Genomic DNA, 123654 nt, shown 5'->3' with positions numbered 1-123654 from the left:
TGATGTGACCAAGTTTACAAACTTCTGCTTACAGCTAGGCTCGATTAGCAGCTGCTGTTTGGGATAAGAGCCTGCGCTCCTAGCTCCCGGAATCGAGCCTACTTGCAGGCAGTTGTCAGTGAAATCAATTTAAGCTGAACACTTATTGCAGACTTCGTTTGCTCCCTTTTTCGAACATCTTCTTCTTGAGAAATTCTTTTACTACTTTCTCCGTCACGTACCGCTTTCATGGATCGTTTTCGTAGTTTCTGCATCAACATTATAGGGTTATTTTTCGTACTATCGTAGTCAGAAATGCGCTTGAAGTGAAAAACCTTTGCAGCTCTGATGCGACCGCACTCGAGAGGTGGCAAATAATTCAGAATCAGCTGCAGCGAAGAGAACAGAACTTCATTGAACTGTTCGCTTTATGGACAATAACTGCGCACGTTGCTATTTGGGTCAAATTTGGTTGAAATTGGACTCGTAAATCATTATTTAAACAATAACAACAACAATAGTTTATTGACACTCCCCTGATGGGGCTTTCCAGTGACAACACAAGAGAGTTAAATTAATTAAGTGAAAAGAAGTGGTTTACAAGTCAATCAGTAAACGGGAAAGAATACGATAAACAATAAACAATAATCATACAACATACAATTCATCACACAACAAATACTAAAATGCAGTGACATACCATCATGACGCGCCATTTAAAAAGTCAGTTATCAATTTGTTTTTCAAGTAAAATTTAAAAGTAGAAATCGATTTTGCGGTTTTAAGAGTATTGTGTAGATTGTTCCAGATGTGCACCATGCGGTAGTAAAATGTTCTCTGTCCGGTACTCGACTTCAGTACAAAGGGATGTTTAATAGTTGACAACTTCGGGTCATACGCCCGGTGATCGCATTTCTTGTCGTGAATTGATCACTGAGGTAACGGGGCGCTTGACCAGACATACATTTAAATACCATGACAGCGTCACGGAAGAACAGATTTTGTTTCCAACGTAGATCTCTTAATGCGGGGGTAATATGATCAAACTTCCTGGTTCCTGTAATAATACACGCGGCAAAGTTCTGCACGGACTGTAGTCTACATATATTTTTGTTCGAGGTGTTTGACCACTCTGTGGAACAGTAGAGTAATTTACTAAAGACTAAGGCGTTTATTACTGTCACCAGTTGTTTACGATCAAGGACATGTTTAACACGACTAATTTGTGCGAGGCTTGACACACAAGACGAGGTGTCATGGTCATCAAACGTTAGTTGCGGGTCTAGAACAACCCCAAAATCTTCGGCCGAGAATGCAAGAGCAAGATCTTTCCCTAAAAGAGATATTTAGAAGTCGGGGAGTTTGGCCATTAATTGTCGGCAGTCCAAAAACTATGAGTTTTGTTTTGAGACACCAGTTGCGTATTGAAAAAAAGGTCGCTATTTAGAGCATTCACGGCAGTCACGCAATCACGCAACTTAGATCTGAAGTTTAATTAGTATCGTCAACGTAACATTGTAGTAACCAAATTCTTGGGACAGAGGGTAAGTCGTTGATGAAGATACTAAAAAGGAGCGGCCCAAGAATGCTTCCTTGAGGAACACCACTAGTTAACCGCAGCGAATTCGAGAGGGCCGAGTTTATACGTACGACTTGGTATCTATTGGTCAGGTAGCTGCTGAACCACACAAGAGCATTTTTAGAAATGCCGAGATCTTGTAATTTTAAAAGGAGAATATCTTTATTAATACTATCGAAGGCTTTGCTCATGTCCAAAAAAGCTCCGCGTGGTCTGCTGGAGGACGACACGAAACAGCTTGTAACATCATAATCGCACATTTGAACACCGCTAGCTCAAGATCCGGGAACATCTTATCTTGGCTAATCTCAATAAAATAGCGAACTCCTCTTGTACATGATAAAGTTCACTACCCCTTTAACTTTTAAACAACAACAAAATCTTTTATTTCACCGCAGAGTTATAATTAGTAATTACAACGTTTTGCTAGAATAAAAAGCAAAAATGATAGGGGCGCTGCATGGCTACCCGAAATAACGTAAGAGCTTTTTCGTTCTCTATCTTTTTTGTAATTTTACTTTGTCGGACCTTGTTGATCCGATTTTTGGAATACATGACACAGATCAATAGCCTCCAAATGATATGTACAGATGGGTATGGGGGTCTATTAAGCGTTGAAATTGGGAAAAAAGATCCGGTAATTTAGAACTACCAGGGCGACAGCGGGGACAACGTGGATTAAAAAAAACGAATTTAGATTTTATCTAAAACTTGGAACTAATCTAGAGTCAGTTCAGTTTGCCTATCACTGTTAAGATCTATCCCTACATCTCAACATACCGTGAAAGCGCTAAATTTGAAGGAGGAAGTTTAGGAATAGGCTATCGTCGTACTTGCTTCCTGGAATACACGGAATTAAGTCATTTCACGGCGTTGTTTCGCAGAAAACAGCAAAGCCGGAAAGTCAATCAAGGCTTATAACGCACGTGCGGAGGTACAAATGCTCCTTAAACCGTCGATGTTATCGATTTAGTTTGCACTGACTGCTTACGTCGATGAATACGGCCACGCATAAAACTACATTGCGCAGCACATAATACCAAAACGATACGTATCTCTTGCCAACCTCTTTTTGTCGGCTCGTATACTGAACAGTTATATGAATCTTTGTTTATTGCCCTTCAAGTTATGGAACGCTATCAAAAGCATTACAAGTCAACGAGCAGATAATCGTTGCTAAGTCATTAGTAGCCTCTAGCTTCCAGGCGTTCAGTTAGTTGGGGCGCAGAGCGAAAAACGGCGAGAGAAAACGGAGAGAGAGGTGCTTGGACCGAGGAGCGAACGAACGCCTAAAACAATCTCAGTCATAAGCACGTTTTAACACCGTCGACAAAATTGGAAGGAAACCGTAGAAACATTTTTACACGTTTATTTGCCATAACGTTGAAAAAACGGAGCGATAAATCACGAGACATTTTGGCTAAAAAAGAGCTTCAAATTTCGGCGGACCGTAAAGTAGAATAAGGCCCGGTAAATTGACCAATCACAACGCGCCCAGTAACTGTAGGCTAAGTAACAGGACATATTTAACAATTATTCGCAAAGGCTAAGTTAAAATTGGTGAATATTCATTCACCGAGACGAAGTTTTTGTCAGTCACTTTATGGCTCTTATTATTGGAAGATTTCAGTGATTATACTTGGATGGTTATTTAATTATAGATACCTAACGATCCTTCTTCTCCTTAATTTTGATTGTTCTCTATGTTCTTTCATCAAAAATGGTGAAGGGTAAACTTATATCTTTAAATACGAGAGGCATCAGCAACTTTCGAAAAAGACGGACGATATTTACTTGGCTTAGAAAACAAAAACCGGATATTGTTTTCCTACAGGAAACACATTCCACTCGACTTCAACTGTCCTTTAAATCCAGTCATCGACAAAAGGGGTGGCAACATGATTCCAAGACAATCTGTAATTAGCATAATTCAACACTTGCAGTCAGAGCTTGATTTACATGACATTTGGCGTATAAAGAATCCCACGATACGCAGCTTTACCTGGAGTCAATCAAATCCTTTGGTTTTCTCAAGACTGGACTATTGGCTTATTTCTAATTCTTTATCGGACAACGTTTATAATGTTGACATAATTTCAGCAATAAAAACCGATCATTCTGCGATAACAATAGAGTTTCAAGATTTTGATGACAAAGTAAAGGGTCCAGGAATGATAAACGATATGTCGATGAAATAAATTGTCTTCTTCCTTCTTGGATTCAAGAAGGCAAGCAAAATCTTAGCGACCCACGCTCTGTTTGGGATTGGGTGAAATATAATGTTAAGAAATACTCCAGACAATATTCGGTGAGTAAAAGTAAGCAAAGTAAAGCAGAGGAGTGGCAGTTAAATAGAGAACTCCAAGAAGCCTCTTTAGTTTTTCAAAACAATCCCAGTTAAGAGAACTTATCAACTTTAAATGTCTTGAAAGAAAAAATGAAACAAATGTATGATAAAAAGGTTGAGGGTATAATAGTTAGATCACGAGCGAGGTGGTATGAACATGGAGAAAAAAATTCTAAATATTTCTTTAATTTAGAAAAACGTAATCATATAAGAAAGCACATACGCAAGCTTCGTCTTAGTGGAGTAATTACCGTGGATCCCTTCGAAATTTTAGAGGGAGGGAAAATATTTCTGAAAATCTTTATAAATCAAGAAAAAAATTGCTCTGGCGAAAACAAATTATATTTTCGCTTTGAAGACTTGCCTATTCCCACGCTTTCACATGAATCAAGATCTCTGCGAAGGACTGATAAGTCTTGAAGAATACTCTAAAATTATAAACTCTTTTCCATTAAATAAGGTTCCGGGAAATGACGGTCTACCTATAGAATTCTATATGAATGCTTCAATGCATCTTTTGTACAAGGAGAAATGAGCCCTTCAGAAAAACAGGCTGTAATTACATTAATTGTAATAAAAAGGACCAAGATCGTTGTGATATTCAAAACTGGAGGGCAATTTCTCTTTTGAATTTTGATACAAAGAGAGCCTCAAAAGTTATTGCAGAAAGAATGAAAAGTCTATTGCCTAAATTAATACATTATAATCAGTCAGAATATATCCCGAGCAGAAATATCAGTGAGAATATACACTCAATTCTTGATGTAATGGACTATACAAGTGCTAAGAAATTACCGGAATTTTACTTTTTTTTTTGACTTTGAGAAAGCATTCCACAGTTTGGAATGGACTTTTCTTGAAAAATGTTTGAATCAATTCGGTTTGGGCCTGATTTCATAAAATGGGTCAATATTTTCTATAAAGATATTCAAAGTTGTATTATAAACAATGGCCTTTGCTCTCACTACTTTAAGACAGAGCGTGGAGTTAGGCAGGGGGATCCCCTTTCTCCCTACCTTTTTGCCTCTGCGGTTGAAATTCTAGCGATTGCTATATGAAAGCAAGACGATATTAAAGGAATAAAAAATAAACGATTTAGAAACCAAACTACTGCAGTTCGCTGAAGATACAACTGTTGTTTTATCAGATTTATATTCCGCACGAGCTTTGTTTGTATTGCTTGATTGTTTTGAGAAAGTTTCCGGACTAAAACTTAACGTTGCGAAAACAGAAGCAATGTGGATCGACTCCCTCCAAAACTGTGTAAATGAGCCACTTGGAGTCAAATGGAAAACTTCCGTTAAGTTTTTAGGAATTTTCATTACATATGATGTACAGATACTAGTCGAGAAAAATTTTAAGCAAAGGCTAAAAACAATCAGAAATTTAATAAATTTATGGAAGTCAAGGGGTTTGTCAATTCATGGCAAGGTAAATATTACAAAAGCAATTCTTCTTCCAAAACTAATATACCCTAGCTCGGTGATAAGCACTCCGTCTGAAGTTATAAAAGAATTTAACAAATTAGTTTTTCATTTTCTATGGAACGGGAAAGATAAAGTTATTCGAAGTTCAACGGATGCACCCTATGAGCAAGGTGGCCTCAAAATGATAGATTATGAAACCATGATTAAAGCGTTGACGTTTAGCTGGCTAATGCGCATTACGGATGAGGACTCGTCAGGTTTTTGGAAGTCTTACCTCAATTATCTTTTGGACAATCAAGGGGGTCCTTTTCTACTTCAGTGTAATTATTAAGTAAACCAGACAAACATTTCATCCACTTTTTATCAGGATCTATTAGTGTGGTGGTCAAATATAAGAGAAATAGTAGATCCAACTTAATTGTTGAAAAAAGAATTGTAATTGTTGTAATTGAGGAAAGAAAGAAAGAAAGAAAGAAAGGCAAAAAGAGAAAAAAAACTGTCCGCCATGTTTACTTCCCGAGATGGACAAAGGTTGCGAGCTTAGTAACCAAGCTCTAGTGGGGTGAATATAGCGTCATCATGCCGAGCTTTTCGACCAATCAGAATGTCCAATTCCCATATTCACCTCTGGAAATTCAGTATACTAAAGTAAAATGGTAAATTTCTAGGAGATCTACTACATCGAGGAAACCTTTCATGCCAGTGTTTTCCTTACTGAAGCTTTAATGAAAATTAAATTTACACATATTACAACCAGGTTTTTTAATTATGTTTATTAAATCACGTCACAATTTCCTTCAGTTGAGCAAGTGTCTCACACAAAAACAAAAATCACGCCAAAATGAAAAGCTCTCTAAGACGCAGAGCCTTTGATCGAGGAAGCTCTATTCTGACAAATAATGCAATCTTAAAAACGGCTTTGGCCGGCAAGGCTATTGGCTTGTCAAAGGTACATAGGTAAATCACAAAATTCTTCAGATTGGGCGAAAGAAACATATCTTGAGGAAGCTACTTGACGGATGTAGTTGAGCGTTCCAGGACAAATAAAGTTGCTTGGTCAAATCTACGGTTTAATCAGTTTCCCTTACTTTTAAATTATTTGTTTGATCCCCGCACTTCTTTATCGCCTGACCTCCTGTATCACCACCAAGAGCTCTTCATGCATTTCTTATAACCACTAAATCCAGAGCATCTTAAGCCAATTGGTACGAGGCAGTAAGAACTGTAAGGTTTCTTCTTGCAACACAGGTCGTGCTCGTAACAGCCGCGATGCCAGCAGCAGTCACCACAAAACCACTTCCAACACGAGCATCCCTTGCCGCATAATCCGCGGCAATTGTTTCTCGTTGGCTTTGCACAGCCACGTTTCTGCCTTTCGCCATCAATGGAACCATCTTCTAAGTCATACGGAGCTTTCAGGTCGGGCGGTGTCTCTACGTCGGAGGCCTTGAGTAAGTTAAAGCACAGGGAGTGGAATGACTTGAGAACTTCCAGCCTTGCGGAGTTGTCACCCAGCGCGGCTAATGCTCGCTCCAGTAGCTGGACTTCTGGAACATAGTGCAACTCACTCGTGGCTTGTTGGTAATGGCTCTTCAGAGCTTCGTATTCTGCCATTCCTTTTTGTCGTCTTAAAAAGGTTCGCCGCGCGTCTGGTGTTTCGGGAACGTCACTGGGAACGTAAGCCATAGAACCTTCATGCCTAAAAAAACACAAATTCCATTCAGAAAATCTGCATGTAATTTGCTATCAGTTTTCCTCCCGTTTTAGTCTTCAGTATTAATGTCTTGTATAGTACTGTTAGTACTATAGAGTACTCAGTATTTCTCTTGAATTAACGACAAAAGCGAGAAACGAGCGCCCACAAAGGGTCTGCTAAGATGACAAGGCTTAAAATTACTCTATACAACATGTTAGTATATAAACTCTGTCTGGCAGGTTTTTCTCGATGCCCTCTCTCCTCGAGAGAGGTTCGAAACGTTCGTTATGGAAAGCCGCGAAAAACGCCTTTGCATCTACGGAGGAAAAGATCGATGTCTACGTAGTGATAAAAATGCAAGGCAGCTGCTACATGGAGACATTTCAGATATTCGCCACTGTGTCATTTCATGCATAAACTAATCTCTATAGTGTTGATTCTACTTACCCGATAAAAGCCTGATCCAACACTTGGTAGAACAACATTTCAGGGCCAAGTTCTCTGTAAAGCAATATTTGTTCCCCGGTTGTCTTCAGTAACTTCATGTGGCCTTTGCCAATATCGAAGCAAACACCCATGGTTTCATTGTGGATGTAGCATCCTTCGACTTGGGCCTCGGAATGACTCTTTAAGTGAAGTCCTTGATTTGCAGATGTGGCTGCTATGGAGAACAGAATGGCGACAATTGAGCTCGCAAGCTGAAGCATGGACATCATGGCTGTTGGGTTTCTCTCAGGCACAATGTTCAGCCACAGACCCTCACTGGAAATGGATGCGTTCAGCAGAGTCGTTAGATTTTATGTTGATTCCACACAAAATTTCCCTTTAGGTTGCTGACGTGGAATTAAGCGTCATCAAATGGTATGTTCAAAATATTTGTTCACCTGGCGGGCGTCAAACCTTGCAAGTCAAACAATAGATATTTTCCGGATATGAAATAATTGAGTTCCGCTCACGCGAGTTGATATAGCTGGTGGCTTCAAGCGAACAGCTTTTAGTGTTAAAAGCTTTTAACGATAACTTGTCACAAGGAATTAATTTTATTAGTATTCACTTCTGTCAGCTAACAATAAACATTCGATTGGAATGAGTTTTTATTGCCACAGAATATTGATTGTGTCTATAATATTTCAGATTAATATGATTAATGCTATGAACAGAAAAGCGACAATATCATTTTATGATTGGTAAAAATGAATAAATTTAATACTTCAGGGCGTTTAGCACTGTTTACATTTTCCTTTCGGGAAATGCATTTACCAGGGAAATCTAAAAGCAAAATATAATGGAAAGGTCGGGGAAATCCAACAAAGTACACTCGGGAAAATTCCAATCAAACTGGTAAAATTAATATTTTCAACTTCTTACTGCAGATCTTTCCTTCGTAAACAACTTAATTATTATTCACGTGTGTTTTATAACATCCTGTTTATATAAGAGGAAAAAGATCCTTTGTTCTAACTGAGGTGCAAAGTCACGATTGATCTATCCTAAAGTTAAGACTTCCTGTAACCTGAAATCAAAGCGAAACAATGCACTTCGCTCCACAGTTGGTTTCAAGTATCCCGATGTCAGCCCACAGTTTCAGCTCTGATGTCTTAACACTCATATTTTAAGGGTTACCGTATGTCTTCGGAGTTGAAAATTTTCTCTTTCTTTTCGTTTTTCTCCGTAAAATAAACTTTTTAAATATGAGCTATAACAAAAAGAAAAGCAAATTCAAAAAGAGTCAATATTCAGTAAAAAATTTTTAATGGATTTGAGGGCTGTGTTTGTTTGTTCGGTGATATTATTTTCAAGCGCTGTTAATTTCCACAAAACTTTATTTTCGCTGGATGGGGACACTTATACAAGTTAAAAGTCAGATTAACTTGATTTGTCCGATTTTAGACAAATTTGGTCAGGGTCAGTTGAAACATTACTCTATATCCAGCAAAAGCGTGTTGAAGAATTTGACAATTCTTAAAATTATTTCCAAAAGTCATTTCCGCGAGGTCGCTCCCAAGCCATCTCACAGCAATTGTGGAAACCCCAACAAGCTTTCTAAGTGGTTGCGTTCTTGATCTCGAGAAAAATAAAAAAACTCCCAAAATATAAAAGATCGCGCTGAGTCAGCTGGAACTTAAGAAAGCTGATTTATAATTTCGAGTTTAGACGTCTCGAAACCTGCTCGATAATTCATTTTCCGGGAAACCTAATAATATTTTTGCATAACCAAATATTTTAGCTCTTATTTGATATGATTTAGGGTATCAGTGCTGTGATCAGGAGGCTCTACTCCGTCGGGCTGCAGATACCCTTGAAGGTACACGGTTACCTTGGTTATATAGATAGTCTCTTAGTTTAAACAATAACGAACGATTTGATTTTTTTTTTTTTTTATAAATCCGGCTGCAAAATCACTATATACAAATTCAAAATTCAGCATTCCGTATTGATCAATTTGATAAACAAAATATCTGTTTGGAAAAGTGTTATGCGTGATCAATCTCATTTCTCAAAATCTCTCTCGCATCGCCCGACCGACACAGATGATTTGAAAAACTGAAAAAAAAAAAATGGTTTTGCTTCATGGCCTGTTGCCATTCGTCGGGTCTTCTTTATACATATTCAAGTAACTCTGACTTCTAAATCAGTCTCATAATAGACTACGCGTACGAGCATTCGGTTGTTCCGCTCGACTGGAGAGGTTGAAGTTATGCAAATCGCCCCTCGATTGCTCTTCTTTTGCTCTGCATTCGTGTGTTCGCGTCGAACTATAACCACGTCTTCGTACGTTTTAGTTGTTGTTAACTTGTAGCTATTTCTGAGGTCAATTTTTTTTATTTTTTAATTTAACCCATCGCTTCACTTTTACAGGAAACATGGCGATGGGAAACAAACCATTTCGTGGGACTGACATAAACCGCTGAGTCCCTGAATCAGACACATATTTTTAAACCATAAAAATACGAACCTTTAGAAATAAAACTTTGCGTAACCTTGCTGTTGTGTTTTTTTCTTTTTTTTTTAATTGCAAAACTAGACTTAATGGTAGTAGTGTGTTTCTACATTAGAGGTGTTACATGGAATTGCAGTTGTTACCAACACGTTAAAATTGTGTGTTAAATGAGTCAGTGCGATTACAAATATGGTATCATGCGTTAACGATCACGGTAGACTGTTTTTTAATAGACGTTTAATTTCAGCCGAGATCCAGTACTAATTGGAATTGAATAGTTCCTGTTATAAGAGAGCAGATGGTTTCAGGGTGATGTTATTGTTTTGCCAGTGTATTCTTTATTGTTATCGCCAGTTATTTGCATACTCACAAAGCATTTTTAAAGCTTTTTACCCCAAAAACCGCTTACGTACCTTATTTCGTATTTTGGATTGTTTTGGCTGCCTTATATCCTGACCATTCAAACGTCCAATATGGATGATAAATAATTTTGCAGAACACCAAAACTGCGTATACAAATGAGTTCTTTTTATTACGGCATATTTTAACGGACACTCTATATAAATTTTAACATCTCTTTTAATTAATTTCTGTTCTGAAACTTGTGAACAACTTAGTGTTCATTTATGGAAAAAGGCGCAATCAGTAAGGTCGTCTCTCTCCTCCTATTTTACCTTCTTATAGTTTTCGTTTCGAGACATTGCGTAATAATCACTACTTTCACGTTTTCTGTACATTCCGTTGTTATTAGTGGGGCGAACCGACTATAGGGTCCTATGGGTTTACCCTCGTATTTCGTAGGTCAAAGTATGAGTTATCGCTTTAGTTCTTGCTAACTGGACAATTCTTGCACTAGAAGAAGTATCAATTTCAACGTGTCGGAACTCTGGAGTAATAATTTTTCGTTTCAATTGCAAAACTCAATGACAGATGTTTCTGTTACTTTACGGCCGCCAAGGCTCAATAAGTTTTTTTCCGGATAACGCGCGAATGAAAAACTGCAGAGGTCTAATCTCTTGGCGAGTTTGGTTATCTATCAATCGTCTATCATATCCCAGATTCTTGACTTTATTTATTAAGGTTACTGTAGACCTTCAGGGGTGCCTTCCGGAAAATGCTTTCTTTACGCGCTGCTTTAACGAAAACCGCAGTAAACTATATATCCTTTTAAAGCTAATAAACTGTAGAATTCGAAAATAAAGGTCCGGTAATACGGGCAACATTTTCCTTCAACTTGTCTCGCAACATTGTTGCATTGCAAGTTGAAGCACATTGTTGCGCGTATTACCACGTTTGTGACCACCTTGTCTCGCAGCAAAATACAGTGTTGCAAGCTGAGGCAACAAGTTGCGCAAAGTAGACTCGAGTTCTACTTTCTGCAACAAATTTTAGTTTTGCTGCTCGTATTACCACTGAAGCTACGACTTGTCTCGCAACAAATTTGAATTCAACGCTTGTGATTGGCTGTCGCGAAGCGCGGCAAATAAAAAAAAACAAGACGGCCGGTGAAGGCGAGCCTGAATTCGAGGTAGACCAGTAACTCTCGGAAAGTCATAACTTTGTCCTTTACAAAGACCTCGAGGGCTATCATAGTCTTTGGGACACTTCGTTTGTCCCTTCAAAACAAGCAAGAAAAAAGGCAAAAGGCGTGGAAGAACTGTCGCAAAAATACAACTTTTCGCCTAGCTACTTGAAACGACACTGAGCTTCATACTGAAAGAACTTCGCTGGCACGGAAAATTAAGAAGAAAATGACGGCCAGAAGTCGAAGTGGAACTTCGTAGAAATGCTGAATTATATTAAAGGAGGCGCCATCTTTATTTACACACGATTAAGCAATTATACTTATAGAATTCTGCAGACTTGCAACACTGTATTTTGCTGCGAGACAAGTTGGTCACAAACGTGGTAATACGCGCAACGATGTGCTTCAACTTGTAATGCAACAATGTTGCGAGACAAGTTGAAGGAAAATGTTGCCCGTATTACCGGACCTTAAGAACATATTTTGCTATATTTGTTTTGATAGGCACGCGCAAGTCTTTAAACGCAAAAATGACCGCACTTGGTAAACTGAATTACCAGCCTGTGTGTTACCGCGGACATCCAAACTGACGAAATATTATCAATCAGGAGATGATGGGCTAACAAAGTGTGGGAGGCTTCTTCGATATTTCTATTGGTTGCTTCGGAAATCTCTTTTAAATTTGGACAATAGAAAATTTCTTGACTGCTGTTACTCAATGGGACGTCACAGGGAAAATATTTCGATTTTCGCAAAAGCCTCACACACCTTAGGCTCGATTTCCAGCCGTTCTGTGAGCCCGCGTTCCTTGCCCCACAGGATAAACAACCGCACTCCCAAAACGGCTGGAAATCGAGCCTGCACACACTTTGGTGCACTAATATCTGACGAAGAGTTTGGCTATATTTCGTTAAAATCTGATAAATCTACACACCCCATTAATTCATTCGAATAGGGGTAATTCACGCAAAAAATAACCTTGAGTTTTCGGCCTCGAAAGAAATTCTCAGTTTTCGCACCTCGCTGAAGCGGTTGTCAACGTGGCCATGCCGCCAACCAATGAAACGAAGCTTTGAACTCCCCAGCGGGCTACAGTAACGCTTCCTGGGAATGATTGTGCAATGTTTATATTTACAGTATATCTTTATATTTTACATCGAGAGCAGCGAAGTCTGCCGTGAAACATTCAGCAGCTTATAAGACGGAATCAGCAGATAAATGGTACATAAACAAGGAAAAGGGAAACAAGAGGTATGATAGCGGAATAGCCTTGAACAGGCCTGCTTGGCGAGCCGAATCGAGTGCGGATATTTACACATTTAAAAAAAAACAAACGCGTCATTCATCAACCTGTTTGTTTTACTAGACTATGGAAAACCTCTCATCGAAGCAGAGGAAAGGAGCGTTTGGAGAAGCTGTGTTGTCAGATATCAGCGATTAAATTCGCCGGTAATTCAGCGGCAATCAACTTCATTGCCAGAAGACGCTAGAGCAGGGCATCGACGAATTGAAACATTCGCTTGCGATTTGCGCTTGCGCTCAAATGTGGGAACACGGAGACCGTGCAAAATCGCCTGGTCTATCACTTAGGAGATGAAAACAACCAACAAAAGAGAAGATTTTTGTGCGAGAAATTGCAAGACGTAAGGGATAAACAAAAGAAGCGAAATACGACCCCGCGGATGAGATCAGTTGCCGCCAAAATTGTTACTGCTCAACTCAAGGGTTGACACATTTTACACCCGCTTTCAGTGTTACGTGCATTTCGACATGCTATCTTTCGACTTGCTATGTAACCTGGCCTACTTAAAAAATGTAAGCACAACGGACTTCTTTACGGTCGAACTCGAATTGTAATGATGAAAGATTGATTTATTTGACATCAAATTAAGGTTAGGAGTATCAAGAAGTCATTCTGGCAGAAATAAGTCGACTGTTTTGAATGTTTACACGTTGCGAATATCAAAAGCAGCAGCGACCCAATTCTACCGGAAGTCACTATTGAGAAGCGATCGACTACACTAAATCGCTTGAATTATCCCGTAAATAGGGAAGCATGCAAAGTCCAAAATCTTCTGCAGCCATTTGAGGTAGGTAATTATCATTTACTTGTCATTTCCTCCGCTAATAACCGGAGAAACTGCCAGTTTCACAGTTTACTGAACGGTCTTTCATAGCATGTCGAAAGATGGGATGTCGAAAGATGGTCGAAAGATGTCGCCTATGCACGTAACACTGAAAGCGGGTGTAATTTTCTTATCACAGTTTGCGGTTCATTGACTCGTTTTAAGAATTCACGTTTTTGTGAATAATTCGTTCGCGTTTTAAGTTTTTAAAATAATACTTTTTGGAAAATTCAGATAAAGTAGAAGTCTTGAATTTGATGTAAAAAAATAATTTTGGACAACATAGGCCCTTAAAGGTCTACAGTAACCTTAAATGGTTACGATTTTTAGTTTTGATCGCGTGAATTAGGAGCAATAATGACAGTATCAAGTTTGTACAAAAGATGAGAAACAAATAGCATTCTACACGGTCAACACTGAATCGAAAATCGTCGAGTTGCAGAGAGTCTTTGGACAAATATCTTTGTATAGCTGTAATATATCATCAAGTCCATCGAGTGTGACTGTATAAGAACGCAAGCCACATAGGTCATTGTGCTACTCTGTGTAGTGACATTGAAACAAATCCTCTTCATAGTATTGATCCTACTCTAACAATCATTAGGCACCATCTGTTCAAGGTGATATTATGTACTTTGGTGAAGATGCTGGAAAACAATGTGTTGCTATGAGTTTGAGCGCTTTGATTTATAAGATAAATGGAATACATAGCTGTAATGACCTGGTACAAAACATGGAGATGGTAATCAATTATTGTATTCAACACTGTCACAATGTTCAGGGCAGGTGTATTCAATACAAACAGAATTATCGTCAATGATTGGAGATCGCTATGTCTGAGAAAAAAAATTTACCAGCTTAATTAATTACAGTGAAAGCTGCACTGGTAATCTACATCATTGTGATTCGATAATTGAGGGATATCAGTCGCAAAACTATTCTTCATTTATTCTGACAACAGAATGTATTGGTGTCAGTATCTATCATACTGATAATGGGAGTTATAAGATATTTGATTCTCATGCAAGAGACGAATATGGTAGAAGCTAACCCTCAGGTGCATGTGTACTATTAGAAGTACCATGCGTTGCGAACTTATTACAGTGTTTCCAGGATGGTATAAACACTCACACGGTGACAATATCATTATGAACTCAGAGAAGTGTAGACTGTAGTACATATGATATAACTGCAGTGAACAGGGTGAGAGAAGAAGACAGTGACCCCAATCTCCTCAAACATAGAAGTGACGTCACAACTCAAATCAACTTCACTACGATTACCGTAGCTTTCACTTTCATCTATGTTTTCGTGATGATTACGGTTTAATGATATTTCTTTGAGACATGCATCTGTACATGCTATTTTTAGAATCCCTGCGCACCGCAAATGATCAACACTCGTAGCTAGTAGCAGGTCTAGCTACAGCCCGACTTACGATCTTAGATCGTCTTGTTTTGTTTGAGTTTAATTTGTATTTGTCGAGTTGAACTTCTAAGCTTGAAACATAAATAAAGGTGCTGAATTGGAAAATTACAATGAGAAAAAAGTCAAAGGCTGTTACTATAACAACAATGCGCTGGGCATCTGCTTCGATGTTCAGCAGCATTCAATGAGGCTTCTGAAGGCTACAGGAGAAAACACTTTTGTTGGTCACGATCTCTATCCAAACTCTTTCTTCTTCAAAGCATTGGATCAGGCATCGCTCGGGACGGGTATAAAAAAATTAAACCGTTCCACGTTTTCACATTTTAAATTTAATTTTGAAATGGTCGTTCTCCAAACTTCTGGATGAACTGATCTAGTTCTAATCACGTATTTTAATCCTAAATTTCCTGTTTTTCTTTATCGTTAACCAGTTCATTAACCTTATGTCACTTGCGTTCTATTCCTGTTAACTTGTTTGCTAACCCGCTGACCGTGCCTAAACGTGACCATTTAATTCAGAATTTGGTGATTTCCCTTCAGCTTGAAGCCCGCGGCAGACAGGAAATCCATTTTTAGCTAGATACGTGTGATAAAATTAAATTTCGTCTCTATGAACAATTTCGCGGGAAGGTGACGGTAATGAAGGCTTGTAAATGGAGCGTCCGTTTACAATGAAAACAATCCTTGCGACCCTCGGTGGTCCTCGGTACCCGTGAAATCTATCAATAGCATTTGGTTTGATAGTAGAGCATTTTCTAAAACCTAAGTTTTCATTTCACGTCAAGATGGCTGCGAGAAGGCGTCCACGTAGGTTTAAAAGAATGACTAATTCTATTCTATTTAGCAGTCTGGAGACTTAACGTGTCAGGAAAAGTGGTTATGTGAATGTTTACTGCTTCATGAGGGTGAACTGATCCGCTTAGAATACATGTAGCAGAATTTAATTCCAGATGAGTCAGTGCCCCTTAGCTTCTCGGGACACATATTGGCGTTTCCATACTGAGCTCTATAGTATAAATTTGTCGGGTGAAACTTTGTGACGGATAACTTGAGTACAGAATATCTCACAGACCAAAGCCTCGGAGAAGTTGATCATTCATTAAGTCTTCTATTACAACATTTGAGATTCTTAACCTCTTTTATTTTTTGGTTTCGATTTTGCTCTTTCGTGGACTTCGAGCAGTCTCTCTCTTCCTCGAAAATTCGGGGGGAAGAACGCAAAACAAGTAAGCGTGCGAGCGTGATTGTCAGGACGACGTGCGAGCGGCGATGCCTCGAGCCGCTAGTAGCGCGGGCGTGTTTTGCGTTCTTCCCCACGGTTTTCGAGGAAAAGAGAGACTGCTCGCATTCGTGGCGTGACAATGAAAGCCAACAAATTTAAAATCTTTATGACAGACCTATTCAGCGCTCGCTTTGTTTGTCAGAATTTGTGGTCACAGCTCCAGATTAAATTTTTAATCTTTGTTTTTCAATAATTGCTGTGTAAATCCCGATTACGGTTGCGAATAATTAATATTTTGCAACAGAAGTTTTTAGCGCTGTGGATAATTGAACAAAATTTTATAATCAAGTAAATAGGTTTCAGATGGCTATATTTATATTTTTAATTAGTATTGATTTGTCCGTCTCTACGGCTTATCTCGTGTGATCGCGCGGTTCTTGAAGCAGTTACAGATTCACGGAAGTGTGTTGCTCGAAAGTAAGTCAGTTCTTAAGAATGGCAGCTTACGTTGCAAGCGTAAAACGGGGGGGGGGTGAGGAGGAGGGCGTGGGGGTGATTTGTATTTTACAATAAGAGAGGCTAATAGCCTAGTTATTATCTCTTTCATCAGTGCAGTTGACGTCAGCACGCGGGTAAAATTACTCTTTTAAATGCATACAGCAGTTCAATAGCAAGTTCTTATGTTAAACTGATTGAAGTCATTTCATACGTATCATAGCATTTTGAATGCTGAAATCACTTCACACATCATCTACGTGTAGGTGGAGCGATCCGACAATATTGTTTGGGGTGAATCCACAGTCTGTAATGCTGCTAAAGGTTCGAGGCCTACTTCTGTTCCCAGTCTGATTCATTTCGTTTTTAACTTCTCGCTGAACTTTATTTTTGAAAATCTAACGTGGCATTCCCACACTGATAAACTGTGTAAAAAGATCGCTTCTGCAATTGGAGCCATAAAGCGAGTTAAGCCATTTGTGCCTCAATCTACCCTACTCTGCACATACAACTCACTGCGTAGTTCAACCTCACTTTGATTACTGCAGCCTAGTCTGGGGTAATTGTGGCAAAACATTATCTCATTAACAAGCTACAAAAACTACAAAACCGTGTTGCACGAGTAATAACTCCATCGGGCTATGACGCTGTTGTCGATTCCTTGTTTCACAAACTCAGCAGGAAACACTTGCCGAATTTCAACGTCAAATTCAGAAAGCCCTAATGGTTTTCAAGTCTTTAAACGGTCTGGTTCCCGAATATCTCACTTCTAAATTTGTAACGCGAAATGAATCAAATTATGCTCTGAGGGACTCGGTTAACAAACTTGTTGTTCCCTTTCCGAGGACTAACTACATGAAAAATAAATTTAGTTACAGCGACGCAACCCTTTGGAACAGCTTACCCTATAACAATAGAGAGTTTGGTTAATCAAATCAATTTTCAAAAACGCTTTCTCTATCACAATTTTTAAACAGTGCACACGATATTCATGGAAATCAGGTTTATGAGTAGAATATTGTTGTAAGTTAATATAATATTAGGATTAGAATTTTAGGTTTAGGATCTTAGACGTTTTATTGGAATTTATTGTACCTGGTGATTTTTTACCGTGTATTAATAACGATTAAAGATTTTTCATTCAAACTTAAAACATACAGTGAAGAAATGTTTCTTACTCTGTTCTGAGCCGACGGAATCGTAAATCCATGTTCTTCATTTAATGCTCCTATCCCCCCAGTCTATCTTTCAGCCCCAGCCTAATATAATAATCCGTGAGGTAGCTCTCAGGAATCTTTGATTATTGTAGGGGTTTATTCATCTCGTTGTATGTTTTATAGCATAGGTTTGCTTGTCTTTCAAACAAACTTCTCTGTCATTAAAGGAACCGGGGGAATTCCCTTATGCGGTGGATTGTACGGGGGACCGGCTCCGCCTGAAAGCGATACCATTTTCAAGTGTAAGAAAACGACGGGAAATTTTCCATTTTATTTTAATAGGTATTTTGAAAGCTTTTTCAAAACATCTCGAACAAACTCACCTTACGGTTAATAAATGCACTAGATCTACTGTGGTTGTATGAAAGGCGTACCGTTTTTCTAAGGAAGCACAGTATGAAAGAGTCTCCTCTTCTGTCAAAAATGACCAAAAATGGCGCAGAGCCTCCGCGTATGAAACTTTGTTAGGTACCTCGAGCTCGCCCCCTCTTCCCCTCACAGCTGCGCCAAGGAATCTCGGTTTGCGCTTACTGATAAGTTGTTGTTTGCCGTGTGCTGAAGCCTTCAGCCTGAAGGAAATAATCACTGACTTAATCAGTAACTTCGTAGGTAAAATTTATTCCACCTTTTACTAATTGTACTTGTCAGTATCGCCGGTTTGCTGAACGAAAAAGTTGCACCAGAGCGCGATTTTCAATCGTCCAGCGTGAACGTCGAAATAAACGACTTTCAAACTAGTAAATGAATCACAGACGTGTTTTGCGTGAAAAAAAAAACAGATCAAATATTTAGATAGTTGGATCTTAAGCTGTTGACTCTGTCAGCAAATAACCGCCGATTAATTTCCCTTTATCACTTTCAAGTTGATGAATAGCTAAGTGTTTCACTTGCCCGTCGATCCACTCAACAGTTTCTTAGAAACTAACACCTGTCTTCATTCTGAATGAATGCAGAGTCATATAAGAGTTCCCCTTTTAATAGCGCAGAGTAGCACAGGTAAAAACGTCTGAGAAAAACCTAAAATTCCCATTTTAGTATATTTCGAAGACGTTTGGGCATGAGAATTGTCCACTCGCCTACTGTCTTCAATTCCAAGCTTCACCATCATTTCTCTTGGCAGTGTTGAGATATGGTGCTGTATCGAGTATTAACATTTCCACTGTGTGCGTTTTGCTGAAGATTATAGCATAAAAAGTCACGTTCAGCATCAATAAGGGAAGCCTTTAGAATCAAGGAAATAGCTAAACCAGAGCAAATAAAACACGTACCAGGGTACGTGCTTTCCAATACGTTCAGCAATTTTTTTTTTACGCTCAAAGAAATAACACACACATCTGCACATCCCACTGCGCTGATGAGGAAGTTTCAGTCAAGCTCGGCAGATGGTATAAATTCGATCTTTTACAAAGTAGATTCAGTCAGAAATCGTCGGTTTACTGAACAAAGAAGCTCTTCACGATGTTTCATTTAGTTGCAAAGATATTCCTGGTTTTGAGTTTTATCGCTTTCCTAGTGTCCGCCAGAAATTTTGCGGAGTCCAAAGACGCAATTCAAGGTCTCGACTTAGAGAAGTACAGCGAGAAACAGGTCAAAGGCTGCTACTACTACAACAATACGCTAGGTATCTGCTTCGATGTTCAACAGCATTCAATGAGGCTTCTGAAGACTACCGGAGAAAACATTTTTGTTGACCAAGATCTTTATCCGGACTCTTTCTTCTACCAAGTACTGGATCAGGCATTTCTCGGGTATGAAGGCAACCGTTTTAGATGAAATTGTCGAAAGATCTTTCTCTAACCTTCTAGATGAACTGAACGTGTGAATACCCGTTTCAACGTTTTCCTTTCAAATTGAAAAAAAAAATAATGTACTAATTAGAACCGCCTGAAAGGGCTGTTGGCTGTTTTTTAATGCATGTATCTGTCCTCGGTTTCCTCACGAATTGTCGTGCGTCACATTTCTTATTTTGTTAATAACCCTGGATCTACGAGGAACTCTTTCAAGTAGCTCTAATAAATAACTATTAGTGATTGCATGCGCAAGCAAATTTTACCTTTTAAAATGATCATGAGTAACACAAGTTCCCATGAAATTTTTAGTAACAATTATTAAAAAAACACAGCTTGACATGTTCCGTTGATTCATGTTTTTTTTTTCTTCTCTTCCAAGTGTTGACGGGGTGATGGTCTATATTCCAAAGGACGTTCCAAGAAATCGCGAGGAACTCCTGGGTTATTTAGCGCTGATGAAAGCTTCCCCTCCTGAACAACGACAGACCGAAGAACTTGAATCCACAAAAGCTCACTACGAAGAGGCCATGACTGAGCTCCACTACACCCCAGAAATTCAGCTGCTTGAGCTACTTCAAGAGGCGCTCAGGGATAACAGTACCCAACTGGAAATCCTCAAGTCATTTTATGCCTTAAGCCTCCACCTGCTAAGCTCATCGAACGTACAGGTCCCAGCCGAGCTTAAAGTTGAGCTTAACTTGCACGATCACCACAGGCAGAAGCGCTGCCTGGACTTGAGAAGCGATCCATACAGTAACAACTGCCGAGGTATGTGTGGTCCAAGGTGCTGGTGCTGGAAATCTGTCTGTGGTGACTGCTGCTGGAATCAAGGATGTTACGAGCACGACCTGTGTTGTGGTGCTAAAGGTTATCTTCATGAATACTGCCGTCGCCCGTTTAAACATGGTTTTAACTGTTATAGTTACGGCGCCTACCCGCAATGCATGCACTGAGCTATTTCGTATGGTCAGTGATTTTCGCTATAGCAGCAGTTTAGGATCGATTACCTGTCACGAGTCAGATTTTGCTTAATTACGCTCTTAAAATCGAAGATACTGAGATTTAACAATAGCACCAGGTTTCCTCATTAGCTTTAGTGTCAATTCCCATAAATTGTGTAATAATTAAGATTGTTTAGGTAATCTACATTGCAAAAGCCCGATGGAAATAGTTCGAACGACATGACATTTCATCTTTAATGATCTATTGAAAATTTGTCATTTCAGTCTGTAGGGTTAAATTTTTTTGGCGAGTTTATATGGTGATAAAATAAAATTGTCCATATGGATGAAACTACGGCTACTCGTCTAGATCTTTGACTCATACTAAAGAAAGGAACTGGGTTTATCTGAAGAAGACCAAAGCTCTTTACACTCTTTCAATGACCGACATAATGAGGAGGGTGAAATAATTTGGATGAACTCATTAACATACCGACTAAGCCTGAAGAAAGATCCATGATCCAGATTTCGTTTAGACAGGCACAATCCGGAATCCGCGCCAAAATTCACAGCTGATCCACGATCCACTGTGTTTTCAAAATCCGCGAATCCCCTGATTTACCGCAAAAATCCACAATCCGTGCACTTTTTGAGGCCCAATCCGTCGTCCGAAAACCCATTCACCGCCTCGTAATGCAACATGTTAGCAAGAACCTTTCTCGCCCACGACTCTAAATTTTAGCATTCTAGGCGAAGTGTTTAACTATGCCCTAATTGGATCTTTCTATCGTATTTGAACTGTAAAACACTGAATATATTGAAGCAATCTTCTTTTATATATTGGAATACCCAAGATGTTCTCTAGCTTAGATTTCCGCACCAAAACATTCCACTATAACAGATACGAGTTTAGTGTTGAATGCCGGACCAAAGCCATGGTGTTAAAAACAACAGAACTGAACCAGTGCTAACGAGTCATGTGACAAGAATCATTCGATACACTGTTTCCACCGGTTGTGACGAATATTTCTTTAGCATCAGTTCCTTACATAATTGGGGACAAAACTGCCACAAAACCTTAAAAATTGCGCATGACTAATTACTAATGCTGACATCTCGCTCTTTTATTATTCCCTGAGTTTTAGTCAAACGTACAATACGCTATATCAAAACCCGATTTAGAATCTGGCGTCTCTTCACGGGTAGAAATGTTAGGAGTTAGGAAAGGATAATGGAGTTTGTGAGTGAAACAGTAGAATATATAAAAGAAAACTAAAACATCGGAACAAATCGTTTTATGTTTTCCCTTTTAATCCAACCATTTTACCACGGAGGCTATACTTTAATCCAAAAATTTAATAGGTGTTGGATTAGTTTTAAGGCCCTGTCCTCTCTACGCCGGGAAAATTTGAAAACGCAGCTTTATTTCTACGGTTAGACCCACCTTCCACACTAATCCGTCACGAAAACGGAGCTTTTCGAAAACGCTCTTCAAACCGGACGAATTTGAAAACGCCGGCTTTGCATTTTAGTGTGGACGGAAAACTTTTCGAAAACGGAGCTTTCCGAAGACGATGATATCACCCGAGTTTTCCTCAAACACCAATCCAAAATGACCGGTGTAGCGTGGACGGCAAACAATTGACGCGTTTTCAAAGTGAAAACGCCGTTTGCAAATTTCTCCAGCGTGGTGTGCACGGAAAACAATTTACGCGTTTTCAAAGTAAAAATGCCGTTTGCAATTTTTTTCGGCGTAGTGTGGACGGGGCAACGGACAGCTGAAAACAAGGACAGTGTCACCACTCAGAGATGTGCCGCATGAGTTCCATGTCTGTTTGCACAATAAGGTATATTCCAAAAAGAAGCAAAAGAGCAGACGACGGCCAACCTACAAAACAAAAGAGCAGAGGACTGAGTGGCTGCTATGGAGCAACTCTAAATGCTTCCATCCCACTGGATGGAAGCAGTGCTGGTTCATCGTTGGTCATCTGCTGCCCGACCACGCCGTCGCGAATGACGTCAAAGCAGCCACTTGAATTACACATGCAATAGTTATGCTCGCGGATTGATCAATTGAGCGGTTTTCACTTGAGTGTCGAAAAGTAACTGGTTTTTAATTACTACGTTACATGATTGGTTAAAAAACTCGCGCCACTTTTTCATCCAATCAGAAGTACAACCAAAACCAATCGTGACTCGCTCACAAACATTTTCCCGCGCTTTGCGTCAGCTACGTGGATTTGAAACGAGATCTGATTGGTTCACTGGACTGTCTGTGTCTTTTGTGATTGGCTAGAGCGATTACTTTGGTTTTGGTTATATGAAACTTGAAAACCGCTCCACGTTTAGAAAACCAATTAAAGAATCTTAAACTTAACTCAAAACATTTTGCGACTAGAGGAAAACATTTTACTGCCGTTTAGTTATCTATAGTTGTTTTCTCCACGTACCGAAAAAGAAGATTCTCTTGATGTAAAACCAAACAGGATCAGGGCCACAAAGAAACACTAAGTTACTTAAAATGAGACTGGTGAGAGTCACAACGCCAAACAGGGCGCGAACTCGGCGTGACGCGGCCGGAGATAGCTTGTCCTATTAAAAAAAAAAATAGAAACAAAAAATTCAACAAACAGCATGTGGACTACAACACAGTCTAATACATCACAAAGAATTTTTATTTTTAAGAGAACACGCAAAGTACTGGGCCTCGCCCACACCACGCAGGAGGAATTTGACATCGGCCTTTTCACTCTGATAACGCATCAAGCGTTTTCCGTCCACACTACGCCGAAGAAATTGAAAACGCAACAATCACCGGTCATTTTGGATTTGTGTATGAGGAAAACTCAAGCAGGGAAATCACATGATTACCATGAATTTATCGATTTCTTAACCCTTTGAATACCAAACTTTCGCCAAAAAATACCGTTTTTAAGCGTTTAGTCAGGTTTCTTAGCTGCCATGACGCTAAATAAGCCTAACTTTTGCTAAAAAAGCTTTTTTTTCACTAAAAGGAGAGATTTTTCGAGGATTAGGTACAAAATTGAGCAAAACTTCAAGTCCGGGCTTTTTTTTTTGCCATTAACCGTTCTCAATTTCGTTTGTTGAACCTTTCCTTTCTGTTGTTCTCGGCCCTTTTACACTGGCTACCTTTTGCATTGTATGTTCTTTCTGGCTGCAGTGAAAAGTTGGATGTTAATTACGGGCGAAGCCTAGAAATGGACCTTGATCAATCATAGGCGTTGTGGACCATTTTACCACCGTTTTTGCACCAAACCTGACAACGTTGTTTTTCGATTTGCGAATGTCGTCGATATCTAAACCTGACCATTGCGCGGAAAGGGCTAGCCTAGCACTACTATCTGCTTATCAAGAATATCTGATGACATTTAAATTCATGACGTCACAAGTGGTACAAAGAGCACGATCATTAATTACGCATATCTGCGTAGTTGTTATTCAAAGGGTTAAAGCTCCGTTTTCAAAATGATTTCCGTCCATTGAAAACGCAAAGCTGGTGTTTTCAGTCAAATTTCTCCGGTTTGAAGAGCGTGTTGGAAAAGCTCCGTAGACGGTAGGCCTAACCGTAGAAAAAAAAGCTGCGTTTTCAAATTCCACCTGCGCAGTGTGGACGGGGCCTTAAGAAACTTACCTCGAGTCGCTTAACAGAAGGAAGCAGCAGCACAATGCCTGCCAAAGATTCCACCACCACTCCAAGCCAGTTAGGAATACACCACCACATGGTGTGCATGTTACTACCATGCCATAACCATATAAAGGCAAAAGCGAGAAACGAGCCCGCGATTTGACGAGCAAAACCCTTACGGGACCCTCCCACGGGCACGTAAATATACCTGCAATAAGGAAAACCTGGTGGTCACTGTCATTTTCGGAAGAAGTTGAACCAAAATGTAGACAACCGAAGATATCTTATAAAACCCATTCTTTACCTCTTCATCCAAGTGTTCAGACCCCTGTCAAAGTACCTGGAAAATTGAGCAAAGCAAACACAAGCATTAAGAGATGTTTGAAACGGTTTCGGCAGCCTAAAAACAAACCTACCCAGTAAAGGGGCACTATGACTGCCCGGCCGACAAGAGCAAACTTAAAAGACATATTTTCCTGATGGAACTCAAAAATAATTGTCTCGTTTTGTTAGATTGCCGTGCAAGTGCACTGAAACTATAACAGGGGCATTATAATGATACACACATGTACAAAATTTGTGACATAACTGTCTGATCGTCCTAAAAAAAAAGTCGTCCTACCTCGGAACAAATGAAAAAAGACAATTACAATTTGCTCTCCCTTCAACAATACATGATTTTTCTGTTAGTGTTTTAGAGCATTTTGAATATGTCTTGAATTCTTTGAATTTGAAACCATCTTTTTGCAATAAATGCTAAGAATACCTTAGTAAATATGTTTCTATCTCAGGTTGTCATATATAGCAGGTGATGACAGTTTATGAGAAGCATCTAGTTTAGCGCGCCCTCAATGATCAATAAGTCCTCGTAAAAGTAATTCTGTCACAAGATCGATAGATTTTGCGACATCTCCGAAATTTTCACTTCATGTTGTTCAGCCGCCTTGGCCACCTCACTCAGTAATGGTGATAGTTCTCTTTAAAAATGGAAATGGGTATCCACCTTTTGACCCACTCCACCATCCAACTGCATCCCACATTAATCGAAGTAAATCATTCAACCCTAAAAGAGACCAATCTAGACGTGGCTCGAGCTTTATTTGACCCCTAAAATATACCACTTAAAACTGAATAGGCTGGATTACCAACCGCTGCCCAAAAAAGGAGCCCGTACTAGTAGACTGGACTCGAGAGACCGGTGGACATCGAGCCTAAAAACGGAAATAAGAGCGTTTCTTTTATTATTATTTCTTCGAGTGCACCCTAACAGATACTTTGACCGCTGAAAATAGTGGGGTTTCGTCATCAACACCCTAACTGAGACCAGAATCCTTGCCGGATTTTATAGCGAGACGACAAGCATCCACGACCTTTTGATATGGGACTCCCCCGGAGCATGTTTCTAACCCGGGAAACAAATTGTTGCCCTGCCCAAATTTTCGTGATGAATCAGTCTTACTTTCACATGTCTGTGAAGAGATACAACGTGGTTACACATCTTGGAGGCAAAGGAACCTCGACCCGGTCCATACGCGCCAACACTCCTGTACAGCGGTAGAACACCTTGTACTTAACGAGGAAGATTTGCAGCTGAGAATACATAATACCAGTCAGGGCCCAATTAGACAGGGTGCTAAATATGCTGGGGTCATGTGTGAAAGCTGTCGAGTAGATGAAGTGTAAATAGCCCTCCAAGAAAAAGTACCACCATAATGTACGGGCTGAGTCCCAGATAAGAGATTTGATTTCCTCCTTTGAAAATGGCTTGTAAGGTTGATAAAACTAGAAAGGCAAACACGCAGATTTAAAAGTCGAAACACAAACTATTAGCCAGGAATATTTCATTAATTATTAAGTATTATTTGTTTTTTTTATTAGTCTTGTGACAAGAAGACAACTGCTGTTTAATTGACAGTTGGAATACTCTCAGAACTTTACTCAGTAAAGTGCTCCAATAATTTCCAGTCGCAATGAAAATTTGACCACAACCAAGGTTGTATTCATAGAACAAACCTAGGTCAGTTTTTGCCTGGGATCGACTACCAGCCCATGCTTGGGAAAGAGCCCGCGTTCTGAGCCCCACTCCGAGCCCGGAATGAAGACCGGACCCGAGAGAGCGACGGAAATCGGACGTAGTTATTGGCATTCTCTACAGTTGCAAGACATCGTATTTCGTAGTGGGATATTTTAGATTGAACACAACTGCAAGAAGACATGCAGCTAAATACAGGAATTTTACACCATTAAAATGCTGACCATTTTCTAGTTAGCGCTTACTCAAGCTAACCAGAGCGCTAATGAGCCTTAACAGAGCACTACTCAGGCTAATCGGGATGCCATTAAGGCTAATCACAGTGCTGGTTAGGCTTACCAAAGGGGTACTAAGCGGGTTAACCGGAGTGCATTTGAGTTTGGTACAATCCCTGTAGCCGCTATTGCAAGAGGTTGCGTCGCCATGTTGATTGGGTCATGGTGGTGAAAAGGCTAATTGGAAGCGGGTTTTTCAGGGCTCGTTTTTAGTGGGGAGGCGTCAGTCTGTGCTCTGACATCTTTGTGACAAAACAGCCAATCGATTCAACCACGCATTATATTTAATACATTCAAAAACAAGAAAGTGAGCTGGAGGGTTATCGAAGCATTTTTGACCCTCATCACCGTATACAATCAAAACCACTCACCGTTTTCTGAAAAGTATCAAAAGTGACAACTGGACCATTGGCAAATAACGGTAAGTAAAAGTTATACACAAGTAGATCCATCAGTGTGTAAGGCTTGACGGGTTTATCTTTGTCCGACTCACGTAACCGCCAGCAGTAGTCCATGCCAAAACTAATACAACGCAGATTCGCCATCAAGGACACAAATAATGTAAAATTCCTGATATCTGAGCTGGTGCTGAGGAACTGAAGCTGAGTAAACAAAAAAAATTGAAACGAAAGTGTTTCGACACGTTTCCATTGCTTCCATTACAGCAGTTATTAGAGAGCTTGAGCAAACCACGACGCCAACGACAAAGAGAACGCAACCAAACAAAAAGCTTAACAAGTAGAACAATGGCTGTGCACGTGCGTTATAAATCCGCGTACATTTCTTTGCCGTCCTCTGCAAAACACAACGTGAAATGAACAAGTTCTGCGTACTTTGAAGAACGCAAACGACGGCGACCAATTTTTCATATTTTCATTTGGAATTGAACGCCAACGTTACGCATTTAGCTAGACCGATAGACGTACTGAACAGATCTAGACAACTGAAAAAATTTAAAGGTAAAATACAAGTTCTTTTTTACCAGCCGTTGTCCTCGGGATCGCTGTGGTCAGTACTTAAGCTCTTTATTGTTGACAAGTAGACTGAAAATTATCTGTATCCTACCTCCACAATAAACCTCGTCACGGCCAAGCTACCACGACAACTGAAAACATTCGCTTCAAGACGTGAAAGGAACTTATATCAGGGGTACCCAACGGAAAGTTTCGGTTAATTATCTGTTCGGATGGTCTTTTCCTCCCTCCGATTTTCTTATAACCTCGAACTTCCATGAAATGAGAAATTTAATACCTGCTGTTCTCTGACTGATCAAGAAGTCGTTTTGGATACCCCAAAAAAGGGTCAGCTATTATTTTCGGAAAGGCAATAAGACTACAACATTTGTGGACATACCGTAGTTGTTCTGTTCACATCACAGCTTGTCTTACCTGCCATATTTTAGCAGCGTTGATTTGCAGAGAAAGTAAAATGCCAAGATTGCAGACCCACACGGCAGTGATCGACTTGAAAATGGAACAACACACGTAAACAAGTAAGCAATGCCCAAGCATAAACATAACTGGCTTTAAACCGGTGAAGTACAGTAGAAAGGAAAGACTGAACAACAGGCAGTAACTTGCTTTGTGCTGAAAGGCAATACAGGCAAACGTTCAACAAAAATTTGACTTAAATTAGATTTAGTACAGCGAGATAATAAGAAATGCAACTAGCACTGGAAAAGTTGAAAATTTACAGAGTATGTAAATAACATGTAATTAACATGTAAATAATCAAAAAAGACTGTAAAGAATAATTTACATGATTTTTCCCCTTTTACATGTTTTGGAGGTTTCATGTAAATAACATGGAAATATTTTAAGTGAAACATGTAAATGATGAAGAAAACACTGTAAATGTTTCAAAGCAAAGGGCTAAGATCATGTAAATAACATGTAAACTGTTCCTGCAAATACTGTAAATAGCCTGTAAATTTCTTGTGATTCAACCTGGAAACCCGTAAATAACATGTAAATTTAATACAGGGAGGGTGCCATAATACTGTAAATAACATGTAAATAAAAAAGGGGAGGCTGTAAACAACATGTAAATAAATAAAGGGAGGCTGTAAATAACATGGAAAACGAAAACAGGAGCCTGTAAATAACATGTAAATCGAAGAAGGGAGCCTGTAAATAACATGTAAATCGAAAAAGGGAGCCTGTAAATAACGTGTAAATCGAAAAAGGGAGTCTGTAAATAACATGGAAATCAAAAAAGGAGCCCATAAAGAACATGTAAATCGAAAAAGGGAGCCAGTAAATAACATGTAAATCAAAAAAGGGAGCCTGTAAATAACATGTAAATCGAAAATGGGAGCCTGTAAATAACATGTAAATCGAAGAAGGGAGCCTGTAAATAACATGTAAATCGAAAAAGGAAGCCTGTAAATAACATGTAAATGGAAAAAGGGAGCCTGTAAATAACATGTAAATCGAAGAAGGGAGCCTGTAAATAACATGTAAATCGAAAAAGGAAGCCTGTAAATAACATGTAAATGGAAAGAGGGAGCCTGTAAATAGCATGTAAATGGAAAAAGGGAGCCTGTAAATAACATGGAAATCGAAAAAGGGAACCTGTAAATAACATGTAAATTGAAAAGGGGAGCCTGTAAATAACCTGCAAAAAGAAAAAGGGAGCCTGCAAATAACCTGTAAATTGAAAAAGGGAGCCTGTAAATAACCTGGAAATGGAAAAAGGGAGCCTCTAAATAACATGGAAATCGAAAAAGGGAGGCAGAAACCCTGTACGATAAATGACTTGTAAATAATAACTTGAAGAAAAATGCATGGAATTTACTGTTTTATTGTAATCAAATCTGTTGACCTTAATTATAATAGTAGAAAATATGCAAATTTATACAGAATCAGAAATTTATTGCAATCAGAACAAACTCAGTAAAATTCAAATAGTTTTTATATGCCATGAATAAGGTTTACAATGTATACATTGCAAAAAATAAAACACGTTTTCTTTTCTATCTATCCATAACAAGACGACTTAAATGTAATTTTGTGCATGGCCAAAATATTTTAAAACACCATGACTGAGCTCCTTTAACCGAATTCAAGCACTTTTCATAAAGACTACTAAAATTCAAGACCTTTTCCAGATTGTGCGAAACCATGTCATATTCAGCTCAATGAGGTGACAAAACAAAAACTATTCCTCACCTGGGAAAGAAATCGTGAAAAAATTATTCCCCCAATTGCGTGAAGCAACATCGCAGGCATCAAGGATTCTATTGCACTCAACCAAAATTCCCACTCAAAATCAGTCACATCCTGCAAACAAAACAAAAGCATTCAATCAACGTGCTCTCATCAATCAAAGCAATGAGCTTACTCTTTCAGAGACGCCCAAAAGTGTTACTGTACAACTGCCATGAAATTCAAGACATTTTCCGGCGAATGATATCCACGAAGACGTACAACAATATTAAAGCACAAATATAGCTGGAAGACCAAAATAGCTAACTTTTACCAATCGTATCAATATCAGGAGATGTGGTCAGAAATGGTAAAAATATTACAGGAACACAAAACGCATTCCAAAAGAAGGGGCACAAAATAATCCAGGCATTATACTAACTCCCTGATCTCCCCTTTGAACTTTTGTTTAAACAGGCAATTTAACTGAATGATATTTAGGTTCTCCTCTTCATTTGAACAGCTTTAATTTAGTATTTCGTGGCCCTATATTTTTTCGTTCGCATTTACTTTCGTCAGTTGTTAGAATAGTGTACTAGTAGCAGTAGTAGTATTGTATCTGTTAGTTGTATTATTTTTAGTTTCGTCCCTATTAGTAATATCGTTGTTATTTAGAATTAATTCCTGTGAAAAAAGGTTGTTATATTGTTAGTGTTGTAAGCAGATTATGTTGATCGGTATTGTAATTTGTAAGTAGTGATGGTGATGTAAGTAACTTTACTTTTTGTAAAATTGTACATAAAGTGTAGTATCACAATTAAAATATATATATATTTATATATATTCTTGAATGAACATGGTTGTTGGTAAAGTAAGCACAATGTAGCCTCCTGAATGTTCAGACACAAAAATTTTTAAAGTATTCCAACCTTCTTTCTTCCAAGAATTTGCCATCCTTCTTGTAAGTCTTCTGCATAGATCTCATCTTTATGATCTGTGAAAATTTAGTACACACACACAAAAAAAAAATTCGATCTATCATTGTTTTAAAATATTTGTTTTATAAACTTTATAAACAAATTTCATAAATTTCAAGGTTCTTTGAAATTTCCAACAATAGTGCAATCTAAAGTTAATCATGATGTACATAATCACCCACTTCCCCTTTGGGTTTTTGGTTGACCTCCTTAGATGGAGTATCATCCCTAAACGTCCGCATACAAGCTACATGTAAGTGGACCATCAGGCCTTAGTTTTCCTGGTTTCAGTAGCATGAGGTGACTAGGAGTATTTCTACTTGCCCCTGGATGGGATGTGAGTCCATCGCAGGGCTACAGTGAACTTTAAAGTTCACCGGTACCCGTTTATACACCTGGGTAGAGAGAGGCACTGTGAGAGTAAAGTGTCTTGCCCAAGAACACAACACAATGTCCCCGCCCAGGGCTCGAATCTGGACCACTTGATCTGGAGACGAGCGCACTAACCATGAGGCCACTGTGCCTCCCATTCATCATTATTCCTGGGTTGGAGAAAATTTTTGCATGAAGGAAAAGCAGGAAAAGGGAAAGAATATTTAGAGGATTTTTATTGGTCAGGACCTTAATGGTGAGTAGGGGAAAGGTTGGTGAAGGAAAATCTAAACCTCAGACTGCCTCACAAAATTGCCCTGAAAATCATGGCTCCCTCCTCTTAACATTTCCTGGTCAACCAAATGGGAAGCCAGTCACATATGCATTTAAAACGCATTTATATAATCAACCGACAGACCTACATGTAGGAAGATTGTGATTATTCTCAAAGGGCTAATATTGTTGCAGCCTGCGTGCACGTGCAGTCCCAGCAAAGACTATGCAGCTACAGCCCATTGCATTCCTTGCGTTCTTCCTGGGAGTGAATCCCATATAAAAATGATGGGGATGCAGTTTTGGTAGCTCTTAGGGAGTTCAGCCTCAAAAGGTCCACAGCATTTGAGCTTATTTGCAGTACCTTTTAGGGTATTGAACCAAAAAAAAAATATGACAGGAGGTCATGTTTTGTTTTAGAATTGGTACCTCTTAGAGGTGAAAATAATTCAAGCCACACTCACAAAGCAGGATCTTGGCACTCATTACGGATTTTTTTTTTTTTCAAAATTTCTGATAAGCATCCCCATCCTTTTTTTTTTATGATACTGGAAACTGTCAGGGTTGTCATTAAGTTTTGATTCACCTGTAGCCTTGATCTTCACACCGGTAACAATTGGAGTGAATTGTATAGACTACAGGCAAATTCACCTGTAACATCAAGGACCCATCAAACATACTCTCAGCTTCAGCAGGTGTTACAGGTTACACCCCTTATCAACAGCCCTTTCAGGCCCCAACTGGGTTAGAACTCTGTTTTATTACATAAAAGTCCTACCGGTAAGCTTGTCGGACCCTTCTTACCTTGAGATGCTATAAAGACAGTATACATGGTATACAACAACAGTGAAATCCACAAAACCCAGTACAATGAGATCTCAAGTAAAGGCAAGGGACCATGTTTCCTGTTCTGGTTCCTCTCATTCCTGCTGGTGGCAATCTTTTCCATGTCAGGAGTACTCATCTAGCAAGGAAATAAAGGTGGAGGGATTTATGCTAACTGAGAAAAAATGAAACAGTTCAGCCATAAGTTTAATTATCACTTTTATCTAGCTTGCCTATTAAAATAACTCTTTAAATGAATGGAATAATGACAGAGACAATCCAACATCATCATGTGCTTCAGTAACATGACCAATTCTGGAGTACGTTCAAGCCCAAAGCATTGATTCTCCACATCATACCTCAAGAGTTCGAGGATCATGTGTACTAAAGGCATCTGAGATCGAGAGTCAGTCGATACCCTAGACTGATACCCTCAATCAACCCTTGATTGGCCCTATATCGACACTCGATCGATACTTGATCGACACTCCATCGACACTCTATTGACATCACAGTCGACAGTCAGTCAACAGTCGACTAATTTTCAACCGACTGTTGATCAAGTGTTGATTGAGTGTCAATCAAGAATTGATCAAGATGTCCATCAAGTATCAATCAAGATATCAATCGAGGGTATCGATCGAGAGTATAGATCGCCACTCTACTGCTGATGCCTATAGTACACATGATCCGAGTTCAACACATTTATGTTTGTGCACCACACCTGAACAAAATAATATTCAGAAGTGAAGAATGATCATCACAGTAAATTTTCCAATTTAAGCAACTGGAAAGAAGAAGCCTGAAAAAAAACAGGGCTTCAACGGGATTCGAACCCGTGACCTCTGGGATACTGGTGTGATGCTCTACCAACTGAGCTATGAAGCCACACATTGGGAGCGAAACTCGACACGTGCCAACACATCACAAAATACTCGACACATCACAAAATAATATTCATATTTTAAAGGTGCACTTATTAAGGAGGAGTGCTTAATGAACATTTAATACAGGCAACTATGTAACGAAGTATGGTACCCAACTTGCTCTGCACGTTCTGCATAAGACTTTGTTGTGTGGTGAGAAATTTAAACTTACAGTGCACTTGCCTCAATATGTACCCAGGGGTAAATGAGCGAATTGATAAAATCAGGATCAAAAGATGAGGCTCACTGAGTATTTCAATGCACCTAAAAACTCTTTTAACACCCACAAGCAAAAGCTAAATGGAATGGGGTGGCTGTATGGTGAGGTACATTCCACAGTAGTGATAAAGATGACACTCTCAAACACCAGTACCCATAAAGAGTTTGGACAGTATATTTCGCATAATTAGTTGGAAGAGGAAGAGGGAAAATGGAAATAAAATAGAATGGCTCTTGTGTACCAGAGACAACCCTTTCCCCGAGTTACCCTGGCGGAGTTAACTTTTCACTGATTTCTTTGCAAAATTCAACCAACCGCTTACACGAGGATGACGAACCAGACTTGGGGGTGAGACAATTCAGGTGGGCAAGTTGACTCGCCTTGGCAGCTAAAGTAACCAACAACTTTTCTTTGAGTATACATAAACACTTTGGCTCACCTAACTGGAACAACTCTCGGCATGGCGAGTGTCACGTAATGCCTAGATTTAAGATTTAAAGCAGCAATTTGTATCAAAGAAGAGAAAATTAACTCAGCAAAACTACTCTGATCAAATGAGTGAGGGAAACTTAAACAAAGAGGGATAGTTGCACATTTGATTATTCAATAAGAGTTACGAATAATCAAGCAGGGTCAACTTTTACTCGGCCTACATGGGCTACATTTTCTCATACAAACACTTGATAAAGTTGCCTCAGGGGGAGGGTTATCCCGGGTACCCGAGACCATACAAATGGGACCTGTGTTGCCTCAAAGAACACCCCCACGATTTTCAAAGGGGAAGGTCCATAAACAGGACCTTAACTTAGGGCAGCTTCAATGGCAGATTCCCTCCGATGGCTTGGATTTGAATAATTGATTTAATTACTTTTAAAGAGGACTAGAACTTAAAAATCTTGCTCGAATTTCGATCCAGGGAGGCATAAGTTTCCATGCCGTGAATCAAGTTTTTACTGGGCGTTTTAAAAGCACTCACCAAAGAGAAAGGGACTGATGACCCCAAACTACCGATACATATGTACTGTATCTTACTGAAAACAACAATCTTCAACGAGAGATGTAGGAATGTGGGATACTGACCTTCAGCATGCGATCCAGCTTGTCTCTTCTACCAGTACACGTGAGCCAAGAGCAACAAAAGTTCTGGTGACAGCGACTTTCGGAGCTAAACGGCTTCTGTTAATTATGTTCCCGTAGTACACAGTGCAAACTATGGCCAGCAATACTTCATCCAGGTTGTTGTTAACATTATAGGCTATTGCACTTATTGTTATCACTAAATCACGAACAACAAGAACCAAAAGTCGGAACAACACCAGTTTTGCAAATGTGTAAAATTCGCCCGACGATGACGGAAGGCTCTCCGTTATTTTGCTTCAAAACAATAATAAACTTTTCTCTTTTCCCGAAATTTTTGCTTCAAAAGTCGAAGTAATGTGTCTGCAACATCCTTCCATACCCAATATAAAATGAAACGAAACTGATGGTTTACAAATAGAGGGAAATCATGAGTAATCGAAACGCCATTTTCTCGCTTTGTGAAGCGAGCCGCGAGGCGCAGTTTAAACCGGATGTGACGTCATTTTTTGTTGGATGATACCTATACGAAAGTTTCAGGAGTCTTCTGCCCCGCCCCTGTGCGTCTGTCCTCTTATTGATGATGAATTGCGTCATAACATCGTCAAAGTGGCTGAGGAACCACGAGCCCCAGGTGAGTGGTTCCGCAATAAAGTTTGACAACATTATGACGAAATTTATCATCAATAAGAGGACAGACGCATAAAAAACTGAAGTCAATTTGTTATTTACAACAACAAGACCCCAAAATGGTCAAATGCCGGGAATAAATGAGGAGAAAAGACGCCGTAAACTTGCCGTAAACAAAGATAAGTGAATTTTATTCAAAATGACGCGAACATTATCAATAGCTTTCCTCGCTTTTTGATTGGCTACTTAAAAAAGTCAATAAAATCTCATTGGTTCAAAAGTTGACAGTTTGACAGCTGAAAGTTGAACTTGAAAGCTTGCATAAATTAAACTTTTATCTTATCTGATTGATGATAAAAATGAACCAATCAGCGCGCGAGAAATTAGGCAGTTATTGTAAAAAAAAGGATTTTAATATAATTTCCAGAGGTTGATTGGTCGAAAGGCTCATCATATGACGCTATATTCACCCCGCTAGAGCTTGGTTACTAAGCTCGCCATCTTTGCCATCTCGGCAAGTAAACATGGCGGACAGGTGCTAAATGAAGTTTTCATTTATTCGAAAGACATCACTCCAAGTTCAGGATATTTGAAAGGATGGAGAATTTTCAAAATGACTGCTGTCGCCCTCGGACCAAAACTCTTCTCAAGAACTCGTATTCAAGGCTTTTAAGAATCGTAAACGTAGTGGTTGCGTCGATCGCCAGCAGGTCAGATCGATTGACCGAAATTTATTTTTCTTCAAACTAAATCTACCCATTTTTAGGCGATGATGACAACTGTGAATGAAGTGAACAACGATAAAACAAAGGTACTGGATGAATTACATTTTCGCAGTCTTTCGCTCGTTTGCTTTACTGCCGAACTCGACGAGTAAATTGATTCACAATCAATGTACATGTAAGCTTATTATTAAAACTACGGCTGCATACGTGTATCCACCCGAACAGTTGCGTCTGTATTTTTATGTTTTAGTCCGTTATTTTGTAGTCCTTGATATTCACGTCTGAAAATTATACTAAAACAATTATTCGCCTCAGGCTTACTGAATATTGGTGAATAACTGTTATGTATTGTATTGATTGTGCGCAGCGCGAAAAACGGCGAGAGAAAAAAAGGAGAGAGGGGGGCTTGGTGCTAGGAGCGAACAAACGCCTGGAAGAATCTCAGTCATAAGCACGTGTTAATACTTGTCGACAAAATTGGAAGAAAACTAGACTACGAGCAGTCCCTCTTTCGCTTTGTCCGTCGTGAGTGGCGCTAAAGAGAACTGCGAGAAAAAAATGGCCACGCGAAATCCTGGGGGCGAGGAGCGCTAAATGACCAATCAAAGCGCGCCCAGTAACTGTAGCTTCCATTGTAGGCTAAGTAACGGGAGATACAGTAAAATGGTAAATTTCTGAAGAAATTCTACTTCTCAGTAAGGGTTTTTTAAAACATTTGACAATAAAAATAAACGGTAAAAGTTTGCGACGCTTCGACCGTTCTTCGGTCATTATCAAGCAAGATGTAAGAAGTAAAATTTACATAGACATATATAGCTACAAAGAGGTAAGAATGTGTGAAAATCATTAATGAAGTAAAAATATGTAAAAAGTATGTAAAAGAATTTACAAAGTAGTGCTTAGAACAATAAAAAGCATGTAAAACTAATTAATAAAAAAAAAGATTATTTAAAAACTTTCGCACGAATAGAGTCAGATTGTACATTGAGACTTGGTCTCAGTTCATGAATAAAAAACATTTCAAAAATAAGACAGTCAAACTTGGTTGTACATTTCTTAAAATCGAAAAGTTATTAGTAAGATCTTTAGGGACCAAAGAATGTTCCTCGCGAAAATGTTTTCCAATTGATGACGATGGGTTTTTGTGCTCATCGACGCGTTGGTGCAAGTGCCGGCGCGTAAAACCAACATAACCTGCATCGCACAGGTCACATTTAAAATGGTACACAAGTGACTGTTGGTTAACGACTGGCGGCTTGACTTCACGTGATTTCAGGTCTCGCTCAATCTTGTGGCTGATGAAAACAGGTTGGATGGTGGTGTTTGTTTTCGTGCTAAGATCTTTCAGTTGCGTGCGAAGAAAATCAGCTGAAGCTTGGTCTTTGAATGGTAGGACAATCCGAACGGGCTCTGGACTGTTGTTGTCAGTCGGTGAAGGAACAGGTTGCTCAGAAACTTTGATGGCAATAAAGCGTGTTATGGTTGGATTAATTAAGTCATCTGGGTATTCAAGACGGGAAAACAACAACTTGAGACGATCGCATTCTTCGGAGAAGTAGGTCCAGTTAGAAGAAAGTCGAAACGCACGATCCAGCATAGTTTTTAGTAGGCCGCGTTTATAACGATCGTCAACATGACTCTTGTAGTGTAACAAGAGACGAGATTTTGTGGGCTTCACATAAACCTTTGTCTCAACGTGGTTGGATTTGTTGAGCAATTGCGTTCCAAGGAAAGGAAGCATGCGGTCATTTTCTATCTCCATTGTGAACTTAATAGAGGAGTGGCAATCATCGAGGAAACCTTTTATGCCAGTGTTTTCCTTACTGTAGTTTTCATGAAAATTAAATTTACACACATTACAACCAGGTTTTTTAATTATGTTTATTAAATCACGCCACAATTTCCTACAGTTGAGCAAGCATCTCACACAAAAAAAAAATACACGCAAAATGAAAAGCCCTCTAAGACGCAGAGCCTTTGATCGAGGAAGCTCTATTCTGACAAATAATACAATCTTAAAAACGACTTTGGCCGGCAAGGCTATTGGCTTGTCAAAGGTACATAGGTAAATCACAAAATTCTTCAGATTGGGCGAAAGAAACATATCTTGAGGAAGCTACTTGACGGATGTAGTAGAGCGTTCCAGGACAAATAAAGTTGCTTGGTCAAATCTACGGTTTAATCAGTTTCCCTTACTTTTAAATTATTTGTTTGATCCCCGCACTTCTTCATCGCCTGACCTCCTGTATCACCACCAAGAGCTCTTCATGCATTTCTTATAACCTCTAAATCCAGAGCATCTTAAGCCAATTGGTACGAGGCAGTAAGAACTGTAAGGTTTCTTCTTGCAACACAGGTCGTGCTCGTAACAGCCGCGATGCCAGCAGCAGTCACCACAAAACCACTTCCAACACGAGCATCCCTTGCCGCATAGTCCGCGGCAATTGTTTCTCGTTGGCTTTGCACAGCCACGTTTCTGCCTTTCGCCATCAATGGAACCATCTTCTAAGTCATACGGAGCTTTCAGGTCGGGCGGTGTCTCTACGTCGGAGGCCTTGAGTAAGTTAAGGCACAGGGAGTGGAATGACTTGAGAACTTCCAGCCTTGCGGAGTTGTCACCCAGCGCGGCTAACGCTCGCTCCAGTAGCTGGACTTCTGGAACATAGTGCAACTCACTCGTGGCTTGTTGGTAATGGCTCTTCAGAGCTTCGTATTCTGCCATTCCTTTTTGTCGTCTTAAAAAGGTTCGCCGCGCGTCTGGTGTTTCGGGAACGTCACTGGGAACGTAAGCCATAGAACCTTCATGCCTAAAAAAACACAAATTCCATTCAGAAAATCTGCATGTAATTTGCTATCAGTTTTCCTCCCGTTTTAGTCTTCAGTATTAATGTCTTGTATAGTACTGTTAGTACTATAGAGTACTCAGTATTTCTCTTGAATTAACGACAAAAGCGAGAAACGAGCGCCCACAAAGGGTCTGCTAAGATGACAAGGCTTAAAATTACTCTATACAACATGTTAGTATAGGCACAATGTTCAGCCACAGACCCTCACTGGAAATGGATGCGTTCAGCAGAGTCGTTAGATTTTATGTTGATTCCACACCTATCAAAATTTCCCTTTAGGTTGCTGACGTGGAATTAAGCGTCATCAAATGGTATGTTCAAAATATTTGTTCACCTGGCGGGCGTCAAACCTTGCAAGTCAAACAATAGATATTTTCCGGATATGAAATAATTGAGTTCCGCTCACGCGAGTTGATATAGCTGGTGGCTTCAAGCGAACAGTTTTTAGTGTTAAAAGCTTTTATCGATAATTTGTCACAAGGAATTAATTTTATTAGTATTCACTTCTGTCAGCTAACAATAAACATTCGATTGGAATGAGTTTTTATTGCCACAGAATATTGATTGTGTCTATAATATTTCAGATTAATATGATTAATGCTATGAACAGAAAAGCGACAATATCATTTTATGATTGGTAAAAATGAATAAATTTAATACTTCAGGGCGTTTAGCACTGTTTACATTTTCCTTTCGGGAAATGCATTTACCAGGGAAATCTAAAAGCAAAATATAATGGAAAGGTCGGGGAAATCCAACAAAGTACACTCGGGAAAATTCCAATCAAACTGGTAAAATTAATATTTTCAACTTCTTACTGCAGATCTTTCCTTCGTAAACAACTTAATTATTATTCACGTGTGTCTTATAACATCCTGTTTATATAAGAGGGAAAAGATCCTTTGTTCTAACTGAGGTGCAAAGTCACGATTGATCTATCTTAAAGTTAAGACTTCCTGTAACCTGAAATCAAAGCTAAACAATGCACTTCGCTCCACAGTTGGTTTCAAGTATCCCGATGTCAGCCCACAGTTTCAGCTCTGATGTCTTAACACTCATGTTTTAAGGGTTACAGTATGTCTTCGGAGTTGAAAATTTTCTCTTTCTTTTCGTTTTTCTCCGTAAAATAAACTTTTTAAATATGAGCTATAACAAAAAGAAAAGCAAATTCAAAAAGAGTCAATATTCAGTAAAAATTTTTTAATGGATTTGAGGGCTGTGTTTGTTTGTTCAGGATATTATTTTCAAGCGCTGTTAATTTCCACAAAACTTTATTTTCGCTGTATGGAGACACTTATACGAGTTACAAGTCAGATTAACTTGATTTGTCCGATTTTAGACAAATTTGGTCAGGGTCAGTTGAAACATTACTCTATATCCAGCAAAAGCGTGGTGGGGAATTTGACAATTCTTAAAATTATTTCCAAAAGTCATTTCCGCGAGGTCGCTCCCAAGCCATCTCACAGCAATTGTGAAAACCCCAACAAGCTTTCTAAGTGGTTGCGTTCTTGATCTCGAGAAAAATTAAAAAACTCCCAAAATATAAAAGATCGCGTTGAGTCAGCTGGAACTTAAGAAAGCTGATTTATAATTTCGAGTTTAGACGTCTCGAAACCTGTTCGATAATTCATTTTCCGAGAAACCTAATAATACTTTTGCATAACCAAATATTTTAGCTCTTATTTGATATGATTTAGGGTATCAGTGCTGTGATCACGAGGCTCTACTCCGTCGGGCTGCAGATACCCTTGAAGGTACACGGTTACCTTGGTTATATAGATAGTCTCTTAGTTTAAACAATAACGAACGATTTGATTTTTTTTTAATAAATGCGGCTGCAAAATCACTATATACAAATTCAAAATTCAGCATTCCGTACGTTCAATTTGATAAACAAAATATATGTTTGGAAAAGTGTTATGCGTGATCAATCTCAGTTCTCAAAACCTCTCTTGCATCGCCCGACCGACACAGATGATTTGAAAAACTGAAAAAAAAAATGGTTTTGCTTCATGGCCTGTTGCCATTTGTCGGGTCTTCTTTATACATATTCAAGTAACTCTGACTTCTAAATTAGTCTCATAATAGACTACGCGTACGAGCATTCGGTTGTTCCGCTCGACTGGAGAGGTTGAAGTTATGCAAATCGCCCCTCGATTGCTCTTCTTTTGCTCTGCATTCGTGTGTTCGCGTCGAACTATAACCACGTCTTCGTACGTTTTAGTTGTTGTTAACTTGTAGCTATTTCTGAGGTCAATTTTTTTTATTTTTTAATTTAACCCATCGCTTCACTTTTACAGGAAACATGGCGATGGGAAACAAACCATTTCGTGGGACTGACATAAACTGCTGAATTCCTGAATCAGACACATATTTTTAAACCATAAAAATACGAACCTTTAGAAATAAAACTTTGCGTAACCTTGCTGTGGTGTTTTTTTTTTTTAATTGCAAAACTAGACTTAATCGTAGTAGTTTGTTTCTACATTAGAGGTGTTACATGGAATTGCAGTTGTTACCAACACGTTAAAATTGTGTGTTAAATGAGTCAGTGCGATTACAAATATGGTATCATCCGTTAACGATCACGGTAGACTGTTTTTCAATAGACGTTTAATTTCAGCCGAGATCCAGTACTAACTGGAATTAAATAGTTCCTGTTATAAGAGAGCAGATGATTTCAGGGTGATGTTATTGTTTTGCCAGTGTATTCTTTGATTACTAACCCTAGGAAAATGTTGTTATCGCCAGTTATTTGCATACTCACAAAGCATTTTTAAAGCTTTTTAACCCAAAAACCGGTTACGTACCTTATTTCGTATTTTGGATTGTTTTGGCTGCCTTATATCCTGACCATTCAAACGTCCAATATGGATGATAAATAATTTTGCAGAACACCAAAACTGCGTATGCAAATGAGTTCTTTTTATTACGGCATATTTTAACGGACACTCTATATAAATTTTAACACCTCTTTTAATTAATTTCTGTTCTGAAACTTGTGAACAACTTAGTGTTCATTTATGGAAAAAGGCGCAATCAGTAAGGCCGCCTCTCTTCTCCTATTTTACCTTCTTATAGTTTTCGTTTCGAGACATTGCGTAATAATCACTACTTTCACGTTTTCTGTACATTCCGTTGTTATTAGTCGGGCGAACCGACTATAGGGTCCTATGGGTTTACCCTCGTATTTCGTAGGTCAAAGTATGAGTTATCGCTTTAGTTCTTGCTAACTGGACAATTCTTGCACTAGAAGAAGTATCAATTTCAACGTGTCGGAACTCTGGAGTAATAATTTTTCGTTTCAATTGCAAAACTCAATGACAGATGTTTCTGTTACTTTACGGCCGCCAAGGCTCAATAAGTTTTTTTCCGGATAACGCGCGAATGAAAAACTGCAGAGGTCTAATCTCTTGGCGAGTTTGGTTATCTATCAATCGTCTATCATATCCCAGATTCTTGACTTTATTTATTAAGGTTACTGTAGACCTTCAGGGGTGCCTTCCGGAAAATGCTTTCTTTACGCGCTGCTTTAACGAAAACCGCAGTAAACTATATATCCTTTTAAAGCTAATAAACTGTAGAATTCGAAAATAAAGGTCCGGTAATACGGGCAACATTTTCCTTCAACTTGTCTCGCAACATTGTTGCATTGCAAGTTGAAGCACATTGTTGCGCGTATTACCACGTTTGTGACCACCTTGTCTCGCAGCAAAATACAGTGTTGCAAGCTGAGGCAACAAGTTGCGCAAAGTAGACTCGAGTTCTACTTTCTGCAACAAATTTTAGTTTTGCTGCTCGTATTACCACTGAAGCTACGACTTGTCTCGCAACAAATTTGAATTCAACGCTTGTGATTGGCTGTCGCGAAGCGCGGCAAATAAAAAAAAACAAGACGGCCGGTGAAGGCGAGCCTGAATTCGAGGTAGACCAGTAACTCTCGGAAAGTCATAACTTTGTCCTTTACAAAGACCTCGAGGGCTATCATAGTCTTTGGGACACTTCGTTTGTCCCTTCAAAACAAGCAAGAAAAAAGGCAAAAGGCGTGGAAGAACTGTCGCAAAAATACAACTTTTCGCCTAGCTACTTGAAACGACACTGAACTTCATACTGAAAGAACTTCGCTGGCACGGAAAATTAAGAAGAAAATGACGGCCAGAAGTCGAAGTGGAACTTCGTAGAAATGCTGAATTATATTAAAGGAGGCGCCATCTTTATTTACACACGATTAAGCAATTATACCTATAGAATTCTGCAGACTTGCAACACTGTATTTTGCTGCGAGACAAGTTGGTCACAAACGTGGTAATACGCGCAACGATGTGCTTCAACTTGCAATGCAACAATGTTGCGAGACAAGTTGAAGGAAAATGTTGCCCGTATTACCGGACCTTAAGAACATATTTTGCTATATTTGTTTTGATAGGCACGCGCAAGTCTTTAAACGCAAAAATGACCGCACTTGGTAAACTGAATTACCAGCCTGTGTGTTACCGCGGACATCCAAACTGACGAAATATTATCAATCAGGAGATGATGGGCTAACAAAGTGTGGGAGGCTTTTTCGATATTTCTATTGGTTGCTTCGGAAATCTCTTTTAAATTTGGACAATAGAAAATTTCTTGACTGCTGTTACTCAATGGGACGTCACAGGGAAAATATTTCGATTTTCGCAAAAGCCTCACACACCTTGGGCTCGATTTCCAGCCGTTCTGTGAGCCCGCGTTCCTTGCCCCACAGGATAAACAACCGCACTCCCAAAACGGCTGGAAATCGAGCCTGCACACACTTTGGTGCACTAATATCTGACGAAGAGTTTGGCTATATTTCGTTAAAATCTGATAAATCTACACACCCCATTAATTCATTCGAATAGGGGTAATTCACGCAAAAAATAACCTTGAGTTTTCGGCCTCGAAAGAAATTCTCAGTTTTCGCACCTCACTGAAGCGGTTGTCAACGTGGCCATGCCGCCAACCAATGAAACGAAGCTTTGAACTCCCCAGCGGGCTACAGTAACGCTTCCTGGGAATGATTGTGCAATGTTTATATTTACAGTATATCTTTATATTTTACATCGGGAGCAGCGAAGTCTGCCGTGAAACATTCAGCAGCTTATAAGACGGAATCAGCAGATAAATGGTACATAAACAAGGAAAAGGGAAACAAGAGGTATGATAGCGGAATAGCCTTGAACAGGCCTGCTTGGCGAGCCGAATCGAGTGCGGATATTTACACATTTAAAAAAGAACAAACGCGTCATTCATCAACCTGTTTGTTTTACTAGACTATGGAAAACCTCTCATCGAAGCAGAGGAAAGGAGCGTTTGGAGAAGCTGTGTTGTCAGATATCAGCGATTAAATTCGCCGGTAATTCAGCGGCAATCAACTTCATTGCCAGAAGACGCTAGAGCAGGGCATCGACGAATTGAAACATTCGCTTGCGATTTGCGCTTGCGCTCAAATGTGGGAACACGGAGACCGTGCAAAATCGCCTGGTCTATCACTTAGGAGATGAAAACAACCAACAAAAGAGAAGATTTTTGTGCGAGAAATTGCAAGACGTAAGGGATAAACAAAAGAAGCGAAATACGACCCCGCGGATGAGATCAGTTGCCGCCAAAATTGTTACTGCTCAACTCAAGGGTTGACACATTTTACACCCGCTTTCAGTGTTACGTGCATTTCGACATGCTATCTTTCGACTTGCTATGTAACCTGGCCTACTTAAAAAATGTAAGCACAACGGACTTCTTTACGGTCGAACTCGAATTGTAATGATGAAAGATTGATTTATTTGACATCAAATTAAGGTTAGGAGTATCAAGAAGTCATTCTGGCAGAAATAAGTCGACTGTTTTGAATGTTTACACGTTGCGAATATCAAAAGCGGCAGCGACCCAATTCTACCGGAAGTCACTATTGAGAAGCGATCGACTACACTAAATCGCTTGAATTATCCCGTAAATAGGGAAGCATGCAAAGTCCAAAATCTTCTGCAGCCATTTGAGGTAGGTAATTATCATTTACTTGTCATTTCCTCCGCTAATAACCGGAAAAACTGCCAGTTTCACAGTTTACTGAACGGTCTTTCATAGCATGTCGAAAGATGGGATGTCGAAAGATGGGATGTCGAAAGATGGTCGAAAGATGTCGCCTATGCACGTAACACTGAAAGCGGGTGTAATTTTCTTATCACAGTTTGCGGTTCATTGACTCGTTTTAAGAATTCACGTTTTTGTGAATAATTCGTTCGCGTTTTAAGTTTTTAAAATAATACTTTTTGGAAAATTCAGATAAAGTAGAAGTCTTGAATTTGATGTAAAAAAATAATTTTGGACAACATAGGCCCTTAAAGGTCTACAGTAACCTTAAATGGTTACGATTTTTAGTTTTGATCGCGTGAATTAGGAGCAATAATGACAGTATCAAGTTTGTACAAAAGATGAGAAACAAATAGCATTCTACACGGTCAACACTGAATCGAAAATCGTCGAGTTGCAGAGAGTCTTTGGACAAATATCTTTGTATAGCTGTAATATATCATCAAGTCCATCGAGTGTGACTGTATAAGAACGCAAGCCACATAGGTCATTGTGCTACTCTGTGTAGTGACATTGAAACAAATCCTCTTCATAGTATTGATCCTACTCTAACAATCATTAGGCACCATCTGTTCAAGGTGATATTATGTACTTTGGTGAAGATGCTGGAAAACAATGTGTTGCTATGAGTTTGAGCGCTTTGATTTATAAGATAAATGGAATACATAGCTGTAATGACCTGGTACAAAACATGGAGATGGTAATCAATTATTGTATTCAACACTGTCACAATGCTCAGGGCAGGTGTATTCAATACAAACAGAATTATCGTCAATGATTGGAGATCGCTATGTCTGAGAAAAAAAATTTACCAGCTTAATTAATTACAGTGAAAGCTGCACTGGTAATCTACATCATTGTGATTCGATAATTGAGGGATATCAGTCGCAAAACTATTCTTCATTTATTCTGACAACAGAATGTATTGGTGTCAGTATCTATCATACTGATAATGGGAGTTATAAGATATTTGATTCTCATGCAAGAGACGAATATGGTAGAAGCTAACCCTCAGGTGCATGTGTACTATTAGAAGTACCATGCATTGCGAACTTATTACAGTGTTTCCAGGATGGTATAAACACTCACACGGTGACAATATCATTATGAACTCAGAGAAGTGCAGACTGTAGTACATATGATATAACTGCAGTGAACAGGGTGAGAGAAGAAGACAGTGACCCCAATCTCCTCAAACATAGAAGTGACGTCACAACTCAAATCAACTTCACTACGATTACCGTAGCTTTCACTTTCATCTATGTTTTCGTGATGATTACGGTTTAATGATATTTCTTTGAGACATGCATCTGTGCATGCTATTTTTAGAATCCCTGCGCACCGCAAATGATCAACACTCGTAGCTAGTAGCAGGTCTAGCTACAGCCCGACTTACGATCTTAGATCGTCTTGTTTTGTTTGAGTTTAATTTGTATTTGTCGAGTTGAACGTCTAAGCTTGAAACATAAATAAAGGTGCTGAATTGGAAAATTACAATGAGGAAAAAGTCAAAGGCTGTTACTATAACAACAATGCGCTGGGCATCTGCTTCGATGTTCAGCAGCATTCAATGAGGCTTCTGAAGGCTACAGGAGAAAACACTTTTGTTGGTCACGATCTCTATCCAAACTCTTTCTTCTTCAAAGCATTGGATCAGGCATCGCTCGGGACGGGTATAAAAAAATTAAACCGTTCCACGTTTTCACATTTTAAATTTAATTTTGAAATGGTCGTTCTCCAAACTTCTGGATGAACTGATCTAGTTCTAATCACGTATTTTAATCCTAAATTTCCTGTTTTTCTTTATCGTTAACCAGTTCATTAACCTTATGTCACTTGCGTTCTATTCCTGTTAACTTGTTTGCTAACCCGCTGACCGTGCCTAAACGTGACCATTTAATTCAGAATTTGGTGATTTCCCTTCAGCTTGAAGCCCGCGGCAGACAGGAAATCCATTTTTAGCTAGATACGTGTGATAAAATTAAATTTCGTCTCTATGAACAATTTCGCGGGAAGGTGACGGTAATGAAGGCTTGTAAATGGAGCGTCCGTTTACAATGAAAATAATCCTTGCGACCCTCGGTGGTCCTCGGTACCCGTGAAATCTATCAATAGCATTTGGTTTGATAGTAGAGCATTTTCTAAAACCTAAGTTTTCATTTCACGTCAAGATGGCTGCGAGAAGGCGTCCACGTAGGTTTAAAAGAATGACTAATTCTATTCTATTTAGCAGTCTGGAGACTTAACGTGTCAGGAAAAGTGGTTATGTGAATGTTTACTGCTTCATGAGGGTGAACTGATCCGCTTAGAATACATGTAGCAGAATTTAATTCCAGATGAGTCAGTGCCCCTTAGCTTCTCGGGACACATATTGGCGTTTCCATACTGAGCTCTATAGTATAAATTTGTCGGGTGAAACTTTGTGACGGATAACTTGAGTACAGAATATCTCACAGACCAAAGCCTCGGAGAAGTTGATCATTCATTAAGTCTTCTATTACAACATTTGAGATTCTTAACCTCTTTTATTTTTTGGTTTCGATTTTGCTCTTTCGTGGACTTCGAGCAGTCTCTCTCTTCCTCGAAAATTCGGGGGGAAGAACGCAAAACAAGTAAGCGTGCGAGCGTGATTGTCAGGACGACGTGCGAGCGGCGATGCCTCGAGCCGCTAGTAGCGCGGGCGTGTTTTGCGTTCTTCCCCACGATTTTCGAGGAAAAGAGAGACTGCTCGCATTCGTGGCGTGACAATGAAAGCCAACAAATTTAAAATCTTTATGACAGACCTATTCAGCGCTCGCTTTGTTTGTCAGAATTTGTGGTCACAGCTCCAGATTAAATTTTTAATCTTTGTTTTTCAATAATTGCTGTGTAAATCCCGATTACGGTTGCGAATAATTAATATTTTGCAACAGAAGTTTTTAGCGCTGTGGATAATTGAACAAAATTTTATAATCAAGTAAATAGGTTTCAGATGGCTATATTTATATTTTTAATTAGTATTGATTTGTCCGTCTCTACGGCTTATCTCGTGTGATCGCGCGGTTCTTGAAGCAGTTACAGATTCACAGAAGTGTGTTGCTCGAAAGTAAGTCAGTTCTTAAGAATGGCAGCTTACGTTGCAAGCGTAAAACGGGGGGGGGGGGTGAGGAGGAGGGCGTGGGGGTGATTTGTGTTTTACAATAAGAGAGGCTAATAGCCTAGTTATTATCTCTTTCATCAGTGCAGTTGACGTCAGCACGCGGGTAAAATTACTCTTTTAAATGCATACAGCAGTTCAATAGCAAGTTCTTATGTTAAACTGATTGAAGTCATTTCATACGTATCATAGCATTTTGAATGCTGAAATCACTTCACACATCATCTACGTGTAGGTGGAGCGATCCGACAATATTGTTTGGGGTGAATCCACAGTCTGTAACGCTGCTAAAGGTTCGAGGCCTACTTCTGTTCCCAGTCTGATTCATTTCGTTTTTAACTTCTCGCTGAACTTTATTTTTGAAAATCTAACGTGGCATTCCCACACTGATAAACTGTGTAAAAAGATCGCTTCTGCAATTGGAGCCATAAAGCGAGTTAAGCCATTTGTGCCTCAATCTACCCTACTCTGCACATACAACTCACTGCGTAGTTCAACCTCACTTTGATTACTGCAGCCTAGTCTGGGGTAATTGTGGCAAAACATTATCTCATTAACAAGCTACAAAAACTACAAAACCGTGTTGCACGAGTAATAACTCCATCGGGCTATGACGCTGTTGTCGATTCCTTGTTTCACAAACTCAGCAGGAAACACTTGCCGAATTTCAACGTCAAATTCAGAAAGCCCTAATGGTTTTCAAGTCTTTAACCGGTCTGGTTCCCGAATATCTCACTTCTAAATTTGTAACGCGAAATGAATCAAATTATGCTCTGAGGGACTCGGTTAACAAACTTGTTGTTCCCTTTCCGAGAACTAACTACATGAAAAATAAATTTAGTTACAGCGACGCAACCCTTTGGAACAGCTTACCCTGTAACAATAGAGAGTTTGGTTAATCAAATCAATTTTTAAAAACGCTCTCTCTATCACAATTTTTAAACAGTGCACACGGCATTCATGGAAATCAGGTTTATGAGAAGAATATTGTTGTAAGTTAATATAATATTAGGATTAGAATTTTAGGTTTAGGATCTTAGACGTTTTATTGGAATTTATTGTACCTGGTGATTTTTTACCGTGTATTAATAACGATTAAAGATTTTTCATTCAAACTTAAAACATACAGTGAAGAAATGTTTCTTACTCTGTTCTGAGCCGACGGAATCGTAAATCCATGTTCTTCATTTAATGCTCCTATCCCCCCAGTCTATCTTTCAGCCCCAGCCTAATAGAATAATCCGTGAGGTAGCTCTCAGGAATCTTTGATTATTGTAGGGGTTTATTCATCTCGTTGTATGTTTTATAGCATAGGTTTGCTTGTCTTTCAAACAAACTTCTCTGTCATTAAAGGAACCGGGGGAATTCCCTTATGCGGTGGATTGTACGGGGGACCGGCTCCGCCTGAAAGCGATACCATTTTCAAGTGTAAGAAAACGACGGGAAATTTTCCATTTTATTTTAATAGGTATTTTGAAAGCTTTTTCAAAACATCTCGAACAAACTCACCTTACGGTTAATAAATGCACTAGATCTACTGTGGTTGTATGAAAGGCGTACCGTTTTTCTAAGGAAGCACAGTATGAAAGAGTCTCCTCTTCTGTCAAAAATGACCAAAAATGGCGCAGAGCCTCCGCGTATGAAACTTTGTTAGGTACCTCGAGCTCGCCCCTTCTTCCCCTCACAGCTGCGCCAAGGAATCTCGGTTTGCGCTTACTGATAAGTTGTTGTTTGCCGTGTGCTGAAGCCTTCAGCCTGAAGGAAATAATCACTGACTTAATCAGTAACTTCGTAGGTAAAATTTATTCCACCTTTTACAAATTGTACTTGTCAGTATCGCCGGTTTGCTGAACGAAAAAGTTGCACCAGTGCGCGATTTTCAATCGTCCAGCGTGAACGTCGAAATAAACGACTTTCAAACTAGTAAATGAATCACAGACGTGTTTTGCGTGAAAAAAAAAACAGATCAAATATTTAGATAGTTGGATCTTAAGCTGTTGACTCTGTCAGCAAATAACCGCCGATTAATTTCCCTTTATCACTTTCAAGTTGATGAATAGCTAAGTGTTTCACTTGCCCGTCGATCTACTCAACAGTTTCTTAGAAACTAACACCTGTCTTCATTCTGAATGAATGCAGAGTCATATAAGAGTTCCCCTTTTAATAGCGCAGAGTAGCACAGGTAAAAACGTCTGAGAAAAACCTAAAATTCCCATTTTAGTATATTTCGAAGACGTTTGGGCATGAGAATTGTCCACTCGCCTACTGTCTTCAATTCCAAGCTTCACCATCATTTCTCTTGGCAGTGTTGAGATATGGTGCTGTATCGAGTATTAACATTTCCACTGTGTGCGTTTTGCTGAAGATTATAGCATAAAAAGTCACGTTCAGCATCAATAAGGGAAGCCTTTAGAATCAAGGAAATAGCTAAACCAGAGCAAATAAAACACGTACCAGGGTACGTGCTTTCCAATACGTTCAGCAATTTTTTTTTTACGCTCAAAGAAATAACACACACATCTGCACATCCCACTGCGCTGATGAGGAAGTTTCAGTCAAGCTCGGCAGATGGTATAAATTCGATCTTTTACAAAGTAGATTCAGTCAGAAATCGTCGGTTTACTGAACAAAGAAGCTCTTCACGATGTTTCATTTAGTTGCAAAGATATTCCTGGTTTTGAGTTTTATCGCTTTCCTAGTGTCCGCCAGAAATTTTGCGGAGTCCAAAGACGCAATTCAAGGTCTCGACTTAGAGAAGTACAGCGAGAAACAGGTCAAAGGCTGCTACTACTACAACAATACGCTAGGTATCTGCTTCGATGTTCAACAGCATTCAATGAGGCTTCTGAAGACTACCGGAGAAAACATTTTTGTTGACCAAGATCTTTATCCGGACTCTTTCTTCTACCAAGTACTGGATCAGGCATTTCTCGGGTATGAAGGCAACCGTTTTAGATGAAATTGTCGAAAGATCTTTCTCTAACCTTCTAGATGAACTGAACGTGTGAATACCCGTTTCAACGTTTTCCTTTCAAATTGAAAAAAAAAATAATGTACTAATTAGAACCGCCTGAAAGGGCTGTTGGCTGTTTTTTAATGCATGTATCTGTCCTCGGTTTCCTCACGAATTGTCGTGCGTCACATTTCTTATTTTGTTAATAACCCTGGATCTACGAGGAACTCTTTCAAGTAGCTCTAATAAATAACTATTAGTGATTGCATGCGCAAGCAAATTTTACCTTTTAAAATGATCATGAGTAACACAAGTTCCCATGAAATTTTTAGTAACAATTATTAAAAAAACGCAGCTTGACATGTTCCGTTGATTCATGTTTTTTTTTTTCTTCTCTTCCAAGTGTTGACGGGGTGATGGTCTATATTCCAAAGGACGTTCCAAGAAATCGCGAGGAACTCCTGGGTTATTTAGCGCTGATGAAAGCTTCCCCTCCTGAACAACGACAGACCGAAGAACTTGAATCCACAAAAGCTCACTACGAAGAGGCCATGACTGAGCTCCACTACACCCCAGAAATTCAGCTGCTTGAGCTACTTCAAGAGGCGCTCAGGGATAACAGTACCCAGCTGGAAATCCTCAAGCCATTTTATGCCTTAAGCCTCCACCTGCTAAGCTCATCGAACGTACAGGTCCCAGCCGAGCTTAAAGTTGAGCTTAACTTGCACGATCACCACAGGCAGAAGCGCTGCCTGGACTTGAGAAGCGATCCATACAGTAACAACTGCCGAGGCATGTGTGGTCCAAGGTGCTGGTGCTGGAAATCTGTCTGTGGTGACTGCTGCTGGAATCAAGGATGTTACGAGCACGACCTGTGTTGTGGTGCTAAAGGTTATCTTCATGAATACTGCCGTCGCCCGTTTAAACATGGTTTTAACTGTTATAGTTACGGCGCCTACCCGCAATGCATGCACTGAGCTATTTCGTATGGTCAGTGATTTTCGCTATAGCAGCAGTTTAGGATCGATTACCTGTCACGAGTCAGATTTTGCTTAATTACGCTCTTAAAATCGAAGATACTGAGATTTAACAATAGCACCAGGTTTCCTCGTTAGCTTTAGTGCCAATGCCCATAAATTGTGTAATAATTAAGATTGTTTAGGTAATCTACATTGTAAAAGCCCGATGGAAATAGTTCGAACAACATGACATTTCATCTTTAATGATCTATTGAAAATTTGTCATTTCAGTCTGTAGGATTAAATTTTTTTGGTGAGTTTATATGGTGATAAAATAAAATTGTCCATATGGATGAAACTACGGCTACTCCTCTAGATCTTTGACTCATACTAAAGAAAGGAACTGGGTTTATCTGAAGAAGACCAAAGCTCTTTACACTCTTTCAATGACCGACGTAATGAGGGGGGTGAAATAATTTGGATGAACTCATTAACATACCGACTAAGCCTGAAGAAAGATCCATGATCCAGATTTCGTTTAGACAGGCACAATCCGGAATCCGCGCCAAAATTCACAGCTGATCCACGATCCACTGTGTTTTCAAAATCCGCGAATCCCCTCGATTTACCGCAAAAATCCACAATCCGTGCACTTTTTGAGGCCCAATCCGTCGTCCGAAAACCCATTCACTGCCTCGTAATGCAACATGTTAGCAAGAACCTTTCTCGCCCACGACTCTAAATTTTAGCATTCTAGGCGAAGTGTTTAACTATGCCCTAATTGGATCTTTCTATCGTATTTGAACTGTAAAACACTGAATATATTGAAGCAATCTTCTTTTATATATTGGAATACCCAAGATGTTCTGTAGCTTAGATTTCCGCACCAAAACATTCCACTATAACAGATACGAGTTTAGTGTTGAATGCTGGACCAAAGCCATGGTGTTAAAAACAACAGAACTGAACCAGTGCTAACGAGTCATGTGACAAGAATCATTCGATACACTGTTTCCACCGGTTGTGACGAATATTTCTTTAGCATCAGTTCCTTACATAATTGGGGACAAAACTGCCACAAAACCTTAAAAATTGCGCATGACTAATTACTAATGCTGACATCTCGCTCTTTTATTATTCCCTGAATTTTAGTCAAACGTACAATACGCTATATCAAAAACCGATTTAGAATCTGGCGTCTCTTCACGGGTAGAAATGTTAGGAGTTAGGAAAGGATAATGGAGTTTGTGAGTGAAACAGTAGAATATATAAAAGAAAACTAAAACATCGGAACAAATCGTTTTATGTTTTCCCTTTTAATCCAACCATTTTACCACGGAGGCTATACTTTAATCCAAAAATTTAATAGGTGTTGGATTAGTTTTAAGGCCCTGTCCTCTCTACGCCGGGAAAATTTGAAAACGCAGCTTTATTTCTACGGTTAGACCCACCTTCCACAGTAATCCGTCACGAAAACGGAGCTTTCCGAAAACGCTCTTCAATCCGGAGGAATTTGAAAACGCTGGCTTTTCGTTTTAGTGTGGACGGAAAACATTTCGAAAACGGAGCTTTTCGAAGACGATGATATCACCCGAGTTTTCCTCAAACACCAATCCAAAATGACCGGTGTAGCGTGAACGGCAAACAATTGACGCGTTTTCAAAGTGAAAACGCCGTTTGCAAATTTCTCCAGCGTGGTGTGCACGGAAAACAATTTATGCGTTTTCAAAGTAAAAATGCCGTTTGCAAATTTCTCCGGCGTAGTGTGGACGAGGCAAGACAGCTGAAAACAAGGGCAGTGTCACCACTCAGAGATGTGCCGCATGAGTTCCATGTCTGTTTGCACAATAAGGTATATTCCAAAAAGAAGCAAAAGAGCAGACGACGGCCAACCTACAAAACAAAAGAGCAGAGGACTGAGTGGCTGCTATGGAGCAACTCTAAATGCTTCCATCCCACTGGATGGAAGCAGTGCTGGTTCATCGTTGGTCATCTGCTGCCCGACCACGCCGTCGCGAAGGACGTCAAAGCAGCCACTTGTCGATGAATTGCACATGCAGTAGTTATGCTCGCGGATTCGTCAATTCAGCGGTTTTCACTTGAGTGTCGAAAAGTAACTGGTTTTTAATTACGTTACATGATTGGTTAAAAAACTCGCGCCACTTTTTCATCCAATCAGAAGTACAACCAAAACCAATTGTGACTCGCTCACGAACATTTTCCCGCGCTTTGCGTCAGCTACGTGTATTTGAAACGAGATTTGATTGGTTCCCTGGATTGTCTGTTTCTTTTGTGATTGGCTGGAGTGATTACTTTGGTTTCGGTTATACGAAACTTGAAAACCGCTCTATGTTAAAAAAAAACAATTAAAAAATCTTAAACTTAACTCAAAACATTTTGCGACTAGAGCGACTTAATAAAGGGAAACATTTTACTGCCATTTAGTTATCTATAGTTGTTTTCTCCACGTACCGAAAAGGAAGATTCTCTTGATGTAAAACCAAACAGGATCAGGGCCACAAAGAAACACTAAGTTACTTAAAATGAGACTGGTGAGAGTCACAACGCCAAACAGGGCGCGAACTCGGCGTGACGCGGCCGGAGATAGCTTGTCCTATTAAAAAAAATAGAAACAAAAAATTCAACAAACACCATGTGGACTACAACACAGTCTAATACATCACAAAGAATTATCGATTTTTTAAGAGAACACGCAAAGTACTGGGCCTCGTCCACACTACGCAGGAGGAATTTGACATCGGCGTTGTCACTCTGATAACGTATCAAGCGTTTTCCGTCCACACTACGCCTAAGAAATTTGAAAACGCAACAATCACCGGTCATTTTGGATTTGTGTGTGAGGAAACCTCGAGCAGGGAAATCACATGATTACCATGAATTTATCGATTTCTTAACCTAAAAAAGCTAAAAAAGCTTTTTTTTTTTTTTACTAAAAGGAGAGATTTTTCGAGGATTAGGTACAAAATTGAGCAAAACTTCAAGTCCGGGCCTTTTTTTTTTGCCATTAACCGTTCTCAATTTCGTTTGTTGGATCTTTCCTTTCTGTTGTTCTCGGCCCTTTTACACTGGCTACCTTTTGCATTGTATGTTCTTGCTGGCTGCAGTGAAAAGTTGGATGTTAATTACGGGCGAAGCCTAGAAATGGACCTTGATCAATCATAGGCGTTGTGGACCATTTTACCACCGTTTTTGCACCAAACCTGATAACGTTGTTTTTCGACTTGCGAATGTCGTCGATATCTAAACGTGACCATTGCGCAGAAAGGGCTAGCCTAGCACTACTATCTGCTTATCAAGAATATCTGATGTCATTTAAATTGATGACGTCACAAGTGGTACAAAGAGCACGACCATTAATTACACATATCTGCGTAGTTGTTATTCGTATAGGTAATCATACGGTTTCGAGGTTCAATTTCGAATTAATTTGCATGAGTGAGTTTTTCAAAAAGCTGAAATTGCACGAGCCGCTTCGGCGAATGCAATTTCAGTTTCTTGAAAAACTTACAAGCGCAAATTAATTCCAAATTGAACGAGAAAAACCGTATGATTACTTATTAATAATATAAACATGAAAAATATTCGCCTGGAGGAAGTGCCGGAAGATCTTTCATGAAGCCATTTTTTCTCATTCGAGGAACCTTTTTTCAAAGTTTCCGCACAAAACTCTCGTCATCATTTCACGTCATATCATTGGTTTAGAAAATTTCCTGTTATCTTTCAGCCAATCATAATCCAGAATTATGATTTGTAGTTTGCACTGGTGTTACACTTGAACTGCATTGCTTTTAGCCAATCAGAATCGAGTAATTTTTTCATGTATATTATTAAAAGGGTTAAAGCTCCGTTTTCAAAATGATTTCCGTCCATTGAAAACGCAAAGCTGGTGTTTTCAGTCAAATTTCTCCGGTTTGAAGAGCGTGTTGGAAAAGCTCCGTAGACGGCAGGCCTAACCGTAGAAAAAAAAGCTGCGTTTTCAAATTCCACCTGCGCAGTGTGGACGGGGCCTTACGAAACTTACCTCGAGTCGCTTAACAGAAGGAAGTAACAGCACAATGCCTGCCAAAGATTCCACCACCACTCCAAGCCAGTTAGGAATACACCACCACATGGTGTGCATGTTACTACCATGCCATAACCATATAAAGGCAAAAGCGAGAAACGAGCCCGCGATTTGACGAGCAAAACCCTTACGGGACCCTCCCACGGGCACGTAAATATACCTGCAACAAGGAAAACCTGGTGGTCACTGTCATTTTCGGAGGAAGTTGAACCAAACTGTAGACAACAGAAGATATATTATAAAACCCATTCTTTACCTCTTCATCCAAGTGTTCAGACCCCTGTCAAAGTACCTGGAAAATTGAGCAAAGCAAACAGAAGCATCAAGAGATGTTTGAAACGGTTTCGGCAGCCTAAAAACAAACCTACCCAGTAAAGGGGCACTATGACTGCCCGGCCGACAAGAGCAAACTTAAAAGACATATTTTCCTGATGGAACTCAAAAATAATTGTCTCGTTTTGTTAGATTGCCGTGCAAGTGCACTGAAACTATAACAGGGGCATTATAATGATACACACATGTACAAAATTTGTGACATAACTGTCTGATCGTCCTAAAAAAAAGTCGTCCTACCTCGGAACAAATGAAAAAAGACAATTACAATTTGCTCTCCCTTCAACAATACATGATTTTTCTGTTAGTGTTTTAGAGCATTTTGAATATGTCTTGAATTCTTTGAATTTGAAACCATCTTTTTGCAATAAATGCTAAGAATACCTTAGTAAATATGTTTCTATCTCAGGTTGTCATATATAGCAGGTGATGACAGTTTATGAGAAGCATCTAGTTTAGCGCGCCCTCAATGATCAATAAGTCCTCGTAAAAGTAATTCTGTCACAAGATCGATAGATTTTGCGACATCTCCGAAATTTTCACTTCATGTTGTTCAGCCGCCTTGGCCACCTCACTCAGTAATGGTGATAGTTCTCTTTAAAAATGGAAATGGGTATCCACCTTTTGACCCACTCCACCATCCAACTGCATCCCACATTAATCGAAGTAAATCATTCAACCCTAAAAGAGACCAATCTAGACGTGGCTCGAGCTTTATTTGACCCCTAAAATATACCACTTAAAACTGAATAGGCTGGATTACCAACCGCTGCCCAAAAAAGGAGCCCGTACTAGTAGACTGGACTCGAGAGACCGGTGGACATCGAGCCTAAAAACGGAAATAAGAGCGTTTCTTTTATTATTATTTCTTCGAGTGCACCCTAACAGATACTTTGACCGCTGAAAATAGTGGGGTTTCGTCATCAACACCGTAACTGAGACCAGAATCCTTGCCGGATTTTATAGCGAGACGACAAGCATCCACGACCTTTTGATATGGGACTCCCCCGGAGCATGTTTCTAACCCGGGAAACAAATTGTTGCCCTGCCCAAATTTTCGTGATGAATCTTACTTCCACATGTCTGTGAAGAGATACAACGTGGTTACACATCTTGGAGGCAAAGCAACCTCGACCCGGTCCATACGCGCCAACACTCCTGTACAGCGGTAGAACACCTTGTACTTAACGAGGAAGATTTGCAGCTGAGAATACATAATACCAGTCAGGGCCCAATTAGACAGGGTGCTAAATATGCTGGGGTCATGTGTGAAAGCTGTCGAGTAGATGAAGTGTAAATAGCCCTCCAAGAAAAAGTACCACCATAATGTACGGGCTGAGTCCCAGATAAGAGATTTGATTTCCTCCTTTGAAAATGGCTTGTAAGGTTGATAAAACTAGAAAGGCAAACACGCAGATTTAAAAGTCAAAACACAAACTATTAGCCAGGAATATTTCATTAATTATTTATTATTTGTTTTTTTTATTAGCCTTGTCACAAGAAGACAACTGCTGTTTAACTGACAGTTGGAATACCCTCAGAACTTTACTCAGTAAAGTGCTCCAATAATTTCCAGTCGCAATGAAAATTTGACCACAACCAAGGTTGTATTCATAGAACAAACCTAGGTCAGTTTTTGCCTGGGATCGACTACCAGCCCATGCTTGGGAAAGAGCCCGCGTTCTGAGCCCCACTCCGAGCCCGGAATGAAGACCGGACCCGAGAGAGCGACGGAAATCGGACGTAGTTATTCGCATTCTCTACAGTTGCAAGACATCGTATTTCATAGTGGGATATTTTAGATTGAACACAACTGCAAGAAGACATGCAGCTAAATACAGGAATTTTACACCATTAAAATGCTGACCATTTTCTAGTTAGCGCTTACTCAAGCTAACCAGAGCGCTAATGAGCCTTAACAGAGCACTACTCAGGCTAATCGGGATGCCATTTAGGCTAATCACAGTGCTGGTTAGGCTTACCAAAGGGGTACTAAGCGGGTTAACCGGAGTGCATTTGAGTTTGGTACAATCCCTGTAGCCGCTATTGCAAGACGTTGCGTCGCCATGTTGATTGGGTCATGGTGGTGAAAAGGCTAATTGGAAGCGGGTTTTTCAGGGCTCGTTTTTAGTGGGGAGGCGTCAGTCTGTGCTCTGACATCTTTGTGACAAAACAGCCAATCGATTCAACCACGCATTATATTACATTCAAAAACAAGAAAGTGAGCTGGAGGGTTATCGAAGCATTTTTGACCCTCATCACCGTATATAATCAAAACCACTCACCGTTTTCTGAAAAGTATCAAAAGTGACAACTGGACCATTGGCAAATAACGGCAAGTAAAAGTTATACACCAGTAGATCCATCAGTGTGTAAGGCTTGACGGGTTTATCTTTGTCCGAATCACGTAGCCGCCAGCAATAGTCCATGCTAAAACTAATACAACGCAGATTCGCCATCAAGGACACAAATAATGTAAAACTCCTGATATCTGAGCTGGTGCTGAGGAACTGAAGCTGAGTAAACAAAAAAAATTGAAACGAAAGTGTTTCGACACGTTTCCATTGCTTCCATTACAGCAGTTATTAGAGAGCTTGAGCAAACCACGACGCCAACGACAAAGAGAACGCCACCAAACAAAAAGCTTAACAAGTAGAACAATGGCTGTGCACGTGCGTTATAAATCCGTGTACATTTCTTTGCCGTCCTCTTCAAAACAACAACGTGAAATGACCAAGTTCTGCGTATTTTGAAGAACGCAAACGACGGCAACCAATTTTTCGTATTTTCATTTGGAATTGAACGCCATCGTTACGCATTTAGCTAGACCGATAGACGCACTGCACAGATCTAGACAACTGAAAAAAATTTAAAGGTAAAATACAAGTTCTTTTTTTACCAGCCGTTGTCCTCGGGATCGCTGTGGTCAGTACTTAAGCTCTTTATTGTTGACAAGTAGACTGAAAATTATCTGTATCCTGCCTCCACAATAAACCTCGTCACGGCCAAGCTACCACGACAACTGAAAACACTCGCTTCAAGACGTGAAAGGAACTTATATCAGGGCTACCCAACGGAAAGTTTCGGTTAATTATCTGTTCGGATGGTCTTTTCCTTCCTCCGATTTTCTTGTAACCTCGAACTTCCATGAAATGAGAAATTTAATACCTGCTGTTCTCGGATTGATCAAGAAGTCGTTATGGATACCCCAAAAAAGGGTCAGCTATTATTTTCGGAAAGGCAATAAGACCACCAAATTTGTGGACATACCGTAGTTGTTCTGTTCACATCACAGCTTGTCTTACCTGCCATATTTTAGCAGCGTTGATTTGCAGAGAAAGTAAAATGCCAAGATTGCAGACCCACACGGCAGTGATCGACTTGAAAATGGAACAACACATGTAAACAACCAAGCAATGCCCAAGCATAAACATAACTGGCTTTAAACCGGTGAAGTACAGCAGAAAGGAAAGACTGAACAACAGGCAGTAACTTGCTTTGTGCTGAAAGGCAATACAGGCAAACGTTCAACAAAAATTTGTCTTAAATTAGATTTAGTACAGCGAGATAATAAGAAATGCAACTAGCACTGGAAAAGTTGAAAATTTACAGAGTATGTAAATAACATGTAATTAACATGTAAATAATCAAAAAAGACTGTAAAGAATAATTTACATGATTTTTCCCCTTTTACATGTTTTGGAGGTTTCATGTAAATAACATGGAAATATTTTAAGTGAAACATGTAAATGATGAAGAAAACACTGTAAATGTTTCAAAGCAAAGGGCTAAGATCATGTAAATAACATGTAAACTGTTCCTGCAAATACTGTAAATAGCCTGTAAATTTCTTGTGATTCAACCTGGAAACCCGTAAATAACATGTAAATTTAATACAGGGAGGGTGCCATAATACTGTAAATAACATGTAAATAAAAAAGGGGAGGCTGTAAACAACATGTAAATAAATAAAGGGAGGCTGTAAATAATATGGAAAACGAAAACAGGAGCCTGTAAATAACATGTAAATCGAAGAAGGGAGCCTGTAAATAACATGTAAATCGAAAAAGGGAGCCTGTAAATAACGTGTAAATCGAAAAAGGGAGTCTGTAAATAACATGGAAATCAAAAAAGGAGCCCATAAAGAACATGTAAATCGAAAAAGGGAGCCAGTAAATAACATGTAAATCAAAAAAGGGAGCCTGTAAATAACATGTAAATCGAAAATGGGAGCCTGTAAATAACATGTAAATCGAAGAAGGGAGCCTGTAAATAACATGTAAATCGAAAAAGGAAGCCTGTAAATAACATGTAAATGGAAAAAGGGAGCCTGTAAATAACATGTAAATCGAAGAAGGGAGCCTGTAAATAACATGTAAATCGAAAAAGGAAGCCTGTAAATAACATGTAAATGGAAAAAGGGAGCCTGTAAATAACATGGAAATCGAAAAAGGGAACCTGTAAATAACATGTAAATTGAAAAGGGGAGCCTGTAAATAACCTGCAAAAAGAAAAAGGGAGCCTGCAAATAACCTGTAAATTGAAAGAGGGAGCCTGTAAATAACCTGGAAATGGAAAAAGGGAGCCTCTAAATAACATGGAAATCGAAAAAGGGAGGCAGAAACCCTGTACGATAAATGACTTGTAAATAATAACTTGAAGAAAAATGCATGGAATGTACTGTTTTATTGTAATCAAATCTGTTGACCTTAATTATAATAGTAGAAAATATGCAAATTTATACAGAATCAGAAATTTATTGCAATCAGAACAAACTCAGTAAAATTCAAATAGTTTTTATATGCCATGAATAAGGTTTACAATGTATACATTGCAAAAAATAAAACACGTTTTCTTTTCTATCTATCCATAACAAGACGACTTAAATGTAATTTTGTGCATGGCCAAAATATTTTAAAACACCATGACTGAGCTCCTTTAACCGAATTCAAGCACTTTTCATAAAGACTACTAAAATTCAAGACCTTTTCCAGATTGTGCGAAACCATGTCATATTCAGCTCAATGAGGTGACAAAACAAAAACTATTCCTCACCTGGGAAAGAAATCGTGAAAAAATTATTCCCCCAATTGCGTGAAGCAACATCGCAGGCATCAAGGATTCTATTGCACTCAACCAAAATTCCCACTCAAAATCAGTCCCATCCTGCAAACAAAACAAAAGCATTCAATCAACGTGCTCTCATCAATCAAAGCAATGAGCTTACTCTTTCAGAGACGCCCAAAAGTGTTACTGTACAACTGCCATGAAATTCAAGACATTTTCCGGCGAATGATATCCACGAAGACGTACAACAATATTAAAGCACAAATATAGCTGGAAGACCAAAATAGCTAACTTTTACCAATCGTATCAATATCAGGAGATGTGGTCAGAAATGGTAAAAATATTACAGGAACACAAAACGCATTCCAAAAGAAGAGGCACAAAATAATCCAGGCATTATACTAACTCCCTGATCTCCCCTTTGAACTTTTGTTTAAACAGGCAATTTAACTGAATGATATTTAGGTTCTCCTCTTCATTTGAACAGCTTTAATTTAGTATTTCGTGGCCCTATATTTTTTCGTTCGCATTTACTTTCGTCAGTTGTTAGAATAGTGTACTAGTAGCAGTAGTAGTATTGTATCTGTTAGTTGTATTATTTTTAGTTTCGTCCCTATTAGTAATATCGTTGTTATTTAGAATTAATTCCTGTGAAAAAAGGTTGTTATATTGTTAGTGTTGTAAGCAGATTATGTTGATCGGTATTGTAATTTGTAAGTAGTGATGGTGATGTAAGTAACTTTACTTTTTGTAAAATTGTACATAAAGTGTAGTATCACAATTAAAATATATATATATTTATATATATTCTTGAATGAACATGGTTGTTGGTAAAGTAAGCACAATGTAGCCTCCTGAATGTTCAGACACAAAAATTTTTAAAGTATTCCAACCTTCTTTCTTCCAAGAATTTGCCATCCTTCTTGTAAGTCTTCTGCATAGATCTCATCTTTATGATCTGTGAAAATTTAGTACACACACACACAAAAAAAATTCGATCTATCATTGTTTTAAAATATTTGTTTTATAAACTTTATAAACAAATTTCATAAATTTCAAGGTTCTTTGAAATTTCCAACAATAGTCCAATCTAAAGTTAATCATGATGTACATAATCACCCACTTCCCCTTTGGGTTTTTGGTTGACCTCCTTAGATGGAGTATCATCCCTAAACGTCCGCATACAAGCTACATGTAAGTGGACCATCAGGCCTTAGTTTTCCTGGTTTCAGTAGCATGAGGTGACTAGGAGTATTTCTACTTGCCCCTGGATGGGATGTGAGTCCATCGCAGGGCTACAGTGAACTTTAAAGTTCACCGGTACCCGTTTATACACCTGGGTAGAGAGAGGCACTGTGAGAGTAAAGTGTCTTGCCCAAGAACACAACACAATGTCCCCGCCCAGGGCTCGAATCTGGACCACTTGATCTGGAGACGAGCGCACTAACCATGAGGCCACTGTGCCTCCCATTCATCATTATTCCTGGGTTGGAGAAAATTTTTGCATGAAGGAAAAGCAGGAAAAGGGAAAGAATATTTAGAGGATTTTTATTGGTCAGGACCTTAATGGTGAGTAGGGGAAAGGTTGGTGAAGGAAAATCTAAACCTCAGACTGCCTCACAAAATTGCCCTGAAAATCATGGCTCCCTCCTCTTAACATTTCCTGGTCAACCAAATGGGAAGCCAGTCACATATGCATTTAAAACGCATTTATATAATCAACCGACAGACCTACATGTAGGAAGATTGTGATTATTCTCAAAGGGCTAATATTGTTGCAGCCTGCGTGCACGTGCAGTCCCAGCAAAGACTATGCAGCTACAGCCCATTGCATTCCTTGCGTTCTTCCTGGGAGTGAATCCCATATAAAAATGATGGGGATGCAGTTTTGGTAGCTCTTAGGGAGTTCAGCCTCAAAAGGTCCACAGCATTTGAGCTTATTTGCAGTACCTTTTAGGGTATTGAACCTAAAAAAAAAATATGACAGGAGGTCATGTTTTGTTTTAGAATTGGTACCTCTTAGAGGTGAAAATAATTCAAGCCACACTCACAAAGCAGGATCTTGGCACTCATTACGGATTTTTTTTTTTTTCAAAATTTCTGATAAGCATCCCCATCCTTTTTTTTTTATGATACTGGAAACTGTCAGGGTTGTCATTAAGTTTTGATTCACCTGTAGCCTTGATCTTCACACCGGTAACAATTGGAGTGAATTGTATAGACTACAGGCAAATTCACCTGTAACATCAAGGACCCATCAAACATACTCTCAGCTTCAGCAGGTGTTACAGGTTACACCCCTTATCAACAGCCCTTTCAGGCCCCAACTGGGTTAGAACTCTGTTTTATTACATAAAAGTCCTACCGGTAAGCTTGTCGGACCCTTCTTACCTTGAGATGCTATAAAGACAGTATACATGGTATACAACAACAGTGAAATCCACAAAACCCAGTACAATGAGATCTCAAGTAAAGGCAAGGGACCATGTTTCCTGTTCTGGTTCGTCTCATTCCTGCTGGTGGCAATCTTTTCCATGTCAGGAGTACTCATCTAGCAAGGAAATAAAGGTGGAGGGATTTATGCTAACTGAGAAAAAATGAAACAGTTCAGCCATAAGTTTAATTATCACTTTTATCTAGCTTGCCTATTAAAATAACTCTTTAAATGAATGGAATAATGACAGAGACAATCCAACATCATCATGTGCTTCAGTAACATGACCAATTCTGGAGTACGTTCAAGCCCAAAGCATTGATTCTCCACATCATACCTCAAGAGTTCGAGGATCATGTGTACTAAAGGCATCTGAGATCGAGAGTCAGTCGATACCCTAGACTGATACCCTCAATCAACCCTTGATTGGCCCTATATCGACACTCGATCGATACTTGATCGACACTCCATCGACACTCTATTGACATCACAGTCGACAGTCAGTCAACAGTCGACTAATTTTCAACCGACTGTTGATCAAGTGTTGATTGAGTGTCAATCAAGAATTGATCAAGATGTCCATCAAGTATCAATCAAGATATCAATCGAGGGTATCGATCGAGAGTATAGATCGCCACTCTACTGCTGATGCCTATAGTACACATGATCCGAGTTCAACACATTTATGTTTGTGCACCACACCTGAACAAAATAATATTCAGAAGTGAAGAATGATCATCACAGTAAATTTTCCAATTTAAGCAACTGGAAAGAAGAAGCCTGAAAAAAAACAGGGCTTCAACGGGATTCGAACCCGTGACCTCTGGGATACTGGTGTGATGCTCTACCAACTGAGCTATGAAGCCACACATTGGGAGCGAAACTCGACACGTGCCAACACATCACAAAATACTCGACACATCACAAAATAATATTCATATTTTAAAGGTGCACTTATTAAGGAGGAGTGCTTAATGAACATTTAATACAGGCAACTATGTAACGAAGTATGGTACCCAACTTGCTCTGCACGTTCTGCATAAGACTTTGTTGTGTGGTGAGAAATTTAAACTTACAGTGCACTTGCCTCAATATGTACCCAGGGGTAAATGAGCGAATTGATAAAATCAGGATCAAAAGATGAGGCTCACTGAGTATTTCAATGCACCTAAAAACTCTTTTAACACCCACAAGCAAAAGCTAAATGGAATGGGGTGGCTGTATGGTGAGGTACATTCCACAGTAGTGATAAAGATGACACTCTCAAACACCAGTACCCATAAAGAGTTTGGACAGTATATTTCGCATAATTAGTTGGAAGAGGAAGAGGGAAAATGGAAATAAAATAGAATGGCTCTTGTGTACCAGAGACAACCCTTTCCCCGAGTTACCCTGGCGGAGTTAACTTTTCACTGATTTCTTTGCAAAATTCAACCAACCGCTTACACGAGGATGACGAACCAGACTTGGGGGTGAGACAATTCAGGTGGGCAAGTTGACTCGCCTTGGCAGCTAAAGTAACCAACAACTTTTCTTTGAGTATACATAAACACTTTGGCTCACCTAACTGGAACAACTCTCGGCATGGCGAGTGTCACGTAATGCCTAGATTTAAGATTTAAAGCAGCAATTTGTATCAAAGAAGAGAAAATTAACTCAGCAAAACTACTCTGATCAAATGAGTGAGGGAAACTTAAACAAAGAGGGATAGTTGCACATTTGATTATTCAATAAGAGTTACGAATAATCAAGCAGGGTCAACTTTTACTCGGCCTACATGGGCTACATTTTCTCATACAAACACTTGATAAAGTTGCCTCAGGGGGAGGGTTATCCCGGGTACCCGAGACCATACAAATGGGACCTGTGTTGCCTCAAAGAACACCCCCACGATTTTCAAAGGGGAAGGTCCATAAACAGGACCTTAACTTAGGGCAGCTTCAATGGCAGATTCCCTCCGATGGCTTGGATTTGAATAATTGATTTAATTACTTTTAAAGAGGACTAGAACTTAAAAATCTTGCTCGAATTTCGATCCAGGGAGGCATAAGTTTCCATGCCGTGAATCAAGTTTTTACTGGGCGTTTTAAAAGCACTCACCAAAGAGAAAGGGACTGATGACCCCAAACTACCGATACATATGTACTGTATCTTACTGAAAACAACAATCTTCAACGAGAGATGTAGGAATGTGGGATACTGACCTTCAGCATGCGATCCAGCTTGTCTCTTCTACCAGTACACGTGAGCCAAGAGCAACAAAAGCTCTGGTGACAGCGACTTTCGGAGCTAAACGGCTTCTGTTAATTATGTTCCCGTAGTACACAGTGCAAACTATGGCCAGCAATACTTCATCCAGGTTGTTGTTAACATTATAGGCTATTGCACTTATTGTTATCACTAAATCACGAACAACAAGAACCAAAAGTCGGAACAACACCAGTTTTGCAAATGTGTAAAATTCGCCCGACGATGACGGAAGGCTCTCCGTTATTTTGCTTCAAAACAATAATAAACTTTTCTCTTTTCCCGAAATTTTTGCTTCAAAAGTCGAAGTAATGTGTCTGCAACATCCTTCCATACCCAATATAAAATGAAACGAAACTGATGGTTTACAAATAGAGGGAAATCATGAGTAATCGAAACGCCATTTTCTCGCTTTGTGAAGCGAGCCGCGAGGCGCAGTTTAAACCGGATGTGACGTCATTTTTTGTTGGATGATACCTATACGAAAGTTTCAGGAGTCTTCTGCCCCGCCCCTGTGCGTCTGTCCTCTTATTGATGATGAATTGCGTCATAACATCGTCAAAGTGGCTGAGGAACCACGAGCCCCAGGTGAGTGGTTCCGCAGTAAAGTTTGACAACATTATGACGAAATTTATCATCAATAAGAGGACAGACGCATAAAAAACTGAAGTCAATTTGTTATTTACAACAACAAGACCCCAAAATGGTCAAATGCCGGGAATAAATGAGGAGAAAAGACGCCGTAAACTTGCCGTAAACAAAGATAAGTGAATTTTATTCAAAATGACGCGAACATTATCAATAGCTTTCCTCGCTTTTTGATTGGCTACTTAAAAAAGTCAATAAAATCTCATTGGTTCAAAAGTTGACAGTTTGACAGCTGAAAGTTGAACTTGAAAGCTTGCATAAATTAAACTTTTATCTTATCTGATTGATGATAAAAATGAACCAATCAGCGCGCGAGAAATTAGGCAGTTATTGTAAAAAAAAGGATTTTAATATAATTTCCAGAGGTTGATTGGTCGAAAGGCTCATCATATGACGCTATATTCACCCCGCTAGAGCTTGGTTACTAAGCTCGCCATCTTTGCCATCTCGGCAAGTAAACATGGCGGACAGGTGCTAAATGAAGTTTTCATTTATTCGAAAGACATCACTCCAAGTTCAGGATATTTGAAAGGATGGAGAATTTTCAAAATGACTGCTGTCGCCCTCGGACCAAAACTCTTCTCAAGAACTCGTATTCAAGGCTTTTAAGAATCGTAAACGTAGTGGTTGCGTCGATCGCCAGCAGGTCAGATCGATTGACCGAAATTTATTTTTCTTCAAACTAAATCTACCCATTTTTAGGCGATGATGACAACTGTGAATGAAGTGAACAACGATAAAACAAAGGTACTGGATGAATTACATTTTCGCAGTCTTTCGCTCGTTTGCTTTACTGCCGAACTCGACGAGTAAATTGATTCACAATCAATGTACATGTAAGCTTATTATTAAAACTACGGCTGCATACGTGTATCCACCCGAACAGTTGCGTCTGTATTTTTATGTTTTAATCCGTTATTTTGTAGTCCTTGATATTCACGTCTGAAAATTATACTAAAACAATTATTCGCCTCAGGCTTACTGAATATTGGTGAATAACTGTTATGTATTGTATTGATTGTGCGCAGCGCGAAAAACGGCGAGAGAAAAAAAGGAGAGAGGGGGGCTTGGTGCTAGGAGCGAACAAACGCCTGGAAGAATCTCAGTCATAAGCACGTGTTAATACTTGTCGACAAAATTGGAAGAAAACTAGACTACGAGCAGTCCCTCTTTCGCTTTGTCCGTCGTGAGTGGCGCTAAAGAGAACTGCGAGAAAAAAATGGCCACGCGAAATCCTGGGGGCGAGGAGCGCTAAATGACCAATCAAAGCGCGCCCAGTAACTGTAGCTTCCATTGTAGGCTAAGTAACGGGAGATACAGTAAAATGGTAAATTTCTGAAGAAATTCTACTTCTCAGTAAGGGTTTTTTAAAACATTTGACAATAAAAATAAACGGTAAAAGTTTGCGACGCTTCGATCGTTCTTCGGTCATTATCAAGCAAGATGTAAGAAGTAAAATTTACATAGACATATATAGCTACAAAGAGGTAAGAATGTGTGAAAATCATTAATGAAGTAAAAATATGTAAAAAGTATGTAAAAGAATTTACAAAGTAGTGCTTAGAACAATAAAAAGCATGTAAAACTAATTAATAAAAAAAAAGATTATTTAAAAACTTTCGCACGAATAGAGTCAGATTGTACATTGAGACTTGGTCTCAGTTCATGAATAAAAAACATTTCAAAAATAAGACAGTCAAACTTGGTTGTACATTTCTTAAAATCGAAAAGTTATTAGTAAGATCTTTAGGGACCAAAGAATGTTCCTCGCGAAAATGTTTTCCAATTGATGACGATGGGTTTTTGTGCTCATCGACGCGTTGGTGCAAGTGCCGGCGCGTAAAACCAACATAACCTGCATCGCACAGGTCACATTTAAAATGGTACACAAGGGACTGTTGGTTAACGACTGGCGGCTTGACTTCACGTGATTTCAGGTCTCGCTCAATCTTGTGGCTGATGAAAACAGGTTGGATGGTGGTGTTTGTTTTCGTGCTAAGATCTTTCAGTTGCGTGCGAAGAAAATCAGCTGAAGCTTGGTCTTTGAATGGTAGGACAATCCGAACGGGCTCTGGACTGTTGTTGTCAGTCGGTGAAGGAACAGGTTGCTCAGAAACTTTGATGGCAATAAAGCGTGTTATGGTTGGATTAATTAAGTCATCTGGGTATTCAAGACGGGAGAACAACAACTTGAGACGATCGCATTCTTCGGAGAAGTAGGTCCAGTTAGAAGAAAGTCGAAACGCACGATCCAGCATAGTTTTTAGTAGGCCGCGTTTATAACGATCGTCAACATGACTCTTGTAGTGTAACAAGAGACGAGATTTTGTGGGCTTCACATAAACCTTTGTCTCAACGTGGTTGGATTTGTTGAGCAATTGCGTTCCAAGGAAAGGAAGCATGCGGTCATTTTCTATCTCCATTGTGAACTTAATAGAGGAGTGGCAATCATCGAGGAAACCTTTTATGCCAGTGTTTTCCTTACTGTAGTTTTCATGAAAATTAAATTTACACACATTACAACCAGGTTTTTTAATTATGTTTATTAAATCACGCCACAATTTCCTACAGTTGAGCAAGCATCTCACACAAAAAAAAATACACGCAAAATGAAAAGCCCTCTAAGACGCAGAGCCTTTGATCGAGGAAGCTCTATTCTGACAAATAATACAATCTTAAAAACGACTTTGGCCGGCAAGGCTATTGGCTTGTCAAAGGTACATAGGTAAATCACAAAATTCTTCAGATTGGGCGAAAGAAACATATCTTGAGGAAGCTACTTGACGGATGTAGTAGAGCGTTCCAGGACAAATAAAGTTGCTTGGTCAAATCTACGGTTTAATCAGTTTCCCTTACTTTTAAATTATTTGTTTGATCCCCGCACTTCTTCATCGCCTGACCTCCTGTATCACCACCAAGAGCTCTTCATGCATTTCTTATAACCTCTAAATCCAGAGCATCTTAAGCCAATTGGTACGAGGCAGTAAGAACTGTAAGGTTTCTTCTTGCAACACAGGTCGTGCTCGTAACAGCCGCGATGCCAGCAGCAGTCACCACAAAACCACTTCCAACACGAGCATCCCTTGCCGCATAGTCCGCGGCAATTGTTTCTCGTTGGCTTTGCACAGCCACGTTTCTGCCTTTCGCCATCAATGGAACCATCTTCTAAGTCATACGGAGCTTTCAGGTCGGCCGGTGTCTCTACGTCGGAGGCCTTGAGTAAGTTAAGGCACAGGGAGTGGAATGACTTGAGAACTTCCAGCCTTGCGGAGTTGTCACCCAGCGCGGCTAACGCTCGCTCCAGTAGCTGGACTTCTGGAACATAGTGCAACTCACTCGTGGCTTGTTGGTAATGGCTCTTCAGAGCTTCGTATTCTGCCATTCCTTTTTGTCGTCTTAAAAAGGTTCGCCGCGCGTCTGGTGTTTCGGGAACGTCACTGGGAACGTAAGCCATAGAACCTTCATGCCTAAAAAAACACAAACTCCATTCAGAAAATCTGCATGTAATTTGCTATCAGTTTTCCTCCCGTTTTAGTCTTCAGTATTAATGTCTTGTATAGTACTGTTAGTACTATAGAGTACTCAGTATTTCTCTTGAATTAACGACAAAAGCGAGAAACGAGCGCCCACAAAGGGTCTGCTAAGATGACAAGGCTTAAAATTACTCTATACAACATGTTAGTATAGGCACAATGTTCAGCCACAGACCCTCACTGGAAATGGATGCGTTCAGCAGAGTCGTTAGATTTTATGTTGATTCCACACCTATCAAAATTTCCCTTTAGGTTGCTGACGTGGAATTAAGCGTCATCAAATGGTATGTTCAAAATATTTGTTCACCTGGCGGGCGTCAAACCTTGCAAGTCAAACAATAGATATTTTCCGGATATGAAATAATTGAGTTCCGCTCACGCGAGTTGATATAGCTGGTGGCTTCAAGCGAACAGTTTTTAGTGTTAAAAGCTTTTATCGATAATTTGTCACAAGGAATTAATTTTATTAGTATTCACTTCTGTCAGCTAACAATAAACATTCGATTGGAATGAGTTTTTATTGCCACAGAATATTGATTGTGTCTATAATATTTCAGATTAATATGATTAATGCTATGAACAGAAAAGCGACAATATCATTTTATGATTGGTAAAAATGAATAAATTTAATACTTCAGGGCGTTTAGCACTGTTTACATTTTCCTTTCGGGAAATGCATTTACCAGGGAAATCTAAAAGCAAAATATAATGGAAAGGTCGGGGAAATCCAACAAAGTACACTCGGGAAAATTCCAATCAAACTGGTAAAATTAATATTTTCAACTTCTTACTGCAGATCTTTCCTTCGTAAACAACTTAATTATTATTCACGTGTGTCTTATAACATCCTGTTTATATAAGAGGGAAAAGATCCTTTGTTCTAACTGAGGTGCAAAGTCACGATTGATCTATCTTAAAGTTAAGACTTCCTGTAACCTGAAATCAAAGCTAAACAATGCACTTCGCTCCACAGTTGGTTTCAAGTATCCCGATGTCAGCCCACAGTTTCAGCTCTGATGTCTTAACACTCATGTTTTAAGGGTTACAGTATGTCTTCGGAGTTGAAAATTTTCTCTTTCTTTTCGTTTTTCTCCGTAAAATAAACTTTTTAAATATGAGCTATAACAAAAAGAAAAGCAAATTCAAAAAGAGTCAATATTCAGTAAAAATTTTTTAATGGATTTGAGGGCTGTGTTTGTTTGTTCAGGATATTATTTTCAAGCGCTGTTAATTTCCACAAAACTTTATTTTCGCTGTATGGAGACACTTATACGAGTTACAAGTCAGATTAACTTGATTTGTCCGATTTTAGACAAATTTGGTCAGGGTCAGTTGAAACATTACTCTATATCCAGCAAAAGCGTGTTGGGGAATTTGACAATTCTTAAAATTATTTCCAAAAGTCATTTCCGCGAGGTCGCTCCCAAGCCATCTCACAGCAATTGTGAAAACCCCAACAAGCTTTCTAAGTGGTTGCGTTCTTGATCTCGAGAAAAATTAAAAAACTCCCAAAATATAAAAGATCGCGTTGAGTCAGCTGGAACTTAAGAAAGCTGATTTATAATTTCGAGTTTAGACGTCTCGAAACCTGTTCGATAATTCATTTTCCGAGAAACCTAATAATACTTTTGCATAACCAAATATTTTAGCTCTTATTTGATATGATTTAGGGTATCAGTGCTGTGATCACGAGGCTCTACTCCGTCGGGCTGCAGATACCCTTGAAGGTACACGGTTACCTTGGTTATATAGATAGTCTCTTAGTTTAAACAATAACGAACGATTTGATTTTTTTTTAATAAATGCGGCTGCAAAATCACTATATACAAATTCAAAATTCAGCATTCCGTACGTTCAATTTGATAAACAAAATATATGTTTGGAAAAGTGTTATGCGTGATCAATCTCAGTTCTCAAAACCTCTCTCGCATCGCCCGACCGACACAGATGATTTGAAAAACTGAAAAAAAAAATGGTTTTGCTTCATGGCCTGTTGCCATTTGTCGGGTCTTCTTTATACATATTCAAGTAACTCTGACTTCTAAATTAGTCTCATAATAGACTACGCGTACGAGCATTCGGTTGTTCCGCTCGACTGGAGAGGTTGAAGTTATGCAAATCGCCCCTCGATTGCTCTTCTTTTGCTCTGCATTCGTGTGTTCGCGTCGAACTATAACCACGTCTTCGTACGTTTTAGTTGTTGTTAACTTGTAGCTATTTCTGAGGTCAATTTTTTTTATTTTTTAATTTAACCCATCGCTTCACTTTTACAGGAAACATGGCGATGGGAAACAAACCATTTCGTGGGACTGACATAAACTGCTGAATTCCTGAATCAGACACATATTTTTAAACCATAAAAATACGAACCTTTAGAAATAAAACTTTGCGTAACCTTGCTGTGGTGTTTTTTTTTTTTAATTGCAAAACTAGACTTAATCGTAGTAGTTTGTTTCTACATTAGAGGTGTTACATGGAATTGCAGTTGTTACCAACACGTTAAAATTGTGTGTTAAATGAGTCAGTGCGATTACAAATATGGTATCATCCGTTAACGATCACGGTAGACTGTTTTTCAATAGACGTTTAATTTCAGCCGAGATCCAGTACTAACTGGAATTAAATAGTTCCTGTTATAAGAGAGCAGATGATTTCAGGGTGATGTTATTGTTTTGCCAGTGTATTCTTTGATTACTAACCCTAGGAAAATGTTGTTATCGCCAGTTATTTGCATACTCACAAAGCATTTTTAAAGCTTTTTAACCCAAAAACCGGTTACGTACCTTATTTCGTATTTTGGATTGTTTTGGCTGCCTTATATCCTGACCATTCAAACGTCCAATATGGATGATAAATAATTTTGCAGAACACCAAAACTGCGTATGCAAATGAGTTCTTTTTATTACGGCATATTTTAACGGACACTCTATATAAATTTTAACACCTCTTTTAATTAATTTCTGTTCTGAAACTTGTGAACAACTTAGTGTTCATTTATGGAAAAAGGCGCAATCAGTAAGGCCGCCTCTTTTCTTCTATTTTACCTTCTTATAGTTTTCGTTTCGAGACATTGCGTAATAATCACTACTTTCACGTTTTCTGTACATTCCGTTGTTATTAGTCGGGCGAACCGACTATAGGGTCCTATGGGTTTACCCTCGTATTTCGTAGGTCAAAGTATGAGTTATCGCTTTAGTTCTTGCTAACTGGACAATTCTTGCACTAGAAGAAGTATCAATTTCAACGTGTCGGAACTCTGGAGTAATAATTTTTCGTTTCAATTGCAAAACTCAATGACAGATGTTTCTGTTACTTTACGGCCGCCAAGGCTCAATAAGTTTTTTTCCGGATAACGCGCGAATGAAAAACTGCAGAGGTCTAATCTCTTGGCGAGTTTGGTTATCTATCAATCGTCTATCATATCCCAGATTCTTGACTTTATTTATTAAGGTTACTGTAGACCTTCAGGGGTGCCTTCCGGAAAATGCTTTCTTTACGCGCTGCTTTAACGAAAACCGCAGTAAACTATATATCCTTTTAAAGCTAATAAACTGTAGAATTCGAAAATAAAGGTCCGGTAATACGGGCAACATTTTCCTTCAACTTGTCTCGCAACATTGTTGCATTGCAAGTTGAAGCACATTGTTGCGCGTATTACCACGTTTGTGACCACCTTGTCTCGCAGCAAAATACAGTGTTGCAAGCTGAGGCAACAAGTTGCGCAAAGTAGACTCGAGTTCTACTTTCTGCAACAAATTTTAGTTTTGCTGCTCGTATTACCACTGAAGCTACGACTTGTCTCGCAACAAATTTGAATTCAACGCTTGTGATTGGCTGTCGCGAAGCGCGGCAAATAAAAAAAAACAAGACGGCCGGTGAAGGCGAGCCTGAATTCGAGGTAGACCAGTAACTCTCGGAAAGTCATAACTTTGTCCTTTACAAAGACCTCGAGGGCTATCATAGTCTTTGGGACACTTCGTTTGTCCCTTCAAAACAAGCAAGAAAAAAGGCAAAAGGCGTGGAAGAACTGTCGCAAAAATACAACTTTTCGCCTAGCTACTTGAAACGACACTGAACTTCATACTGAAAGAACTTCGCTGGCACGGAAAATTAAGAAGAAAATGACGGCCAGAAGTCGAAGTGGAACTTCGTAGAAATGCTGAATTATATTAAAGGAGGCGCCATCTTTATTTACACACGATTAAGCAATTATACCTATAGAATTCTGCAGACTTGCAACACTGTATTTTGCTGCGAGACAAGTTGGTCACAAACGTGGTAATACGCGCAACGATGTGCTTCAACTTGCAATGCAACAATGTTGCGAGACAAGTTGAAGGAAAATGTTGCCCATATTACCGGACCTTAAGAACATATTTTGCTATATTTGTTTTGATAGGCACGCGCAAGTCTTTAAACGCAAAAATGACCGCACTTGGTAAACTGAATTACCAGCCTGTGTGTTACCGCGGACATCCAAACTGACGAAATATTATCAATCAGGAGGTGATGGGCTAACAAAGTGTGGGAGGCTTCTTCGATATTTCTATTGGTTGCTTCGGAAATCTCTTTTAAATTTGGACAATAGAAAATTTCTTGACTGCTGTTACTCAATGGGACGTCACAGGGAAAATATTTCGATTTTCGCAAAAGCCTCACACACCTTGGGCTCGATTTCCAGCCGTTCTGTGAGCCCGCGTTCCTTGCCCCACAGGATAAACAACCGCACTCCCAAAACGGCTGGAAATCGAGCCTGCACACACTTTGGTGCACTAATATCTGACGAAGAGTTTGGCTATATTTCGTTAAAATCTGATAAATCTACACACCCCATTAATTCATTCGAATAGGGGTAATTCACGCAAAAAATAACCTTGAGTTTTCGGCCTCGAAAGAAATTCTCAGTTTTCGCACCTCACTGAAGCGGTTGTCAACGTGGCCATGCCGCCAACCAATGAAACGAAGCTTTGAACTCCCCAGCGGGCTACAGTAACGCTTCCTGGGAATGATTGTGCAATGTTTATATTTACAGTATATCTTTATATTTTACATCGGGAGCAGCGAAGTCTGCCGTGAAACATTCAGCAGCTTATAAGACGGAATCAGCAGATAAATGGTACATAAACAAGGAAAAGGGAAACAAGAGGTATGATAGCGGAATAGCCTTGAACAGGCCTGCTTGGCGAGCCGAATCGAGTGCGGATATTTACACATTTAAAAAAGAACAAACGCGTCATTCATCAACCTGTTTGTTTTACTAGACTATGGAAAACCTCTCATCGAAGCAGAGGAAAGGAGCGTTTGGAGAAGCTGTGTTGTCAGATATCAGCGATTAAATTCGCCGGTAATTCAGCGGCAATCAACTTCATTGCCAGAAGACGCTAGAGCAGGGCATCGACGAATTGAAACATTCGCTTGCGATTTGCGCTTGCGCTCAAATGTGGGAACACGAAGACCGTGCAAAATCGCCTGGTCTATCACTTAGGAGATGAAAACAACCAACAAAAGAGAAGATTTTTGTGCGAGAAATTGCAAGACGTAAGGGATAAACAAAAGAAGCGAAATACGACCCCGCGGATGAGATCAGTTGCCGCGAAAATTGTTACTGCTCAACTCAAGGGTTGACACATTTTACACCCGCTTTCAGTGTTACGTGCATTTCGACATGCTATCTTTCGACTTGCTATGTAACCTGGCCTACTTAAAAAATGTAAGCACAACGGACTTCTTTACGGTCGAACTCGAATTGTAATGATGAAAGATTGATTTATTTGACATCAAATTAAGGTTAGGAGTATCAAGAAGTCATTCTGGCAGAAATAAGTCGACTGTTTTGAATGTTTACACGTTGCGAATATCAAAAGCGGCAGCGACCCAATTCTACCGGAAGTCACTATTGAGAAGCGATCGACTACACTAAATCGCTTGAATTATCCCGTAAATAGGGAAGCATGCAAAGTCCAAAATCTTCTGCAGCCATTTGAGGTAGGTAATTATCATTTACTTGTCATTTCCTCCGCTAATAACCGGAAAAACTGCCAGTTTCACAGTTTACTGAACGGTCTTTCATAGCATGTCGAAAGATGGGATGTCGAAAGATGGGATGTCGAAAGATGGTCGAAAGATGTCGCCTATGCACGTAACACTGAAAGCGGGTGTAATTTTCTTATCACAGTTTGCGGTTCATTGACTCGTTTTAAGAATTCACGTTTTTGTGGATAATTCGTTCGCGTTTTAAGTTTTTAAAATAATATTTTTTGGAAAATTCAGATAAAGTAGAAGTCTTGAATTTGATGTAAAAAAATAATTTTGGACAACATAGGCCCTTAAAGGTCTACAGTAACCTTAAATGGTTACGATTTTTAGTTTTGATCGCGTGAATTAGGAGCAATAATGACAGTATCAAGTTTGTACAAAAGATGAGAAACAAATAGCATTCTACACGGTCAACACTGAATCGAAAATCGTCGAGTTGCAGAGAGTCTTTGGACAAATATCTTTGTATAGCTGTAATAGATCATCAAGTCCATCGAGTGTGACTGTATAAGAACGCAAGCCACATAGGTCATTGTGCTACTCTGTGTAGTGACATTGAAACAAATCCTCTTCATAGTATTGATCCTACTCTAACAATCATTAGGCACCATCTGTTCAAGGTGATATTATGTACTTTGGTGAAGATGCTGGAAAACAATGTGTTGCTATGAGTTTGAGCGCTTTGATTTATAAGATAAATGGAATACATAGCTGTAATGACCTGGTACAAAACATGGAGATGGTAATCAATTATTGTATTCAACACTGTCACAATGCTCAGGGCAGGTGTATTCAATACAAACAGAATTATCGTCAATGATTGGAGATCGCTATGTCTGAGAAAAAAAATTTACCAGCTTAATTAATTACAGTGAAAGCTGCACTGGTAATCTACATCATTGTGATTCGATAATTGAGGGATATCAGTCGCAAAACTATTCTTCATTTATTCTGACAACAGAATGTATTGGTGTCAGTATCTATCATACTGATAATGGGAGTTATAAGATATTTGATTCTCATGCAAGAGACGAATATGGTAGAAGCTAACCCTCAGGTGCATGTGTACTATTAGAAGTACCATGCATTGCGAACTTATTACAGTGTTTCCAGGATGGTATAAACACTCACACGGTGACAATATCATTATGAACTCAGAGAAGTGCAGACTGTAGTACATATGATATAACTGCAGTGAACAGGGTGAGAGAAGAAGACAGTGACCCCAATCTCCTCAAACATAGAAGTGACGTCACAACTCAAATCAACTTCACTACGATTACCGTAGCTTTCACTTTCATCTATGTTTTCGTGATGATTACGGTTTAATGATATTTCTTTGAGACATGCATCTGTGCATGCTATTTTTAGAATCCCTGCGCACCGCAAATGATCAACACTCGTAGCTAGTAGCAGGTCTAGCTACAGCCCGACTTACGATCTTAGATCGTCTTGTTTTGTTTGAGTTTAATTTGTATTTGTCGAGTTGAACGTCTAAGCTTGAAACATAAATAAAGGTGCTGAATTGGAAAATTACAATGAGGAAAAAGTCAAAGGCTGTTACTATAACAACAATGCGCTGGGCATCTGCTTTGATGTTCAGCAGCATTCAATGAGGCTTCTGAAGGCTACAGGAGAAAACACTTTTGTTGGTCACGATCTCTATCCAAACTCTTTCTTCTTCAAAGCATTGGATCAGGCATCGCTCGGGACGGGTATAAAAAAATTAAACCGTTCCACGTTTTCACATTTTAAATTTAATTTTGAAATGGTCGTTCTCCAAACTTCTGGATGAACTGATCTAGTTCTAATCACGTATTTTAATCCTAAATTTCCTGTTTTTCTTTATCGTTAACCAGTTCATTAACCTTATGTCACTTGCGTTCTATTCCTGTTAACTTGTTTGCTAACCCGCTGACCGTGCCTAAACGTGACCATTTAATTCAGAATTTGGTGATTTCCCTTCAGCTTGAAGCCCGCGGCAGACAGGAAATCCATTTTTAGCTAGATACGTGTGATAAAATTAAATTTCGTCTCTATGAACAATTTCGCGGGAAGGTGACGGTAATGAAGGCTTGTAAATGGAGCGTCCGTTTACAATGAAAACAATCCTTGCGACCCTCGGTGGTCCTCGGTACCCGTGAAATCTATCAATAGCATTTGGTTTGATAGTAGAGCATTTTCTAAAACCTAAGTTTTCATTTCACGTCAAGATGGCTGCGAGAAGGCGTCCACGTAGGTTTAAAAGAATGACTAATTCTATTCTATTTAGCAGTCTGGAGACTTAACGTGTCAGGAAAAGTGGTTATGTGAATGTTTACTGCTTCATGAGGGTGAACTGATCCGCTTAGAATACATGTAGCAGAATTTAATTCCAGATGAGTCAGTGCCCCTTAGCTTCTCGGGACACATATTGGCGTTTCCATACTGAGCTCTATAGTATAAATTTGTCGGGTGAAACTTTGTGACGGATAACTTGAGTACAGAATATCTCACAGACCAAAGCCTCGGAGAAGTTGATCATTCATTAAGTCTTCTATTACAACATTTGAGATTCTTAACCTCTTTTATTTTTTGGTTTCGATTTTGCTCTTTCGTGGACTTCGAGCAGTCTCTCTCTTCCTCGAAAATTCGGGGGGAAGAACGCAAAACAAGTAAGCGTGCGAGCGTGATTGTCAGGACGACGTGCGAGCGGCGATGCCTCGAGCCGCTAGTAGCGCGGGCGTGTTTTGCGTTCTTCCCCACGATTTTCGAGGAAAAGAGAGACTGCTCGCATTCGTGGCGTGACAATGAAAGCCAACAAATTTAAAATCTTTATGACAGACCTATTCAGCGCTCGCTTTGTTTGTCAGAATTTGTGGTCACAGCTCCAGATTAAATTTTTAATCTTTGTTTTTCAATAATTGCTGTGTAAATCCCGATTACGGTTGCGAATAATTAATATTTTGCAACAGAAGTTTTTAGCGCTGTGGATAATTGAACAAAATTTTATAATCAAGTAAATAGGTTTCAGATGGCTATATTTATATTTTTAATTAGTATTGATTTGTCCGTCTCTACGGCTTATCTCGTGTGATCGCGCGGTTCTTGAAGCAGTTACAGATTCACAGAAGTGTGTTGCTCGAAAGTAAGTCAGTTCTTAAGAATGGCAGCTTACGTTGCAAGCGTAAAACGGGGGGGGGGGTGAGGAGGAGGGCGTGGGGGTGATTTGTGTTTTACAATAAGAGAGGCTAATAGCCTAGTTATTATCTCTTTCATCAGTGCAGTTGACGTCAGCACGCGGGTAAAATTACTCTTTTAAATGCATACAGCAGTTCAATAGCAAGTTCTTATGTTAAACTGATTGAAGTCATTTCATACGTATCATAGCATTTTGAATGCTGAAATCACTTCACACATCATCTACGTGTAGGTGGAGCGATCCGACAATATTGTTTGGGGTGAATCCACAGTCTGTAACGCTGCTAAAGGTTCGAGGCCTACTTCTGTTCCCAGTCTGATTCATTTCGTTTTTAACTTCTCGCTGAACTTTATTTTTGAAAATCTAACGTGGCATTCCCACACTGATAAACTGTGTAAAAAGATCGCTTCTGCAATTGGAGCCATAAAGCGAGTTAAGCCATTTGTGCCTCAATCTACCCTACTCTGCACATACAACTCACTGCGTAGTTCAACCTCACTTTGATTACTGCAGCCTAGTCTGGGGTAATTGTGGCAAAACATTATCTCATTAACAAGCTACAAAAACTACAAAACCGTGTTGCACGAGTAATAACTCCATCGGGCTATGACGCTGTTGTCGATTCCTTGTTTCACAAACTCAGCAGGAAACACTTGCCGAATTTCAACGTCAAATTCAGAAAGCCCTAATGGTTTTCAAGTCTTTAACCGGTCTGGTTCCCGAATATCTCACTTCTAAATTTGTAACGCGAAATGAATCAAATTATGCTCTGAGGGACTCGGTTAACAAACTTGTTGTTCCCTTTCCGAGAACTAACTACATGAAAAATAAATTTAGTTACAGCGACGCAACCCTTTGGAACAGCTTACCCTGTAACAATAGAGAGTTTGGTTAATCAAATCAATTTTTAAAAACGCTTTCTCTATCACAATTTTTAAACAGTGCACACGGCATTCATGGAAATCAGGTTTATGAGAAGAATATTGTTGTAAGTTAATATAATATTAGGATTAGAATTTTAGGTTTAGGATCTTAGACGTTTTATTGGAATTTATTGTACCTGGTGATTTTTTACCGTGTATTAATAACGATTAAAGATTTTTCATTCAAACTTAAAACATACAGTGAAGAAATGTTTCTTACTCTGTTCTGAGCCGACGGAATCGTAAATCCATGTTCTTCATTTAATGCTCCTATCCCCCCAGTCTATCTTTCAGCCCCAGCCTAATAGAATAATCCGTGAGGTAGCTCTCAGGAATCTTTGATTATTGTAGGGGTTTATTCATCTCGTTGTATGTTTTATAGCATAGGTTTGCTTGTCTTTCAAACAAACTTCTCTGTCATTAAAGGAACCGGGGGAATTCCCTTATGCGGTGGATTGTACGGGGGACCGGCTCCGCCTGAAAGCGATACCATTTTCAAGTGTAAGAAAACGACGGGAAATTTTCCATTTTATTTTAATAGGTATTTTGAAAGCTTTTTCAAAACATCTCGAACAAACTCACCTTACGGTTAATAAATGCACTAGATCTACTGTGGTTGTATGAAAGGCGTACCGTTTTTCTAAGGAAGCACAGTATGAAAGAGTCTCCTCTTCTGTCAAAAATGACCAAAAATGGCGCAGAGCCTCCGCGTATGAAACTTTGTTAGGTACCTCGAGCTCGCCCCTTCTTCCCCTCACAGCTGCGCCAAGGAATCTCGGTTTGCGCTTACTGATAAGTTGTTGTTTGCCGTGTGCTGAAGCCTTCAGCCTGAAGGAAATAATCACTGACTTAATCAGTAACTTCGTAGGTAAAATTTATTCCACCTTTTACAAATTGTACTTGTCAGTATCGCCGGTTTGCTGAACGAAAAAGTTGCACCAGTGCGCGATTTTCAATCGTCCAGCGTGAACGTCGAAATAAACGACTTTCAAACTAGTAAATGAATCACAGACGTGTTTTGCGTGAAAAAAAAAACAGATCAAATATTTAGATAGTTGGATCTTAAGCTGTTGACTCTGTCAGCAAATAACCGCCGATTAATTTCCCTTTATCACTTTCAAGTTGATGAATAGCTAAGTGTTTCACTTGCCCGTCGATCTACTCAACAGTTTCTTAGAAACTAACACCTGTCTTCATTCTGAATGAATGCAGAGTCATATAAGAGTTCCCCTTTTAATAGCGCAGAGTAGCACAGGTAAAAACGTCTGAGAAAAACCTAAAATTCCCATTTTAGTATATTTCGAAGACGTTTGGGCATGAGAATTGTCCACTCGCCTACTGTCTTCAATTCCAAGCTTCACCATCATTTCTCTTGGCAGTGTTGAGATATGGTGCTGTATCGAGTATTAACATTTCCACTGTGTGCGTTTTGCTGAAGATTATAGCATAAAAAGTCACGTTCAGCATCAATAAGGGAAGCCTTTAGAATCAAGGAAATAGCTAAACCAGAGCAAATAAAACACGTACCAGGGTACGTGCTTTCCAATACGTTCAGCAATTTTTTTTTTACGCTCAAAGAAATAACACACACATCTGCACATCCCACTGCGCTGATGAGGAAGTTTCAGTCAAGCTCGGCAGATGGTATAAATTCGATCTTTTACAAAGTAGATTCAGTCAGAAATCGTCGGTTTACTGAACAAAGAAGCTCTTCACGATGTTTCATTTAGTTGCAAAGATATTCCTGGTTTTGAGTTTTATCGCTTTCCTAGTGTCCGCCAGAAATTTTGCGGAGTCCAAAGACGCAATTCAAGGTCTCGACTTAGAGAAGTACAGCGAGAAACAGGTCAAAGGCTGCTACTACTACAACAATACGCTAGGTATCTGCTTCGATGTTCAACAGCATTCAATGAGGCTTCTGAAGACTACCGGAGAAAACATTTTTGTTGACCAAGATCTTTATCCGGACTCTTTCTTCTACCAAGTACTGGATCAGGCATTTCTCGGGTATGAAGGCAACCGTTTTAGATGAAATTGTCGAAAGATCTTTCTCTAACCTTCTAGATGAACTGAACGTGTGAATACCCGTTTCAACGTTTTCCTTTCAAATTGAAAAAAAAAATAATGTACTAATTAGAACCGCCTGAAAGGGCTGTTGGCTGTTTTTTAATGCATGTATCTGTCCTCGGTTTCCTCACGAATTGTCGTGCGTCACATTTCTTATTTTGTTAATAACCCTGGATCTACGAGGAACTCTTTCAAGTAGCTCTAATAAATAACTATTAGTGATTGCATGCGCAAGCAAATTTTACCTTTTATAATGATCATGAGTAACACAAGTTCCCATGAAATTTTTAGTAACAATTATTAAAAAAACGCAGCTTGACATGTTCCGTTGATTCATGTTTTTTTTGTTTCTTCTCTTCCAAGTGTTGACGGGGTGATGGTCTATATTCCAAAGGACGTTCCAAGAAATCGCGAGGAACTCCTGGGTTATTTAGCGCTGATGAAAGCTTCCCCTCCTGAACAACGACAGACCGAAGAACTTGAATCCACAAAAGCTCACTACGAAGAGGCCATGACTGAGCTCCACTACACCCCAGAAATTCAGCTGCTTGAGCTACTTCAAGAGGCGCTCAGGGATAACAGTACCCAGCTGGAAATCCTCAAGCCATTTTATGCCTTAAGCCTCCACCTGCTAAGCTCATCGAACGTACAGGTCCCAGCCGAGCTTAAAGTTGAGCTTAACTTGCACGATCACCACAGGCAGAAGCGCTGCCTGGACTTGAGAAGCGATCCATACAGTAACAACTGCCGAGGCATGTGTGGTCCAAGGTGCTGGTGCTGGAAATCTGTCTGTGGTGACTGCTGCTGGAATCAAGGATGTTACGAGCACGACCTGTGTTGTGGTGCTAAAGGTTATCTTCATGAATACTGCCGTCGCCCGTTTAAACATGGTTTTAACTGTTATAGTTACGGCGCCTACCCGCAATGCATGCACTGAGCTATTTCGTATGGTCAGTGATTTTCGCTATAGCAGCAGTTTAGGATCGATTACCTGTCACGAGTCAGATTTTGCGTAATTACGCTCTTAAAATCGAAGATACTGAGATTTAACAATAGCACCAGGTTTCCTCATTAGCTTTAGTGCCAATGCCCATAAATTGTGTAATAATTAAGATTGTTTAGGTAATCTACATTGTAAAAGCCCGATGGAAATAGTTCGAACGACATGACATTTCATCTTTAATGATCTATTGAAAATTTGTCATTTCAGTCTGTAGGGTTAATTTTTTTTGGTGAGTTTATATGGTGATAAAATAAAATTGTCCATATGGATGAAACTACGGCTACTCGTCTAGATCTTTGACTCATACTAAAGAAAGGAACTGGGTTTATCTGAAGAAGACCAAAGCTCTTTACACTCTTTCAATGACCGACATAATGAGGGGGGTGAAATAATTTGGATGAACTCATTAACATACCGACTAAGCCTGAAGAAAGATCCATGATCCAGATTTCGTTTAGACAGGCACAATCTGGAATCCGCGCCAAAATTCACAGCTGATCCACGATCCACTGTGTTTTCAAAATCCGCGAATCCCCTCGATTTACCGCAAAAATCCACAATCCGTGCACTTTTTGAGGCCCAATCCGTCGTCCGAAAACCCATTCACCGCCTCGTAATGCAACATGTTAGCAAGAACCTTTCTCGCCCACGACTCTAAATTTTAGCATTCTAGGCGAAGTGTTTAACTATGCCCTAATTGGATCTTTCTATCGTATTTGAACTGTAAAACACTGAATATATTGAAGCAATCTTCTTTTATATATTGGAATACCCAAGATGTTCTCTAGCTTAGATTTCCGCACCAAAACATTCCACTATAACAGATACGAGTTTAGTGTTGAATGCTGGACCAAAGCCATGGTGTTAAAAACAACAGAACTGAACCAGTGCTAACGAGTCATGTGACAAGAATCATTCGATACACTGTTTCCACCGGTTGTGACGAATATTTCTTTAGCATCAGTTCCTTACATAATTGGGGACAAAACTGCCACAAAACCTTAAAAATTGCGCATGACTAATTACTAATGCTGACATCTCGCTCTTTTATTATTCCCTGAGTTTTAGTCAAACGTACAATACGCTATATCAAAAACCGATTTAGAATCTGGCGTCTCTTCACGGGTAGAAATGTTAGGAGTTAGGAAAGGATAATGGAGTTTGTGAGTGAAACAGTAGAATATATAAAAGAAAACTAAAACATCGGAACAAATCGTTTTATGTTTTCCCTTTTAATCCAACCATTTTACCACGGAGGCTATACTTTAATCCAAAAATTTAATAGGTGTTGGATTAGTTTTAAGGCCCTGTCCTCTCTACGCCGGGAAAATTTGAAAACGCAGCTTTATTTCTACCGTTAGACCCACCTTCCACAGTAATCCGTCACGAAAACGGAGCTTTCCGAAAACGTTCTTCAATCCGGAGGAATTTGAAAACGCCGGCTTCGCGTGTTAGTGTGGACGGAAAACATTTCGAAAACGGAGCTTTTCGAAGACGATGATATCACCCGAGTTTTCCTCAAACACCAATCCAAAATGACCGGTGTAGCGTGAACGGCAAACAATTGACGCGTTTTCAAAGTGAAAACGCCGTTTGCAAATTTCTCCAGCGTGGTGTGCACGGAAAACAATTTATGCGTTTTCAAAGTAAAAATGCCGTTTGCAAATTTCTCCGGCGTAGTGTGGACGAGGCAAGACAGCTGAAAACAAGGGCAGTGTCACCACTCAGAGATGTGCCGCATGAGTTCCATGTCTGTTTGCACAATAAGGTATATTCCAAAAAGAAGCAAAAGAGCAGACGACGGCCAACCTACAAAACAAAAGAGCAGAGGACTGAGTGGCTGCTATGGAGCAACTCTAAATGCTTCCATCCCACTGGATGGAAGCAGTGCTGGTTCATCGTTGGTCATCTGCTGCCCGACCACGCCGTCGCGAATGACGTCAGAGCAGCCAATTGTCGATGAATTGCACATGCAGTAGTTATGCTCGCGGATTCGTCAATTCAGCGGTTTTCACTTGAGTGTCGAAAAGTAACTGGTTTTCAATTACGTTACATGATTGGTTAAAAAACTCGCGCCACTTTTTCATCCAATCAGAAGTACAACCAAAACCAATTGTGACTCGCTCACGAACATTTTCCCGCGCTTTGCGTCAGCTACGTGTATTTGAAACGAGATTTGATTGGTTCCCTGGTTTGTCTGTGTCTTTTGTGATTGGCTAGAGCGATTACTTTGGTTTTGGTTATAATGAAACTTGAAAACCGCTCCATGTTTAGAAAACCAATTAAAGAATCTTATACTTAACTCAAAACATTCTGCGACTACAGGAAAACATTTTACTGCCGTTTAGTTATCTATAGTTGTTTTCTCCACGTACCGAAAAAGAAGATTCTCTTGATGTAAAACCAAACAGGATCAGGGCCACAAAGAAACACTAAGTTACTTAAAATGAGACTGGTGAGAGTCACAACGCCAAACAGGGCGCGAACTCGGCGTGACGCGGCCGGAGATAGCTTGTCCTATTAAAAAAAAATAGAAACAAAAAATTCAACAAACAGCTTGTGGACTACAACACAGTCTAATACATCACAAAGAATTATCGATTTTTTAAGAGAACACGCAAAGTACTGGGCCTCGTCCACACTACGTAGGAGGAATTTGACATCGGCGTTTTCACTCTGATAACGCATCAAACGTTTTCCGTCCACACTACGCCGAAGAAATTTGAAAACGCAACAATCACCGGTCATTTTGGATCTGTGTATGAGGAAAACTCGAGCAGGGAAATCACATGATTACCATGAATTTATCGATTTCTTAACCCTTTGAATACCAAACTTTCGCCAAAAAATACCGTTTTTAAGCGTTTAGTCAGGTTTCTTAGCTGCCATGACGCTAAATAAGCCTAAGTTTTGCTAAAAGAGCTTTTTTTTACTAAAAGGAGAGATTTTTCGAGGATTAGGTACATAATTGAGCAAAACTTCAAGTCCGGGCTTTTTTTTTTTGCCATTAACCGTTCTCAATTTCGTTTGTTGGACCTTTCCTTTCTGTTGTTCTCGGCCCTTTTACACTGGCTACCTTTTGCATTGTATGCTCTTTCTGGCTGCAGTGAAAAGTTGGATGTTAATTACGGGCGAAGCCTAGAAATGGACCTTGATCAATCATAGGCGTTGTGGACCATTTTACCACCGTTTTTGCACCAAACCTGATAACGTTGTTTTTCGATTTGCGAATGTCGTCGATATCTAAACCTGACCACTGTGCGGAAAGGGCTAGCCTAGCACTACTATCTGCTTATCAAGAATATCTGATGTCATTTAAATTGATGACGTCACAAGTGGTACAAAGAGCACGACCATTAATTACACATATCTGCGTAGTTGTTATTCGTATAGGTAATCATACGGTTTCGAGTTCAATTTCGAATTAATTTGCATGAGTGAGTTTTTCAAAAAGCTGAAATTGCACGAGCCGCTTCGGCGAATGCAATTTCGGTTTCTTGAAAAACTTACAAGCGCAAATTAATTCCAAATTGAACGAGAAAAACCGTATGATTACTTATTAATAATATAAACATGAAAAATATTCGCCTGGAGGAAGTGCCGGAAGATCTTTCTTGAAGCCATTTTTTCTCATTCGAGGAACCTTTTTTCAAAGTTTCCGCACAAAACTCTCGTCATCATTTCACGTCATATCATTGGTTTAGAAAATTTCCTGTTATCTTTCAGCCAATCATAATCCAGAATTATGATTTGTAGTTTGCACTGGTGTTACACTTGAACTGCATTGCTTTTAGCCAATCAGAATCGAGTAATTTTTTCATGTATATTATTAAAAGGGTTAAAGCTCCGTTTTCAAAATGATTTCCGTCCATTGAAAACGCAAAGCTGGTGTTTTCAGTCAAATTTCTCCGGTTTGAAGAGCGTGTTGGAAAAGCTCCGTAGACGGCAGGCCTAACCGTAGAAAAAAAAGCTGCGTTTTCAAATTCCACCTACGCAGAGTGGACGAGGCCTTAGGAAACTTACCTCGAGTCGCTTAACAGAAGGAAGCAACAGCACAATGCCTGCCAAAGATTCCACCACCACTCCAAGCCAGTTAGGAATACACCACCACATGGTGTGCATGTTACTACCATGCCATAACCATATAAAGGCAAAAGCGAGAAACGAGCCCGCGATTTGACGAGCAAAACCCTTACGGGACCCTCCCACGGGCACGTAAATATACCTGCAACAAGGAAAACCTGGTGGTCACCGTCATTTTCGGAAGAAGTTGAACCAAAATGTAGACAACCGAAGATATCTTATAAAACCCATTCTTTACCTCTTCATCCAAGTGTTCAGACCCCTGTCAAAGTACCTGGAAAATTGAGCAAAGCAAACACAAGCATTAAGAGATGTTTGAAACGGTTTCGGCAGCCTAAAAACAAACCTACCCAGTAAAGGGGCACTATGACTGCCCGGCCGACAAGAGCAAACTTAAAAGACATATTTCCCTGATGGAACTCAAAAATAATTGTCTCGTTTTGTTAGATTGCCGTGCAAGTGCACTGAAACTATAACAGGGGCATTATAATGATACACACATGTACAAAATTTGTGACATAACTGTCTGATCGTCCTAAAAAAAAAGTCGTCCTACCTCGGAACAAATGAAAAAAGACAATTACAATTTGCTCTCCCTTCAACAATACATGATTTTTCTGTTAGTGTTTTAGAGCATTTTGAATATGTCTTGAATTCTTTGAATTTGAAACCATCTTTTTGCAATAAATGCTAAGAATACCTTAGTAAATATGTTTCTATCTCAGGTTGTCATATATAGCAGGTGATGACAGTTTATGAGAAGCATCTAGTTTAGCGCGCCCTCAATGATCAATAAGTCCTCGTAAAAGTAATTCTGTCACAAGATCGATAGATTTTGCGACATCTCCGAAATTTTCACTTCATGTTGTTCAGCCGCCTTGGCCACCTCACTCAGTAATGGTGATAGTTCTCTTTAAAAATGGAAATGGGTATCCACCTTTTGACCCACTCCACCATCCAACTGCATCCCACATTAATCGAAGTAAATCATTCAACCCTAAAAGAGACCAATCTAGACGTGGCTCGAGCTTTATTTGACCCCTAAAATATACCACTTAAAACTGAATAGGCTGGATTACCAACCGCTGCCCAAAAAAGGAGCCCGTACTAGTAGACTGGACTCGAGAGACCGGTGGACATCGAGCCTAAAAACGGAAATAAGAGCGTTTCTTTTATTATTATTTCTTCGAGTGCACCCTAACAGATACTTTGACCGCTGAAAATAGTGGGGTTTCGTCATCAACACCCTAACTGAGACCAGAATCCTTGCCGGATTTTATAGCGAGACGACAAGCATCCACGACCTTTTGATATGGGACTCCCCCGGAGCATGTTTCTAACCCGCGAAACAAATTGTTGCCCTGCCCAAATTTTCGTGATGAATCTTACTTCCACATGTCTGTGAAAAGATACAACGTGGTTACACATCTTGGAGGCAAAGGAACCTCGACCCGGTCCATACGCGCCAACACTCCTGTACAGCGGTAGAACACCTTGTACTTAACGAGGAAGATTTGCAGCTGAGAATACATAATACCAGTCAGGGCCCAATTAGACAGGGTGCTAAATATGCTGGGGTCATGTGTGAAAGCTGTCGAGTAGATGAAGTGTAAATAGCCCTCCAGGAAAAAGTACCACCATAATGTACGGGCTGAGTCCCAGATAAGAGATTTGATTTCCTCCTTTGAAAATGGCTTGTAAGGTTGATAAAACTAGAAAGGCAAACACGCAGATTTAAAAGTCGAAACACAAACTATTAGCCAGGAATATTTCATTAATTATTAAGTATTATTTGTTTTTTTTATTAGTCTTGTGACAAGAAGACAACTGCTGTTTAATTGACAGTTGGAATACTCTCAGAACTTTACTCAGTAAAGTGCTCCAATAATTTCCAGTCGCAATGAAAATTTGACCACAACCAAGGTTGTATTCATAGAACAAACCTAGGTCAGTTTTTGCCTGGGATCGACTACCAGCAGGAGCCATAATCGGGGACGGAGACCGTAAGTCTCGGGATTCGCGCGCACCTATGATATGGGACAATTTTTCTATTTTTAGAACAAATTGCGCCATCCTGACGTCATATATCCGCGCGGATTCACGCACGTGTCGGGGGCTCTCGCGTGGATGTTGTCACGTTGTGTGATCAAATGGTGAGAGTTGAGAGATTCTTTTGCGTATTTTTCACAGCGATGGCAGGGAATAAGGCAGGGAATACGAACCAGGGCGCTTATATGTAGTTTTATGCTCTGAGCTAACGGAAAAGGTGGGTTTTTCAGGGTCGAAAACAAGACTTCAATCTCGCGCTGGGAATGAATACTAAGATGTGCTCACGCTAGTTGTAAGCTTACGCGTATGTTTTTGCGTTTGTTCTGACTTAAGAATATAGCAAGAAAACTCTACACTCTGGTATCGAGTTAATTTGTGAGTTTCTCATACAATGGTTCATCATAACCAAAACCTGTTTTGACGGTTTCTTATTGTTTCTGCTCGTTTGGTGAGTTTGCAAAAGTTTTTGAAAGGAAAGTCTGACACGTACAATTAGCTCATTTGCATAATGCAGCTCGTGCACTTTCAAGTCCGAGTCGGTGTTTGAATTGTCAACAAATCTTGACAAAGATTTCTTTCGTTATCTTTTGTGCTGAGATGCTGGAACAAATTTCACGAACGCAAAAAAGGCCACTAACATCATGTGTGTTTCTTCAACATAAGCATAGTGAAGTTTTACACTGCGAAAATGAAAATAGACAAGGAGTTTTGATAGCTCGATCAACAAACTCGAAATCGTTATTCCAAGTTGATTAAAGAAAGCGTCATCGTAACTTTGCTGATTATTTCTGCTTTATTCACATATTTCCAGCTTAGCTTTTAATATGTTCTCAAACATTTATCAATCTTAAACATATTTAAAAACTATAGAGTTATTGTTTGAGTTCGATGTACGCTTTCACACGAAAGAGCGGCGGAAGTACAGTTTGTCATGTTTACTGACTGTACTGAAAACACGCATCGGCGGGCGCTCTCATTCATGACAACAGAGAATTTACTGGATTTTTACACGAATAAAACTGAGCAGTATCTACGGACGTAAAGTTATTGAGCCTTGGATGAAACATCAAGCGTTGCTTAAAATTCAAGCGAAACTCAAACTAGCAATTATTTTGTTTTACTTTTCGGTCGCGATAGACTGACAAATTCCTCGCAAGTGTGTGGCAAGAGGAGCTAGGAAACTATGAAGCCCTAAAGCTCTGCTGTATCTAAATATATCCAGCTAGTTTTTTGCTGTGTAATGGAAAAGCTGTTAATCTTCAACATATGTGAAATTTAAAGTGGAGTAATGTACAGCTCATGTAAAAGAAGCATCCGTCGGAACACAACTTGGTCAGCGATATATATAAGCTTACAGCGGAACATACCTAAATTCGACACTGTCTTACTTCACTCAAACTGGAGCAGCTTACGACGAAAATACTTAAGCAAAATTCCAACAGACGTGAACGCGTTGAGTTGTGGGCCAAACACATGAAAATTTTCGGGAATTTCGGACGCCATTTCCTCCGCGCGACATCCGCAAAAATCCTCGCAGCATGTACGCGCGTGTGCCGCAGGCTATGGCGCAATTTGTTCTAAAAATAGAATTATTGTCCCATATCATGAGGACAACCCTAATACTAGAAATGGCGCGCGCTTACGGTCTCCGTCCCCGATTATGGCTCCTGCTACCAGCCCATGCTTGGGAAAGAGCCCGCGTTCTGAGCCCCACTCCGAGCCCGGAATGAAGACCGGACCCGAGAGAGCGACGGAAATCGGACGTAGTTATTGGCATTCTCTACAGTTACAAGACATCGTATTTCATAGTGGGATATTTTAGATTGAACACAACTGCAAGACGACGTGCAGCTAAATACAGGAATTTTACACCATTAAAATGCTGACCATTTTCTAGTTAGCGCTTACTCAAGCTAACCAGAGCGCTAATGAGCCTTAACAGAGCACTACTCAGGCTAATCGGGATGCCATTAAGGCTAATCACAGTGCTGGTTAGGCTTACCAAAGGGGTACTAAGCGGGTTAACCGGAGTGCATTTGAGTTTGGTACAATCCCTGTAGCCGCTATTGCAAGAGGTTGCGTCGCCATGTTGATTGGGTCATGGTGGTGAAAAGGCTAATTGGAAGCGGGTTTTTCAGGGCTCGTTTTTAGTGGGGAGGCGTCAGTCTGTGCTCTGACATCTTTGTGACAAAACAGCCAATCGATTCAACCACGCATTATATTTAATACATTCAAAAACAAGAAAGTGAGCTGGAGGGTTATCGAAGCATTTTTGACCCTCATCACCGTATACAATCAAAACCACTCACCGTTTTCTGAAAAGTATCAAAAGTGACAACTGGACCATTGGCAAATAACGGTAAGTAAAAGTTATACACAAGTAGATCCATCAGTGTGTAAGGCTTGACGGGTTTATCTTTGTCCGACTCACGTAACCGCCAGCAGTAGTCCATGCCAAAACTAATACAACGCAGATTCGCCATCAAGGACACAAATAATGTAAAATTCCTGATATCTGAGCTGGTGCTGAGGAACTGAAGCTGAGTAAACAAAAAAAATTGAAACGAAAGTGTTTCGACACGTTTCCATTGCTTCCATTACAGCAGTTATTAGAGAGCTTGAGCAAACCACGACGCCAACGACAAAGAGAACGCAACCAAACAAAAAGCTTAACAAGTAGAACAATGGCTGTGCACGTGCGTTATAAATCCGCGTACATTTCTTTGCCGTCCTCTGCAAAACACAACGTGAAATGAACAAGTTCTGCGTACTTTGAAGAACGCAAACGACGGCGACCAATTTTTCATATTTTCATTTGGAATTGAACGCCAACGTTACGCATTTAGCTAGACCGATAGACGTACTGAACAGATCTAGACAACTGAAAAAATTTAAAGGTAAAATACAAGTTCTTTTTTACCAGCCGTTGTCCTCGGGATCGCTGTGGTCAGTACTTAAGCTCTTTATTGTTGACAAGTAGACTGAAAATTATCTGTATCCTACCTCCACAATAAACCTCGTCACGGCCAAGCTACCACGACAACTGAAAACATTCGCTTCAAGACGTGAAAGGAACTTATATCAGGGGTACCCAACGGAAAGTTTCGGTTAATTATCTGTTCGGATGGTCTTTTCCTCCCTCCGATTTTCTTGTAACCTCGAACTTCCATGAAATGAGAAATTTAATACCTGCTGTTCTCTGACTGATCAAGAAGTCGTTTTGGATACCCCAAAAAAGGGTCAGCTATTATTTTCGGAAAGGCAATAAGACTACAACATTTGTGGACATACCGTAGTTGTTCTGTTCACATCACAGCTTGTCTTACCTGCCATATTTTAGCAGCGTTGATTTGCAGAGAAAGTAAAATGCCAAGATTGCAGACCCACACGGCAGTGATCGACTTGAAAATGGAACAACACATGTAAACAACCAAGCAATGCCCAAGCATAAACATAACTGGTTTTAAACCGGTGAAGTACAGCAAAAAGGAAAGACTGAACAACAGGCAGTAACTTGCTTTGTGCTGAAAGGCAATACAGGCAAACGTTCAACAAAAATTTGTCTTAAATTAGATTTAGTACAGCGAGATAATAAGAAATGCAACTAGTGTTACAGTTACTGATTTAGCAGAGACGAAATAGGTCTTTCCATAATCACGTTTAACATCGATAGGAAAAGGGCAAAAAGTTGAGTGGAGAGATTTTCTTTTGGAATCTGTTTCGAGTGTTTTATACTTCTTCGAGAACAAAACAAAAACTTCAGAGGTAAAAGGAAGGGAATTTAAAAGGCCGACCCGCTCGAAAAACGTGGCAATTCAACGTAGAGGAGAAAATTTATCGCTCCGTCCACACCATACGCCGAGGGAATTCGAAAACGTAGGTTTCACTCTGAAAATGCGTCAAATGTTTTCCGTTCACACTTCGCCGGAGTAATTTAAAAACGCAACAATAACCAGTCATATTTTGGATTTGAGTTTGAAAATACTCGGCCAGGGCAATCACGTGACTATCGTGACGTCATCGTTTTCAAAAAGCTTGTTTTTAAAATGTTTTCTGGCCATACGAAAAGACAAAGCCGGCGTTTTCAAATTCCTCCGATTTGGAGAGCGTTTTGGAAAAGGTCCGTTTTCGTGACGGATTAGTATGGACGGTAGACGTAACCGTAGAAATAAAGCTGCGTTTTCAGATTCCTTCGGCGTGGGGTGGACGAGGCCTTCATTCGACGCTTCACACTTTATTCGGCGCATGCAACGTGTCAAGAGTACGCGGGCGTGGCAGACGCATTCAGATACTGGAAACCTCGCCTCGCTCCACTGTAAAGGACTTTAAAATTATTCTTTCTTATGGCAGAATTACTGCAGATAGGATTTTACTATTATCCTTGCAACATTATAGTCAAAGAGAAAGCCATAGACAATGAGGTAACAAAACAAAAAGCATTCCTCACCTGGGAAAGAAATCGTGAAAAAATTATTCCCCCAATCGCGTGAAGCAACATCGCAGGCATCAAGGATTCTATTGCACTCAACCAAAATTCCCACTCAAAATCAGTCACATCCTGCAAACAAAACAAAAGCATTCAATCAACGTGCCCTCATCAATCAAAGCAAACACACTGTTTTTCAAGCCAATCAGAGACGAAGAGGAACCCACGTATTTTCGCGCGCTTGATGTAAAGCTACCCAAGTTGAGTGTTTGTTGCTCTATTGTTCTCGTTCGTCATATTGAACAAGCTAGCCACCTTCAATTTGGCAAGACTCACAGGTTTGGAAAATAGAGTTGGAAAACTATAACCGGTACAGTAAAAGCTCTGTCACGAAAACCGTGATATAACCGTGATATGAGCTTACTCTTTCAGAGACGCCCAAAAGTGTTACTGTACAACTGCCATGAAATTCAAGACATTTTCCGGCGACTGATTTCCACGAAGACGTACAACAATATTAAAGCACAAATATAGCTGGAAGACCAAAATAGCTAACTTTTACCAAACGTATCAATATCAGGAGATGTGGTCAGAAATGGTAAAAATATTACAGGAACACAAAACGCATTCCAAAAGAAGTGGCACAAAATAATCCAGGCATTATACTAACTCCCTGATCTCCCCTTTGAACTTTTGTTTAAACAGGCAATTTAATTGAATGATATTTAGGTTCTCCTCTTCATTTGAACAGCTTTAATTTAGTATTTCGTGGCCCTATATTTTTTCGTTCGCATTTACTTTCGTCAGTTGTTAGAATAGGGTACTAGTAGCACTAGTAGTATTGTATCTGTTAGTTGTATTATTTTTAGTTTCGTCCCTATTAGTAATATCGTTGTTATTTAGAATTAATTCCTGTGAAAAAAGGTTGTTGTATTGTTAGTGTTGTAAGCAGATTATGTTGATCGGTATTGTAATTTGTAAGTAGTGATGGTGATGTAAGTAACTTTAGTTTTTGTAAAATTGTACATAAAGTGTAGTATCACGATTAAAATATATATATATATATTTATATATGTTCTTGAATGAACATGGTTGTTTGTAAAGTAAGCACAATGTACCCTCCTGAATGTTCAGACACAAAAATTTTTAAAGTATTCCAACCTTCTTTCTTCCAAGAATTTGCCATCCTTCTTGTAAGTCTTCTGCATAGATCTCATCTTTATGATCTGTGAAAATTTAGTACACACACACACACAAAAAAAATTTCGATCTATCATTGTTTTAAAATATTTGTTTTATAAATAAACAAATTTCATAAATTTCAAGGTTCTTTGAAATTTCCAACAATAGTGCAATCTAAAGTTAATCATGATGTACATAATCACCCACTTCCCCTTTGGGTTTTTGGTTGACCTCCTTAGATGGAGTATCATCCCTAAAAGTCTGCATACAAGCTGCATGTAAGTGGACCATCAGGCCTTAGTTTTTCCTGGTTTCAGTAACATGAGGTGACTAGGAGTATTTCTACTTGCCCCTGGATGGGATGTGAGTCCATCGCAGGGCTACAGTGAACTTAAAAGTTCACCGGTACCCGTTTATACACCTGGGTAGAGAGAGGCACTGTGAGAGTAAAGTGTCTTGCCCAAGAACACAACACAATGTCAAAATTTTTGCATGAAGGAAAAGCAGGGAAAGGGAAAGAATATTTAGAGAATTTTTATTGGTCAGGACCTTAATGGTGAGTAGGGGAAAGGTTGGTGAAGGAAAATCTAAACCTCAGACTGCCTCACAAAATTGCCCTGAAAATCATGGCTCCCTCATCTTAACATTTCCTGGTCAACCAAATGGGAAGCCAGTCACATATGCATTTTAAACGTATTTATATAATCAACTGACAGACCTACATGTAGGAAGATTGTGATTATTCTCAAAGGGCTAATATTGTTGCAGCCTGCGTGCACGTGCAGTCCCAGCAAAGACTATGCAGCTACAGCCCATTGCATTCCTTGCGTTCTTCCTGGGAGTGAATCCCATATAAAAATGATGGGAATGCAGTTTTAGTAGCTCTTAGGGAGTTCAGCCTCAGAAGGTCCACAGCATGTGAGCTTATTTGCAGTACCTTTTAGGGTATTGAGCCAAAAAAAAAATATGACAGGAGGTCATGTTTTGTTTTAGAATTGGTACCTCTTAGAGGTGAAAAAAATTCAAGCCACACCCACTAAACAGGATCTTAGCACCCATTGAGGATTTTTTTTCAAAATTTCTGATGAGCATCCCCATCCTTTTTTTATGACACTGGAAACTGTCAGGGTTGTCATTAAGTTTTGATTCACCTGTAGCCTTGATCTTCACACCAGTAACAAGCTCATTACCCTTTGAGTGAATTGTATAGACTACAGGCAAATTCACCTGTAACATCAAGGACCCATCAAACATACTCTCAGCTGCAGCAGGTGTTACAGGTTACACCCCTTATCAACAGCCCTTTCAGGCCCCAACTAGGTTAGAACTCTGTTTTTTTACATAAAAGTCCTACCGGTAAGCTTGTAGGACCCTTCTTACCTTGAGATGCTATAAAGACAGTATACATGGTATACAACAACAGTGAAATCCACAAAACCCAGTACAATGAAATCTCAAGTAAAGGCAAGGGACCATGTTTCCTGTTCTGGTTTGTCTCATTCCTGCTGGTGGCAATCTTTTCCATGTCAGGAGCACTCATCTAGCAAGGTAATAAAGGTGGAGGGATTTATGTTAACTGAGAAAAAATGAAACAGTTCAGCCATAAGTTTAATTATCACTTTTATCTAGCTTGCCTATTAAAATAACTCTTTAAATGAATGGAATAATGACAGAGACAATCCAACATCATCATGTGCTTCAGTAACATGACCAATTCTAGAGTACGTTCAAGCCCAAAGCACTGATTCTCCACATCATACCTCAAGAGTTCGAGGATCATGTGTACTAAAGGCATCTGAGATCGAGAGTCAATCGATACCCTAGACCGATACCCTCAATCAACCCTTGATTGGCCCTCAATCGACACTCGATCGATACTTGATCAACACTCCATCGACACTCTATTGACATCACAGTCGACAGTCAGTCAACAGTCGACTAATTTTCAACCGACTGTTGATCAAGTGTTGATTGAATGTCAATCAAGAATTGATCAAGATGTCCATCAAGTATCAATCAAGATATCAATCGAGGGCATCGATCGAGAGTATAGATCGCCACTCTACTGCTGATGCCTATAGTACACATGATCCGAGTTCAACACATTTATGTTTGTGCGCCACACCTGAACAAAATAATATTCAGAAGTGAAGAATGATCATCACAGTAAATTTTCCAATTTAAGCAACTGGAAAGAAGAAGCCTGAAAAAAAAACAGGGCTTCAACGGGATTCGAACCCGTGACCTCCGCGATACCGGTGTGATGCTCTACCAACTGAGCTATGAAGCCACACATTGGGAGCGAAACTCAACATGTGCCAACACATCACAAAATACTCGACACATCACAAAATAATATTCATATTTTAAAGGTGTACTTATTAAGGAGGAGTGCTTAATGAACATTTAATACAGGCAACTATGTAACGAAGTATGGTACCCAACTTGCTCTGCACGTTCTGCATAAGACTGTGTTGTGTGGTGAGAAATTTAAACTTACAGTGCACTTGCCTCAATATGTACCCAGGTGTAAATGAGCGAATTGATAAAATCAGGATCAAAAGATGAGGCTCACTGAGTATTTCAATGCACCTAAAAACTCTTTTAACACCCACAAGCAAAAGCTAAAAGGAATGGGTTTACAATAGAAGATCAATTCTGAAGAATTGAGAAGACTGAAATTTGACACCGGAGATATCAGGCTTAGTAATGATAGTTTTAGGCTTCTAGCACTCACTGAAAATGCTGCGTAAATTCGTCTCGTAACTTCGAGGTTTCCTCGAGTAATTACATATATAAGCTTTTCGCATGCATATTTGCAGAATGGTCTTACATTAAACCAGTGATAACTCAGACATACCTACAATTTGGCGCGCAAATCGATCCTGGCTCTCTACTCAGATAAACAGCAGTTAGAAGAAATATTCACCTCTTGTTTCCCACTGGACCTCAAAGAAATCCAGCTGATCCAATGTTCTTCGTAATCTCCGTCATTCTACAATATTCTGCTCTTGAGGAGTTTTAATAAGGAAACACGGATATTAAAAGCGGCCGTGTTCGCAAACAAATATCATAAGCAAGGCTATTTCGAACTACTTAGGGCTATTTCTGCCTAGCCTATCAAGTATTCACTTACCTGCTCAAATTAGCCCCTCACACACGTTCTTCATCTACATCTTACAGTATTGAGATCAAATAAAACGTGGGATACCTAGAGGAAATCACAGTAACTAACGAACAGCTGAACCCATATATCTCATCGACTTCCGGTTGCAGCTGCAAAAATATGAGACGGCGGTGACAGGTAAACTGGTCAGCGTCTTTTGATTTTCGATGGCCAATCTATGGCCACGTCGTCATCAAGTTAACGAAGTTTACAGAATCCCAGGGGTTTGAGGGAACAAGGTCAAATGGTGAGAGGTGAACAGGGGAACATAGACAAAGACTCTTAGAGAACAAGGGACGAGGAATTACTAATCAAACAATTAACAAATAAAGAAGCCTCGACTGTGTTCTGTTCTGTTGTCAAGCACGCAGGAAGCGGTAGAGCACGAAAGAAGTGTAGGGGAAAACACGAGACGTAGTCGAGAGTTTTTCCCTACTTCTTGAGTGCTCTACCGCTTCCTAAGTGCTTTACAACAGAACAGAACACAGTTGAGGCTTCTTTATTTGTTTTATGATAAAGAATCCGATAATTTCCCCACGCATTTGGCTGAATTTTCAAACCAAACTTTATTTTCCAAAGGAGCAAAAGTGGCGTCAGCCGTGAACTGTTCTCTGAACATAGGCACACAAGGCGTGCAAGAGTTATTTTTTTGTGAACTATAAGTCTCGGAGATAAGAGCATTCGTGGAACTGTTTACAGTAATGATTTGGTAGATTTGACAAGTTTTTTTGGTTGCGATGCACAGCAAGAAAGAAACTGGGAGTTTATGATGTACATACGATGTTACATCGGTAATGGTAAGATAACTAAATAGTAAGCCATAAAATGTTTGACTGAACCAGGGGCGGGGCAGAAGACTCCTGAAATTTTTGTACTGGATCATCCAACAAAAAGTGACGTCACATCCGGTTTAAACTGTGCCGCGCAGCTCGTTTCACAAATCGAAAAAATGGCATTTCGATTGGGGAAGATTTTCTTCTATTTGCAAACCATCAGGTCCGTGTCCTTCCATACTGAGGATAGAAATATCGTGAAGGCACATTTCTTCGACTTTTGAAGCAAAACTGTTGGCAAAAGAGAACAGTTTAGTATTGTTTTGAAGGAAAATAACGGAGAGCCTTCTGTCATCGAATGGCGGATTTTACACATATTCAAAACTGGTGTTGTTCCGACTTTTGGTTCTTATTGTTCGTGATTCGGTGATAACACTAAGTGCAATAGCCTATAATGTTAACAACAACCTGGATGAAGTATTGCTGGCCATAGTTTGCACTGTGTACAACGGGAACATATTTAACAGAAGCCGTTTTTTTCTGAAAGTGAACACAGTTGAAGCTCTGTATCCACGTGCGTGTGGTGGAAAAGACATGCTGAAGCGTATACTCAAGGTTAGTATCCTATTTCCGTATCTCTTGTTGAATACGGTTTTTCTCTGTAAGAAGTAAGCAATGTTGAGAGTTAGAGACGAGCTTTGGGGATATCAGATTTGCCCGAAGAGATCAACAAAGGGGTGAAGCACTCCCCCACCAAATTTTCTGGGAGTACCCCCCCGGTTACTGTGAAGCTGTTCATAAATATACATGTATGTTAGACAGCATTCAAATTTTATCCAGTGGTCAATTGTACATTCCTCTGTATTGTCTGAACTGCAATGCTGGCCTGGGGATCAACTTCTTTGGGCAGTTCCAAAAGAGGGGGGTTGGCCTGTTTATAGGGTTAGCTCCTTAGCCCTTAACTTTACCTCCGCTTTTGACAGGTACCCACTTCTACTGGGACCCGGGCGGGGGGTACTCCCTTATATGCACTATAGAGGTATGTGTGGCCCCAAATGGTATGGTTTTTCAGTTGTTTTGGTCATAAATAGGGTATCAGTTTTGGCCATTTTGGCCTTAAATAGGATATGGGTTTTGTACTCTAGTCTTGAATTGGGTAATGTTGTTTAGAAGAAGCTACTTTTTCATCATTATTGATAAGACCATAAACAAAAGGCCGTCAAAAATTATGTTTAGGGCAACTGTGTCAGCTACCATGGTGGTAAATAGGTTATCGAATTTTTATTCTGTTAATAAATAGTGTAGGGAGAATCGCAGATTTTGGTAGTCATAATTAGTTAATTCAACTATTTTGAGATTTTAAAGATATGTTCTATATATCAAATTGACTCAACAAGAGATGCCGTGGGAACACAAGCCGCTGGTGATTGTTTTCACAGCTTTTTTAGTTCTTCCAAAGATCTGTTTACAACACCTCATCTTCTGTTAATCTGGTGGGGATACAATGTAGCTCTGTAGCAACAGGACCTTTGTTCATTATTTGATCAATGTTTAAATGGCATCTACCTTCCATCTTGTAAAGAAAGAATGAAAAATGGCTGTCTCATACGCATGCATCAAATAATTCACAAAGGTCAGTTGTGATTGCTCCATTGTGGGTGGGCTGAGAATTCTAGCTTGGTTTGATCTTAAAGTGATTGTTTGCCATTTATTTCCCCATGCATTTGGCTGAATTTGACCCTGCATGACTATTCAAAACCCTTATTGAATAATCAAACGGGCAATATCCCTCTTTGTTTGAGTTTCCCTCAGTCATTCAATCACAGTGGGTTTTGCCGAGTTAATTTTCTCTTCTTTGTAAATTGATATTTCTGCTTTAAATTCTAAATCTAGGCATCATGTGACGCTCGCCATGCGAAGAGTTGTTGCGGCTAGCCAAGCCAAAGTGTTTATATAAAGAAAAGTTGTCCTGCCTGTCAGGGTGCCAAGGCATGACATGAGCCAAGGCTAGACAACTCACCCACCCCTGTTGTCTCGTAGGCGAGACAGGTTCATGATCCTAAATGTAAACAGTTGGTTGAATTTTCAAAGAAATAAATGAAAGGTTAGCTTGGCCAGGGTAACTCAGGAGAAGGGTTGTCTTGGGTACCAAAGATCATATAAATGGTCCCTAGTAGGGCCATTCTATTTTATTTCCACACTCCCTCTTCCTCTGTTGACATGAGCTTTAGACGGGGCTATAAAAGAGTTACTTCTGCACTTTTATCTTTTCTGTTAGGTGGTAAATATTAACTTATTTAGTGAGTGTGGCTGGGGGAAGGGGGTGTGGATATAAAATGGAATATCTCTAGTCAGCTCTGGGCCCAAGTTGTGTGTTGTCTAACTGATTATACAAACTATACTTTCCAAAATCTTTATGGGTAGGTGTTTGAGAGGATCATCTTATATGTTCATCACTATAGTGGAACCCTGCCTTCTGGCCACCCCATTCCCATAGCCACCTTGTTATTACGGCCACTTGATTCTGGCTTGAACAAAGGCTCAGTCAGTCGGTCATTTTCTTATTTAAAGAACCCCTTTAACCACACTGTTAATGTGGTCAGATTTTTGTGGCCCAGCAACCGGATTAACAGTGTTGGTTGTTTTAAGAATATTTGTACCTCACAGAGGTGAAAATGAATTTGAGCTATTACCCACAAAACAAAATTCTGGATCGTACATTTTAGGAGTAATATACACAATTTATAATAAGCATCAGGCATCACTTTGATAGTGAAGTCCCATAGCTCTATTATTTGGAGATTGGTTATCCACTATCCATGAAATTACCAAGACTGATATCTCTATTATCATGTCATCAAAGCCATAATATATTGACACCTACTGTACCAAACACAGTTTCCTTAAGCAGTAACAACAGTCTTTCTTTAGTAAACCAAAATAGTACTTGCTGCCAGGTGCTTTATAAAAGTATAACCCTTCCAGAAGCCTTCACAAAGTAATATCAGTTGCTAACAATTTTTTTGTGGCTGATTTAAACCTTGTAATAAATCATACTGAACTGGCCCAAGTTTAATATACATTTTGTTGCATTTAGCCCACATGTTTTCAGTTTAAAGGAGAAGGTCACTCGAAAAGCTTACTTTTTTTGTCTTCACTTATAGCAAGTGAATATTCAGCATTTCCACTCACCAAAGGTTCAGCCTGACTGAAGTGCCTGGTATCCTTAAGAAATTCATCTCAAAATTAAGAAGTGACTTCGGAGGCCACCATTTTGCAACTGTCTTGGCAGCCTGAGGCTGTGTTTATGTGACTTCATTGCATCCAACTCAAAATTGGTGGGAAGGAGAAGAACCTGCAACTGACTTGGCATCTGTCACAAGGTCAGCAAAATCTATTTTTTTCCAAGTGATTATCCTCTTCACTATCTTCAATTTGCTATTATTTTGGAGTTTACAGCATGTTTAGCTCAAAATAATATGTCTCAAGAGCAGCCATAACCCAGAGTGGTAGTCAAAAGGCTTGTCGCAAGCAATCAGGACAAAATCTGTCAGACAGAATGATGTCATGAAAACTTGGCCTGGGTGCTTCTTTGGAGGCGAACTTCATAAGGAAAACCTGCACTTCAGATGCTGAAACTTCTGTGAGTGGCTAACCTTAGTGCAAGGTTTTCATTAGCGTTGACATAAAATTTATGTTTTTTGGAGTGACCTTCTTTGAAATACACACATTAAGACTTAACTCAGTAGCAAGGTACCTCTTGTATGACCAGTAACAGTATACATGTATCCAAAAAACAAAATATATATTGTCCAAACTCAGTCATGTTAGTAGTGTTAGTGTCTAATGAGTTCCTGCAAAGAGATAATTATACAATCATTCTAGCAACTCTCCTCAATATGCTGGGAGTCTCCCACCTACCGTTTAGATCATCCATCCCAGGCAAGTTTTGAACTATTGTCCAGATACAAGGGACCATGGGTTCCTAGGGACAGTGCTTTAAAGTGCTATTATGATGAAATTTGCAGAGGTCCTCCATAATATGAGCATAACAGTTTTGTTACCATGGCAACATACTGGGTTTCAACCTTCCCTGATGATTATAGGCTTTTCTGGCCACCTTTGGCTTTCCATTTTGATATTTGCCAATGGTGCCTCATCAGCATGATCTAGGAAGCATATTAACATGCAAAGTCAAAGTCGTAGTCTCATTTAACGTTTTTCAAGCTGAAAATCACTGAAGTAGTGAAATCAGGTTACAGGGGACTGGAAAAGAGCAAGTTGCCATGGGAAAATACAGGCTGTATATAATTTTTATAGCCATAGGTGTGTTTCCTGTAGTTCTAACTATAAGCCTACCAACCTGATGTAATATTGGGTTAAGTGTATGACAACATCAGTCACCTCATTTGCATATTTCTATTTTTCAAACCTACATATCTTTGGAACTGACGCAGATATTTGCAAAAGGTAAACAGCATTTTTAATCTTTTGTGGAATTCTATGTGATACACCTGAAAATTCTGACTCAAGGGGTAAAACTTTAAGGATAGAAGCACTTTAAAGCATTGAGTTGAATTTATGCTGTTGGCAAAATTTTACTGTAAGGTGTCAAAAGGAATTTGGAGGGGAATTTGGTGTGGTTATTGAATTGACAGACGTTGGTTTTGTTATTATTGTCATTATCTTCTATATTTTTGAGGGATAATGGTTGTTGGCAAAAGCAAAACTGGCAATATGCTCACTGACCTGTGTTTAGATGTTTTTAGGTTTTTGTCTCTGACAATGAAGGTCAATTTGAACATATGGATATTAATAGTATAGTTATCTTTCAATATCCTCAAACTAAAATTATAGTAATTTTATGGCACAATTTCTACCTCTGCTTTAATTTGTTTAAACCAGTTTATTTTTTGAAACCAATTTAATTTCATCAAAGGGGAAGGGGGAATCTGAGAGCAACAATAAATTAGACCAACAAATATGAGGACATTTGCAATGGTTGCTTTCATGGCCTAGTGGAGATGAAGTGGACCAAAAAGTCAGAGATCTGATTTTTGAATCTAGGTCTGTCTGTACAAAGATTGTATTGTAGTTTATAATAAAGTTTCCATATAACACGCGCTCTGATTGGCTGAAAGAGCGTGCTTTATCAGAGAACAGAGCACGGACTGATGACGGTAAGTTGGCTTTCAAGTTTTTGCTTTGGAATTTTGACAAATTTGACCCAAATTAAACATCCCCTGTGATTCAGACAAACGCAATGGAAACGAGCTATTTGTCTGTAGTAAATATGGCTCACAGAGACCATTGTTAGCAACAGTAGTGTTAAAACTGTACTAAAATAACAAGTTTTGCTAGATTCCCGCCGACAAAACACGTAGCGAAATAAACAAATTCTCAACCTAAACAGTGCTTCGATAAAAGACATTATATTTGTTACGAAGGCCGAAATTATACTAAGAAGTAAAACAACGACAGAAAACAACAACTGAACTGTCTCTGTTGACGATGAAAAGCTTTATTTTTGTAAAAATGCTCAATTGCTCAAACAACACTTACATGTAGTGTAGTAACGCTCGTTCTCCGGTCATCTCAGCGAAGTGAACGGACGAGTGATCAGTGCAAAGCTTGCTCTGATATTCTCTTCTGTGCTCGGAGTAGAACCAGTGGGAGCCGTTTAGTCTTTCTAACTTTTACGCTAGCTCGGGCAATCTTGCTGCATGCGGCTACAAGCCGTAAATAACTGTAGCTCCGTTCAAATTCAACTCGGCATTTTGCATTTTCATCCGCAAGCTTTGAGCTCCGCGTTTCGTAATTTCCACTGGAAAAGTGCACGTTTTCATGGGCCACAATACGGCCGGATTCCTCTGGACTATAAACCTTCACCTGCCTTTAAATCCGTATTTAAAATTTAACTTAAAAGCGAACTTCGAAGGCATCGTTCTATTCTCGAAAGCCGCTGAAACTACTCGAAACTGAAAGCTTAGCTGATGTCCAGTTTGTGATTGACAGCTGTCGCTTCGTTAGCCAATCAAATTATTTGAACAATTCTAACAAGGATTGTGATTGGCTAATTTTAGCGTGCTTTATCAGAGAACAGTTCACGGCTGACGCCACTTTTGCTCCTTTGGAAAATAAAGTTTGGTTTGAAAATTCAGCCAAATGCGTGGGGAAATTATCGGATTCTTTATCATAAAACAAATAAAGAAGCCTCGACTGTGCTCTGTTCTGTTGTAAAGCACTTAGGAAGCGGTAGAGCACTCAAGAAGTAGGGAAAAACACTCGACTTCGTCTCGTGTTTTCCCCTACACTTCTGTCGTGCTCTACCGCTTCCTGCGTGCTTTACAATAGAACAGAGCACAGTCGAGGCTTCTTTATTTGTTAAATAGGAGTATTATGGTAAGTTATCACTTATGTTGGGGGGTTGATATGGGATCCTGGCTGTACTGTTGTAGGGTAGGAATAGGGACTGAGGGGGGGGTGGTGTGCTTGTGATCCTTTTTAAAAACCACTCTAAAAGTGAAAACAAACTGATTTCAATTGAAAAATTTACAGCACAGGTAAATTAAAAATGATACATTATATCTTGTTTTTATAGGTGGTAAATGAGCAAATACTCTCATGATCAAGAGACCTGTCCAAGTGTGATTTTTTTACTGATAATGGAAATCATAATAAAGATGCAAAGCCACCTTGGTGTGATTTCTTCCTTGACAGTGAAGTGCAACCTAACCAAAAGTTGCATTCTGTAAGAGGTTTACCAAAATTAAATGGAAAATTAAACTACACCAGTTTGTATTAATTTTATAAGTACTCCTCTCTCCAAAATATATTTGGTATGTTGTTGTACATGTACTGGCATGACTATAATGTAGAAATTTTATGGGAAATGTTTCCATTCAAAAGATATGCAGCTCAGGCACAATAACCATAATTCTCATTTCTGTGGTGTTTTCTTTGGTGTGAAAGTATAAAAACAGATTCTATTACCCTACATGTAAGTTGAAGAATATAGGAGCTCCTCTGCAAAAGTTTGTTGTGGTTTTTTTTCTGTTCATTTTTTTTGTTGAACATTTATATTTTCCTATAAGCAGTTTCTTCACAACACATTGTAAGATAATAACTAGCCATAGAAAGGACGTTTTTGTCTCAGAGATCATTTTCAAGATAAAAAAAGAGTGATTTTCATTTATATTTTTTATTTTCTTTGGGCAGAGTCGTTTTGAGAATTTCCCTAAAAATATCACAAGGTACAAAGGAAGGGGCAAAAATAAAAGTTGTTTTCATTATCAGTTTGGGTCTCTCTGAAGCTGCAAAGTATGGTTATTTTATACTGTTGTGGATAACGTTAGGCCCATTTTAATTCAAAATACAAATGGGAACTTACATTGAGAATCACACAATCTCTTAAATTGGCACTATTTTGTTTTTTGCTTTTTTCCAGAAAACAATGTGAACATCCTTGTTACACAAGGAGAAGGGGGGAGGTATTCTACACAGTTTTAAATGGGGAAGCTCCACCTCAAGGTCCAACCCCTTAATACTGTATCCCTTTTCTAAACCCTTAGAAAGTAGTTTTAAAATATCTTTTTGAACAATATATCAGAATCCCCTCATTCTGGCTCATGAGAGTAAATGAGAGATTATCAACAACATTTTAGAACTAGAAGGGAAATCCCTAAAAGAAAGATTTCCGTACCCTTTCATTATACACCTGAATTCAACTTGTCAGAAATCCCTTACCCTTTAATAGTTATATCTGAAGCCTGAAAGCTTTTGAGCTTCCCGATATATGTCATTACATAGAGTCCTCCCACATACACAATCCAGGAACTCTTGACAAGTTGCGATGAAGCTGGCTTTAAGACTGTCTGATCAGGCAATTACTCTCAGTCAACTTCTAGTATGGAACCTTTTCTTTTCTGGTCTGGTTCAAGTTCACAGACACTACTAGCTAGCAATCACTTTCACAACACTAACACTAGCAATGTCAGTCACAGTCTGGTTGTTCAGTTTCACCGCACCATGTTTCATGGTCACTCATCATTGTCAGACATGAGTTCATAATAGCTTGTAACATTCACCAGCCTGGTAGTGTCATTGTTGCTATTACCTGTTCCCAGACTTCCTTTTATGGCTGGGTGTTGGGGCATGATATTTCATTACTGTTTGCAAACAGTTTGTTAAGATCGCACATTAAAAGCGTGATGAATTAAAATAATTGAACTCTATGAGAGAGAATTGTCAGAATTGCTAGGGTTCTCTCATTCCCTGGAACTGAAATGTCTTGATGTAAGCTTATATAGAGAAAGCAGACTGAAAATAGTGGAAAATGTCTAAGTAACCTTTCAAAATAAGTTGCAAAGACATTTGATAGTTAGGGATTAAAAGATAGGGAACTTGGTCTGTAAACAAGGCAATTGAAAGGAATCGAAGCAATTAAAGGTGCATGCTTGACCTCAGAGGATCCGGGGGAGGGGGTGTATTGAAACTTTATAGTGTCACTGACATTTAACACTGTTGAAACAGAAAACTAAATTACATTATAACTGAAAAAAAACAAAACAAAACAAAACAAAAAAACCACGACATGCCCCGATTACTGAATCGCCCATAAAAACATCCTCTTGTTTATATTTAAGGGGTTCACGGCCTGCTTTTGTCCATGTTAAAGGAAGCGTTTACCATTATTAAGGGATTACCAAGGGAAAAGTTAAGATATCTCGTTTAAGGTTCTTAACAAATCGTAACAGAATTTATAATACCAGTTTGAGTCACAAGCAAGAACAAGAATTTGAGTGAGTGTCGATTGGCAAGAAAGTTCCGCCCTGTTATGTGTGTGGATCTTTACAGTGTGATACGATTAACAGCTCTCCATTACTCTCAAGTGTTTGTCAGTGGTAAATTTTAAAAAATGGGCTTCTGTTAAATAGGTTCTCCCACGGGTAGAAAACTGACATTGCGCTTTTCTCTCAGTGTCATGCCTACCTAAGAGAATAGGATATTTGAATTGAGTGCAACTTACCTAGAATTCATTATTTCCACGTAAACGATGACTCCTGTGGAATTCAGCTACGAAGAAACGACGACATTTCGTAAAAACACACGCCTTCAAAACAGCGTCTTTTTGAGTAAATAATTGTTCTGTTCCTCAAACAAACGATATGGCGAGGAAGAAGACAAAATTTTGTTTATCATGGCCAAATAAAACGTTAGAAATATCCCGCCGATTGCGAAATATTACTGTTTTACTTACAGGGAGAACGATTATGTCGCAGTCAAATTTTATTTTGCCGCTCAGCCCGCTTTTTTACCGGATGTGACGTCACTTTTTGTTGGATGATCCAAACACAAAAAAAGTGCCAGGCGTCGCAGAGTGTTCTCCCCCGCCCCTGGACTGAACAAACTACAGTAATCTGACACGTCTCCAGATTAATGTAGATACCATCTTATTTTCTAACAGGCAATTTTATTCGTTCTTTGATACAACCCACACTGTGATTGGTCTGGCACGCTCACATACATAACTCCCTCACTCACCGATCACGTAGCCCTTCCCCCGGGGGGGGAGGGGACTCCCTTATATGGGCTATATAGGTCTGTGCGGCCCCGAAGGGTATGGTTTTAAGCCGTTTTGGTCATAAATAGGGTATCGATTTTAGCTGATTTTGGCCATGTTGGTCATAAATAGGGTACGGTTTTTGCATTCTAGCCTTGATATGGGTATGCTTTAAGAAGAAGCCCCTTTTTCATCATTATCGAAAAGAAAATCAACAAAAGCCCTTCACAAATTTATATGTTTACGGTAATTTAACATTGGTTTGAACTAGGGAGCTAATTATAACGCAGGTCTGAAACAGGGTTTTGATTTGAGGGTCAGGTCGTAAATTGGGTTTCGAATTTTTGGTCAGGTCATAAATAGGGTAAGGAATATCGCAGATTTTGGTCATAAATAGGGCAAGGGTTTTGGGAAGCGGGCCGCACACCCCCCACCCATTTTTCTGAGAGTACCCCCTCGGGAGCCCTTCCAGCCCCCAAGAGGAATTTTTGCTCAAAAATACTCAAGTTAAGAGAACTTTTCGCATTTTATACAAGTAGTAAGTTTACCCTTTTTACACAACACAACGCAACAACACTACTTCACCGAAAATTTAAAGAAAGAGAAAAAATCCTCTCTGACACGTTGAAAGTCTGATTTAATTAAATTGCACTTTAACTTGGTGCCACACAGTCTTCAAAGAACATTTGAACAGTTTTCATACTTTTTACCTTTAAAAATATCGGACTGAAAAGAATGTCATAAAATGCCCATCAAATAAAAATATTAAACTGCCATTGCAGAGACGTAAAAACACTCTAGAAAGGAAAGCTTCTTTTTTGTTTAATATCCTGGGAACAATAGCCGATAACTTGTAAGCTCTAATTGAATTTACTCCCATATGAAAAACAAAAGTGTCGAGTTACCATTTGTAACTAAAAATAGCAAACATCTCGTGGGAACAAGTGGCGACGATTCGTCAGCTCTAATTGAATTTACTACCTTGTGAAAAACAAGAGTGTCAAAGTACCCATTGTAACTAAAAAATAAAAATATCTCGTTATATTTACATGCAATAAGAACAAAACAATCGTTACCTGCACTTACTATTGTAAGCGTTAGAACTGCTTCAAATCTAAATAGTCTCGTCTCCTCTAAAACATGTCCTAAGAACTAGAACCGACGATTCGTGACCTCTAATTGAATTTACTCCTTGTGAACAACAACAGTATCAAATTACCCTTTGTAATTAAAAATAAAAATATCTCGTGCCATTTACCTACTACTCATGAACTGCTTCAAAACTCAAGACTCATCTCGTTCATAACTAGCCACCATTACACTGAAACTTATGCACTCTAAAACAACCCAACGTACGTATGTAACTGTCACACTCCCCTCCAAACCAGACTAAAATCACAAACCGGCAACATACACGTCACTCTTTACTTTTCAATTACCAAAGTCCTTGTGTTTATACATACCTTGCGTTTCTCACGTACCATTTACCTTTACAACAAGAAATTTGATTGGCTGTTCATAGTAGATCCAATCTGATTGGTGTGACATACATACATCTCTCACTCACTCACTCACTCACTCACTCACTTACTCACCCATTGACCCGTCCATAGCATACCCGACGCGCCGACTAAGAGGTATTTTTTTTACAAAAAAATAACTCAATAAAGCACGCTAAAATAAGCCAGTCACAATCCTTGTTAGAATTGTTCAAATAATTTGATTGGCTAACGAAGCGACAGCTGTCAATCACAAACTTCAGCCAAGCTTTCAGTTTCGAGTAGTTCGAGCGGCTTTCGAGAGAAGAACGATGCCTTCGAAGTTCGCTTTTAAGTTAAATTTTAAATACGGATCAAAAGGCAGGTGAAGGTTTATAGTCCAGAGGAATCCGGCCGTATTGTGGTCCATGAAAACGTGCACTTTTCCAGTGGAAATTACGAAATGCGGAGCTCAAAGCTTGCGGATGAAAATGCAAAATGCCGAGTTGAATTTGAACGGAGCTACAGTTATTTACGGCTTGTAGCCGCATGTAGCAAGATTGCCCGAACTAGCGTAAAAGTTAGACAGACTAAACGGCTCCCACTGGTTCTACTCCGAGCACAGAAGAGAATATCAGAGCAAGCTTTGCACTGACCACTCGTCTGTTCACTTCGCTGAGATGACCGGAGAACGAGCGTTACTACACTACATGTAAGTGTTGCTTGAGCAATTGAGCATTTTTACAAAAATAAAGCTTCTCATCGTAAACAGAGACAGTTCAGTTGTTGTTTTCTGTCGTTGTTTTACTTCTTAAGTATAATTTCTGCCTTCGTAACAAATGTGATGTCTTTTATCGGGGCACTGTTTAGGTTGAGAATTTGTTTAGTTCGCTACGTGTTTTGTCGGCGGAAATCTAGCAAAACTTATTTTAGTACAGTTTTAACACTATAGTTGCGAACAATGGACTCTGTCAGCCATATTTACTACAGACAAATAGCTCGTTTCCATTGCGTTTGTCTGAATCACAGGGGATGTTTAATTTGGGTCAAACTTGTCAAAATTCCGAAGCAAAAATTTGAAAGCCAACTTACCGTCATCAACCCGTGCTCTGTTCTCTGATAAAGCACGCTCTTTCAGCCAATCAGAGCGCGCGTTATATGTAAACTTAATTATAATAAATAATCAAATCTAATCAAATCTACATCAAATCTAAATTCCGAAATAAAATAAAGGAACTACTTGAGTAAAAATAAAAATTAAAAATTAAAAAACAAACTGCGGTCACAAACATAACTAAACAAAACAACGCATGTTGTAAAAACCTTGATTTGAGAACTTAACGTTTCGTATGCTTCTACATACACCATCAGAAATTTAAAATGGTTAGCTGCATAAGCTGAAATGGCCGAAGAATAAGAGAACGACTCCTTGATATGGTACAATGTGAAAATGACTATACTGAGTAGGCGTGAAGTTAATACAGAATTTTTCTTAATTAAGTCACTTGAGGGTGTTAAAGGGTATTTTCGTGACTCGTGATTGGCCCTTTTTTTTTCCCGTGAAATGTGAAATGGCTAATTTTTTCCTCGTGAATCGTGATTTCCACAGTCGCCGTGAACCGTGATTTTCCAAAACTTTCTCTTTTATTTTCCGTGAAGCGTGAAATGCCAATGTTGTATTTTTCGTGAATTGTGAACGGGCTGCTTTATTTTCCGTGAAACGTGATCTATACCCCCCCCCCCCCCCTTTACCACCCTCTCGCTTATGTATGCGCTACTTTGTTTTGGGTCACCTGTAGTTTTTCCGAATGTTTATATATTTGTGCCTTTTATAATTTTGTTGTAAATTATCATTACTTTTTTTTTTCCTTTAAAAAAAAAAACTCTTGCCCCCGCCTCGATTAGTTCTGGAGCTAGTTGCGGGGGCAAGTGATTGTAACTGTATGAAAGAAAACAAAATAAAATTAAAATTCAAGTTAAAGTTCAAGGGAACTGGTTTAGGGATTACGGGAACAAAACGCTGTGAAATGGAGGGAGGACAAACAACATATCAAAATCATCCCGCGACATTTTCTTGGCACCCATATATATATATCGTGCATGGGGTAAATAACACCCTGTCTGTCGGAAGTACTACACAACTATTTACCTTAAAACGAACCGATCGACACGTGTCTGAAATGTAACCGTATCGAGCGTTAATTGGGCCGTCGAAGAAAATTAAAGTTCGAAGCGGTCCTGCTAACCCGACCTGGATAAGACCCCATCAGGATCGGGAATGAAAGCAATGCAGTCGATTACTTGGTTACGTTTGACATCAACATCCAACAACTCAACCAAGCTGAATACGGACTTTCTCAAAGTCCTTCACGCTTGTACTGCGGCCGTGGCGCTCTTCGCACTCGAGTTTTTTAAGCGTTGGAGACATTTCGCCTTAGCTTCCGCCGCAGCTCGGCTTTCGCAGCTCGACTTGTGCCAGGCAAGTCTAAATGCCTTTCTACTCTACTCATGGTGTGTACACGTCACTGACTGACTTTGTGATAAGTTTTTTTTGTGGTGTTTAAATTTTCGATTTTCATCCTCAGTTTCCAGGTCCTTGGCGAAGACCACAGCAAGTGAACATGGACCGTAAAAATACAATGGGCGTAAATTTATTTTGAAAAAACGCTTACAAAAAATATAGACAAAACTTAGACATTACTTCTCTAGTAACAGCTATTTCATACATCTTTAAAAAATGTTCTACGAGACACGCTAAGTTACGATGACTGTCATTTTCAGGAGATCTTCGTTTATACACGTCAACAAGACGCAATGACGTCACTTTTGGTCTTTTGCAGCATGCACACGCTTTCCTTGAAATCCGCTCCATACGTCACTCTTTCCTCGTCAAAACACATCGCTTCGGTCAGTCACGAGGGAGCAAAATTCTGAAATCAAGAGAGAAAGCAAAAAAAATAATAATAACAATATATTCAATATTGTAACATTCAAGTTCCACGGAGTCCCTCTCGTGTGCTTGCGTTTCTTTTCCGGACCAAAGGTACACCCGCAGGTATCAAATGAGGGGCTTTGTTCAATACTGCTATTGATTCTGCCCGTAATTACACGACTTGCATGGGAAGAGGGAAATTGATACTTTCCTGACGGTGCCCCGGGAGGGATCATGTCCCGGAAATGGTCGGGGATGCTCGTCAGAAAATTTAATTTAAACCCGTAAAGGTGGCCAATCTGAGCGTGGCTCGAACTTTATTTGACCCCTACAAGATACCACTTAAAATAAAATACGGTTCTATTACCAGCCGCTTTTCAGGAAAGGCCCGAAGTCTTTGCTATATAGTAGACCGCACTCGAGAGACCGGCGGAAATCGAGCCTAAAAATAGAAATATTTAAAGAGCGTTTCTTTTACTATTATTTCTTCGAGTACACCCTAAAAGATACTTTGACAGCTAGAAATAGTACCGTTTCGTTATCAACACCCTGAGTGAGACCAGAATCCTTGATTTATACCCCTAAGCGAGACGACGAACACCCCCAACCTTTTCATAGGGGATTACCCCGCCCCCCACCAAGGGCTTTCGTGAAGTCTAAGTCATGAATCATTCTTGGATATGAGTCAACAGTTTCTCTGAGAGCATTACCTGCAAAAGTTATCTTTCTGTCACTAAGTAGACCAATCTCTTTAAACATTTGCTGGAGCTCCTTGGAAGGGATGTCGGTCTCTATAAGACTCAGTGCTTCCCTCAAATCACGTGACTCAATGTAGCCTTTCTTTTGTATGTCAAATACATGGAAGGCACTCAAAAGATCTGTTATAATTGTATCTTCAGATTTCTGGCATTTTCCTTTCTCTCTGGTTTCGTTCAGCTTAATATAACCTAGAAACAAATAGATGGCACAGTTAATGATCATATCATCTTGATTACCCTAACAAAATGGCCGAGTGGTATGCGATAAATTGGTTGCGTCACAGCCTCGTATCCAGTCAGGCGCCCATAGTTAGAGTCTATAGTCCATACTTACTATAGTTACAGTCAGAAGCATATCACCTAGGTGATATGCTTCTGTTACAGTCTATAGTTAGACATGACTTAATATTTTTTTTTATTTACTGAAGTATTTGGAACTCAAACATTGCCAGCTGCACAAAAAAGAGTATCGAACAAGTTTGATCTTCGGCTTGCTACGGGGGACTCTTTTGGAGATTAAGTTGGCCTCACATCACTGAACAAAAAAGCCAAGTTTAAGATGACAGTTTTCAGCTCTAGTTTCGCCGATGTAGCTATTTTATCCTAGATGCGTGCAGGTTGCAGGTTAGCAAAAGGCTGTAGGCTCAAGCCCGTTTTCAAATTAGTTATTTATTTTTCTTTGACTAAGAATTAAGAAAAAAAAAGTAATAAATCCGATAATCTTACCTTTGGAAACCATCCTATAAAACGCTTTTGTTTCAGTTCCGAGCGTCGATCCGTTTTTCTTTAACAATTTGTCAGTTACTGTTCGAGAAGTACATAATGCTCCTTTTATATCCTCAGATCGAGGTACATATGACGAGACGTCATGGACAAATTCTTCGTGATCACGTAACGGATAGAACCCCATTCAGCGTTGAGTTAATCTTATTGTTATGCCAAGTTGTCGAACGTCAGTACATAAAACTGCGCACGAATCGACTGGCAATCATTTAATTAACATTCTAAAGAAGGAAATATTCTTGTACACCAAACCACCACGTACTGGCATTAATCCAACGAGCTGAAACAAAGAGTGCTAGCAAGTTTTTTATTTCAACTGCAAAGTGTTACGTGCTTAGTTGTATTCATGAAATTGCGCTCAAGGTGTTCCAATAGTAACTTGGAGGTTTTTCACCTGCACTCAATGACTCATCTCGAAAATGATCGTGCATGTTTGAACGAGAAATTTCTATTCGTCCATTTGAAAACAGCTCGTTAAAAGTTTGACAGTCCTATCTTTAACGATGGCATCATCGAATCTAATTTCTTTTTATGTGAAGTATATATGAAATAATTCATATTTGAATTACTTGAATTACGAATCATACTTTAATTTCTTTTTATCCCACTAGAAACCCTCAGGGAGTGGGTCCCTGATTCTACGTTTTTGCGATGCTGCTTAATCGACCGGTCAAGCATTGGTCGGCTCAGTCTGACGTCATTAATATTTTAAATCCAAACTATAAACTGTCGAATAAGCTGTTGTTTTCACAACTTCTCATCATCCCATCAGTAACATCATAGATCTTTATGGAATTTCCATAGTGATAACATGTTTTGTTTTGGAGACAAAATGCCTGCCTCGGTCAGTACGACTATAGTCAGCATAGGCACACACAGAAAAAAAATATTACGTAATATATCAAATACGAAAAACCGTGTTTGGTCACACTTCCAAACACCGAGAAGAGAGTTGAAAATACGACGCGTAGCGGAATATTTTTGACGCACTATGCTAATCTATGCTAATTAAGGTCAGATATCCAAACACCGTCACGTTCATGATTTCCTTTGCTTATTAATGAGTTTGAGAAAAAAAACAATGCAAACACGTTTAAGCCATTTTCTAAAAAAACCTCTTCAGATCGGTCACGTATGTAATAGTTTTGTTGTTGTCTGTGGAAGCCAAAAGTAGTTATGAGCCCCCGATATCTATTAGTGGTTAAAGTTATCTTAAACTTTGAGTTCAAAATCTGACTGTTTGAGCCTAGCTCACGGGCAGTGTGGGTTGGGCGAAAAATGACGCAACGAAAAAAACAACTGGCCCAGTTTCTTTGGTTTACACTTTCTGATCTAGAAGAATGTCTTTCTGATCTAGAAGAATGTCGTTTTTGTCAAAGCTGGCGAACAAGTTTGATGTTCTATTTTTGATAGCCAATGAGAGTGCAGCATCACATAACGAGTTAATTTGGCAGATTTCACCTGGCGTGGTTGCCGTGACAGATATCATTTTTAAAAATTCCCTAACTTTTCCCTGATAAAAATAAAATTTTCCTGACGACCAAATAAATACAAAATGTCAGATCTAGTAGCGGCTTCGAGCCTTCCATTACAGTCGTCCTTTCCATTCCTCCATTCATTCATTCATTCATTCATTCATTCATTCATTAACAGTGATAAATTTTCAACAGTTTTCCTCTTCATTAACGAAAAACTTCGCAGGGATCACAGTGACTTCAAATGTTTTCAGCCTTCAATGGCAATGTAAAGGTACTAAATTATGACTTTACTTCAAAATATAAATTTTCCCCTGGCTCAAAATAAAATTCCGACTTTTCCCTGACCTTGAAGAGTATTTTCGCTGACCATTTCGTTCGTAACAGATGGAAACCCTGGGACCATCGTGCTCACGAAGTAAACTATAAATGAGTATTTTTCAAACAAGTTTTCCCAGTTGCAAGCAAATTTATGGTCCTTTTCCCTGGCAGAGATGTCTCAACTTCTACTTCTCAACAAATTTCCCTGCACAAATTTCTCAGGCACCAACTTCAAATGCTAAAGTGCTCAAATTTCAGTTTTAACAACATCAAAGCAGATACAAAACCCCATTGAAATACTGCTCAATAGCTTTTATTTGAATAGTTCCAAGAGAGTTTCAGCAAGACGTAAGAGGTAATCTACATCTTGATTCACTCAAGGTGAAGGCTGAGTTGATCTTGAAGTGTTCAAGGTTCAAGTTGTGCCTTTTGCACAGTTATCTATAGGGTGTCTAATAAACTAATGTATTTAGAATTGACAAACATTTCCACGTAACGAGTTTGTTCCCTGAAATATCTGTTCTATAGCTGATGTTTTTGCTCACTGAGACACCCATGGCCACTCAGCTTCATTCACAAAACTTTAATCTGGGGATTTTCCCTTGCTAACTGGTTAAATTTTGTACGACTATTTGAGTTACCCACCCCACCCCACTCACCCCCCCCCCCCCCACCCCTCAAGGATGTATATGTGGCCCTGGAATTACAACCGCTCTCTTAATTTTTACCCTCCACGTGCTGAGGCTAGAACCACACCTCTATGTGTGTAGAGTGTGTAAATTCACATGATGTGTCTGCATTCATTGAAGTCAAATATACTCCTTCAGTTTCAAAACTGCTCTTAATTACTAAACTTATAATCAAATCAGGCTTTTAGCCAGATGGCCGTCCAGGTATCCTGTGGATGGCCACTTATTAAAGAAAATCATTTTATTTTTCATGCGTTTCCCTATTAATTGTTCATTTGAGCAGGCCCTATAGCACATTTTAGACAGCCACTTTTCAAATCCTAGCTAAAAGCCTGACTCAAGTACACTACTGATATGCCATCTCATTTACAGACATGAAAAGATCTGATGACCAGCCAGTGACCACCCTGAATTTCTAACAATCAAAAGTTCAACACAGCTTTAATGTAACACTAATTACAAGACAAGGGACTACAACATGTAGTTACATACTTCATCAAGCACTTCAATAAAACAGAAAAAGATTATCCAGTGTTTTCTAAGTGGCATTTGAAATGGTATTGCTTCAACAAAAGTTTTCCGAAAGGACAAATAAGTCAATGGGGTTTTCTTTATGTGTGGTAATTGCGGACACTTAATTTGTCAGATGGGCCAGTAAGAATATTAAGTGCAGACATGCGCCCTGCTACTAAGCACTGGAGTTAATTTTTAGCCCTAAGTCAATGCACAACATAATTTAATTTTAAAATACTTGTAAACATGCTTGCACAAGGTGCAGACACTACTTTTTAGTGCCCTCTAGTCTACAAATGGCCAATTCTTCTAAACATGCCTTTGAATTGGATGCAAGACATGAGGATTTCATTTTCTGTCTACTGGGTGATAGGCAAGCTACCTACATCAAAGGCAACTTTGATTTCCACCACCAAACAATCATTTATCAATAATTTAACTTCCCAAGCAATTTTGGTCATTTCTCCACTTCTTCAATTTCTGAATTTCAATTCAAATACTACATTTGCATTGTTATTCAAAAAGGAAAGCCTTGCATTTCACACATTCAGATCTGGAGTTTCAACTGGAGGCAGAAAAATACTAAACTCTACCTCTAAAAGCAACATCCAGTGCTCCTGGACACTCAAAAGTGACAATAGTTAAGATTAGCTAGTAAAGTCTTACACAGTAATTCTGAGTTTTATATTTGCCTTAACTCAACTAGTGTTTTCTTTATGGATATGTAATGATTATGTCCATCCTTTTCCAAGAATATTTACATGATGCCTTGTAACAAGGAAGGCAGTGATTTCTACCAGCTACCACCCCTGCCACCACCACCAGCACTGCTACCACCTCCAAATCCACCGCCACTGCCAAAACTACCACCACCGACCATGGAGGACCTGACAAAAATGGGATCAGAAACAAAGCTACCTGTGTAGCTGTTACTTCCCCATCTGTTCACCATGGTCTGTGTGACGAATGAAGGGTGCTGCAGCTGAAGCATCATCAGTCGGAACTGCAGCTCGGGCATGAAGTCATAAGTATGACAGGAGCCACCTTCATCTCCGCGTCTGTCTGCTGACTGACGGCAAATGGGGCAGGTTGCATGGTTCTCCAGCCACTTTGTCAAGCAAGGTTCGCAGTACTTGTGGCCACAAGCCAACAGTCTGGTTTTTGTTTCTGGTTGAAATTCTTCCAAGCAAATGGGGCAGGACTTGCTCTCATAAGACTTTTGAGACTGATTGGCTCTGTCTCTTTCCTCTTGGATTCTCTTCAGCTTCCTGGTACACTTTTCACGCTCCTGCTCTTGTTGGTGCCCAATATACAGCCCAGCGCCCACCACCGCGATTAAAAATGCGCAGAAAATAATTAGACCGTAGTCGAACGGACGCTCGAGAACTTTTCCGCTGAACACTTCGCCCATCCGCACAACAGCAAGCTCCACTGACTTGTCATAATCTTTACCTCGCAGGTATGCCTTCATTTCCTCAATAATGATGTCGATCTGATCATCTGACAACAATTCCATGGCCTTTTTTCCTGTAGATACGTACACCTGGCGGTCAAGAATGGAAAGCAACAACATTGCGCCGTCATCACAGCCTGCATGGCCTACCCCCCAGCTGTCATGTAAGTGTTTGGTGAATTTCTCCGCTGTTTCTTCCACGGATTCCCCTGGAATCCTGCGCATTTTTTTTAAAACAGCAACACCGATTTGAAATGCAGGTTTTTTATCGCTACTGCACCCTGAAGCAGTATTTTTTCCGACGGAATACAGCAGCTCCTCGACCTTGTTGGCGGTCTCGTAGTTGAGAACCTTGTCTGGATCACAGATCCAAGACACTTTTCCTCGACGACCACAAGATCCAAGATCTTTTGTAGGGTTCGGAAAGTCTTCTTTAAGCCATTCTTGGGTACTGTTTCCTTCTTGAAGGAAACATAAAGTCAAAAAAACGGCGAGGAAAATGACTCTTCTTGCATAAACTTCCGCCATGTTGACAGCTTTCGTTTTGTTTTGAGTCTCCCACGCGTGTCGCTGCTGACTTCTAGTACTGCATGTTCGCATTCTTTACGTGGCCTCCCCGCATTGGCAACCCTGGTTTCTTTGCGTCATCTGGCGCCATGGCGTTTGTTTGTTTTATTCATAATGGTCATCTTTATTGTTAAACCATTAGGAAAGAAAAATCTACGAAGGATCCAGCATGAAATAAAATCTAAACCCTCCTAGTCTAAAAGTTTACAAAGAGTGTCTTTGCAGTTAGACAGTGACATAATTATAGCGGCGGCTGCAGGTTTCGCACCCAAGCGAGTTCGCACCCACATCGATTCAACTAGCGATGAAACGGGTAGCATTCATTGCAGCCATCTCTGCTGGTAGGTCATTTCAGTCTCTGACAGTTCTTGAAGAAAATAGAACTTAGAACATCTTTGGTGCTGTAAGAGATCTGGAATTTGAACCTTTGACTACTTTTATTTAATCTTAACCAAGATATTTTTATGAGCGACGCTTGCCGTACTCATTTTTCATAAAAGAACAAACACAGGTATAATGGCTGGAAACCGAAATTTGGTGAACCAATTAGAGGGGTAGAAATACGTTATCGGAGGATGAGAATTCAATATAAAGCGCTTATATATCTTAATTAAACCAAGTGCAAGGCCCAAGTTCCTGACAGAACGTACAAAGAAGCACACTGTCCCGAGCGAGCTTGGTTAACAAAGTTTTGATGATCTTTGATATTACCGACAAGATCGAAAAAAATTCCACAATAGTGGACCACCGCCAAGTGAAAGCCAACTTAGCGTTCTGAGTCTTCTAATAATCACATCTGACGTACCCAGAAAAGAACAAAAGAAGTTGGAGGACAAGAAAAATAATTTTCCACGTTAATTTAAGCTAATCTTTTTTTACGAAAAGTAAGCCTTGAAACCCAAGATCATTTGGGAGAGTACCCGGACCCCTGACACCTGGAAGGGGGGACTGGCAATACAACAAAACAATCTGATTGATTGAATTTTAGTTTTTGGCGCTCTGAACTTAGGCCTTGTCCACACTTGGCCGGAGAAATTTGCTTTTCGACTACGCTCTTGAACTCTGGAGGGATTTGAAAACCCTGGCTTTGAGTTTTAGTGTGGACGGAAAACATTTTGAAAACGGAGCTTTTCGAAACGAAGACGTCACGATAATCACGTGATTTCCCTGCCGAGTTTTCCTCAAACACGAATCCAAAATCATGATTGTTGCATTTTCAAATTGCCCCGCCGTGTAGTGTGGACGGAAAACATTCGCTGCGTTTTCAGAGTGAAAACGCCGTTCTCAAATTTCTCCGACGTAGTGTGGAGGGTGCCTTAGTCGGTGACTTGGTCGTGTAACAAAAAGAAATATTAACCAATGTTGTTTTCTTCGATCCACGGAGAAAAAAACTATTTCTAGATGTCGTCCTAACAAGATTGCCGCGGTAACATCTTGATTACTTTTACACTTAAGCCAGTAAAAAGCCGATAACAATACAGTCAGCGCATTGTACAAAAGTTACAGTTGGAAAATCTGAACCACTGCTTTTACAACCACTCAGATAGTGGCATTATTCAATCTTTAATCTTCATTGTTTGGTTTATCCAGCTTCACTTGGTAGAGTACAAATGTCACGTGCAAAAGAGCAAATAAAAATTTTCAAAGGATCTGTTGGAAGAAATTGTTGGATGAGATATCTCTTATCCGCACTATCATAAAATTAAGCAGCGATAATCAAAGTAATATGTCTTTATTCATTTCAGCTCAGTGTCATTTTCATTCAAAGTCTGAGCGCAGCAAGAAGTCTGTAATACGTTACTTGCAAAACATTTCAGACGATTTCAATTTCAATTCCAAGTGTCCGAAAATATAACCGTTCGAACTTTTTAAGCGTTCTAAATATTTACAGTACAGTATGAAACTTTTCAATAGTTCCAAAGTTGCTAGTTTCCTTTATGGAGCGAACTCTAGTGGAGACACTAGGGAGTTTACGAAACCACGACGGCAACGCCGAGGACAACGTCGATTAAAAAATGAATTTATATTTTACCTACGAATCTCGCGGTACTCTAAAGTCAATTAATTTGTTTATCACTGTCAAAACTATCGCAAAACTAAATCCGGAACTCAGCGATAAATTTAAAAAATTAGCCGTCGTGGTTCATGATCTCAAGACAACGCAAATTTGGTCATTTCACGCTGTCTTGCGGAGGACGGCAAAGAAATGTACCAAGAATTAGAACGCACGTGCACAGCCATTGTACTACTCGTTAATTCTTTTGTGCAGTGACGTTACGGTTGCCGTTGCCGTCGTGGTTTCGTAAACTCCCTACTGCTTGAAATACGTAACGGCTTGATATACTTTTTCTTATTTTCCCGTCGGCGTCTCTGTAAAATCTCGAGGGTGCAGGAAAACTATCATTCTATCATTCTATCATTCATTCAGTCTAGAACATGTTCTGTTCTGCAGGCGTAAATTTACGTTAGTTATGTTTCAGCACGTGTCCTAAATTTGTCCGAAGTGGGATAAAAAGTCTCCGAAAATTAGATGTCCGAAATATTTTGCAAGCAACGTACCTCCCCAACAAAATGACAAGACACTGAAAGACTGCAAACAATTTTATTACAAGTTCACTGCTATAAAATCTATGTACATAATAATTTAAACAGTAGGCACCTAAAATAAAATATTCTTGTTTAAGTATGCAGCAGCCAGTGATGATGTCACGCATTCTTGAGTTTAGTGACAATGATTACTCTCAAAGTCTGGTCGAGTGAGGTGCATACACAAAGTCCTTCCTGTAAATATAAACGATAAAGACTGGTTAACATTTGTTCTCTCCTTACATATATATTATCAACTGGGTAGGTAAAGTGAAGAAAAAAACATTTATTGGGGTTATTTGTAGCCTGTTGCAGGCTCTCGGTCAGTGGGGACGATCGAAAAAGTGGGCGGGCAACGAGCAGGATCAGCGACGAGCGGGATCAGCGACGAGCGAGATCAGCAACGAGCGCGATCAGCGACGTGCAGAATCAGCAATGAGCGGGATCCCGGAGAGAAAGACCCTGCTCGTCGCCCGCCCACTTCTTCGATCGTCCCCACTGACCGAGAGCCTGCAACAGGTTAGATCATTTGCTTTGTGCAATGCCATTTTTTTCACATAAATATACATTTCAAAGAAATGTCTGGCGTCAGTTAAGAGAATGTTACTATTTCAAATTTGAGACTAAACAGATCAGCCATCAGTCCGATCCAGCAAAAAAGGGCTCATTTGGGGTTATTTGCTTCATGCACTGCCAACTTCTCCTAACTAACATTGAAATAAATTTGTAGCATCAGTGAAGAGAATATCATATTACTACTTCACACTTGAGAGTAAAAGATCAGACATCAATCAGATCCAGCCAAAAACCTTAGGCTTCAGACATCATTACTGGCCTGATTTGCCACCTGATCGCCACACCAATATAAAACTAAAATGCATGGCAAACAATAAGGAGGAATTATATAATATCAGACATGCATTACTGACCTTATCTGGACTCCAGTCAAAGGATGTGATTGGCTGAGTTGACAGACTAGCATTTTGTAACATTGAGACAGAACCAATCACACCCATATCCAAATCATTAGCATCTTTTTTCACTCGCTGGTCAGGATATGAGCTAAATCATAAAGTCATAGGACCAAAGCGTTACCATAGGTGATAAAATTATAACAACCATAACAGATCATTACAAACTTGATGTAATGGAAAGCCCTTTTTAATTCACAACTGGCAGACTACATCCATTTTTATCTGTAGCACAATTGACTACGAGCTATTTATCAACTTGAAGTTGAAGTTGATAGAGGTAAACTGACTGCTGCAGCAAGTCTCAAAAGGCTAACCCTTGAAACACCAGCTTCACAGACTGGCTGCTATAAATTGCATCAAAAGAGAAAGAACTGCAAACTTGGCAAACAGATGCATGCAAAGTATGATTCTTTCTGTTCTCACATGTCTTTGAACACTTTTGTCAATACCCTAAATATTAAAAGATTTGCTTAGTCTGCAATGCAGCACTTA

General features: G+C 39.5%; 11 protein-coding genes and 1 pseudogene across 12 annotated transcripts in view; 3 read left to right on the top strand and 9 right to left on the bottom strand.

Annotated features, from left to right (window-relative positions):
• Positions 1-5909: 5909 nt before the first annotated feature.
• LOC145484903 (uncharacterized) lies at positions 5910-7946 on the bottom strand. Its single transcript, XM_081463522.1, has 2 exons — positions 7476-7946; positions 5910-7031 (listed from the first exon to the last, which is right to left on the bottom strand). The coding sequence occupies exons 1-2, from the start codon at positions 7742-7744 to the stop codon at positions 6473-6475; spliced, it is 828 nt and encodes a 275-aa protein (XP_081319648.1). The 5' UTR covers positions 7745-7946; the 3' UTR covers positions 5910-6472.
• Positions 7947-20135: 12189 nt separating this feature from the next.
• On the top strand, positions 20136-20774 carry LOC145485415 (uncharacterized). The gene has a single exon (XM_081464081.1). It carries the CDS (start codon positions 20165-20167, stop codon positions 20723-20725), a length of 561 nt encoding a protein of 186 aa, XP_081320207.1. The 5' UTR covers positions 20136-20164; the 3' UTR covers positions 20726-20774.
• A 1133-nt stretch (positions 20775-21907) lies between these two features.
• On the bottom strand, positions 21908-32398 carry LOC145485947 (protein-cysteine N-palmitoyltransferase HHAT-like; annotated as a pseudogene). Its single transcript, XR_014049241.1, has 10 exons — positions 32239-32398; positions 30742-30806; positions 29837-29947; positions 28055-28252; positions 27038-27268; positions 25819-26141; positions 24664-24699; positions 24366-24567; positions 23164-23305; positions 21908-22601 (listed from the first exon to the last, which is right to left on the bottom strand). The product of XR_014049241.1 is annotated as a protein-cysteine N-palmitoyltransferase HHAT-like (transcript).
• A 4978-nt stretch (positions 32399-37376) lies between these two features.
• LOC145485328 (uncharacterized) lies at positions 37377-38646 on the bottom strand. Its single transcript, XM_081464009.1, has one exon. It carries the CDS (start codon positions 38629-38631, stop codon positions 38086-38088), a length of 546 nt encoding a protein of 181 aa, XP_081320135.1. The 5' UTR covers positions 38632-38646; the 3' UTR covers positions 37377-38085.
• Positions 38647-51215: 12569 nt separating this feature from the next.
• Positions 51216-52562, top strand: LOC145485090 (uncharacterized). The gene has a single exon (XM_081463734.1). The coding sequence runs from the start codon at positions 51294-51296 to the stop codon at positions 51852-51854; it is 561 nt and encodes a 186-aa protein (XP_081319860.1). The 5' UTR covers positions 51216-51293; the 3' UTR covers positions 51855-52562.
• Positions 52563-52723: 161 nt separating this feature from the next.
• Positions 52724-98942, bottom strand: LOC145485955 (protein-cysteine N-palmitoyltransferase HHAT-like). The gene is made up of 12 exons (XM_081464622.1): positions 98269-98942; positions 97993-98142; positions 63712-63871; positions 62214-62278; positions 61309-61419; positions 59559-59756; positions 58539-58769; positions 57327-57649; positions 56177-56212; positions 55879-56080; positions 54309-54450; positions 52724-53729 (listed from the first exon to the last, which is right to left on the bottom strand). Exons 3-12 carry the CDS (start codon positions 63869-63871, stop codon positions 53638-53640), a joined length of 1560 nt encoding a protein of 519 aa, XP_081320748.1. The 5' UTR covers positions 97993-98142; positions 98269-98942; the 3' UTR covers positions 52724-53637.
• Positions 69207-70194, bottom strand: LOC145484901 (uncharacterized). The gene has a single exon (XM_081463521.1). The coding sequence runs from the start codon at positions 70101-70103 to the stop codon at positions 69558-69560; it is 546 nt and encodes a 181-aa protein (XP_081319647.1). The 5' UTR covers positions 70104-70194; the 3' UTR covers positions 69207-69557.
• LOC145485336 (uncharacterized) lies at positions 82763-83530 on the top strand. The gene has a single exon (XM_081464017.1). The coding sequence runs from the start codon at positions 82766-82768 to the stop codon at positions 83324-83326; it is 561 nt and encodes a 186-aa protein (XP_081320143.1). The 5' UTR covers positions 82763-82765; the 3' UTR covers positions 83327-83530.
• On the bottom strand, positions 83596-94792 carry LOC145485957 (protein-cysteine N-palmitoyltransferase HHAT-like). Its single transcript, XM_081464625.1, has 8 exons — positions 93972-94792; positions 92851-93048; positions 91834-92064; positions 88865-89187; positions 87714-87749; positions 87416-87617; positions 85768-85909; positions 83596-85201 (listed from the first exon to the last, which is right to left on the bottom strand). Exons 1-8 carry the CDS (start codon positions 94101-94103, stop codon positions 85110-85112), a joined length of 1356 nt encoding a protein of 451 aa, XP_081320751.1. The 5' UTR covers positions 94104-94792; the 3' UTR covers positions 83596-85109.
• Positions 98943-112872: 13930 nt separating the features above from the next.
• On the bottom strand, positions 112873-114711 carry LOC145485944 (uncharacterized). Its single transcript, XM_081464609.1, has 3 exons — positions 114528-114711; positions 113754-113990; positions 112873-113041 (listed from the first exon to the last, which is right to left on the bottom strand). Exons 1-3 carry the CDS (start codon positions 114709-114711, stop codon positions 113001-113003), a joined length of 462 nt encoding a protein of 153 aa, XP_081320735.1. The 3' UTR covers positions 112873-113000.
• A 2362-nt stretch (positions 114712-117073) lies between these two features.
• Positions 117074-122107, bottom strand: LOC145485940 (uncharacterized). Its single transcript, XM_081464607.1, has one exon. It carries the CDS (start codon positions 119633-119635, stop codon positions 118376-118378), a length of 1260 nt encoding a protein of 419 aa, XP_081320733.1. The 5' UTR covers positions 119636-122107; the 3' UTR covers positions 117074-118375.
• Positions 122108-122191: 84 nt separating this feature from the next.
• LOC145485941 (dynein axonemal assembly factor 10-like) overlaps positions 122192-123654 on the bottom strand; it is a 7238-nt gene continuing 5775 nt past the window's right edge. Inside the window, exons 8-9 of the mRNA XM_081464608.1 lie at positions 123118-123250; positions 122192-122383 (exon numbers count right to left, since the gene is read on the bottom strand). Of these exons, the coding sequence (XP_081320734.1) occupies positions 122309-122383; positions 123118-123250 (208 nt within the window). The 3' untranslated portion in view covers positions 122192-122308. The remainder of the gene's footprint in view (positions 122384-123117; positions 123251-123654) is intronic.

This window comes from Orbicella franksi, chromosome 4 (assembly GCF_964199315.1).
Source record: "Orbicella franksi chromosome 4, jaOrbFran1.1, whole genome shotgun sequence".
In the NCBI taxonomy this organism is placed as follows: Eukaryota; Metazoa; Cnidaria; class Anthozoa; order Scleractinia; family Merulinidae; genus Orbicella; species Orbicella franksi.
Note: the sequence above shows the minus strand (reverse complement) of the source record. Positions and strands in the feature narration are given on the sequence as shown.

What these genes read in the sequence shown, in the direction of transcription:
- LOC145484903 (XM_081463522.1), bottom strand. Translation starts at nt 7,744, where the DNA reads ATGATGTCCATGCTTCAGCTTGCGAGCTCAATTGTCGCCATTCTGTTC. An exon ending in TTGGATCAGGCTTTTATCGG is followed by an intron (nt 7,032 to 7,475) that starts GTAAGTAGAATC and finishes GTGTTTTTTTAG; the next exon opens with GCATGAAGGTTCTATGGCTT.
- LOC145485415 (XM_081464081.1), top strand. Translation starts at nt 20,165, where the DNA reads ATGGTCTATATTCCAAAGGACGTTCCAAGAAATCGCGAGGAACTCCTG.
- LOC145485328 (XM_081464009.1), bottom strand. Translation starts at nt 38,631, where the DNA reads ATGGCTTACGTTCCCAGTGACGTTCCCGAAACACCAGACGCGCGGCGA.
- LOC145485090 (XM_081463734.1), top strand. Translation starts at nt 51,294, where the DNA reads ATGGTCTATATTCCAAAGGACGTTCCAAGAAATCGCGAGGAACTCCTG.
- LOC145485955 (XM_081464622.1), bottom strand. Translation starts at nt 63,871, where the DNA reads ATGAGTACTCCTGACATGGAAAAGATTGCCACCAGCAGGAATGAGACG. An exon ending in TTGATACTTTTCAGAAAACG is followed by an intron (nt 57,650 to 58,538) that starts GTGAGTGGTTTT and finishes TTGCCTTTCTAG; the next exon opens with TTTTATCAACCTTACAAGCC. An exon ending in CTCTTCACAGACATGTGGAA is followed by an intron (nt 56,213 to 57,326) that starts GTAAGATTCATC and finishes TCAATTTTCCAG; the next exon opens with GTACTTTGACAGGGGTCTGA.
- LOC145484901 (XM_081463521.1), bottom strand. Translation starts at nt 70,103, where the DNA reads ATGGCTTACGTTCCCAGTGACGTTCCCGAAACACCAGACGCGCGGCGA.
- LOC145485336 (XM_081464017.1), top strand. Translation starts at nt 82,766, where the DNA reads ATGGTCTATATTCCAAAGGACGTTCCAAGAAATCGCGAGGAACTCCTG.
- LOC145485957 (XM_081464625.1), bottom strand. Translation starts at nt 94,103, where the DNA reads ATGCTTTTGTTTTGTTTGCAGGATGTGACTGATTTTGAGTGGGAATTT. An exon ending in TTGATACTTTTCAGAAAACG is followed by an intron (nt 89,188 to 91,833) that starts GTGAGTGGTTTT and finishes TTGCCTTTCTAG; the next exon opens with TTTTATCAACCTTACAAGCC. An exon ending in CTTCTGTTAAGCGACTCGAG is followed by an intron (nt 85,910 to 87,415) that starts GTAAGTTTCCTA and finishes TTTTTTTAATAG; the next exon opens with GACAAGCTATCTCCGGCCGC.
- LOC145485944 (XM_081464609.1), bottom strand. Translation starts at nt 114,711, where the DNA reads ATGGGGTTCTATCCGTTACGTGATCACGAAGAATTTGTCCATGACGTC. An exon ending in TTATAGGATGGTTTCCAAAG is followed by an intron (nt 113,991 to 114,527) that starts GTAAGATTATCG and finishes ATTTGTTTCTAG; the next exon opens with GTTATATTAAGCTGAACGAA. An exon ending in CAGAAAGATAACTTTTGCAG is followed by an intron (nt 113,042 to 113,753) that starts GTAATGCTCTCA and finishes TCTTGATTTCAG; the next exon opens with AATTTTGCTCCCTCGTGACT.
- LOC145485940 (XM_081464607.1), bottom strand. Translation starts at nt 119,635, where the DNA reads ATGCGAACATGCAGTACTAGAAGTCAGCAGCGACACGCGTGGGAGACT.